The following is a 144,179-nucleotide window of genomic DNA, read 5'->3' as shown; positions in this document are numbered from 1 at the left end:
AAAAAAGAATTTTTCATTTCCATCGATAACTAATCGGATGAGGCCTCTGTAATGGGGAACTAGGGAAATCGTAGTTTTCATAAATTAACACTGAATTGGCAACCCTGCTGATGTTTCAGTGCATCAGAAGGTGTGTTAAGAATCTGTCTACATTATGCAATTCCTGAAAACAACGAAAAACAAACTTTGAAATTATCATGATAAAAGTTTTACTTACATGCACCCGGCAACACTGCTATTCATTTCTATGGGGCTATTTAAAGCAAGAGATATACAAGAACAATTCTCGAACTATTCAAGACCTGGAAACGAACATTCTCAGTGCCATTGAGAACATTAACACTTTTAATCTTCGTAAAGTTGCTGCCAACCTGGTGAAACGTGTGAACCAGTGTTTGAATCAAAACAGGGAACACTTCCAGCATCCGCTGTAGAGCTGGTAACTCATTTCTGATAGTAGCAGTGATGCCGGGTGCATGTAAGTAAACGTTTTATCATGATAATTTCAAAGTTTGTTTTTCATTGTTTTTACGAATTGCATGATGTAGACAGATCGTTAACACACATTTTGATGCGCTGAAACATCAGGAGGGTTGCCAATTCAGAGTGTTAATTTATGAAAACTAAGATTTCCCTAGTTGCCCCTTACAGAGGCCTCATTCGATTAGTTATCGATGGAAATGAATTTTTTTTCTGCTAAATAGTTTCTAGGCCACTTCAACTAAACAAACTGAAAATTAACGACAGAACATCCATATGTATGAGTTATGAGTCAATTTACATGTTTTGCAAAAAAAGAAAAAAGAAAAAGAAAGAAAGAAAAACCTTCGGTTACATCTGGTAATACTGTGTGGTTCCTAGTGTACTTCAATCGTTGCTTCCTAGATTGAAAATATATGCATGAACAAGGTTTCATTTTGGTATAACAGTAATTCATCGAAATATGGATATGAGTACAACAAGTAATAATATAATTGGTGATCAGAGTGTGTCCAGAAATAAATCCTAGTGAAAATTTGACTGACATTTTAAAAGACTTGGTCCAACAAATAAGAAACCAGTCTGAGCAAATTAAGGATCAAGTACGAAAAGGTGATGAGTTAGCCCAACAAATAAGAAACCAGTCTGAACAAATAAGGAACCAGTCAGAGCAAATTCAACAATTTGATGAAAAATTGGACCAGAAGATAACGCAACTAGCAAATGATTTTGATGAAAAAATAGCGAAGTCAAATCAATGCAATGAAAACAGATGGGATCGTGTTCAACATCAATTAAACCAGATGAACCAACATGTAGTGGATAAATTTGAGAAGTATGATGAGAAAATGGAAAAAGTAGTACAAAGGAGCAAGGAAATTCAAGAATCAATGGATGTTCTAGAATCAACAATTAATGCCCATGAAAATCATATTAAATTACTGCAAGATGAAATAAATTTCATCAAGGAAAGGTGTATTCCCGGAACTCCATTTCAGGATAACGGATGCATGAGTCATCCAACATCTACAGGTTGGGTACCTGATCGTCCTCCTAGACCAACTCTGGAACTTGATGGATCTTCGAGTGGTGCAGAGAGTAGTGAAAGAGAAGAAAGAGTGAGGCAAACATCCAGGCGCAAACACATCTCCAATAGAGGTATGAAGACGTACACAGGTAAACAGTTGCGATTCAGCGAAGTTAAGTCGCTTACAAAATTTAGTGGCGTGCCAGAAGATATACCCGCTAGGGCATTTCTCGAAAAATTTCAGGATGAATGTGAGCTCATGGGTATAGATGAGTCTCAGTTTTTAAAATTATTACCGCACATCTTGTTACCACCCTGTTTAACATGGTTTAAAGCTATTAGAGGTAGTCTTCATACATATTCAGATTTTAAGAATGCTCTTCTATCAAATTATGAAAACGATTTTATGGTAGCGAATAGAGATGCCGTTTTGCGAACGAAGCATTACAATCCAAAATTACACCGGAGTATTACTGAATTTGTAGTATCTACATATCATGAGTTAAGATCATTAAATCCAAACCATCCGGAATCCCGAATTATAGCTTCCATTAGGATCTTATTGCCATTTAGAATACAACAATTCTTAATGTCGGCACAGTGCATTAACTTCAACCATTTAATTATGCTTATTCAGAGTTATGAGAGTCAGTCTGCAATACAGAATAACAATAAGATGCAGGATAGAGGTCAGGGTAATTATGCACGTAATCAGACACAATATGCTTCTGTTCGTAATGTAGATATACAACCTGAAAATGATTCTAATGGTCGTAGTTTCAATAATAGAATGAGTAGTTATAATGGTACCGGAAATCAGACTCAACCTAATTATAGAAATGGAGCTAGGAATTTCAGAAATAACAACAGGAATTTTAGTAGAAGTAATAATTATCGCCGATCTTCACAAAATCAATTTGCAGATGGCAGGATTTTTGTAAATGGGAGTCAAAATATGGTATCATCCTATGAAAGACAAGAACGTACACAAGATTGTGCTATAAAATGTTGCTTAAATGAGCCTTTCGAACGTATAACTTGAACTGTCAAAAGGGCGTCCGATGGATTTGTATTAAATTGACCTTTGCTTACGTCTATGGTTAATATGTTCTTCAGTTTATTTATTATTAAATGTACGTTGAAAGCATATGTAATTATGAAATATCTTGTTAAATATGTAGAAAGCAAATCATTTACGGAATATTGACGAAGTTAATTTATGGCAGTTAACTGAAAATATTATTGAATTTGTTCCTTATAGTTTTGTTGCAATTTCCTTTTATAGTATTAATTGAGGAAATGTTAATTTGTGTTTCATGATAAGAAATTATCTACAAGCTTTATTGTAATACAAGGATATACTGAGTTTGACAATTTATGTTTTCTCCAAGAAACATATATCTAAGCTATTCTTGTTTTCGTGTTTTTATTCTATTCGAATTTCATGCGAATATTATAAATATTCAGGAATAAAAGATCCTTATTTTAATGTAAACATATGAACGTAATGACAGACTTATATAAGATAAATGCAACTTATTATATGGAAAGAATAAGAATAATGAATATTGAATCTCTTAATTTTTCAAAAGTTTATTAATGTAATAAATGATAATCATCAATGTGTTTATCTGTTCTAATTTTGTTGCCTTCTGACCCTGCTAATATTTAATATTAAGAAGTCCTTTGTTTGTAAATAATGTTGTTTGTATATGAAGGAATAGTTAATTTGTACCCTAGAAGGAAACTATCAGTTAGGTTTAATTTTTGAATAGCCTTATTCATGATAATTGTACTTCGTCGTTATTAATATTGAGATATATTGACAAATATAAAAAATGTGTTATGTTATATTATATATATAAATGGAAAAGTAGAATATGTGTATTAAAGTTAATATTAAATATACGAGGGCTATTCAAAGGGTAAATGTTTCATGATATTAGAACTATTATGGAAGTCCCGTCCGAGCAACATCTACAATGATAACGTTGTATGTAATATTAACAATCTGTGCCAATTTACAGAAAGGGATCAGAGGCGAATTATTTGAGCAGTATTGTGTATAAAGAAAAAGAAAGACATATAGAGATTTCGAGACATTATTTTTTGTAATCGGTAACTAAAATAAGAGAGTGGTTACTATAGCAACGTCGTAAATAAGTGTGCATGTACGTAGACATCTTGTCGAAAAAAAAGTGTATGTATAAAGGTGTAGACATCTTGTTGTATATGCAGAAAGTTGATTATGTACGCTTCTCATGGTTTAGTATTAAAAACCAGCTAAGAAAGTGTTAAAACGTTTTGAATTATTTTGAAGATTACAAAATACGAACCAGACAGACCCTTACAATATCATAATATAATAAATAAGCAACCAGTTTTTTCTCTTGTGTTTACATTTACATTATATTATAAGTTTTTAATATATAATACTAAAGAAATATATGATTTGAACTAAGAATAGCTTCGTATTGTTTCTATTTGTTTCTTATTGCAAAAGTAATTAATTAGCATTCTCAATATTTGGCGCGCTAAATATATTTTTGTCAATTTTCAGATCTCTCAGGGGTAAGCAGGGTTGATTTTATGGTATGTAGCTTTGAATAAATGGGGTGGTTGGATCAATGGGTGGGTGGGGATAGTGTGCCATCAATCTTCAGAGACTTGAAAGGGTCAAAGGTGAAGATTGATGGTGGCTGGATTGACAGACAGGGGAACAGGCAGTGGAAGGAGGGCGTTTGGGCCGCTGGGCAGACGGTCGGATGTAGTTACGTCTTTTTTTTAAATCTGCGCTTTACATATTGATCTTTTTTTTTCTTGGGTGGCATTAGATTGGGTGCGTGGGATGTCTTACAGAGTCAATGCCACTTATGTCTAGAGACATCCCAATTAAGAGGCAGACCGGTATTACTCTGACACACACACATCTACACATAGACATATACACGTACGACACCACTTCCATGCACGCATACACATGTACATACGTATAAATATATTAACTCACACACACACACATATATATATATATATATATATATATATAGATAGATAGATAGATAGATAGATAGATAGATAGATAGATAGATAGATAGGTAGGTAGGTAGGTAGGTAGGTAGGTAGGTAGGTAGGTAGGTAAGTATGCCACATACACATTTTGGCGCGGGAGATCCGGATCCGATTGTCGGCGGGAGCTCAAGTGATTTACATCTAATGTTAAGCTGTAGTCCACGTCTCATATAGTCTTGTTGTTAAAAGGAATGCTAAACTCAAACATCTAACACACACACATTTGACACTGCGACACCCACATTCATCACGTCATTCCTAAAAGATACTTGTTAACTGAATCCTGAGGATATCCAAGTAAAGTGTCCTAATTTTTTCAATGAGTGTACCTGACAGCTTCTTGCCAACCATCATCAAACATTAATATCTTTCGAATCGCATCTATAAATATTTATGGATTTATTTTATTTTATTTTTTTTCAAATAAAATCTACTTCTTACAATTTTTCTCTCCACTTCTAAAACCGTAGAAGAGCATCGTTCAATTTACATAATATAGAGAAATGGTGTCGTAAATTAGTCTTCACTTCCACCCACCGAATTCCATAAATCACGATACAAATCGTAACTTGGCTTTGACCTTAATTTGAACTTCGGAAACATAGTGACAACCGTAATTCCACTCTCAACCAAACATTCAATGTTATTCTTATCATTATGTTTTTAATACGCATTTTTGTTCTGTTTTTAATTATATCCTTTATAATACCTGTAATTGTTTTCTTCGTTCTTCTCTCTCTACAACTTTTACTCCAAATGAATTCACTGATTAGTGTTATCTTCTTTTGTTTCAATTTCTTCGATATAATCTCTTTTCTTTAATTTATTTTCCAATCCTTTTACTTTCTCAAGCTTCCACCATATATTTCTTTTAATAATAATCATTGGTTTCTACAGCTTTTTGTCAAATTTCTCTCATGCTCTTCTTTCATCCCCAATATTCTATTCTCTTCTAACTGTTCGTAATTCCGACATTCATCACAATTCAATAGTTCCGTTGGAAATACAATACTACTGGTGTGGTTATATCCAAAGATATATCTTTGATATATTTCAATGTTGTAAAGCTTATTTTTAATTTTTTAGAGCTGCCATGATCTTTTTTTTTTAATTTCTACCAGTCTGCCATACGGCTTCATACCAGCTTCATTCGATCACTGCCTCCATCATCTCATATCATAATCTCGACTTTATATATTTCTACCCATCTACATGTGTACTGCACGTAATGACACTTCTTTCATAAACAAACGTACATCTTATATACATAGAAGCATTTTCTTGTTTCGAAGTTTTTTTCTTTCTTTCTTAATGACAGATACTACATGAGACATGGATCTATAGCTTAACATCAAATTGAAACCACATAATCTCCCACGGATACTAGAACCGGAGACTTCTACAATTTGTAGAGTTTTTAACATATATTTTTTTTAGTTTAACGTACCACAATTATGCACTGAGGCTAAGAAAGACGGTGATGAGATGTATGATGATAGTGGAATGACAAAAGTGGGAGGAAACGGAAAACCCCGAGAAAATCCATGCACACAGTGTTTGCCCATCATAAAGCTTACTTCGCTGGATCTGGGGTTGACTCAAGAACCAGGAAGTGAGCGCTCTACCACTGAACCACCGCGACCCTTTTCGTATACTTTTACATAAATACACTACACTACACTGATATTTCCAATTACGCGCACTCTAGTACTTCAGTTCGTAAGTAAGAGGGAATACCCAAACCAACCAGAATTGCAACACAACATGCTCGCATTTTGTGGTTACGGAAACCATGTCACTAGCCGAGTAGCGTCACCTATTTGTGGAATTGGAATTGTTTATCATTGATATTGCATTGTATATGTTCCTGCTCATAGCGTCCAGTGTGATATATGACTACAATGACTGAAGAGTGAGCCTGAAATTTCGTTGTTACTCGACAAGTTAAGGATAATTCTTTCAATAAATAATAAGTTTACATGTGTTTTCCCAGTTCAAGTGTCTTCTCAGTTGACTGAAAGCTTCTCAAGACTTGATCCCCTTCGTGCCTGAATGAGCAAGCAAGTCTCACTGATGCACAAATGTCGTCTGCCGTTACATTTCCTTTATGAGTTCATCCACTTTAGCAACATGCTGGTCTGTAACACACTTCGGTGCACCACTCTGCTTGTTATCCCCGAGCGACGTCCGTTCTTCGCGAAAGCACTTGTTCTAGTCATGAACTTTGGACAGTGATATACTGTCTTCTTTTTTCTTTTACTTTCTCTTTTTCTGCTTATGTGGATCGATATTTTTGAAAAGTTGATTCCACTTTGCTTAGTCCCAAACACCAGTCTCTATTAACCTCTTTTCTTCTAAGTTAGTAGTTATACAATTTATCCATATTTCTTATGATCTTCCTCTTCCTCTTTTGCTTTGTACTTTCAACTTCCCCATTTTCTTTTAACACAATCATCATTTCCTCTCATAATATGACTATACCACCACCGGAATCTTCTCTCTCGTACATTTTTTTTAAGATATCTTAGTCATTTTAACGCTATCTGTTATTCTTTCGTTTATGATCTTGCCCAACATTGATTTTTCTAGTAACACCACAATCCAACTGAACATTTTCGGGTTGGCCAGTCTAGTTTATTTCCTTTCATCGTCTTGATTTCGCAAGTTCCTCTCCATACAACATTGTGGTTCTTACTATGGTCTTGTAGGCTCATCCTTTCACCTTGAAATCTACTCTTTTACTACAAAGAATACCTGAGATATTCTTCCATTTTAGTTCTGTTCTCTATTTCTGCATCTAAATTTCTATTCTTATTCACTGTGGAACCTAGGTATTTAAATGTATTTACTTTCTTTATATCTTGTTCTTCCATCTGGAGTTCAGTCTCCATCTCCTCCAAAGTTCATATATTCTGTATTCTTCCTACTGGTTTTTGATCCTCTATCCTCCAAAACTCTTTTCCACTCTTTCAACTCTTCTCTGTTGGTTCATCTGTAAACAGCATACCGCAAAGCTGATTGATATTCCATAGCAGGCGAACATACTTTCCTGGTACATCTCTACTTCTTATAAATCTTCAGATCTCTTGACGCGGTATACAATCATAAGCTTTCTCCACGCGAAAAAACACTACATGTTGTCACCACATCATTTGTCTAATTGCAAAATTCGCATATATTGTTCTTCGACATGCATGAATTCAACTTATTCATCTCCTATTGATGTTCCTTCCTGAAGTCATCTCTCAAGGATTCTTTCTCAAATCTTCATTGTATGGGACATTAGCTTAGTCCCTCTATAATTATTGCAATCTTGAATATCCTTGTCCTTGAAAATTGGTATTATTTTACTATCTATCCATTCCTTGGGTATTCTTTCTCCCGCAAATATTCCGCAACAAATTAAACAATAGATTTATTCCTTCTTCGTAGAGGTATTTCATTCGGGTCAGTTGCGTTGCTATTTTTTGTTTTGAGTGCCGCTAATATTACTTCTTCTTTCCTTACGTTGTCTGCAACTCCTTGGTCCTTTGGTACACCATGTTTCAAGATTACTCACAAGTTTTCTTCATTTAGCAGCTTTGTATAATAGTCTCCCATCTTCTCTTGACTTTATTCTTCGTGTGGTACTTTCCTTCTTTCCTTATATGTATAATATGAAAGAAATCTTCTATTGCATTGTCTCGTGCACAGGAGTTCTCTCTCATTTTTGCTAGTTTCAAGTTCTTCGTACACATCTCGCTAGTCTTCTGACTTTACTTTTTCCACTTCTTTTACCTTCTGTGTTCAGTTTCCAGAATCATTCTCGTTCCACGTCAGTTCCTAATTTGTCTTAATCTCACCACCAAATGTCTTTATCTACTGGAACACCTTTGCCTGAAGTCTTACCTAGTACTTCTTCCTCCCACCATTTGTTGGCTCCTTTCATGGGTTGTACTGTTTTAATTACATTTCTTTGGACTCGCATCTTAGATTTGGGTCTTTGAGTTTCTACCACTTAATGTTAGCTGTAGTTCTCTTAGCGATTCTTTTCCTTTTGCTGGTGAATTACAATCTAGTGCTAGGACTCTGTGATGTACTGCTTCTTTGTGGTTGATTTTACAATTCTTTTCAAGTTGTCTTCTGCATAAGAGAGAATCTATTTGGCTCTCCCTTGTTTCACTTTTATAAGTAACTAACTGCTTTGTATTTTCTTGGATTAATGTGTTAGATATAGAATAATCACATGCCAGTGCAAAATTTAATATTCTCTACCCTTACTCATTCTTTTCTCTGATATTCCAAACTTCGTGGACCCTTGAAGATATAACTCCTACTCTAGTTCCTACATTTTCGTTTAGATCACCAATTATTCTTTCTTCCTTTGGTATGTTCACTCCAAATCATTCCAGAAAGTGTTATTTTCTTCGGATTCGTATCCAACTTACGGGTCGTACACGCCCATAGTACTAAACATTTCTTCAAGACACGATTTGATACTCATTGTTCTATCAGTCACATTTGCACCAACTACACATTCAGTTATTTCACTAGTCAGGACAATTTCTGCCCCAGTTTCCATCTTGTTGAGTTTCTCCACCATACAGTAGTTTATATCTACTTTTTAGGTTCTTCGCTCTATATCCTCTCCATCTTGTTTTCTGAACACACAGTGCGTCTATTCTTCTTCTTGCCATTAGGTCTGCCACATTCCTTCCTCTTCAGCTCATTGACCCCACATTTAAGGTTCCTAATTGTATATGAAATAGCTTTTTTAACAGTTCTCGCGCATTACTTAGTAGCTGTCCCTCATTTCTCATAGGAGGCAGGCTCTTACGCGTCGCTTCCAGAGAACACTATCATTTTCCTAGGAAAAATGTTGGTTTTGGCTAGGCAATATGTTTTTACGTCCGAATGCACTTCCTAACGCTAATCCTCACCATTTATCCGGGCTTTGATTCGGCACTAAGTTATACTGGCGTGCGCCTCCAGTAGTTGATTTGAGAGTGATATATAAATAATTCCCCATAAATCCTTTCCATCCTCTTTCTTGCTTGTGGTCATGCATCACAATAATCGCTGAACATTACGAGTAGGAGGGCATACAGTGTAGTATCAAGAAGGAACCACTTCACAAAGATTGACGCCACTCATTACATTGACGCGGGAACCCCAAGCTAACAATGTCTAGTGGCACATTCCGTCACTACAAAACGTATCCATATTGTGTTGTAATTCCGGTTACTTTTGTGTACCCTCTCCTATTTTTGATTGTTATATGAACAAGTACACTTCCACGACACATACCTTACCTGTCTCTCCATATGTTATGTTGTTTCTACATAGCTTATGGCATTTTCAGCAGCGCCCTAACACTTGGTCTGATGCCTACATTTTCATTTGACCCGATGTCCTATGGCCCAGATGTCTCTCCTGAAGTTTTCGGGCTCCTCTGTCTGTCTTCCCCCTATCCAGCCATTCTTTCAGCCACCCCATGGAAGCTGAAGGAGGAAAGCTGTTCTAAAGTTGCCCTAATAAAAAGGAATACTGAAGAAAAAGCAATGGAATAAAGGAAGAAGATCAACGCCCAAGACAGGAAATAACTTTCCATTAAGAAGATAAGTCATGCTAGAAGAGATTCGTGATTTAAAGCCAAGTTGAAAGGTTAATCCAAGGAGAGGGAAGATCAGCGAAGTACTAGTGAATAGAAAGCTATATCATCAATAGAATAAAAAGAACATTTAACTCAAAATTGGATATATTTGCTTGTCAAGAATATCAATTATCTAATATATTTATGTTTTATAAATAAATATAGGTCTTTGCTTTCAATTCAATGGGTCTCTTTTAATTTCTTCAGTTTGTTTCTTAAAATATGTTACTTTGAGACATGTTTTAATCAGTGGTGGGCAAAAAAACCGGTTTCCCAAAAAACCGGTTCGTTTTCACCGAAACCGGTTATCGGTTTTCTCCAAAACCGGTTCGGTTCTTCACCGGATCCGGTTTCGGTTTTCTTCAAAACCGGTTCCGTTTTTTTTTTTTCAAAATTTGCTCTATTTCTGACCAGAATAGTGTTTCGTTGTTCTCCGGAAACCGAATCCGTTTTCACAGAAATAGTTTTATGTGTTTTCCAAAAGTTTTCACCGAAACCAGTTTCGGTGAAAAGACCGAACCGGTTTTTAGAGAAAACCGAAACCAGTTTCGGTGAAAAACCGAACCGGTTTTTGGAGAAAACTGAAACCGTTTTCGGTGAAAAACCAAAATGTCGGTTTTCGCTTTTCTAGAAACCGGTTTCCGGTTTTTATAAAGACCGGTTTTTGTCCACTCCTAATTTTAACGGTGTTGAATACCTGTGCCATCTTTATTTTTTAGCCCATTGAATTTTACGAGGAAATATTGTTTCTTTGAAGTGAAATGGATTTTTTAATAGTATTATTTTATTGATTTCTCCTTCAAATCTACTTAATTTGTGAAAATTAAGGTTTATAATACAATAATTTTAATATTTAATAATCAAAGTTAATTTGAGTAATATTATAATGCAAATTCAATTTGTAAAAGCAAGCCAACTTAAAGAAGGAATCAGTAAAATAACATCATTAAAATCCCAGTTAATTTCAAAGAAAATAGAAAAATTTACCCCAGACACAGCAACTCAATAAGCTAAGAAATAAGGATGGCCTAGATCTCAACACGGGCTAGCAACGGCCTATTCAGTAGCTTTTACAGGTAATGAAAGAAATTTACCTGAGATCTCGCATCCACATAACTTTTAACAATAACGCTATCCGTGAATTTCTTAAGAATTCAGAAAACATACAATATCCATCGTCAGTACTATCTATGTTCAGTGTCTTACCTCTCCTCTTGAAAGAGGAGGGCCGGAAAGCTGCTAGTTTCGTGTCTTATCTTTAACGGGATGACTCTGCCCAGTGCTCATCTTAAAAGTTGTTTTATTCTATAACTAAACAAAATACAATAATAAAAATACCATATCCAGAGAATATTTATAAAAAGGATTTATTATCGTCATGTTCTTTAAATGACATCCTTCCTAAACAGTCGAAATGTGGGCGGACAAAGTTCTGGCAATTAGTTGTGGTTGTAGTCACTCTCTAGTTTTCAATCTGAACAAACACGAAATTTATTAGCTTGCAATATACCTATTATATAGAGAAATGAGCAAGTTCTCATTATTATTATTATTATTATTATTATTATTATTATTATTATTATTATTATTATTATTATTATTATTATTATTATTATTATTAGTGCAAATATCAAAATAAATAAATAAATAAAACTTTCTTGAATCTTGAGAAAAAGCTTTGCTAATCATAAGATAAATTGCTAATACAAAGAAAGAAGTAAGAACAATCTTGACCGTAAAGAATAATCTTGAGAAATTTAATTTAAAATGCCTTTTTTCCGATTTTTAGAATGCATTTAAAACTTACTATGTTGGTGATGGGCTTGAGCTTACTTCATTAGATCCTTCATCAGGATTTGTGGAGACATTCAACATAATTCAGCTGACGGTACCGTGTTTTGTCTTTATAACTGGTAAACTTTATGACGTGTTTCTTTTCTTGAAAAAAAGTGCAAGTTTACTAATAAAATAAACATTTCGATTAATAACACCTCTGAAAAAAAGTAACTTCCAGGTAAGTGGCCAGGACTTTCCTTTTTTTAGCGGAGGAAAGGGTCTAAATGTAGGCAATGTCACTGCATAGAAAAACGTAATCGTTGATGTTTGATAGAAATAAAATCAAAGACATCGCCATAGGTCAAAACTTATTCAAAATACAAGCCACATGACAGCACGTAATTAGATCGACAATTTTCGAAAGTGAACAAAATAATAAGAGGAGATATTATTTAATTATAAGGAAAGAACGTGAAGTCACAAGTCAAGGCTGCATTGGAAGGGAGATATTTGGTCCTATACAATTTCAGTGAGCTTGAAATTTACGAAATCACTCTGAGGTATGCTTGCTTACTTCTTGAGGTATGCTTCCTTAATAATTATCATAAACTCGACTTTAATTGTTATGAACAAAAAGATGGGCTAACTATGGAAAGCTCACTATCTCTACTATTAACAAATATAGTAATCAATAACTTTGGATCAGGCATTCTTGAGAAACCGGAATTAAAATACATCAAATGTTTTTGTTACGCTGATGGCAAGCTTATAATTTACGAGTCTGACCAATTAAAATGTCTAATGACTCAATTGGAACAAATAAACTCTAAAATTAAATTTAAGCTTGATTTAGGAAACTATAACTGCATCAGGTTCTTGAATGTTATTTTCTATAGGCTATACAATAAACTCCAGGCAAAAATGTACAGAAAACCTATTACTAGTAGCTGCTGCATACACACAAAATTGTTATATCCTTGGATTAAAGTAAACATCTGAATTAATATGTTGATCAGAGCCAGTGGCGTAGCACATTTTTGCGGGCCCCCCCGCAAAGTATAGAGAAGGGGCCCTAGTTGTAAAGCCGACAGAAGTAAGGTTGAAGTTCTACTTCTTTAAATCTTTATTCATCGCAAGACTTCGGGGCCCCCCGCACTGCGGGGGTTGCGGGGGCAGCTGCTACGCCACTGATCAGAGCTTATACATTAGTGACTTCAAGGACTGATTTAAACGAAGAACTAAGAACTGATTTAGGTTTTAGGAATGGGTACAATAGACTCACTATGGACTTTTGGCAACAAAAGGGTATTCAATATATACAAAGTTCAAAAGTTGATGAAAGTAAAATACAATATAAACAAGTAGATAAATAAGTTTATTTTCCTTTACTTCCTAGCTTGTCGTATGGACTAAGATAAATTGCAATAAACCATAACTTAAAAATTTTGAAAGATTTTTGAATGAGTTTAAAATCTATTTCGTTGATAAAAATTTTGATAGCGGCATGTACTAGCTATCTTGTTCGTGCTTAGACACTTACATTGATATGATCAAAAGGAATATCAACACCACACTGAAGGAACATCGAAGGAACACGAAATGATAAAGAATTTATTTTGGGGTTGTCCAAACATTTACAAAAAAACAAACATTTTGTGTAGGATATTAAAATTCTCCATCGTGCGACATCAACGTTTGGACGAAACGTTTTTGAGGCTTTTTACATTAGGAAAAAATCCTAAACTAAACACCGAGAAAGAAAATTTGGATAGAGAATGGAATACTATTATTACCAAGCTCATTAACAAAAATTGAACTGTTACGCTTCTATCGCATATTTTTATTAGTTTATTATATATACAGTAATAATAATTTACTACTACATATTTCTATGCTATACCGAAATGTTCGTTTATAAGTTTCTCTATGTTTGATAATAAAAACAATCACTGTAAGTTTGATTTGTTAACAATGATCCTCTCATGGGCTTCATGTTGATTTTATGTACGTATTATTTGTAAGGCTTAAGATACAACAAGATTATCGCCTAGGAGAATTTTATCATTTGTCTGGAATAGTAAGTACGCGTAATTTATTTAGAACAGGTACTTCTATTGTACTCACGTAAATTTGAATTTAATTGGGTAATGATATAATCGTGTTTTGCCTCCAAACGAAGTTTAATACATTAAACCGAGGACACTTCGAAAAATGCGTTACAAAAAATTTAAAGAATTTCACTGATTTTCATAGAAGAAGCATTTGAAAAAAAAAGAAAGAAAAGAAACTTTTGCATAACATATATTAACCCTGATGTTTCTCGTAACAGAATATCGTACAGGGCCGTATTTACGAATGGACCAACATAGGGCGGCAAATTTCAAGGGCAGCAAATTTTGTCGGATCAGTTTATTTCTCGTATTCTAATTAAGGAAATTTCAGAAATTTCTAATGTGTGTATATATGTATATGACATGGGATTTTAACATTTATAAATATCCAAGTAACAAGAACTTGTTTGTCAAGGAAGAAATATTTAACATTTTATCAACATGCACGGCAGTGCATGGCAGCCAAGTTCCGCGAATAAATGAAAACTGGCCAGCACTGCCGTAAGCATATTATACACGAATCAACATGCACGGAAGTGCATGGCAGCCAAGTTCCGCGAATAAATGGAAACTGGCCTGCACTGCCGTAAGCATATTATACACGAATCAACATGCACGGAAGTGCATGGCAGCCAAGTTCCGCGAATAAATGAAAACTGGCCTGCACTGCCGTAAGCATATTATACACGAACAAGAGTTTTGGGTAAAATCGCCGATTTCGAGGCTTTGTAAAAACGATTCTATTAAGGGTAGAAACATGAAATTCAGAATGTAAGGAGATATCTCACAGATGTACTCATATGCTAAATCTCACATTCCTACCTTCAACCATATTCGAGTACTGGACCCCCAAAATATGCAGTTTTCAGACTCACTGACTCACTGACTCACTCATCAAATTGATTAGGTACTTCCAATTAAATAGAAACCTGAAACTTTGCATAAAGTATAACAAGATGGATTGGCGTGAATTTTTAAACCAACCCTCGTATTATTCCAACATCAATTCTTGGAAATGAAATGCGACTAATCAACAGTTGGAGAAGAACAATGCTCAGGAATTTCTCACCCAAAAGGTACCTCACTTATCCAGACAGCTCTGCTTCCTCCAGTCAGCCCATATTTGGAGGAAAAATTTAGCTACTCTCGAGAGAAACGCCCACGCAGTGAACTCTCATGACGATGACAGAGTTTTACGTGACAATGTGAAGTCTATCAATAATCGTCGATTGTACAACTTATTCGAACAATCAGTGTTTTTAATGTGATTTTTATTAACTTATGAACCATTCATTATATATAATCAACAATATAACAACGCAAAAACTTAATGTTTTCTACGAACTATATTTTAGTTTAGTCAGTGTATTCTTGCGCTGTGAACTGGCAACGATGTGAAGCGCAGAAGAGTAGCTCTCACTCATTACGTAAGAGTCAACATGTGAGTGCGTTAGTAGTTTTCACACAAACAAAATCTTCTAAGAACTCTCAAAAGAGAGAGTTCAGAAAGTCGCCGCATAAGTTGAGTGTATTAAGTATCTGTCTCCACCGAGATTAGAAGATTCCCTAAAATTACAGTATTTAAATTAGCAAAGTAACACAAGATGAGTTTAACAACGTAATACTAAAACTTAGCCGGACAGACCATGAAAACCACAAGATGGAGCAATGGAAAATAATCAGTTGCAACCCCTTGCAGCTTAAGGGAAGTGAAGTGCCTATAGTGAACTGTATAATCACTAACCGATCCATCATCTTCGTTCGGTCGAAACTGCGCGTATTATTTCGGTATCGTCTCGGTACGTTCACCATAGTGATTGGGCCATTCTTTTCGTCTTAGTGAAATATTGTGTTTTGTGTTTTTATAAGTTTGTAAATGTTTTATATTCCTGGAATTGAGAAGCTAAATATAAGTGATTTCGTAAATATTTCTTTTTTAATGTGCAGTGAAAATAATACATAATGATTTCAAAGTGTGTAACCTATATTGTCTCTTTCTCAGCAAAAGGAGAATATTACCTTTTAATAGTGTATATGGTTTTCAGTAGAACCAAACAGGTAAGGTACTTTTAAACAGTGGAGAACAAACGTTACTTTCGTATCTCACTATCCATCTGGCGTAAATCATGCATTGCTGTCCCACTTTGTATTCTCTTACAGGCAGCGAGCAGCATATCTTGGAGCTGACGCAACAGCGATGGTGGGTATACGACTCATGCCTCTGATATATTTAACGCCCGAATCCTAGGACCGTGGGAGCGAGACTATTTGTTTACTTGCCAGTTTCTTATTGGATCTATCAGTCTTTGACAAATAAATGATGTTAAGGAAGACTCTAAAAGAGATCCAAGGTTCGAATCCCAATATTATTATATCTGGCTTTCGTTACGTAAACAAACTCCTCTTATAAAAGATACCCTATAACAACTTGAGTATGGAAAAAGTCCTAAATCTGAGGAATGTACTATGGAAAATTTTTTATAGGCAAAAAACTGTCCTTAGCCAGGAAAAAAATCGTTTCACTCACTCACTCAACAAATTGACTAGGTACTTCCCAATGAGACAGAGACGTGAAACTCTGCACAAAGGTACCTTATAATGACTTGAGTATTAAAAAAGTTTCAAAATCTGAGGAATGTCCTATGGGAAATTTTTTATAGGCAAAAAACTGTCCTTAGCCAGGAAAAAAATCGTTTCACTCACTCACTCAACAAATTGATTAGGTACTTCCCAGTGAGATAGAAACGTGAAACTTTGCATAAAGGTACCCTATAATGACCTGAGTATGGAAAAAGTCCGAAATCTGAGGAATGTGCTACGAGAATTTTTTATAGGCAAAAACTGTCCTTAGCCAAGCAAGAAATCGATTCACTCACTCACTCAACAAATTGATTAGGTACTTCCCAATGAGATAGAAACGTGAAACTATGCTTAAAGGTACCCTGCAATAACTTGAGTATGAAAAAAGTCCGAAATCTGAGGACTGTACTATGGGAAATTTTTTATGGGCAAAAAACTGTCCTTAGCCAGGAAAAAAATCGATTCACTCACTCACTCATCAAATTGATTACATACTTCCCAATGAGATAGAAACTTGAAACTTTGCACAAAGGTACCTTATAATGACTTGAGTATGGAAAAAGTCCGAAATTTGAGGAATGTTCTACGGGAAAGTTTTTATAGGCAAAAAACTGTCCTTAGTCAAGCAAGAAATCGATTCACTCGCTCACTCATCAAAATGATTAGGTACTTCCCAATGGGATAGAGACGTGAAACTTCGCATAGATGTACCCTATAATGACTTGAGCATAGAAAAATTCCGAAGTGTGTGGCATGTGTTTTGAGAATTTTTTTATTGGCGAAAAACTGTTCTTAGCCAAGTAGAAATCGTTTCATTCTCTCAATCGTCAAATTGATTAGGTACTTCCTAATGAGACAGAGACGTGAAACTTTGCACAAAGGTACCTTATAATGACTTGAGTATGGAAAAAGTCCGAAATCTGAGGAATGTGCTACGAGAATTTTTTATAGGCAAAAAACTGTCCTTAGCCAAGCAAGAAATCGATTCACTCACTCACTCAACAAATTGATTAGGTACTTCCCAATGAGATAGAAACGTGAAACTATGCTTAAAGGTACCCTGCAATAACTTGAGCATGAAAAAAGTCCGAAATCTGAGGACTGTACTATGGGAAATTTTTTATGGGCAAAAAACTGTCCTTAGCCAGGAAAAAAATCGATTCACTCACTCACTCATCAAATTGATTACATACTTCCCAATGGGGTATAGACGTGAAACTTTGCATAGAAGCAACTATAATGACTAGAGTACAGATAAAGTCCAAAATGTGATTAATGTGCTATGGGAATTTTTATGGACGAGAAACTGTCCTTAGCCAAACATAAATATGTTCGTCCTCTCACTCATCAAACTGATTACGTACTTCCCAATGAGATATAAACATGAAATTCTTAATAAAGGTACCTTATAATGACTTAAGTGTGAAAAAATTCCGAAATGTGCTATTGGAGATTTTTGATCGGCGAAAAACTGCCCTTAGCAAAGCACTGTTCATTCAGTCACTTATCACATCGATTTGTTAGTTTCCAGTGAGATGATGATGTGAAGCTGTGCATAAATGTACCTTATAAGACTTGAGTGTGAAAAAGGACCGTAATGTGAGGAATGTGCTATGGGAAATTTTTCATGGATGTAAACTGTCCTTAGCAAAGTAGAAATCGGTTCATTCATTCACTCATCACATTGGTTTCCTAGTTCCCAATGATATAGAGACGTGAAACTCTGCATAAAGATACCATATAATGACTGCATAAAGTCTGTATATTGGTACCTTATAATGACTTGAGTATGGAAAAGGTCTGAAATTAAAGTAATGTACTAAAGGAAATTTTTTATGGGTGAAAACTGTCCTTAGCCAAGCAGAAATCGATACACTCACTGATTGACTTATTCATAGCGTTAATTAGGTACTTCCCAATGAGATAGAAGGATGAATCTCTGCATAAAGGTACCTTATAATGATTCGAGTATGGAAAATGTCCGAAATTTAAGGAAGTGCTATGGAAAAATTTTATGGGTGAAAACTGTCCTTAGTCAAGCAGAAATCGGTTCACTCACTCGCTCATCACATTGATTTTGTATTTCCAATGAGATAAGTCGTGAAACTCTGCATAAAGGTATCTTATAATGACCTGAGTATGGAAAAAGTACGAAATGTGACGAATATGCTATGCAAAAATTTTTTTAGACGAAAAATTGTCCGTAGCCATTAGGTACTTCCCAATGAGATGAAGATGTGAATGTCTACACGAAAGTAGCTTATAATGGCTTGAATCTGAAAAATATCCAAATTTAAGGAATGTACTATGGAATTTTCTATGGGTGAAAAATTGTCCTTACTCAAACAGAGATCAGTTCATTTACTCACTCATCATTAATTAGGTGCTTTGAAATGAGATAGAGAGTTGAAACTCTGCATAATGGTACCTACCTTATGTAATGACCTGTGTAAGTAAAGGTTCAAAATTTAAGGAATGTACTATAGGAATTTTTATGGGCAAAAAACGGTCCATAGCCATTAGGTAATTCTTAATGAGGTAAAGATGCGAAACTGTCCATAAAGGTACACTATAACGGCTTAAAAATGAAATTTGAGTAGTTTGCTATGGAATTTTTTTTCATTAGCAAAAAAAACTGTCCTTACAATCAGAAATCAGGAACGATTCCGATATAGAACACATCATGTGCATAGTGATAATGTTGTCAATCGTCTGAGTGGTCGAGTTGGTGCTCTCCTCGCTGGTCTATTGGGTACCACGTGCGCCTCTGGTGTATGGGGTCCTGGGTTCGATTCCCGGTGGAAGAGCCTTTGGAATCTTAACTCTCCTCGATGTTTCTGTGTTCGTGTCCCTGCCGTTCTAGGTTAATAGAAAAATGAGCTAAGGTCACTGAGAAAAATCCGTTATCCGGATAGCGGTATAGTGTAAAAAATATACGGGATCCTTATGTTTACTACAGAAATCAATACTTAACATACGTTATCCATATGCTACATACGTACTGCCCTCTTTCCCGCTTAGATGTTACACAATGTCGTTGCAGGATGTCTGACATCTAACAGTCTTCCGTACATTACGTACGTCAGCTATAAGTTACATACGGCCATCTGCATGTGAGATCCTGACCGCCTACATACAGTCTTTTCGTTCGTGTGAAAAGTACCTTTATTCAGAACACTTATACGGAAAGTACGTTCAAATATACTTTTTCACTTATACGTTTAATGTACGTTAAGTCCAAAAACTACAGGATTTACATATGTAACAAACGTTTTTACGTACGCCACATAGTTTTCCTCAGTGTGCGAGTAAAATAAGTGAAAGCTAGTAATAAGTAGTTGCAAGTTAATGAGGCACGTTCTGTAAATCAGTTAACTTTTAAAACCGTGGGCTAAGACACGCACATACTGCCGTAAATTTCGTGGTTGGAAACCCAGACAAGGAAAGCCAATATTTTGTCTTTTTTCGGTGAATATTTTTCCTTTGTTGCAGTCATTGGTATTAAATAGATATTGAAATTAATTTGATAAGTAAGATAATGTAGAGGTGAGAATGTTTAAAATTAATGAAGTTTTCGAAGAAATGAGAAATCCAATTGTTCGAATTTATGTGAGACTAGCAACAAAATGTAACCGATTTCGTAAATGTATTGGTACCAGAGTTATATTATAGTTACCACAGTCGTTATGTAAAAATGTTCTTGATACTTCGTGTCTCTATCTGTGAACAGTGTGAGAATCCCTTACGTATCAGCCTTTTCATCAACAGTGAATTTCGTGCCTTTGCGCTTCATATTTCCTGGATTTGCTCTCTGGAGGTTCGCCCCCACACCCTCGCCTTTGCTCGGCCTACTTCCTCACACCTCTTAAGCTTACAATTCCCAAATTTTAAGTTTCTTTTCCTATTTCGACTATCTAAAAGATAAGATTTTGTATTCCAGGAAAACGCCTATTTAAATAACATGATGATTTCTTCATCTCCCTTTAGACTCCTTAAAAATTAAAAATATTCAATTGTAGCAATTTCCCTGTTGGTTAGTCCCGGGAGGCTACAATCGTGCCAAATTTAATCATTCTAGCCCTGCCGGAAGTGCCTAAACATTTTGGGGTGTAGAAGACGTCCAACATAAATAACATGGAAAAGGTTTTTCTGTTCCCCATAAAACCACTCTAAATTTGGAAGTTTTCGTTTTTACTGGCTAACTTAGGTAATACTAACGAAAACGTTGAAGCATACCGAATTTCGCGTTTGTATTCCAATTTCAAGTACCTAAAATATATTATAAGTAAAAAAAAAAAGGCCTTTTTAAGTAACATGGGGAATTTCTTCTCCTCCCCTTTAGACTCCCTAAAAATTAAAAATATTCACTTTTGGCAATTTTTCTGTCAGTTAGCTACTAAAAACTACAGCCATGTCAAATTTAATCATTGTAGCCCTACAGGAAGTGCCGTATAATTTTGGGTTGTAAAAGGTGTCCCATATAAATACGTACCATGGGAAAGATTTTTCAGTTCCCCATAAAACCACTCTAAAGTTGGAATTGTTTATTTTTACTGATTTACTTAGGTATTACTAATTAAAACGTACAAGCATACCGAATTTCAATTTTTTATTTCAATTCCAAGTTTCTAAAACATGAGATTATATGTAAAAAAAAAGTGACCCATTTAAATAACATGGGAAAATTCTTCATCCTCCTTCATCATTTAACTTTCCACGTCAACCGGAATCACCCCTTTAATTTATGTCAGTTCATGTAGTTTTATATACAGTTAGGATATGTTGGTGGCAAATATTATATAAGTTTATAAGCTATTTGAAAGGCGTATATCATTGGAAGGAAAGCTCGAAGCAGTATGAAACTGCGCAACATGCGCGTCATGTAATGAACTCCGTAATTTCGCAATGTGAAAAGGTAGAGAACAACTAAGTATATTGAAACACCAGCTATATCTAGTGATGTAGCAGCGAGGATTCAGCATCAAGGGTTTTGGGCCCTGTTGATACTCTTCGTATTTAGGTAATGAAAAATGAGAGCGATCGTGATTTTGTAGTTTGGGTAAATGAATTGGAATCTCGTTTGGACATAACGCTCTGACAGATATTTAATAGAATAAATCCTCCCCGCTGTTCTAGTGGCTAGCATGTGCGCCTTTCTTGTACAGGGTCTTGGGTTCGATTCCCGGTGGGAGAGCCCTTGAGAACTAATGTTGTATGTGACACATTATGAATCCTTTAAAAATGTACAATTTTAAATTTAAATCCAGCAATATGCCACAATTGAGAATCCCAATTACGATATTGACATGGTGAACTACAAAAAGAAATGAAATATGAACAAAAACACCAGAGGTGCAAAAAGTGCAGCCAAGTTCGTCAGCCTCAAAAAGTGTTGAAATGAGGATGGATGAGCCAAGTTCCTTGGCCACTGCATCTGAAAGGAACACTGGAACTTGGCGCGAGGTGTCAAGGAAAATGATGTTAAGGAACCTAAGGGATAGTGGTGGTGGGCGTAGTGGGTCTGGGATCACCATCAACCTTAGGAATATCAACTTTGCTAAGGCGCTAAGGCACATATACAGTATACTGCAGTAAGATTGGTGGTTCGAAACCCAGACAAGGAAAACTTATATTTCTCCACGAAGTGTCAAAGTAAATGATGTTAACGAGCCTTAGGGATGGTGTTTGTGAGCGTGGTGGATTTGGGGGTCACCACTAGCCTTAGGGCTGAAATGTCCCGGCCATGAAACTAGGAACAGACGTCTTAATGTATTCGAATATATTAGACACCTCGCGCCAAGTTCCAGTGTTCCTTTCAGATGCAGTGGCCAAGGAACTTGGCTCATCCATCCTCATCTCAACACTTTTTTAGGCTGACGAACTTGGCTGCACTTTTTGCACCTCTGGTGTTTTTGTTCATATATTTATTACTAACTGCAATGTGCCGTCTTCGCAGTGGAAGAGTGGTTTATAGAAAGCATCATATAGTGAAAGTGTAATGTCACCCCCTTCCTAACCCTACTCCTCGCTCCCCATGCCTTTAGTGTTGCCGTCCCCACGTCGTCGTTTAAAGTAAAGAAGTGAGTGGAATAGATAATGAAGGGCAACATCTTCGGCGTTGCCGTCTCTATACCTTTGTCGAAAGTAATGAAATGTGTCAAATAAATAACAAAGAGCAATACATTCGTCTTTTCCCCTCATCAATTTCCCAGCAAGGCCGAGTAAAATGAATAACGAAGAACAATGAGTTGGCGTTTCCCGTTGAAAGTAAAGAAAGGAGTTAAATAAATAACTATGAATAAATCACCATCGACATTGCTCTGTCACCTGATCTACCCATTCTTGCCTAAACTTTAGCTTAAATGTCATCAGAAGTGTCACTACTCATCTTAGTGAGCGCGAAAAGTACGAATTCGACATTAATATAATAAGTTTTTTTTATAAAAAACTATTCTTACTCTTGTTTTCCTTCCAACTCCCTAGGAGCAGGCCCGTATTTAGGTAAGTGCTATTCTGTGCTCGAGCACAGAGCGGCAGAATTTAGAGGGCGGCAAAATTTTGGATTTTTTAAAGATTCAAAATAAAGTAATATCTAAAACTAGTAACCCGCAGAGTCCCACGCAAGCGCGAGATAATATGGTAATGTGTTTAATTCGCTCTAATTACAATAGTTACTAATTACCTAGCTTATCTGATTATTTTAAAAAGTCATCCTCTCAGTAGTATTGGCCCCACCTGATCGAAGTTTCGACTTTGACCCCGACTTTTGTGGCGTCATAGGTCAAAGGTCAATGACCTTGACCCGAAGCCAATGACCTAGGGGTACTTAGGACCGCCCCCTCTAAATTTTGGCAGGGGTACCATGGCCCACCCTCCTTAAATTTTGGAAATTGCCAAATCTAAAAATTGGGTATGGTAGCCTAGGACTATAGTACGTACCGCTTTTAGTATTGGGGGTCCACCTCGTTCCCTTTCATGGGTAAAAAATTACCAAAAAATAAAATTTCGTTTTTTTTTACCTAATTTATCCCCTTTGATGAGGTTTAATTACCTAATATAGTTATATGGGCGTACACAGGGCTCCATTCCCTTTCATAAGAGAATGGTATATTGATGCACCCCTTTAAATTTTTAAGAGGGGTACATTGGCCCACCCCATAAATTTTGAAAATTGCTCGATTTAAACATTTGGTATCATAGTATAGGACCCTGATATGTATCATGATAAATTTGGATGGTCCACCTCGTTCCGTTTTAGGGGTACGAAATTGCAAAATATAAACGTAAGCAATACGTTGTACCACGTGTTTGGTTTTTGGTCCAATTTATTCCCTTTGATGAGGTCCTATTACCTTATATGGTTATATGGTCATGTATAGGGGTCCATTAATTATCAGAAGACATGGGTACATTGCTGCACCCCTTTAAATTTTTGGGAGGGGTACCTTGGCCCACCCCTTCAATTTTGGAAATTCTCTAATGTAAGCATTTGGTATTATAGTACAGGACCTCAATATGTATCATGGTAAATTTGGATGATCCACCTCGTTCCCTTTCATGGGTACAAATTGTCAAATTTTCGTACAACCACGTGTTTTTTTTTTTTTTTCATTTTATCCCGTTAGGTGAGGTCCTATTACCTTATATGCTTATATGGTCATATATAGGTGTTCATTCCCTATCATAAGACATGGGTATATTGGTGCACCCCTTTAAATTTTGGGGAGGGATACCATAGCCCACCCCCTAAATTTTGGTAGGGGTACGTAGGACCACCACCCTTAAAATTTGGAAATTGACAAATCTAAAAATTGGGTATGGTAGCCTAGTACTATAGTATGTAAAGCTTTTAGTATTAGAGGTCCACCTCGTTCCCTTTCATGGGTAAAAAAATACCAAAAAATCAAATTTCGGACTTTTTGACCTAATTTATCCCCTTTGATGAGGTTTAATTACCTTATATGGTTATATGGGCGTACACAGGACTCCATTCCCTTTCATAAGAGATGGGTATATTGATGCACCCCTTTAAATTTTTGGGAGGAGTACATTGGCCCACCCCTTAAATTTTGGAAATTGCTCAATTTAAACATTTGGTATCATAGTATAGGACCCTAATATGTATCATGATAAATTTGGATGGTCTACCTCGTTCCCTTTTAGGGATACGAAATTGCCAAAATATAAACGTAAGCAATACGTTCTACCACGTGTTTGGTTTTTGGTCCATTTATTCCCATTGGTGAGGTCCTATTACCTTATATGGTTATATGGTCATGTATAGGGGTCCATTATCTATCATAAGATATGGGTATATTGATGCACCCCTTTAAATTTTGGGGAGGGGTACATTGGCTCACCCCATAAATTTTGGAAATTGCTCGATTTAAATATTTGTTATCATAGTATAGGACCCTAATATGTATCATGATAAATTTAGATGGTCCACCTCATTCCCTTTTAGGGGTACAAAATTGCCAAAATATAAACGTAAGCAATACATTGTACCACGTGTTTGTTTTTTGGTCCATTTTATCCCCTTTGATGAGGTCCTATTACCTTATATGGTTATATGGTCATGTATAGGGGTCCATTCCGTATCATAAGACATGGGTACATTGCTGCACCCCTTTAAATTTTTGGGAGGGGTACCTTGGCCCACCCCTTCAATTTTGGAAATTCTCTAATTTAAGCATTTGGTATTATAGTATAGGACATCAATATGTATCACTATAAATGTGGGTGATCCATCACGTTCCCTTTCATGGGTAAAGAACTACCAAAAATCAAATTTGGGAGGTTATTGAACTCATTTGATGAGGTCTTATTACCTTATATGATTATATAGGCATGTATAGGAGTTTATTCTATTTTTAAGGTAGATACATTGGTGCATCCGTTGAAAAATTTGAAGTACATTGTCCCCCTCTTAAATTTTGGAAATTGCCAAATGTAAACATTTAATATAGTACTATAGGACCCTAATACGTATTAGTTTAAATTTGGGTGGTCCATTTTTGTTCCCTTTTATGGATAAAAATGTTAAAAATTCAAATTTCGGAGGTTATTGACCCCCTTTGATGCGGTTTTATTAGCTTATATGAATATATAAATGTGTTCAGCGGTTTATTTTCTTTTATAAGGCATGAGAAAATCGATGGTTCCATTTTAAAATTTGGCAGAGGTACATTGGCTCACCCTTAAAGTTAGGAAATTACCCAATTTAGTATATTAATATAGGTTCTTATAAATTTTGTTTCCTTTCATGGGTAAAAAATTGTCAAAAATGTAAATGAGCCCTTTGATAAGGATGAATATGTACAGGGGTTTATTATCTTTATACTTTTATGTTCCCTTTTAAATTTGGGAATTATCAAATAACAAGTTGGTGTCCCTCTTATGGACAAATATTCAAATTTTAAAGGTTATTGACCTATTTTATCTTTACGGCTTTATTATTGAATGAGTACAGGACTTACTACTTTTTTCATAAGACACAGGTGTATTTGTATACCAATCTTAAATTTTGGGAGGGGTACATTTTTTATTGTCATATTAATAGTTGGTAATTGTTTTTAAAATTGGATGGTATCTCATTCATTGGCTAAATCATTGTCAAATATGAGTATGATCACGTGGTCAGTTATTGACCTATGATGGGATTAGGAGTCCAGGACATTGGTACATTGAAACTTGGTTGGATAATTTGAGAATTGTCAAAATGAAATTATGTCATTGGTTTTGATTATTCCCGCCAAATATAAACGTAAGCAATACGATGTACCACGTAATTGACCTTGATGAGGTAGTGTACAGGGATTCATTTCCTTTGTTGTGGTACTTCTTAAGTTTGAGTACACACTTCTAGAAAACAGTTGGTTCTACTAAGGTAAAGAATTGACGGACATTATTGACCTTATTGAACATATAATGATATGATTAATTCTAAGACTTAGGTATATCGAGAGAAGTATTCTTTAAATTTGGGAATTGTGATAAACAGACTTTTAGCATGAGAAATTTGAAACAATACTTTGAACTTTAGTCAGAGCTCATAGTCTAAGATCATTGGTGGTGGTTGATTTGACCTTGAGCTTTAGAAATCTGATAGCTAACCTTATTGAATCTTATGACTCATAGTCTAACGGCAACACATGCTACAACACTGAAATTTAGTCATAAGGTGATGTAATCTGACACTGGCAAAGTTATTGTTGATGCAATTTGATTGGTTGATCACTATCTTTCGTGCAATCTGATTGGCTGATCACTATATTTCGTGCAATCTGATTGGTTGATGATTATCAAATCTTTGCTGCATTCAGTTTTAAGTTTTGTTTAACATTTATCGATTACTGTTTAAAAATCTTGGTTTCGTTCAACATTTTACACTCACTGATAAATATGATCAAAACCGTTTATTTGTTAATCGAATAGTTTCTATTAATCGAATTGTTATTTGTTAATCGAATAAAAAAAACGAAATTTTATTTTTTGGTAATTTTTTACCCATGAAAGGGAACGAGATGGACCCCCATTACTAATAGAAGTACATACTATAGTCCTAGGCTACCATACTCAATTTTTAGATTTGGCAATTTCCAAAATTTAAGGAGGGTAGGCCATGGTACCCCTGCCAAAATTTAGAGGGGGTGGTCCTAAATACTCCTAGATCATTGGTCCCGGGCCAAGGTCATTGACCTTTGACCTATGATGTCACAAATGTCGGGGTCAAAGTCGAAACTTCGATCAGGTGGGACCAATACTACTCTTTCCCACCCCCACCCCAAGGACTGAGGATAAACTTGAACGCCATGAAAACTGATACTGTTAAACTCAGCGACCTCGAAATCTATTAATTCAACACTAATATCTGTCGTTTTCGATTAGTTTTGAATTCCGCCCCTCCCTGGGGAGTGGAGTATAACCTTGAAGTTGAGTTGTATTAAAACTGTAACTATTCATTTCAGCGACCCCAAAATATATGAATTCAACTCTAATATTGGTCGTTTTCGTTTATTTTTAAAATGCTCCCATGCTATTCTTATGGGAATTTTACACTTATATGTCTCGGCTCAGGTGTGACCTAGGAACCTGGAACATTTCATTTGGATTATTTCTCCAAGATCTTTAAAACATATTAGAATTTCATCTATCTATCCATTATGGTTCTCGAGTTGAAAAGCGCTACAGACAGACAGCTTAATGTATTATTAATATAGATGCTATTAAACCAGTACTCACGGTGAATAATGTAAACAATTCGTTTTTTATCAGTTATCACCAATAATTATTGGTGTCTTCCAGTGACGTCCACCAATATATGTCAGCCAATTCCAGCTTCAAAATCACGCCCCCATTAGATTTCTAGTGGGCTACTCTAGATAATATTTAACCGCTTAACTTATAATTTTTTTCGCAAAAGTCGTTCCAAATTTTATAATTTTTTCGGTACAATGTAAATATGCTATTTCAATTTAGTCATTTCGTCAATAAGCATTGGCCTTCAATGCAAAATATTAGCCAAAAATAGTTAAATGAATCTTACCGACATCTAGCGAACACCCATACACTCAGCTGCGTATGGCGAACGTAAGGATTCGTCGTTTAAATTAATATTTAGATCTTTTTTCTTTGCACGAATATATTCGTGTTTATAATTTTAGGGCAAAACAAAAATAACGTAATAATTCGTGGTTTTAAGTTAAGCGGTTAAGAGATATATGTAGAGAGTAATTATTTAAGAAATTCAATCATAATTCAAGTGAAATTATCTATATATTAAAATGTTAGGTGTATATACAGGGTATGTTTGTCTCCAAAGAAAAAAATATATGTTTGTCTCCAATCCTTTCGACAATGAGATCTCGAAAACCACAAGTGCTAGAAACGTGCCGTTTTCACTGTCGATTCCAAATTTTGTGTAGATTGTCCAGTTCTAATTGAATATTTTAAAACACTGCCATTATTTCTTTATTACATTTTTAGGGGTACAGTGGAAATGTTGAAATTGTAAGAAAGTAAAAGCATCATATCCTGTGAGTTATATATTCCAATACAACATAGTTGTGTACAGGGTTGTATATCTCTCAGGCGTCTGTTTAATGGTATAATGATAATGAAAAACTACGAATAACCGTTTCTCCAGGCTAAGATGAACCTTTATGTCTGGGGTGTCTTGCCCAATGAACATCATATATCACTGACATTGTAATTAATGGTGTATGTAATGTATTTGCTTATTACATACTGCATGCGAGAAGAAGCAAAACACTGATCATATATGAATTAGAAACTCCAACCGGAATTAGGCCCAAATTTTGCAAGCGGTGCAAAATATTGAAAAAATAATCGAAAAAATCTCGCCTTTATGATTTCCCTTGCCGATTTTTATCAAGACATCTTTCACTTGTGTCTGTAAAGGGACATGTACAGGTGTTGTGAGAAATGACAAGGAGATTCATGCTCATATGTGAATGATACGCTGTGTACAAACCGCAGGTTCGGCTAGTGAAATATAAAAATGACATAACTCTTGATTAATAGAATGAATTTTCTCCGGACAGTAAATTAAAACCTACATTACATGAATAATTTACATGCAGTATTGAGAGAATGTGTCCCCATTGGATGAGTGGTTAAGCTCGTTGCCTTGTAGTAAAGGGGTCTCGGGTTCGATTCCCTGTGGGGACACAAGTTGTTCGGATCCTGTCGTTAGAACCTCATTATTATCCCATGAAAGGCAATGCCAAACTACGATGAGTTCCTTACTCAGGAACCTTCGGGAAGAGCACCACATCATAATCATCGATCATCACTGAGAGAATTAGTCCATTTAAAATTACGTTTTAACTGTTGTAACTTGTAATACCTAAATAGCTACGCAACAAGAGCTGGTATGTTTGCAAAATGACAGTTTGTTTCCTTCTTTGATACACAAGTTTGTGTGTGGGGGGGAGGGCGGCAAATTATTTAGAGCACATGGGTGCACAATATACAAATACGGGCCTGCCTAGGAGTGCAAAGTGTATCTTACCCCCACAGTATTTTTTGTGTATGTATGTATGTATGTATGCATGTGTGTGGGTGTGTGTGTGTATGTGTGTGTGTGTGTATCTGTGTGTAAAGAGAGGTAGGAGATTACCAATATTATTATTATTTGAGAAATACATTGCATTATAATTCTTATTTATGATCACTTTTTACGGGCTACAAATGTATTATCCTTAAATAAAATAAAAGTCCAAATAAAAGTTTTAAAAAACGCACGTGTACAATGTTAACATTTTTATTGGTGCTTGCAATGAATACACTGCCTTTTGCAAAACTCGTGCACTTTGTAATGTAACACTTTCTTTTGATTTCAAATTTGCATGCAGAACTTAGGATCCACTCAAAATTTAAAACGTCTTGGCCCTTCTTACTTTTACCATGTATAAAAATGTTTCTCAAATTAACTTTACATTACACGTTCCAGTTCATTTTCATTTGCATCCAAGAGTAGGTCTGGTTTAAAAGTATGTTGTGCCAAATAGCGCTGTCTGTGGTTATACATAAGTCATGCTCCGTTCAATTGCATGAGAAATGCCCACCAACTTGAGCTAGATGGCCATTATTAGTTAACATTGTTTATGAACCACACAAGGATACCAACTGGAGCATACAATCTAAATTGCATTACATTTCGTTGGAGTTTAGCGTCCCTTTCAACACCAAGATTATAATGAGACATGAACCTACAGCTTCACGTGCCTTCCCAACCAAATGAGATTACGTTGGAAATCGAATCCGGATCTACCGTGTCGAGGTATAAATTGTTCCGTATAGCAACGTAGATGCTGAATTAGTGTTAATAGAAGTTCAAATATTAATGAATGTTCGTAAGATAGGTTAGCTACCAGTGCTGATTAACACAAGGTGACCAGAAATTTTACTTTCAAAAACGAGACGCATACGAATCGGCGACGGGGGCGGGGAGTGACTTTCATATTGCATTTTGGGACTCAGCAGTGTTTTCAATTTACAAAATACACAAGTAAGAATAATAACACAGCGTTTCTAACTTAAGTACTGCCCAACAATACTTTTAACTACTTGAACACTCAGAATTCCCACTTGAACCACACAACACTCAATTCTCATTTGAATATTCAGAAGTTCTAGGCACGGCTGAACCTTCCCAATGTAGGAGCGGATGCAGGACCGACTTCTGGGGGGGGGGGTTGTCATACTGCTACTTTTAAGGGCTCCAAATAGTGATGTGAGGTGGAAAATTTTCCGCTATATTTTTCCGGAAAATTTTCCGTTCTATAAAAATATTAGTAATCAAGTAACAATTCCATAGCAATCATAAAATTGGTTGAATTCATGTACAGAATTGTTAAAAAGTGAAAGATCGTTTAAAGAATCTGAAAATTTTCATGGCTCAGACAATTTTCAGTACTATGTAGGTACAAGTTAAACAATTTTTCATGAATCGAAATATTTTCTGTCTTATTGAAGAACTTTTCATGAATCGAAATATTTTCTGTCTTATTGAAGAACTTTTTATGAGTCAAAAAATTTTCATCATTTTGAAGCAAAAATAAAACAACTTTTTGTGAATCTGAGTTTTATTGCTCTGTAGAAACAAGTGAAAGGAATTTTCATAGATCGGAAAATTTTCATCACGATGTAGAAACTAGTGGAAAAAACTTTTCATAAGCCGGACAATTTTGGATATTATGCATAGTGATGTTAGTTGGAATATTTTCCACTATATTGAACTGCACATTCAGCTACAAAATTGAATTTCTGTAGAGAAAAGTTAGTTAGCAAGAAATATAAATTTCCAATTAGCTTTCGGGAACCGGAAAATTTTGTAATATTTCAAGTTGGGAAGTAAAGTTTTACACAGTGTTTCTCTCTCTCTCTTCATCTGCAAGCTCTTCGTTGCTAAGCGGTTAGCTTCACGGGCGTCTCTGGCGGGGGGACGCGTCCCCCCAATATTATAAAGTAAAAGGTTACAAATGGAATCACAGATAAATAAACAAGTTGGGCTAGGTACTACTATTTAAATCACTTTCTTTGATGTCCCCCTCAAAATTTACATGCCAGAGACGCCAGTGGTTAGCTTACACGCTTTTGGTATGGAAGATCTGGCTTCGATTCCCAGCGGGAGCTCATGTAGTTCGGATTTCACGTTAATCAGTTGGTCCCGTCTTATGTAGTCTCGCTGCTGAAAGGGATGTTTAACTCAAAATCAACTCAATTCAACTCCCCTCTCTCTCTCTCTCTCTCTGTGTGTGTGTGTGTGTGTGTGTGTATGCAAAGTGCAGAGAATATACAGTGAGTTCGTAGAGTACAAATATTCTATTTTATTATTTAAAATTTCAATTTATTAAAAGTCATGAATATTTTCCGATTCATAATAACATACTCCACTTATTCCTACGTCGTAGTTCAGCCGTAAAATTTATTGGTAATAAATATTTTCTTAAAAAGTTTCATGAAGTGAAAATCTAACTATTCTTGATTTCAAGAATGTTTCAAAAACTTCAATGTGTTCTTCCCTCAGAATGCACCTTTGATCTTATAATATTAGATTTCGTCAGTTTAACACGCATAAGACGGTTTTCTCATAGCTTTACTACTTTTATAGATTTACATACTGCAACATTTATAAATAAGTAGATATAATATAAAGTGCCTACTGTAAATTTTTGACTACCCAAAATTCGAGTTTAAGTAACTCATAAAAGCAAATACTGATCATTTTCTGGAAACAAACATTTATTTATTCATATATTCATTCAGAAGAGAAAGTGAAATATAACTAATAAGGAAGCTGATTTGTGTAGTCTTCCTTCCAATAAAAGAATAAAAGAAACATAAAAACAGCACTATTAGGGCTACGTCCTAAATGCAAGTAATTTAATTTTAATTTAGAAAATAAAAAACATATTGCTTTACACACACACACACACACACACACACACATATATATATATATATATATATATATATATATATATATATATATATATATATATATATATATATATATATATATATATATATATATACTTGTTCTATTGAATCGTCATTATTTCTATTATTTTTTATACATAATAATGGTAGTTTTACAATACAAATTTCTGCTCTAAGATGTTGATTATACAAAATTCCAATATTGAAATTATGACTTACGAGTGTTAAACACAATAAAATCATTTTCTGAAGATTATGAAGATTATTTTCTGTTACAAAAATAATCTTCATAAGGAACTTTTATGTAGTTATTTCATTACATAGGCAGGCCTACATGTGAAAATGTAGTGGAATTTTCTGTTTCTGAAATTGATAAATTCACAAAGGTTTGTTTTAAATTTCTTGTTACATTTTAAATATTGGAATGGGAATTTGTTGCTGTCTAACTTTCCTCTACAGGAATTGAATTTTATAGCTGAATGTGCTGTTAAATATAGTGGAAAATTTTCCACCGAACATCTCTGTACATAATATCCAAAATTGTCCGGATTATGAAAAGTGTTTTCACTTGTTTCTACACCGTGATGAAAATTTTCCGATTCATGAAAATTCCTTTCATTTGTTTCTACAGAGCAATAAAACTCTCCGATTCACAAAAAGTTGTTTTACTTTTTGCTTCAAATTAACTTAAAATTAACAGTACGGTCAGTTATCAATACCTATTAGTTGTTTGTGTTGCGAAATATTTAAATATCCCGCGTTCAAGCCTGCTTGCTTCCCTCCAAATCAAGAGTACCAATTCTTTAGTTGTTAACTGAAATATGAAGATATGCCATTTTCTGTTACTAATTTCATTTGATCGGGTTTTCTTTTATTTTCCTTTTTTTTTATTTGTATTTTATTTATTTGAACAAATGTAAAGAAATGTATAAATTGTGCAAGTAGCGGCGAACTGTTTAATATAATGAAATAAACTAAAATACGAATACTTGACAAATATGTGGATTATTACAATAAAATATAATTGAGTATTACTCAATTCAATGTGAGCGATGGGTTTCGTCTTTTTTCCCCAGTTAGTTTAAACCCGACAAATGCGTTATTGTCAAATCTACATGATGTTGATTAATGTAAACAAGAATGCTTAGAGCATACCGGCACTCGACTAAGCATTGTTCTTTTATTATTTTGTGATACTACCTATATATGTGTTTAACACTATTGTACTAACTGCATGTTGGGTTTAGTAAGTAGACAGGTTATCGAGACGCATGTTTAAACCTTCATAGTCCATTTATAATACTGTGAAACCTGAATTCTTTCCCCTATTTCCCTTTGTGATAACTGAATCTCCTGAATATGATATTTTCGTTTCTGAATCTGAGGTTGTGGTGAATATTTCAGAACAACAGTGAACTAATGTAATTGAAGCATTTCTAACGGTGACTTTCCTCGACATCTCATATTTTACTGGATACTAGTTTGCTCTTTGACCTTAACAAGAATTATTAACTAAACCCTGAGTGTTCATCGATAAAGATCTGTGTCTCAACTAATGATTATCTTAAATTAAACTAGACAACGAACTGAAAACGAAATTATATAACATGATAATGAAAGTTTTGTGTACCCAGCGTGTGACTATTTTACTGTCGTGATAGCTATACCGTTATATATATATATATATATATATATATATATATATATATATATATATATATATATATATATATATATATATATATATATGGTCTAGGAATTAATTCGTGCGGGTGGACAAGAGATGGCGCAACGAACGGAGCGTCCCACAGTTCCGTGTATCCACACATGTGTTGCAAACCCCTGTCATCACGTATCGTTCGTAGTATAGGGCAGTGGATTAAAGCGTCAACAACACCAGTTTGTAGTTAAGTGAACATGGCGTAATTTGTGCCTGATAAAGTGTTTTTGCGGGGTGTCCTGCTGCATTACTTTAACATGCAGAAAAGTGTGACTGAAAGTCATCGTATTTTGGTGGAAGTGTATGGTGACCATGCTCTAGCTGAGCGAACGTGTCAGAAGTGGTTTGCACGGTTTAGAAGTGGTGATTTCGGCTTGGCAGACCAAGAGCGAGCTGGACAGCCAAAAAATTTCAAGACGAAGAATTGACAGCATTGCTCGAGCAGGATTCGTGTCAAACGCAGGAACAACTTGCAGCAGCATTAGGCGTTGATCAAACAATAGTCTCCAAACGCTTGAAAGCCATGGGAATGATTCAAAAGATGTCACATTGGGTTCCACATGAATTGAAAGACAGAGACGTTGAAAGACGAAAAACCATTTGCGAATTGCTGCTTCAACGACAGAGCAGAAAGGGGTTTCTGCATCGAATTATTACGGGTGATGAGAAGTGGATCCATTACGAGAACCCTAAACGAAAAAAGGCCTGGGTGAAACCAGATGAACCAGGTCCATCACAACCAAAACGAGATATTCACTGTGCAAAGGTTATGCTGTGCATATGGTGGGATATGAAAGGTGTGGTGTACTATGAGCTGCTGCAACCGGGTGAAACTATGAATGGAGAACGTTATCGACGACAATTAATGTGTTTGAAGCAAGCTCTGGCCAGAACACGACCAGAATGGGAGAACAGACATGATAAACTTATTGTTCAACATGATAACGCTCGCCCACATGTCGCAAAACCGGTCAAAACCTATTTAGAAAATGTCGGATGGGAAGTTTTACCCCACCCGCCGTATTCACCAGACGTTGCTCCTTCGGACTACTACTTGTTCGATTGCATGAACAACGATTTGATTGGACAGCGGTTTACTTCTTCAGAAGATATCGAAACATGGGTCTCTGACTGGATCGCTTCCAAGGATGAGGACTTCTTTCGCCACGGAATCCGTACATTGTATGACAGATGGGCGAAAGTGGTGGCTAGCGATGGACAATATTTTTCTTAAGGTATTTGTGTATTTTGTGTTTGTACTACAGCTTCCTAGACCATATATATATATATATATATATATATATATATATATATATATATATATATATATATATATATGTGTGTGTGTGTGTGTGTGTGTGTGTGTGTGTGTTATGGACGAGTGCAAAAGTAAATGTTTTAGTACAAATACTCAATAAATTCAGTGGAACGAAGTTTGAATCGTGCATGGACACTAACATTTAGTGAAAGTATGGATACGATAGATACTACGTATAAATCAACAGACTCGACGAAAGAGCTAGACTCGTTTTAATAAATTATTATTTTTCTCTTAAAACCAACCCACATGAAGGTCTCGAATACTAAGTTTTATAACCGTTTATGTGAATAGCGACGAACATTTAATGCCTTTGTGTACACGTTGAACGTTAAAGGTCCAGCTACCTTTAGTACCTTTACGTGATAACATTGTCATTTTAATAATTTCGTGTTGTATTAGATTGAAGATCCTGATACTTGTTTTAGAGAATGGAATATATCTAAAATACTTGACTCGATTTGTTAGACTAAATACCTACTGATATACCCCAATGTTTATATGAACTACAGTAAATGTAAAGATACAGCATTTTTTTTTTTGTTATTTCTCTCTTTACCTTTCGTTATTGAATGTAATAAAAGTGTATAAAATGTAGTTAGTCGAATTTTCCTTTCCGAAATAATAAATAACCTAGCCTATATGTATCTACTTGATATAATATGGTAAGAATGTGTGAATGAGTGAGTGATTACTTTAGTTGTAAGTAAAGAAACCTACGGCATAAAGTTAAACACAAATAACTATTTCAATGCATGTATATGTACGAAACCTGTGGTTGTCTGAGGCATGACATAGATCATGAAGGATATAAATCTCTGTCTGATCAGCTATGGCTTTACGAGGCAAGCAAGAATAATCGAATAAATCTAGTGATAGTAAGCACGAAGCCTGGAAATTTTCGAGAACTTCAAACTATGCATAATGGAACATTACAGTTGATTTTTTTTTCCTTTGGCAAGTTCAAGTATGATTTAACTGCTGAGTAAAAAGCATTAAGCTACCGAATGAATATTCTTTGATCAGAAACAATGATTACAATAATCAAACTTAATGTTTTTCACCATCTGGGCTGGGTTTGCGTAACTCCGACTTATGTATTTATTTGGATCCAGGTCAGGGTTATATGAGTTAACATGAGTTTCACAGCAATCAGTTTCACCTCAATTCTCTGGAAATCTAACGGGAATACAACATACATATAAACCAACACTTAAGTTCTTAACTATATTTCAACGATTATCCCGTACTCTTCTTCTTTTCTACCTCTTCTTTTTCCCCGTCTCCTTTAGCCTAACCGGCATAACCATGGGACGTTAAACTTAAAGATTTTATTTCATTTTTTCTTCTTTTTCCTTCATCTTTTACCTTCTTCCATCTTTACCATAGGCCTTCCAATATCCTTTTCTATTACTTTCTTTTTGTCTTCTACTATTCTGAGACATCATAGTTTCCTTAATAAGATCATTCCAACCCTATTTTCTTCCTACCTGTCCTTCTTCCTCTCCCTCCTTTAACTTCCTCTTAACCTTATATTCTTCTTTTCGTCTTCTTCTATTTTAATGAAACTGAACTACGTCATAACTAGGAGTTATCGCCATTATACCCAGTCAATTAATTTGAATTCAATTAAAATAAATCGTCGGAAGTCCGATATCAGATGACAGTCAAAAGAAATTCACATTAAATTTTAATTAATTATTAACAATACTGTCTTAGTTAAGACATTCCGTCTACGAGTTTCAAAATGGCGACATCTCTCTGTCTTACCGTCTCTTCTCTTGGTTATGATATATATATATATATATATATATATATATATATATATATATATATATATATATACAGTGGCGTATTTACGATTGTTTCGGAGGGGCTTTGCCTGGAAATGCGAAATTCTTCAAAATATTTCATTTATTTTACTGGGGGGCTTAAGTCCCGAAGCCCCCCTTAAATACGCCACTGTATATATATATATATATATATATATATATATATATATATATATATATATATATATATATATATATATATATATATATATATTGCAAGGATCCCCACATCACAACAGATGCACGTGTCAACTCAACACGTGCTATTATTTATAAACAACATAGCAGACAGCAAGCGAACACGGAAGACCGAGGAACACCGAAAGCAGACGGACCTCACGGAAGGACCCGAGGAGGACAAATAAAAGGAGGACCACCGAGGGACCCAGTATCAGTCGACCAACTGATCGCCTAACCTTTACCTTCCTATGTCGCTGTGGACTAGGAGCACCTCTTCCTTACCCTATGCCGCACTGGGCTAGGGATCCATCTTAAACTTGTAATCCAAGCCTAACCAACAACCTGCCAAAGTGTTCTGGAAACTGCCTTGAGTGGAAGGGGCACCCGGCAAAACATTTTTCCTTCACTTGGTCATTGAGGAAGAGACATTGAATTAAAGACACTTGTACTTATTATATTTTGTAATAAAACTTGGTGAAGGGGAAAAGACACCCGGTCTATCATTTGACTCTACCAAACATTACATGGTGTAGGCACCGGAGTTTTGTACGGGGCGCTCTTTTTCTCAACTTTGTTATCTAAACACTGACGAGGCTAGTATCAGAATTCAACTAAATTTGACATAATCCCTCCCTCCCTCCCTCTCTTCTTACCTTTCCTTAGTGCGATTTATGCCGGAAACTAGGTCAGGTAAACGGACGTACAGATCAGGAGAAAATAATACAAATATGACAGAGGGTGCATCGAATTTATCCTTTAATATGCCACATTTAACGAAGTATGCGGGACACGTGCACGAGGATCCGGACAGGTTTTTTATGGTATTCGACCATATGGCAGCAATGCAGGCATGGTCACCGGCTAAGAAAAAGGAAATTTTACCAATATATTTACAAGACACGGCACTAGATCTCGTATTACAGCTTAAAAATCAAAATCAATTTGATACAATGACTTATGAAAATCTAAAATCTAAGTTAGTAGCTTTATGTAGGCCAAAAGTCCCATCGTATAATTAGAACAGGAATTATTCGAGGTACAACAAGGAATGGACGAGCCAATAGACTCGTACTTTTTACGTAAACTTCGAGCAATACGGCAGTTATTACCGGAAGCGACTGAAGAACAAAAGATCCACCATTTATCTTTGGGTTTGCAGAGGGATTTCCTTAATAAGATAGCATTAGAAAGGTTTGCAACGGTAGAAGCGCTACAAAATAAATTAAACACACTGGAAGCAGCTAATGACCTTTTAAAGAAAAGAGAACACGCAGAGCTATCACAAAAATTACATATGTTATACGGGCAGAATAATATACCTCACCTACATAATACATCCTATGGCCTATCAACTGAGCCAAAGTCAATATATCCTGGACAACAGTTATACCATCATACCTATCCTGTGCAGATGCAACCAGTTACACAGCCAATGAACACCTATATACCTGGATATCAACAACAAAATAATCCTTCCATGGCAATTTCTCAGCCCAACCATCAAGAAATTCAAACCTCAAGCCAGGAACCTAAGACCGTTCCCCACCCAGAGCAAAATCCTCCACAAAGTGACCTCTCTATCTTGGCCAATAAAATGGCAGAATTGTAGCTGGTGATAGCCCAGACGAATTACAGAAGCCATCCGAGGAATAGGAACCAGGGAAACGGAAGGAGAAACAATAATAATGGGAAGAAAAAACAGGGACAAGCCCGGAATAATCAACAAACTGCTCCAACGGAAGATCAAATTTTGGTGTGTGCAATATGCCGGAAGCGGGGCCATGGGGCATCTAATTGCTACAAGCGTCAAAAAACGCATAAGGCAGCCCCTTGACAAGGGGGCCGACAGTTACCGACACACGGAACGAGGAGACCTAAAAGAAACTGGCAAAAACTATGAAATTCCTGTGATAAACGAACAATTAGGACAATTGTCGGAAAGAAGAGAAAATATTGCGTTAGACGACGAAAATAACAGGTCGCATCTAACAATTAAAACTAAATTAGGCCTTCAGAATGCGATAATTGACACAGGGAGTACGGTTTCCCTATGGCCCACCCAAATCGTTCCCCCTGGGACAGATATAATTCCATTTCAGACAATAATAAAAGGAATTTCAGGCAATAACATTCATTTGAACCAAATAGCATTAATAAAATTTAAAATAGGTCAGACAACATTCACTCATTACTTCAGAGTAATTGACAAGACAATGCCAATAATAATAGGAATCGATTTTCTCCAACGTTCGCATTCCACCATTGATTTAAACAAGAACACAATCTCGTTTTTTAAACGACCGAGGAAACCGCAGTTACCTGTTCAAAGTACAGAGAATACATTGTCAGCTTTAACCACTCAGATAATATCGCAGACGGATCACAATTGCTTATATCTGACTAAGCAAATAACTTTGCCTCCAAGATCGCATACATACATTTTAAAAAATATTTAAATTGTTTTTATTTTATATATTATTTTTTTTATATAAATTTTAAAATTTAATTAAATATTATGTTTTTTTATATTGTGGTATACAATAATATGTACAAGTAGCAGGAAAGAAAAAAATAGCTGACAGAGAATTTCTATATGTATCATTGCTTCCTGGATTACGCGAGAAATATAATTTAAATGCCCTTGATCAAAAGATAGAAACAAGCAAAATGGTAATGTTAATTTCAAATCCAAATGGCAAGAGCGTAACTATAAAGAGGAACACGCCTGTGGCGGCTCTTGAGGAAGAGCACGAAATTTCTTTTCACGTCCTAAAAGAACCCGATTTCTTTGAAAAAGCATATCAATTTAAAACAAAAGAAGAAACGGAAGAACGTTTAAAGTACACAAAAACACTTTTCAATAAAGAGCTCTTTGACGTCAACCCCGAATTGGACAGAAAACAAAAGCAAGCAGTTTATGATTTGTTATTTAAATATAGAGACGTTTTTACATATGCACCTGATGATATCGGATATTTTAGGGGATACGTTCATAAAATCAGAATTTCTAAGTCTGCCGTGTTCCACGACCGCTCCCCACCTATTCCATTAAATATTAGGAGTCAAGTAGATAAGCAAATTCAAGACCTTATCAAAGCAAACATAATCAGGCCAACTGACAATAATGAATTCTCTTCTCCACTTCTTGTGCTCAAGAAGCCTAATACGAAGGAATTTCGAATAGTTCTCAACCTGCAGAAGTGTAACACTTACACCAACCCAGACAGCACAATGCACGTACAGTATCCGTATAGTACATGTACAATGGCACGGATACAACATGTGCATCATCTGTATAAATGCACGCCTGTACATGTGATGCACATATACATGCCAGGTCCTATTCAACATCTTCACGTGCACAGAACATGTGCAACGTACACGTCCTGCACAAGTGATTTACACCTACCGCGCAGGTGATTTACAAGTAGCACGTATTCGATTTATATGTAGTTCACAGGTGATATTTACATGTAGGACAGCGGTGATTTACACGTAGCACACAGGTGATTTACATGTAGCACACAGGTGATTTACACGCAGTTCCCAGGTGATTTACATGTAGGACAGAGATGATTTACACGTATCACACAGGTGATTTATACGCAGTACCCAGGTGATTTACATGTAGGACAGAGGTGATTTACATGTAGCACATAGGTGATTTACACGCAGTACCCAGATGATTTACACGTAACACACAGGTGATTTACATGTAGGACATAGGTGATTTACACGCAGTACCCAGATGATTTACATGTACGATAGAGGTGATTTGAAACAGTACCCAGATGACTTACATGTAGTGCACAGGTGATTTCCTCGTAGTACAGAGGTGATGTAAAAACAAATTCGAGATGCAACGAAGAAAAAAAGAAGTTTATATATTTGGTGTCTTACGCAGTAACACAATCTGTAACTGCAAAGACCACTTTCAAAGTATATAACAAGTAACTAATAATTGTTAGTGAGAATTTTTGTTTTGGAGTTTATTATTTGCAACGAGCAAAGCTTTAGGTAGTATCTTTGACATGTTTGCCAAGTAACAAATAACGCAACATATTCTACTGTAATCAGTCACGAAAATAATTTTGTAAACCTATGAACTGTCTGAGAGTAGTTACATCAGTACAATGCTGCCACCTATTGATATTGTATCCTAACTTAGTGGACGTTATGGAGTTTTTACAATCATTCAGCTGTTATTCGTCGAAAAGTCTCTATAACACCGCCTGCAGGAAAAACGACACCTACCAAAAATGGAGGTTACTTTCTGTTGATGAGAATGAGAGTAAATGAATGAAAGTAAAAGTATACACTTGCACGGTATTATGGACGTCTCATACACACGTGCAGTAGCCGTGCAAATACCCATGTGCACACAACGGCTTAAGCACCGGTAATTTAAATGTGCTTCATCCACGCAAATGCACATGTGTCCATCCACTGCTCAAGCATGGGTTATGCACATGCGCTGCATCCACGCAAAAGCACATGTGTACATAACGGCTACAGCACGGGTTATATAAATGTGTGCTTCATCCATGCAAATGCACATGTGCACATAACGGCTTAAGCACGGGTTACGTACGTGCGTTGCATCCATGCAAATGCACATGCGTACATAACGGCTTAGGCACGGGTTTTATAAATATGTGCTTCATCCATGCAAATGCACATGTGCACATAACGGCTTATGTACGGGTTCAGTACGTGCGCTGCATCCACCCAAAAGGACATGTGTACATAACGGCTACAGCACGGGTTATATAAATGTATACTTCATCCATGCAAATGCACATGTGCACATAACGGCTTAAGTACGGGTTTCGTACGTGCGCTGCATCCACGCAAATGCACATGTGTACATAACGGCTTAAGCACGGGTTACGTGTGTGCGCTGCATCCACACAAATGCACATGTGTATATAACGGCTACAGCACGGGTTATATAAATGTGTACTTCATCCATGCAAATGCACATGTGCACATAGCGGCTTTAAGCACGGGTTCTGTACTTGTGCTTCATCCACGCAAAATGCACATGTGTATGTAACGGCTTAGGCACGGGTTATGTAAATGTGTACTTTATCCATGCAAATGCGCATGTGCACATGCACGACTTAATCACTGGTTATGTACGTGTGCATAACCCACGTAAATGCACATGTGCACATACACGGGTTATGTATGTGTGCTTCATCCACGCAAGTTCACGTGTACGGCTTATGCACGGGTTATGTATGCGTTCATCATCCACACAAATGCACATGTGCAAATGTACAGCTTATGCATGGATAATGCACATGTGTCGTACACGTACGTGTTGTCTGGGAAGTATCTGTCGGTACCATTTCAAGCAACAGAGGACGTCCTAAACTCTATAAAGGGGAAAACTTTCATAAGCATTGCCGATCTTTCCAATTCATATTTCCAAATCTTGTTGCATCCTAAGAGCCGTAAATATACAGTGACTCAAAAAAGTATTCATACACCCAAAAATTTCGTCGTGGGTGAGTTATATGAGAGAACAGAAAATTAAAAGTTATATTGAAACAAAGAGACGGAAGAGCACTAACAGTTGCATGAGTTGAAAACAGGGACGGCGCTAAGGGTGGGCGGGGGTGGGCAACCGCCCACCCGATGGATGGCCTCGTCCACCCATCCACCACCCCAACAGAACAGGGGTGTCATTAAAGGGGGACAGGAGGGGGCAATTGCCCCCCGCAAGATTTTGAGGAATACATATACTTTATCGATTGTCTACTAATATACTAGTGCAAACTGTGAAAGTCTTATGTTGTTGCTGTTCTTGCCCCCTCAAGCAAAGTCTGAAATGACACCCCTGCAACAGAAGAAGAAGAATAAAGGTGACCAGTGCCGGATTTCGGTTTGATGGGGCCCTAAGCTATTGAAGATAATGGGGCCAATTTATTTCTAGCATTCTTTTTCAGCGACAAAATTTCGCCTTTTCTGTTTGAATATATGCTATATGGTAATTTATGGACCTAATACATATCTATTAAGTAAATACGTTTTCGTGTATATTTCGTTAACTTAACTTACTATTTTGAATACATTACAGAAAAACTGTAAAATTTGTAAAATTAGCGGTAGTTTAATTTGGTACCAATAAAGTCCCTTGCCGATCTTTTTGCACCAACTATGATCCACGCTCCACGCCATGCTTCTACAATATGTGGAGACCGCATCATTTCTCATTTCAAGTTGTTTCTATTCAGTTTGGTAAAGTTTGAAACGTTTCCAGGGATCCGTGTAAGTAAATACAGTCTAAATATCATCCAGGGTTGGTAATTACTGCCTGAAGCTCAACTAATCGTGTGAGCTTTTTCCAGGTCAGGTTACTGGAGTAACTCAAAATGGAATGCAACCCTAGAAGATTACACAAGGTGTAATACGACACAAATTCGCTGGAACCAGAGGCGAACTTAGAAGGTTTAAACTGGAGAAGGGGCAACTAAAACCCAGATTATGATAGATATATCGTGAGTTTACTCTAAACTTTCAAAAATATGTAAGTAATGGCTTCAATTATTTTTGTCACTCAAAAAACTGGGATCGTAGACCTCTCCGCACCTGGATCCGCCCCTGCCTTTAGTGATCCATTATCGCACTCTATAGATCACTATATGAGCTCCTCGGTGGCTAAGCGGTTAGCGTACGCACCTTTGGCGTGGGAGACCCGGGTTCGATTCCCGGTGGGAGCTCATGTGGTTTGGATTCCACGTTAATCAGTAGGTCCCGTCTCATGTAGCCTCGCTGCTGAAAGGGACGTTAAACTCAAAATCAACTCAACTCTATAGATCACTATGAAAATCAGTGCCAAGTTCTGAAAGTTATGAAAATACTTCTGCAAACTACTTTTCATACTTACGTACAGCGAAATAAAATAGCTATAATTTCGCGATGTAAAGATTATTGCCGCTTAGGGCTGTAATTCCTTTATATTTTACTATTATTTCGCGAGCTTGTCGTTTTATGCCTTCTTCTTAAGCATCCACTGTTACCAGACTCAATTTCTTGTCGAATTCCAAATAGTACAAGAAAGGGTAGCACTAGAGTTCTATCCGCATACAAGATACTGTATCACTTATGCTGTGAAGTCTTATTAAAGTAGCTAAGTGTAATGGCTGGAAAACAGGGTCCCGATTACAAATGGGGCTCTGAAACAAAATCCCCATTACAAGCGGAGCTGGGAAACGAGGGTTCCATTATAAGCGGGACTGGGCAACAGAAATCCCATTGCAGGCGCGTTGGAAAACAGGGCCCTATTACTTGCTTCACGAGAGCTTAATACATAACAGTACAGAACACCGTTGTTGTATGTGCGTTTTATCTTATTTGCTTTTTCTTATTATTTGGAAATGACATTACAGCCACTTTTTCTTTAAAATTTTTGGGGCCCTCAAGAGAGCTATAGCTTGTTTAGCTTATACGCAAATCCGGCACTGAAGGTAACATCCTGTACTTCACAAGCAATAGGTATTACTTTCGATTGTAATGTAATAGGTTCTATGACTCTGTTTAACTCTGCAATAGACAATGATTTTAAGACAGATACTTGTAGTAATATAATGGATGCCAAAAGTCGTGATTAATGAATTGAAGTTTAACACACACGCACAATCGTGCTATTGAAACGCCAGTGTTTGTATGTGCTGCACTGAAAAAAAAAAAAAAAAATTGCTTTCTAAAAAGCCAACTAAATAATGGACAGAGCTGGCCAGTATTATCTATTGTCTCATTTTGAGAAAGAGAGGGAGGACAGTAGTGCTTTGTGTCAAGGGCGCCGATCCTGGGGGCCCAAGGGGGCCCGGGCTCCCCCAAAGCCCATGTGCGCCCCCGCATTTTATTTATGAATATACAATATTTGGCATAATTTGAATTCAATTTGCCTTAAAATCCTCATGCATGCCTTCTGCATCTGAATGCCCCCCCCCCCAAATTTACAGAGAAATCGGCGCCCTTGCTTTGTGTTGGCGCGATAGCTTCTTATAAGAGGGTTCCAACTTGCAATTGTTTACAGCAATGTACCACATGTCTTACCCGTGTGGCATTAAACAGATTTGTAAAAACCCTTATTATAGCATTGTTGAGTTGATCTCTGTTGCGTTCAGAAGTCTTGGCGGTCGGTGCTTGTTCAGCTAATATTTCGAAAAAAATTAGCGATTTCTTCTCAGGCTCGGTGTCTTTCTCGTGTTCAAAGAAGCGCGATTTTCAATCCGTTGATGTTAGTGATAATCCTTCTTCTTCAATGGGGAAAAAGACAAAAAATACAAATACATGTGACAACCAGGATTCGCAATTTGAAGTGTTCGATTTCGAGGAAAGTGAAAATGAACTAGATGTTGGAGAGAGCGAAGACGACAGCATTGCTTCTGAAGTTACTCATTTATATTTTTTGCCTCTTGCTTTCTTGTAATAAATACTTCAAAGATAAAAATGTTTGCAGCAGCCTATTTTATCCTTGTTTTACTTTACCTACTTATTGTGTATTTTATGTTATTAACGAAAAGTAGAGTATTATCTGTTAGTCTGCGTTGTTTGAACCTTCTTTTATTTCTATGCATTCATGTGCATTCTTGGAGGGAGAAGAGTTAAAGCAGTCTTGAACTTCTTCGACTACACAGAACACACCGTTATTATTATTTAAAAAGCTGAAAGTAGAGGTAGTGTGTGTGCCACGCGGAATTCGGTAGGTCGAGCATATTGCCACGAACTCCCGCAGCCCATCCTAAGTCCTGCATTTCTTCAGTCTTACCAGGTGAATGCTGGAATGACACCTTCTATAAGGCCAACACAGATGTTCCACATCCTTGTTTCTCCCCTATTTCGGTCTGAGCCTTAGCTAACTAAAGAGTATAAAAATTGAAATTTAATTATTGTCAAAAAATGTCTACATTGCCCAGTTCTCATTTTCGTTGTCCGCCCACCCAGCAACTAGGTCCGCCTCTTTCCGCCCACCCCATCAAGCGTTCCTGGCGCCGTCCCTGGTTGAAAATCTGCCAAGATTATAAGAAGACGAACACAATGTGAATCACTTAATTATGATACTCAAAAAAGTATTCATACAGAGGGACTGTAATCCTGTTCTGTGCCTTGAACACTTGTACTGTTCAACTCGAGCAATTGTACTGTACCTGCATTGTCTGTTACCTGCAGCTCATTGCCTGTCTGTTAGTCTGCTCTTGTTGTGAGTGCTAGTAGTCAAAATGGGGAGCAAGAAAAGTGAACTTTCCTTGACGCAACATGATGGGGTTGTTTCTCTTTATAAAGAAGGCAGGAGTTATCGTGAAATTGCAAAAATTCTCTCAATTAGTTTTGGTACTGTAGTTCCGTCATAAAGAAGTATAAATAAACTGGAACAACAGAAAATAGACAAAGATCAGTACGCCCGAAAGTGCTTAAACCTCGTGACCAAGGAAAAGTAGCCAATTTAACACGAAAATACCCTTCAGAAGTGCTGTGTCTTTGGCTGAAGAAATTGCGTCAACATCTACTTGCACTGTTAATCCTCAAACTATACGAAATGTACTATATAGTGCCAATTTTCATGCTAGCACAGCCAAAATAAAAAACATACATCTGAGAAGTAAACCGACAAAATCGCCTAAAATTTGCCAACGAATACCATACTAAACCTAACGAATTTTGGGATACTGCTATATTTTCTGATGAATCGAATTTAATACAGTATATTCGGATCAGATGGCAAAAGATTGGTATTGCGAAAGCCAAACAGTGAATTGCAATCACAACATATTATCCCTACACTAAAATACGGAGGAGGAAGTGTGATGGTTTGGGAATGCATGGCGTCTTCTGGAGTGGAAAACTTACTTTTTATTGAAGGGGTTATGGATACCAATAAGTATATTAGTATGTTGCGCCTTAACTTATCAAACAGTGTGCAGAAGTTGGGTCTTGACAGAGTCTTTGTTTTCTAACAGGACAATGACCCTAAGCTCACCGCTTTGAAAATTAGGGTATTGTACTGTACAACGCTCCACACTGGCTTCTGACTTCTGCACAAAGCCCAGATGTCAATTCTATCGAACGCCTGTGGGATTATCTCGACAACACCACCCGTACAGTACAGAAACGCCGTCATTCGAGCAAGGAAGAACTACAAAATATATTTTTGTCGACTGGTCTAAGATTTCCTCAGAAATGAACAAGATGCTTGTTCGGTCCATGCCAAGGCGTCTCAAGGCAATGATTTGTTTTAAATGTATGCATACAGAATATTACAAACTTGATTTTCTAGTACAGATTGTTAGAACTCGTCGAGATTTGTAGTTCGTGTTGCTGGATGAATACTTTTTTGAGTTGATAAAATACATTTATTTATTTTTGTCATCTAAATATTTCTTCTTTTGATATTTTTTGTACAAACAAACATAACATTTTCAGATGATTGTAACATTGTTTTTATTTAACCTATACATATAATCCTACGTCAAAAACTTTGTGTGTATGAATACTTTTTTGAGTCACTGTATGACCTTCGAGCTCAATCATAATAGAAAATCATACGAATTTTTGAGATGCACAATGGGGGCCAAAACAAGTTCCCAAAGTCTAAGTGTCGCCACGAGAATGATTTTGGAGGGACTACCAGATAGAATTACAAATTTTGCCGACAATCTTGTTACTAGTTCGTATAATTTTCCACAGCACTTGCAGGATTTGGAGTTATTATTCCAGAAGCTTAGGAAACACGATTTTCGAGCATCACCCAAGAAGACACATATTGGCTACCAGGAACTTAACGTATTAGGACACCTTGTTAGTGGAGAATCCATTAAAATATCTCCAAAAATAGCTAAAAAGATACGAAATTTCAAGAGACCGACTACAAAACGGATTCTCAAAAGCTTTATAGGCCTATGCTCATATCTTAGGGCCCACATTAAAGACTTTACGTTAAAAATTGAGCCTTTCCAATAGTTAGTAACATAAAAATCTAAATTTAAATGGACAGAAAATCACGATGTTCTCTTTGAACAATTAAAAGAAGACATACTAAATGCTCCATCACTTGCTCACTTTGACGATTCGCTAGAAATCCGCGTCTATAGCGATTGCAGTCAAACTCAAACAGGAGGACTACTCGCCTGCTATGACCCAAAAACTAACACTGAGAAGGTGGTTGCTTATTGTTCCCGGAGGCTAACGAAAAGTGAAGAGAAAGCAAGCACATGGCAAAAAGAATTGTATGCTCTTATATACACATTGCGCAAATTTCGCTATTTTCTACTAAATAGAAAATTTAACCTATACGTAGACGCAAAGTGTATCGCGACGATGAATAACCAGCCGGACAAAGTCGGGAAGTACACAAGATATAAGTTATTTCTAGCCGATTATGATTTTGATATACAATATTTTCCTGGATCCAAACACCCAGCAGATATAATCAGTAGGCTAGAACAGGCCCAAGATATTAAGAAAGAAGGTGAAAAAGTAGAAAATGACGAAGAAAAAGGGGAGGACTATTACGCTTTTAAATCAAACAGCCTTCATGTTAATACTATAGAAGCAGGAAATAATGAGCCTTTACCGAATATCGTAAGAGAGCAGCGCAAGGACGAAAATTACAAAGACATCATATCCGTTTTAGAAGGAAGGGAGCCAGAAAAAATTTCCACAGTCAGATCAGCAAGATTTTTTGTCTTAAAAACGGCATCTTATATCGAAAACAAAACCACCCCGATTATGGATTACTACATCTTTTATGCATACCGAAGTCCTTAGCTAATTTGTGGTTCACAACCTTCCACCGCCAGGCGACCAATCCGCATTTTGGATTTTCAAAATCATACAAGACCGCTATCAAGAAATTTTATATGCCATATCTGAAAAACTATCTTGCTAATAAGATACGCATGTGTACTGAATGTCAACATCTGAAGAAACTAGCACAGAAGAAACAAGCCGAACTCTTACATCACCCGGTGGGAGAGATAGCAACAACATGGATATATGACGAGTTAGGGCCCCTACCAAGCAGAGAAGGAAGAAATAAGTACATACTAGTAGCCACGGAACTAGCCACACGATATGTCATTGCAAAGACAGTAGACGCCATAAACGCGGAAAACATAGAGAAATTTCTGGAACATGATATTATTCTCAAATTTGGAGCTTTTACAACATTATATTGGGACCGACACCCAGTACATGGAGCAACTCGTTTACAGAATTTGGCGCAGAAGTACGATTTCGTCTATAAGTACTCACCCGCATATAATCATGCTTCCATAGGGTTAGTAGAGCAAACTAATAAAATCATACAGAATTGTCTAAAGTTTTTCGTGCAAGAACACCACACGGATTGGGAAAGATGGTTACCGCACGTTATTTTTGGCATCAATACGTACGTACAAGGAGGGACCAAATATTCTGCAAGTTTCTTATTGTTTGGTTATGAACCCAGGACCCCGCCAGAATGTACGCTAGAATCAAGACAACATATACAAATTGACAGAAATAAACTAGCGGCCATCAGAAAGAAAGTACGAGACAACCTGGAACAGGCATATAATAAACAAAAGCAGTTTTACGATAAGCGCCATAGACAGACAACTTATAATCCAGGGGACCTTGTTTTGGTATATTATCCCACAAGGAAAGTAGGTTTACCCGAACATTTCACAGTTCACTACGACGGCCCGGCACGCATCCTGGAGAAGATTAATTCAAATTTATATCGAGTAGAATTACCGTCTAAATTCAAGGACAGAATTCAAGAAATTGCGGTAGACCGTTTAAAACCATTTTATGGAGACCAAACAGAGGGGAGACAAAATTAAGAAGAAAGAGGCACAACTCTAAAAAGAAGAATTTAACAAAATTTCTAGTACTTACCAGGAACAGAAGAGAAACTAACAACAGAAGAAAAAAAAAAGAAACAAAAAGATGCACTGACATAAATTCGCACTTCTTCATTTCAACTATAAACTATATCTCATTTTGTTATTCAACTTCGTTACAATTTGTGTTTCCGTTCTCGCAAAATGCAAGATCAACATTTTTTCCTCTTCTTTTGTTTTAGTTTCAAAAGTCATTAATTCTTGCAAGGTCGAAAATACAATGCTTTCTTGTCTTCAACATCACTTCTTCAATACGAACATACATGAATGCTTATTACGTCACTTCTCCTTATACAGGATGTTCATAAGATCAGGCTCTTGATAACATTATACAGAGTGACCAAAAATTCACATTCTCTATTTTTTTAAGAAAAGAAGCTATTAAATTCCAAAACTGATTCTTCTCTTGTCATTCGTTCTAATAATAATTAAACTGTGCCTCAATCTTCATAAGTCCCGCTACAAAACAAAACTTAACCAATTGGCTAAACATACCTTCACCATTAGGAAGACTCAATTCACTGGCGCCTACTAATACTACGAAAGAAACTTCACTGATATAGACTACTCATATCGGAAGTGACCGATCCTTAATAAACTGATATATTTATTCATCACAGTGATGACACTTCTACCCACTTTGAGGGAAATGATAAACTGTTTTTGATCCTGCTTAGTTGGGAAAGAACTACAGTGTTATTACCATTATATGTATATTTCACAACAAGTTTTTCATAGTGATATAGGTGTATCCTAGTGTTTATAGTGTTTTCTAGTGTCTAAACAGTATCAAGTGTGTCAGTGTTGGTGCAGTTACTTTTTACTAATTACAACTATTTTCTCAAAATAATCTTCCAGATTATTTTTTTTCCAGTGTGGGGGGTGCAAGGATCCCCACATCACAACAGACGCACGTGTCAACTCAACACGTGCTATTATTTATAAACAACATAGCAGACAGCAAGCGAACACGGAAGACCGAGGAACACCGAAAGCAGACGGACCTCACGGAAGGACCCGAGGAGGACAAATAAAAGGAGGACCACCGAGGGACCCAGTATCAGTCGACCAACTGATCGCCTAACCTTTACCTTCCTATGTCGCTGTGGACTAGGAGCACCTCTTCCTTACCCTATGCCGCACTGGGCTAGGGATCCATCTTAAACTTGTAATCCAAGCCTAACCAACAACCTGCCAAAGTGTTCTGGAAACTGCCTTGAGTGGAAGGGGCACCCGGCAAAACATTTTTCCTTCACTTGGTCATTGAGGAAGAGACATTGAATTAAAGACACTTGTACTTATTATATTTTGTAATAAAACTTGGTGAAGGGGAAAAGACACCCGGTCTATCATTTGACTCTACCAAACATTACAATATCAATATATATATATATATATATATATATATATATATATATATATATATATATATATATATATATAGTGTAGCAGCCAAAAGTGACGGAGTGATTGTGAATATCCAAATAAATAAAAATGTTCCTGTAAACATGGGTCTGATGTCGCTTCGTTTCCAAGATACAGGTTGTTTAAATGCAGAGTCCTTCCAATGGCTCATTATGGGAAAGTGAATGGAAATGTTGAATATTACAGGAATAATACAATCAAGTGGAATTATGCCTTTGCACATACATTTACACTAACATACACAATGAAACTAATCAACATTTGAAGTTATTGGGTTGTCAGTGTTGCCAACCTGATAAAGAGTGTTATGTTTTCAAATAGCACTAGACGTCCACACGTTAACATATAATTGCTGACATCAAAACGTTCCTAAATATGGGGCAAATTCCGCTTCGTTTTCGAAAGACAAGGCGTCCAAGGGTGAAGTCAATTAACGGCTCACAACAGGCAACAACGGTATAGATCACAACTATTGCGTTTTTCCAAAGATAAGTTATTGAGAAAAGTATTCGGTGGAGGCCACAGCGTTCGTTTATACCACATATAAACTTTGGAAGATAGTACTCGTAAAGGTAGTGACGAAATGTACTACAAGAAATGTTCGAAGTGACCAGGGGCGGATCCAGGACCGACTTCTGGGGGGGGGCAGTGGGTTGTAATACTGATAATTAGAGCTACTTTTAAGAGCGTCAAATTCGGAGATGGGTTTTATTTATATACAAAATTAAAAAAGTTTCCCCTTCTGGGGGGGTGGCGATCGCCCCCCCCTTGGATCCGCCCCTGGAAGTGACCACCTTCAGTGCGTATTAATGCTTCCACTATTCGTCGCATTGATTGAATGATGAGCTGGTGTATTCCCGCAATATCTGGGATTGTTTCGCAACCAGCACGAATACGATCGCTAAACGTTTCTCACCTGATCCCTGATCGAGATTGATCCCTGGTAAGTACACTCTGGCCTTTATACGGAGTGGGCAACATTGTTTCCCAATAACGTTACTTTGTGGCTTTTAATTACTTTGTGGTTTCATACGTAAGTTATTCTCATGTGCATTCATTTGTAACAACATAATAACACTTTCATGCAAGAGTTGTGATCTACGCCGTTCTTTCCAATTGTGAGCCCTTAATTGACTTCACACTTGCACGCCTTGCCTTTCGAAAACGAAGCAGGATCTGCACAATGTTTAGGAAAGTTTTGATGTCAGTAATCGTATGCTAACGTGCGGAGTACTATTTGAAAACATAACACTGTACCAGGTTGTTAACATTGACAACCTAATAACCTCAAATGTTGATTAGTTTCATTCTCTATGTTAGTGTTAGGGTAAATATTTGCAAAGGCATAATTCCGCTTGATTGTATTATTCCTGTAATACTGAATATTTCCATTCACTTTCCCATAATGAGCCATTGAAGGGACTCGACATTTGAACACCCTGTATCTCGGAAACGAAGCAGCATCGGAACCAAGTTTACAGGAACATTTTTACTTATTTGAATGTCCGCAATCATCTCGTCACTTTTGGCCATGCATATATGTTACACCCTATATATATATAGGATGTTTCAAAACAACACCGACAACGTTTGGGAGGTGATTCCTGACACCAAGATAAGACAAAATGTATAGACCAACCTGGGTGAACAAATGCTTCCTTTAGGAGTTATAGGCTGCAGAAATGATGAGAAAATGAACTTTAAAGGTTCACAGCTCCAAAACTATGGGATTTACCCCGGGTCAAGACTTCACTTAAGAACACTAGGTGTTGGCGAGTACTTCAAATTATATGTCCGTAGGCAAACTGCCTCTACAAAAGTTGTTGCGTGAGTACCTTAGGATTCTAAAACATGAATGTTTAGATAGTATACATATTAGTTCCTCAGTGAAGTCTTGACCCGAGTATGGTAGGTCCCATAGTTATGAAGCTATGGACCCTTTAACCCTTTGGGGATCCCATGGTACAATGTGTACCATACGGGGTGTTTCATGGTACATTGCGTTATAACTCTCCTATTTGAGCTTTTTCGTCCGGGTTTTTTTTTTCAAGTCCAGAGGCATTGTAGAAGACATTACGTATGGTTTCACACCTTCCTGCGTCGAGACATAGGAGGTGATGACGTCATAAGTCTAAAATTTATATTTTCGTGTAATACTTTTTTGGGGGGGGTTATGTAAAGTATTTTTGGCGTGCTTATTTTTACACGTAGAAGATTGAAATTTTGCACAAACATGCAGTCCACCGAGTAGTATTTACCAGATTTTTTTTTAGAGTTCTGCGTTAAAACAGGGGGGATTCAGAGGGTCAAAAAGTTGAAAAAAAGGATATTTTTACCAAAAATCCCTTTCTTCGCGATTTTCCCGCCTTAGATACATGATGGAGGCAAGTGAATGGCACCGCCTGAAAGGCAGTTCTATTCTGAAGAGAATGATGTGCGACACATGGCCCTAGGGTAATTAGGGAAATGTCAGGGAATTTTTACCAAAATATACTTCTGTATAGGGGAATTTTGGACATTTTGGGTATTATTTTTTGCGAGCTTATTTTTGCACGTAGAAGATTGAAATTGTGCACAAACATTCAGTTCACCAAGTAGTATTTACCAATTTTTTTCAGATTTCTGCGTTAAAACAGGGGGTTACAGAGGGGCTAAACGTTGAAAAAGAGAAATTTTTAACAAAAAATCCCTTTCACGGGATTTTCCCGCCTTAGATACACGATGGGGACTGGGCGAACCATGATCCTAGGGTAATTAGGGATGTGTCAGGGAATGTTTAAAAATTTCCCTCTGTATACGGGAATATGGGACATTGTCGGTATATTTTTTTTTTTGGCGGGCTTACTTTTGCACCTGGAAAATTGGAATTGTGCATAAACATTCAGCCCACCGAGTAGTATTTACCAATTTTTTTCAGATCTCTGCGTTAAAACAGGGGGGTCCAGGGGGGCTAAAAGTTGAAAAAAGGATATTTAGACACAAAAATCCCGTTTTTCCTCATTTTACCGCCTTAGATACATGATGGAGACACGTGAGTCATACCGCCTGAAAGGCAGTTCTATTCTGAAGAGAATGATGGGCGAAACATGACCCTAGGGTAATTAGGGATGTCTCAGAAAATTTTTTACCTGAGATCATGGTGTTTTACGATAATTTGGGGCATGGTGGGAATTCCTGATAAAATTTCTCCCGCCCTTGGTATTCAAGATAGAAACTTGAAATTTGGCACACACATTCAGTATACCAAGTACTATCTATCAGATTTTTTTAGATGGCTACGTTCACACAGGGCCGCTCCAGAGGGGCCCAAAGTGCGAGAAAAAAATGTCCCTCCGAAATTTTCCTTTTGACATCATTTTTCCTGCTCCTGGTACATGGTATAAGCTTGCAAGTGATATCGTTTGAAAGCCAGCTCCATTCTGAAGAGAATGAGGTATGAACCATGATCCTAGGATAAATAGTGACGATGCAGTAGCTGCTTGACTGAAAGTCTAAAAAATAGCCCAAAAAACCAGGTACCGGAAAGGGTTAAATTTCATTTTCTCATGTTTTCGGCAGCCTATAACTCCGAAAGGAAGCATTTGTGCACCCAGGTTGGTCTATACTTTTTGTCTTATCTTGGTGTCAGGAATCACCTCCCAAACGTTGTCGGTGTTGCGTTGAAACACCATATATATATAAAACAGAGAGACGAAAGCAACAAGCATAGTTGCAGATTGAACATGAAACTTTGTGATGTCATCGCTACGTGGCCAATAAGAGTACTACCTCAGTTATGTACTGGATGAACCTCTTGGGATTGGCGAAAATACATTCAGCATCCTCAAATTGGAATAAAGAGTCTAATTAGAAATGTATCGAAGCGTGTTCATAATTTTATCATTGGTATGAACTATACTTCAATGCTTCCAACTTCGAGGTTATTTTTTCGTGACCTTAGAGACGGATAAGTTTAACTAGTCCCAATGGATTCAGCATCCTCAAATTAGCATAAACAGCACAATTAGGAATGAATTAGTGTGGGAAATGTACTTTGACCTAGAAAAAATTCCTACCAAGCTGGAAATTGTGCTATTCAATTCATTGTAAAATACAATAATACAATAAAATCTCTACCACCTTGGGGAAACTTCTACAAGGTGGTTCAAAAGTCACTGATAATAACAAATTTGTTTTACGCGGACGCTGAACGAAAATATTTCCACAGCCTATAGACACATTATAGAAAGCTGGAAATGGGTCATTCGATTCATTTTATAATACTAAATAATATAGTAAAACCCATTTGAAATCCACCTTCGGGAAACTTCTACAGGGTGGTTCAAAAGTCACTAATAGAAAAATCACGTTGAACGAAGAAAGAATTCCAAAATCTTAAATCATCATAGTCACCAATCAGCTTTCCACCGTTCCTTCATTTTGAACACACATCACGATACCTCATATATTACTTTCCATTTCATCATCACTGTTCTCACTGTCTCTAAGACATTGAAGACTCTACTGTTTTTAAAGGTACACTTGATTATGACAGTTTCCGTTGATGCAGTCTCGGACAGGATGTAACACATTTCAAGCCATGTTTTCGGCAGCTACATACCATTGTTGAGCATAGATTCTTTGATGTTGATTTACATTTGCATCGCACAACCTTTAGAAGTTCAGCGGAAGCTGAATCTAAATCAGTTTGTATGGGAACGAAAGTGTCGTTGTCCATCTGCTATCCCATTCTTCTGGACTGAGGACATCGTACTGGAGGGTTTTCCATTGAATAATTTGGAGATAAGATCTGAGAATATGGAAACGTGCAGCATTCTCGGTTGGAGGGAGTTTTAGCGGAGTCACAGTTGTTGATGATGAAGCTACCATCCTCATATACATCAGAAACCGCAGAGTGTTCAATGCTTTGGATCTACTCTCCATACATTACAGATAGAAGACGCAGCTCTGTTTCGATCACTTCCTCTTTGCTGATGTCCATTTGAGAGAATCTGGAGGATGTCTTTTGTTTCCCTGGAATTGGTTAATTTTCGTAACGTACGAAACTTTCTAATACCAAATGGAGCGGATGTATCACGGTCACTGAGCGCATGAATTGTAAGCAAGTGAGCTGATACAGCCTGTTAAAAAACTCTCGAATATTGGCGTACACTGAAAAGGGAATAAATATTGCGCTGAGCAGGATTTCGCTTTCTCTGGCAATATATATCAGACATACCGGGCTGATAATAGTGAAAAAGGAACACTAAAATGTATATATGCTCAGCAACTACCGTAACACTAGAACATGTACCTGAAGAAGCGTAATCGATAGCACGGCGTACTATTGTATATTCAGCCTCACTTTCGCACTGATAAATATCATGTCCGTCTTCTTTAAGGTAGTGGGACAGAATGGCAATAAATGGTGATAACATCAAGACAACTATTTTTTTTTTCGTTGGAGATGTTCACGGTCTTTAGTGGGTGGCTTAATGTACCCATCAAAGACAATCGAAACAGTTGCAGGATATTGACGGCGTATGTATGACTGGTACTGGCGGATCACTTCCATGAATATTGATTTTGTTTTCCATCGAATTGTGTGCAGCAAGGCACCTCCATCTAGAATGTAAACATTATCATTGCCAAGCATTGGGTTCATCGGGGGTACGTCTTTAGTAATTGTTATTGCCAAGCTTGCCTTATTTGCCTTCCTTATGAAAGTATCTTTGAACAAGGATGTCGGAAAAGGCGATAGCTCAATGTTTTCCGTTCTTTCTATAATGGTTATCAGTCTACCGAAAAGAACAATTGGCTTGAAGTGAATCGTTTTGGTATCAACTTTCACTGCATTTTGAGTATGTGCTAGTGTGCACACCTGATTCTTCTTCTTGAAAGACACTTGCGGCAAGAGAATGTTATCTAATTGTTTCTGTATTATGAACCCAACTGATTCAGCGTCATCATAGTTCACATATGACTCCTTACCTATCCGGAGGCGATGCTTCTTAATTCTTGATTGTCCTCATCAAAGGGATCGTGACTTTCAAACCAGCTTGCTACCTTTTCTATATCGTTATGATCACGTTGTAAACGAGAGTGGCCCATTTCCATATGCTGTTCGGACGACGCATGATATGTGCCAGTCATATTAGTCATTGCATCATGCATAGCTGTGAACCCATATACACCGTGTTGACTCCGTCATACGACCATGTTAGCCCACCTCTTCCTTTGATGACCCTCCTTAGCCATTGCTCAATGATGAAGTGTGTCTGATCGATGAACTGCATGGTACCCAACGACTGTGAACCGATTATGAAGCCATGGATATTCCTCCTGTAGCTGCAACATTGTAAGTACAGTGGACAGCATTTAGCATAATTATTATGACCAGTAGCAGCGAAAAGATTTAGCATTCACGATATCACATAAAGATGGAGGTTCTAGTCACTAGTTCGTTCAGCTCTGATAAATACTTTCATGATTTGAACATAGTCAGGGCACTAGAGCCAGAGCTTAGCTGTCCTCGATACAACTGACAAATGCGATATAAGCGCATTCAATGCCTCATTTACTTTTTTTAAAGAGGGACTTTGGTATACATCTTAAATGTTAAATTCCTTGGATTCGATCAAGGCACACAATGAAGAAAGATCGTCCATATCTTCATCTGTTAGGCACAGTAAGTGGTCCGATGTGGATGTGGATGGCGAGACAGAGTTGGAGAGAGCCGTGAGCTGGGAGACTGACAAGGATGTTCTTGGTGATATTGGTACAGACGTGGTAATAATATCTCTGTGGGAATTGGTTCGCGTTGAAATATTTCTGTCAGGTTGCTTTGAGAATTGTGAGCTGCCTGTTGAGTCAGTGTATCTTGTTCGTTGATATTAGGAATCTGAGGTGATGGAAGCAATATATTACAAATCAGTATGTTCATCAGGGTGCCTTCTGTCAGAAAATGTGCTCTCAACGCTCGGGAGAAAGATTTAGTAAAGATCTAATATTACGTAGTAGATTTTTCTGTATTACAAATAGAAATTCTAAAATGAAAATTTAAGCTGAATAACGTTAAAATAAGACTATTGTAATGTCATTAGCTTATGAATAAATACGGAATGTGCCCATTTGTTCAATTTGTTATTTTCGAACCATCCTATACAATCTTCACCAAGATGGATTCTGTTACTATACGTTTCAATATATTATTCAGCATAATAGAAATCCTAACATCGTATCATCCCTAGCGTTTAACGATTTATCTTTAGATTATACATTCTATTTTGCCCGCGAATGTAAATAATATTTTTTCGATTTCACAAAATTTTGAATCACCCTGTACATTTTTTGCCACGATGGATTTTGGTGGAATTTTAATATGTTATTTAGCGAAATAATATAAATCAAATGGTTCTATTTCCAGCATTTTACGATTTGTTTCTGGGTTTGGGAGTATTGTTTTTTGCTCAGCGACTATGTAGCCACATCTGATATCAAATAATTTTTGAACCACCCTGTAGAAGTTACCCCAAGGTGGATTTCGGTGGGTTTTACTATATTATTAGTATTATAAAATGAATTGAATGACCCCATTTCCAGCTTTTTATGATGTGTCTATAGGCTGTGAAAATATTTTCATTCAGCGTCCGTGTAAAACAAATTTGTTCATTATATGACTTTTGAACCACCCTGTACAAGTTTCCCCAAGGTGGATTTTGATGGGGTTTTAGTATGTTATGCAGCACATTACATAAAAATGAAATCTTTGAGTTTTACGTCCCACGTTTATGTCGGTTAGGCTAAAGGAGACGGTGATGATGAGTTATGAATGAAATGGTGGAATGAAGAAAGCATGAGGAAACGAGAGAACCCCGAGGAAACCCACGCACACGGTGTTTGTCCACCACAAAGTTCACTTGGCGGTGGCTGGGATCGAACCCGGGACCCCAAGCACCAAAGGTGAACGCTCTACCACTGGGCCACCGCGGCCCCAGCACATTACATAGCGTCGAATGACACCATTTCCAGCTTGGTAGGAATTTTTTTCTAGGTTGGGCCTCTTTTCCTCGTTAAATGACTAGACTAAATCCTCACATGGGAATATTTTAGTTCTTTGAAATAAAATATTATATGCAAGAGTCATATTAATAAATTACTTAAGAAAAATTGATTTTCAAATACCCACTAAATGTATACTCTGTCTGTATTAAACAATGAGAATCCGACATTGGAAAGAAATTTTTCAATATTTAAATATTTATATATTGTTTAAGATTGTCATTGTTACTTCATAACAATCTTACTAAGTTACTAAGAATTAAGTTTTTCTTATTTGTGGACAAAACAGGGCATTCAGATAAGTAGAAATCCCCACATTTTTTGTAACGTTGAGGCTAAAAACGTTACTAGCAACGAACTTGTCCTCCTGTACTTTAGGACTAGCATGAATTTATGTAAGATGCTAGTTTATAACTTGGCTGTTAAGATTACTTAGGGGCAACAGAGGGAAGGGGAACGGCGCCCTGGAACAAAACCCTCTATGAAAAGGAAGCTTCGACAGTTGTTTACCTTATTGGTATCTTCCTCAGGTTCCTTTCCCCTTTGTAATTTGCAGGTCATGGGCGCTGAGGGCCTATATGCATTTCATTGGCATCTTCTCAGGCCCGGCAAATTCCCGAAAGATGCCTGGATAATTAAGAAATGTGATAACTTCAACTTTGAGCCATATTTCTTGAACAGTTTACATATTTTAAAAGACTGATAAAAACAAAATTTTAAAATATTTATTTTTCTGCATAAAATGTTAATAATAATAATAATAATAATTTCCCTTTCCGCTTGTCTAATGGCTAACACACGTATCTTTGGAGCATATGTTCCAGGGTTCGGTTCCCGGTGGGAGAGCACAAAAATATTTTAATAATCATTCACTTTCATTTATCATTCGTCCCTTTAGTCTAAAGTTCATTATCGTGGGATGTTAAACTTTAAAAGTTCATTTTAAGAATTATTAGGGCAACCCAAAAGCATAAAAAAGCATAACAGAAATTTACACATATGGTTGGTACTTTCAACATGGTTGTGGTTATCTAAGAGTCCAGGAGGAACTAATTTTAAAAGCATAATAAAGCATAATTTTGGAAAATAAAGCATAATTTAAAATATATAGCACAATTCTTGGAAAATTCTGTTTAACTGCAAGTTTAACATACTGTATTCATATTTTTAACCAATATTTACAGTGCAAAATCTTTGAGAACATAACAATACAACAACGAAAAGCTTGTTTCTATTTCTGTGAACTTTTCGGTGTAATCCTTTGAAGTAGAGAAAAGAAAAAAGGAAAACAAGAAGAAAACTTTCCACCAACAATGAATAAACAATAGTTTTATTCTAAATGTAACTGTGCAGTTATGTATGATGATTCGAAATGTACAGAAAGTGCATAAGAACTCCACATGTGTACCTCTTGAACTTGAGCACTTTTGGTGGTATCTTTTACTTCCCCTTTTCGTATATATGCACCTCTACGCGGCACACAAGTGATAAAAAGACTGACTCGAGTAAAGCATCTTTCTTTATAAGTGCATTAAGTACAAAGTTCATTAAATATAAAAGAAACTGGTTGCATAAAATATTAATAAATAGATCAAGATATTTAGAATATTTAATGTATAGTAAATATTATACATTATATACGATTTATGTTAAACAATGATTGAAATTAACAGTAATGCATAATAAAGTATAATTTGGAAAAATATAAAGCATAATTAAGCAAAAAAAAAAAAAGCATGATGTGGGTTGCTCTAATAATTATTATTATAGTTTTTTTAAAACAAAAACTCGGAGCAAAGCAGCTAAACCTTGTTCAAAAGCAATTTCTTTGTTTATCAACTGCTTTTTCTCAATAGATTCGGTCAATGTAAGAAGGCACAAAATTGGAATGTAGAAACTTCTGATTTATTATTTATTTATATATTTTATAAGTTCTGTTTCATTTGTGAATTTTCGACTTTTGACACAACTATAAGTGATTTGACACAACTATGTTAGCACGTGCTATTTGAAATTTCCATTTTTCCAAATCTGGCTACTGAATATTCTGAGGACCATGCAAAGTAAGGTTGGCGTCAGTCGAAACACACAGAGAGGAAACAGAAGTTCGAAACGTACTTTCTAGGGAATACTCAAATTCTGTTTGCTAACGCTAGTTTCGTCCCAACAAAAATTCTGCTCTTATTTTTAAGGACGATTATAGAATCTATTATGTTTAAACAAGTAAGTTGTGTTTTATATTTTAAAGTTACAGTAGATTTATAAACTATCAGATATTGAAACCGGAAGTGGTTGACTTACACTAAAATAAAATTGCTGAGCAAAGCAACGTTTATTATAAAATAATAAATGTGTGACAGTTTCGCCAACTAACTGAACATATTGAACAGTTGGCGAAACTGTCACACATTTATTATTTTATAATAAACGTTGCTTTGCATAGGCAATTTTATTTTAGTGTAAGTTATTCAAAATAGCAACGCCAGTATGAATCAGTTAGTTATCGGAAATTGTTGGTCTATTAATTACAGGACAATAGACAAATAAGGAAGCTGTTAATACATCCATACCATACGCAGTAAATACACATGGTTGGTCATTTTAATATACCTTTCCGGCACTTAGAACTTCCTTCACAGTCGTCGGTGCAGGAACAAGAAAAAATTAAATGAAATCTTTTAGTTTAACTCCCACGGTTATGCCAAACGAGACGGTGATTATGAGAAATGAGTGAAATGGTGGAATGAATATAATGGGAGGAAACGGGAGAACCCCGAGAAAACCCACGATCACGTTGTTTGTCCACCACAAAGTCCACACGGCGCGAGCTGGGATCGAACCACGGACCCCAAGCACCGGAGGTGAACGCTCTACCACTGAGCCACCGCGCCCCCTGCTGGAACAAGATATGAGATGTAGTAGGTCATCAGGAGCAGCGGACTTCGACGTTGGTATGGGACGTATATAACTATTGACTATCTTCAAACCCTATCGTAAAGTATCCATGTTAACACCACGCCATTGCTGCACTTAATGAAAGACTCGGAGTGAATGCTCACAAGCGGCTCCTGTTGTTGGAGGAGGAAGTACAGCTAAGTTAAACTAAAATGTATAGGTTGTTTGGCAATTGTCTTCGCATATAGTTGGTGACATAAAATGTCCAAGTTCCTGATATCTTTTGACTCGTACATTGAAATAAAGAAAGATTTATTGCTTCAACTGACACTCGAGAATTATTGAAAATACTTAGTTTCTCCCTCGGTTCCTTGTTACTCTAACTTTTTGTAAGCAGAGATTTTGCTTTTTCGATAAATTGACAAAACTGAATCGCATCCTGTGAAGCCGTATACAATTAGAAAAAAGTTCTTCATATCACCTATATCATCTTGAATATTTCCAATATGGTGAATCTTGTCTGAGCAATTCTTCGTTCCTGTTATCATCATTTTCAAAGATGTGTCTGGTGGAGCAAGAGGAACTAGAAAAACTAATAAATTTTTGTCTTCACCAATCAAAATAACTCTAAGACCTTTCTTGGTCTGTGATTGCCGTAGTTGCAATCAGCATATCAACATCTGCTTTGGCCTGGAATACCTTGCATCCTGATTTCTGCAAGTGCTTACTCAAAAGATGGCTGAATCTCATTTTGTTGCTGTGATTTAGGAGAAATTCAGTCTGTCCTACAGTAACAGTAATTTATCTTCTAATTCTATGTCTACGTGGCAAGTCTTTCCTGCACATCGCAGATGCTCCTCCTCTTTTGTCCTTACATCTTCGTTATTTCCATCAAAAACGACGAGAGTTTTTCCGTAATGTGTAACAACGTATGCAGTATATTGCTGACATATTTCTTTGAACGTGGCTGAACGCTGCCATACAACACGATGCAAGAGTTGCCCACCATCAATTATGTAGGATACACCTTTTTGAGGCACTACTTGTTTTCTGGGTCGAAGTTCAGGACAAAACGGATATTGTCGATGATTTTGTACCTTTTCTCATTAGACCTCCTCCATCAAATAAGAAGTGAGAATACGCAAATAGTTTATATTTGAAGATCTCAAACAACTGTTCTTCAGAGCTAACTGTGCGGTATGCAGTGCAGAAGCTAGTTTGTGTTTACACAGATTGATTCGTTATGCTCAGTCACTGATCTTGTTAAGATGCCCAAAGACTTCACACTTGACTTGCGTTTCAGGTGAATTTCCCTCAATCTTCTTCATCACAGCAAGTCTAACTTGTAATGCTTTATCACAATTTACATTTTCATCAGCTAGCAAATCAGTAGACAGTGATGTAAGTTGGGATGATCTCCCGAATCGTTTATGTTCTCGGAACCAGTTAACGAAACAAATACATCTTCGGCATCACGAGTTTGACGAGACTCTCGCAAGTCAACATGTTGTTCGGAGGAGGCGGAGCTAACATCAATGAATTTCTCCACAGCTTCCATTATTCTTGAATCTGCAGGCATGGAATGAACCCAAGTAGCAATAATTGAAGCAAAATTTGTCGTGCCCGGGTGAGGATACCACTACTTTTCACAGCTCTCATCGAAGCCTGTTCAACTGTCACTCCGAATTCCGCACCAAAACTTCTCACTTTGTCTAATTGTGAAGTAGCTTTCTTTTACAAACTTCGGGAATTCTTGTTTTAGTAAAATAGATTCTACTTTTAGAGGATAAGTAGCTGAATTGATTATGATGATGTTGTGTTCTGCCTGAATGCAGGTCTTTGATCCGAAGATCCTAGGCAAAGTAAACCTATGGTGGTTTGCCATTGCCTTCTATAGGATAATGATGACTATTCGGATGAATAAGTATGCGCTATTTAAAAAAATGTAATCAATATTACAACCACTAGAAAAAGTCTCAACCTGGCAACTGAGTTGACTTTCTGACTAAAGAAGACCTGCATTCAGTTCAAGAAAATGAATTAAGTCTGCTTCTTTTTATAGGCAATATTCTTAGTTGTATTAGGATTTACAGTCCCTTTGAGCACCGAGGCAATATAGAACATGGACCTATGACTTAACGTGGGATCCGAACCACATTGAGCTCTCATCAGAATTTAGGACAATAATCTGTTTATACAAGTAATGCCGAATGTGGTGGATTGAGTTTTAATATAGGGTGTCAGCAGGTATCTGCAGCGTCACTGAACTCAAATTTGTTGAAATAATCAATGCTAAGAATTCAATTATTACAATCAAATTATGTGGCAAGCAAAACCGGATCATCTGATTATCTTATTACAGGATACCAAAATATCTCTGCACGACGATTTAGAATTATTGACCTTGTAAGCACAAGCAGAGTTTAGAATAAGCTTGAGTGTAAAACATAACAGGAAATTTATTTCCATTTAACGCACTTATATATACATAAGGCGCTCCGACTTGTGAGGGGAACTCACTAGAAATTACGTACAATCTGAACGTTCGGAATTTACATTTGAGATGTTCAAGTAGTAATACCAAATTGTTCTGTAACAGCCAGTTCTCATGCCTATATGTATAGTTCGCGAAAATTGTTCCTCTTTCCCCTAGAAAACACAGTTTCAAAATAAACAGACGATTATTTCGACCATTAGAGTAATTTTCAAAAGTTTACCATTACTACTCGGAACGTCTCATTATTGTTTTTCGAAAGTTAAAAAGATTACTTCTCTTTATTTGAAGAACAATATCATTTGACTGTACAGAATGTTCTTTATTTTGTTCAGTTGAAGTACTTAATTAGACATTAGGCTATTTTACAAAGATACATTCATCATATTATATCTGCTTCTTATATCCATACAAAAATTAAAAATTTTACTTGACATAATGTTTTATAAATACCATTCTCCATAAAATGATAAGCTGTACATTTATATTACATTTGAAAACATTACAAGCGTTGAAAATACAATGGTAATTCATAAGAAATTGTTGTCCAGTCTATTTTCTTAACCATATATGTATTTACTGCTACCTTTTACCAGGCATTCTACTTGTATATTGGTTTTGTACTGAAGGACAGCTATTCTTCAATGCCGCTGCTTTCTTCTTCTCTTCTAGTTTTCTCTTCGCTAACAATCGTTTCTGTTCAATTTCTTCTGGAGTGCATTTTAGCACTACATCATCTGCAATAAATATGACATGGAATACATTAACACGCTCGCTATATCACCTTTATATTATTTTGTCATTCAAGCACTTTAATAAAAAGCACTAATTATCTTAATCGTATCTATACAAAACAATGGAAACATAATATTACAATTTCTATTCTATAAAGTAAAAACTATTTTCGTGACAGTATTTATCACTGAGAACTTTTCGTTTAATTATGATTTGTGAGCGACGAATCGAGATGACAAGTTGTTCAGTAATTAAAAGAAGTAAGAAAGAAGAAATATATTTCGTTTCACAGTACAGGGTTACCATAAATGATTAATTCGTTTTGAAAAGGCTATATTTTCAAAAGTATTACACGTCCACACATGAAAGACATATGAAAAGAACCACACACTCACCAAGTTTGTATTACGTGGCAGCACTAGTCCTCCGATCGGGTGTGGCAGCACGAGGTTAATACCAGTCGAAAATGGAGAGAAAGCAAAATGACGTCGAGTATCGTCTGGACGTGTGTCGTGTCACCAAAGGGGAACCTATCGAACATTTGTACAGGATGTATAAACTTGGTGAATTTGTGGATCTTTTAATATATCTTTCATGTGTGAACGTGTAATACTTTTGAAAATATAGCGTTTTCAAAACGAATGAATCATTTATGCTAACCCTGTACAGGGTATTTCACTTGCTATCCATCTCCGATTTCGCATTACAAGTTTCAAACAAGTATGCTCGGGTGAAATTTGACACAACATACACCAATGTATAAGAAGTAAAGAAACATGAGGTAATGAGTTACTTTCCAGCCTGTATGTCTCGCTTGTACGAAGACAGATTGTTATTATCTTAGCGAACCTCAATATGCCCTGTAAGCTGATGATGAACGGAACCGAATGATATGGATAATCAGTCAAATGAAAACCTGGACGAAAACGGAAAAAATCGAAGAACTCGTTGTAGTCCAACTCAAACCAATATTACATTATCAAGAATTGAGTTTGAGGTTCTTCACACCAGAGGTGAGTGAGAAGAGATTACATGCTCACAGGATCGTCAACAATTATCATGGCTTTGTGTTTCAAGTCTTTTTGTTGAATAATTAACACACTTCATTGCAGGAAGTTTGGGGGAGGCAAATATCATCCTGCTGCTTTTCATTTGTTTACTTGCACGCTGCACCAAGCTTGGATACTACATTTCACCTTTTTATATCTACGGGAAGTATCCTAAAGGTTTTGATCATCATAAGAGAGTAAGTGAATAAGTGATGAAATCAATGACCTTTGCGTATTAACAATATTTAAAGTATCAGGTTATCGGAAAAATCATGTTGTATTTCGGTAAAATATCAAAAATAATGATTTGTGGATATACTAGAGTTATTTGGATCATACAATAGTTATGTCATGAATAGCTAAGATGTTGAGCGTTTTGTGTATTAATATTGCTCTTTGTTTGGCTTGGTTTTACAGATTTGATCAGAGATGGAGTGGGTGAATGAAAACTTTACACACGATCCACTGACTTACTACCCACTATGACCCACTGACCCATCATCCACTATGACCCACTTACCCATCATCCACTATGACTCACTCCGACCCACCACCCACCATGAACCACTGACCCACCAAATCCATCGTCATCAACACTAACACATGAATCCACGACCTCTTCTCTAACGACTAAATAAAACCAGGTTGTGAAATTCTAACTAATCGGAGTTTGAATTTCTACGGTCAATCGCTCAAGCACCGCTCTGTTACAATAACGGTGGCTCTGACCTTTACGATATAAAATGGTAATGTGTTTGTCATGGGCAAAATTATGATGAATTTCAATTAAATTATCATAGTCTAATTATTTCCTTGTTGAATTATCGATACTTTTCAGTGGAAAAACGGATGAAATTTGAAAGTCCCAAATCAAGGTAAGTAGACCAATGTACAGAAGCTTACATTACAAATTTTATGTCTATTTTTGTCACAACTTTATGGGTTGATTGCCCTGTGCTTTAAGTGCTCCATATAAACAAGCTTCAACAATTATTATAGTAGAAAGCGCATGGTAAGCATATATGGATATGTGATGCGAAGCACTGTATTTTTTGTTTATCAACTTGTTTCTCAACTAATATCGATCGTTTTCGATTATTTTTACAAACTAAAACACTATCAATTTACCATATATACAAAGTGCCGACCCTCCCCATAAAGGAAAATATTAAAAAATGCTAGGAGACATGTTCATTTTCAATAAAGAGTTGATATACTGAATTTCAGTTCCATAAGTTTAACGGCTTGTGAGATATTCAATTTTTTCGCAAAAATTCGCATTCCCATTATCCCTTAGGATATTATTATAATGAAAGCAATATGGTAACATCCCAGTTTGGATTGAGGCCTAACTTTATACCAAAAGTCATTTCATTTGATTGCAATTTGGCTGGGATGATTAGGCACACATAGTTACATTGAATTTTATCATATAATAATTTATATATTACAGTAATTCAATGAATTTTTTCCAGTAGTTAGCTCCTCTAAAACTTACAGTTCTTGTGTCTCGAAAGCGAAGCAGTAGTATACATCCTATCGCTATTATTACAATTTCAAATACCAATATCCAAAAATGCCTCAAGTTCTTTTTTCACTTAGAGATACTCATCTCAGGTAAGTAAACAGAAACAAATAAAAACGGAAAATGGAGACCTTGAAAGTAAAACGTAGACATATTGACCAGTGTTCAGAAGCATATTTTTAAATCATGCTCGACCCTACTCATAGGAGCTAAATACGCGGTTCTGGTTAGTTGGAGTTGTCCGTTTCTCGCCACGTACCAGAAATATAGTAAAACTCAAGTGCCTGTTACTGGCGGTCTTCGTGGCCGAGCGTACTAAAGCAATGTGCTAGTAATTATAATTGCTTTTGGTGTGGGTTCAAACCCGGACCAAGGAAAGTTTTTTTATATATATATATTTTATTTTTTAAATTTTCAAAACACTTTTTTCATTAAAATAAGATGAAAATAATACTAAAAAAGTGATTACGTTACGTGTGCAGTTTTGCTATACGAAGCCGTAGTAGTAGGAGCGGGTTAGAAGTCCCGCAGGGCTTTTTGCTCCACCTTGACTGCCATGATATAAATTTAACCTCAACTGCTTCTTCAATTTTAACGAAGTGACAATTTTCTTCTATTACTATTAGAATACACAATACATACACCAGAATTTTTTGACAATCGCAAGCTGCAACCAATCAGAAACGTGTTTTTAGTTTTTATGGCTAGAGTCGAGGGTGAAAAAAATATGTTGTTCAGAAGATGCTGTCTACAATGCAGTGAGCAAAGTGGGTCGGTGGATCACAGTGGGTGGTGGGTCACAGTGGGTCACATATTGTTTTGTTACTGACCCACTCAGAAAACGATCCATTTGACCCACTGACCCACTCCAACTCTGGATTTGACAATACATAGAAGATGGAACACCAAAAATTGCATGTTTACCATATTTTATTGTTTTAATTCAGGCAAGGGAAGAACGCGCGAATAGTGTTTGTCATTTTTACTGTCCTCAATGTTTTTTATTTTTGTCCCTGTTCTAAGACTTACTGTAAAAAACTGTAAAAGTGGGTAAAACGCGTAAAAATAGAAACAAGGTACTGTGGAAGGTTTGTTAAATTAGTTTACTCTAAAAAACAAAAGATACAGTGCCCTGAAACACCAGATTAGAATCAATATGAATATCTGTCCAATGCCGTGCCGTGAAAAATCAGCGCTCGAGGCGAGAGCATACGGCAGCGCCTCCGTACATATGAGTTGTCAATTTCAAGTTGAATTCTCTGGACTATTCTTTCTGCATAATACTTTACTATTTTATCATGACTGAAATCAGAAAGTTTCAGCATTATTACACAGGAATCGTACAAGTGTGTAATTACTGAATTCACTGCACATCCAGGTTTTCCTTCTCCCAGAACACTGATATCTTAGAGTAGGGGCTTAAGCGTTAGTTTCATAATGTTGGGGTCCCGGATTCGATTCCGGCTGTGGTAATTAAGAAGGTGAAATTCCAACAACACAAAATTACGTCATCCTTATCAACCTTCATTTGTAACTATCTGGGAAGTGTTTGGACAAGAATTGATGAATGCATAAGGGCTAAACACATCCTTACTGCTGTAGTATGGGCTAAAAATGAGTTACAAGGAATTTTCCTAGCTGTGCACAAATTGCAAACAGTGATCGAACTTACAACTCTAGTCACGAGAATGATCCTATTTAAAATGTCACCTCACATTTCTACTAGGACGAAACAAAATACATTAGTGTTACCAGCTAACAAATATTTATATTCTATTTCTTGCTGTCATAAAATAATAATTCTATCTGTAAATCCATAAACGTAATAATATTATTGCGTTCATATGTAAACCTAAGAAACGTCTGACATACTGTATATCTTTTCTGTTCCTATGAATACTTTCGCTATCTTAGTTTTTCTTTCCTTCTGTGGTAATAATAATAATAATAATAATAATAATAATAATAATAATAATAATAATAATAATAATAATAATAATAATAATAATAGTAATAATAAAGAAATAACATAATTACAATACCAGTTACATAAACATTGGCTTCCCATACAGAAAAATTCATAACTGCCACGACGGGATTTGAACCCAGGTAGCTGCAATGGGAGTTTCCTGCTTTCACAATTTTTTTTAACAAATCGCCCCAACCGGAGTATTGTTCGCCACTGGCACCTTATGTCCTTTCGACGTATTCCAAATACTACAGGGACACGAACACAAATACTGAAGACAATTAAAATTCCGACCTTGCTCTTCAGAGGAATTCGAACCCCTACTGGATTGTGCCCCATGATCAGAAGCCGAACGCCCGAAATCACTCGGCTAGTGCCACCGGCTTAATTTGCCATAAATTCCTCATATGAATATAAGAAAATAAACTAGTAGTTATGGAACATAAACATAGAACTGTCTATTCTACATGTGCTGATACAATTCAAAGAATGTGAAAATAATTTCTGTCGTTTTTTCTTCTTTGGAAATTAGAAGTTATGGTAAAGAAGGAATGAAGAACGTTTCGTGATATTTTCCTCATTGAGGAACATTTATATAACGTATTTTTGAGTTAAAAAAGGTAATCTAGATTAAGACACTCACACAAGCATTAATGTCTTGTTTATATTTTTCCACGAAACGATTTTAATTAGGTATTAGTTTGGGTAGAAGGTTAAGTGGCGCGGTAGGTGAGTGGTTAGTGCATTGAACTTACATTCGGTAGACCCGGTTTCGAATCCCGGCCAGGCTGAAACTTTTTCAAGTGTTTCTGTTTCAATTTCAATGCATACTCAGTGTAACAAGCAAGATATTATCTTCCCTAAAAAGAAAAAGATGTTGGAATAGGAAGAACTGGAGAAGGTCTGTCAATGGAGACAGTGATTTACAAACTTATTTCCAGCAGTTGTTCTACTAGGTAGATTTGATATTTTCGTCTACTTTCAAGCATTTTCTGATTCATGTTTGATCAGTGTTTTTATTTCTTTGAATATACAGTATATAATGAAATAATACATTACATACACAGCAATATTGAGATTAATATATGATGTTCATTGGAAAACCGGCTATGAACCACAGAGATTCATCTCAGAATGAAGAAATGTTTCGTGCGTCACTTAAAGACTTTACTCAGTGCTAGCAACTGCTCTCAGGGTCGAGAAAAGTTACGTGTAAGTTGGGCTGCATCTGTCTAGGCGTTCTCACAACTGCAAATAACCTGGACCCCAAGTAATGGAATTATAACAATCTGGGATCCAGATACTTATATGAGTGACTGTACTAAATTTGGGCGACTTAATGACCGTTTTCACCTTCTGGTAATTCTCGGTGCGTAATGTCTGGTGAATTTGGTGGCCAATTCATAACGACATATGGCGTTGTTTTTTAGTTTAACAATCCGTGATTATGCTTGGTAGCTAAAAGAGTCTGTGATGTGATAATGAACAAAATGGTGGAATGGAGAAAGTGGGAAGAAATAGAGAACCCCGAAAAAACCTACGCACACAGTGTTTATTCACCACAAAACCTACTTGGCCCGAGCTGGGATCAAAAAAAGAACCCCACATATTAGAGACAAGCACTCTACCACTAAGCCACCGCGTTTTATGTGGCATTATAACTACTGCGTTTTAATTACTCAAGTCACTTTATGAAACGTCTGTCATCACAGAATACAATTACACACATTACCTATATTTCAAACATTTCGTGAAGTGTCTACAATTACCTGATCCCTTTGATATTGAAGATGATTTGTTGGTAAGAGCGGTTGCTCTAGATTCCACTGGAATGTTATTCTTTAGACTATTAACATTTGCTTCCTTAAGAGCTTTTTCGTTTCTCAGTGAATTTGAGTACGTAGCATGATTCTTTACTAACAAGGCATCTGAAAATAAATAAATAAATAAGTATATATATATACACAGTCCGAATTAAATAAAACAAAAGTAAACCTAACATTTAATACAATTTCTTTTTAAAAATAGTTACTGTAAGATGATTTTTTAAATGTTTCATTAGAGAAGGGAAGGGGGATTTAGATTTCTGGACTTTCGGCATCTAAGGCCATTTAGCCCTTCGCGTTTTGAGAGATGACGTCCCTCGGCGAGCACACCGGGGAAAGGGAAAGAAGGGAGCGGCCTAGGACCTATAAGTTAGGTACCACCCCGGTGAATGCAAAGTTGTGAGAATAATTTTAATCTGACAATACAAAATACATTAAAAACTAATTAAGGAAATTTAGTCACATAATTGAGGATACCATTTGCATTTGAAGACGTAATTTATAAATATAAACAAGAAAACGAAGTTAATATGACTTAAGATTCCGATAAAAATAACATTCTACCAGTAATTGATATTTCTCGTTTCTAAATGATAAAAATCACATGGACATCACACGGAATTACACGGACGTATAAAAACATGGAAAGAGGCTTGTGGTTGAGAAAATAACTGTAACGGACCCTGAGACGGCTATAAAAATAGATGTGGGTACTGGCACTGAGGCAAATATACGGAACTCCGAAAACAAAATGCTCTCAAATTAAAACCACGTCCGACGGCACAAATAACAACTATTGTATAAAAGTATTTCGTACGGCAAATTCCATGGTAGCCCTTGACAAGGTAATGGTACTTTCAGGTTCAGTATAAAACAAAAAAGAAAGAGAAAACTATGCACTTTGCTGATAAAGCTCAGTTTCTGACTCCATATTGCACACTCAAAAATTTATCTTCATTGAAAAATATTTAACTTTTAGTAGATCTTCAACATGTGCAAGGCTAATGAAACGATCTCTCTTATAAATTATACGCTTTAGTTCGCTTTTGATAAAAAGTTTACGTGGTCACTGAGTAATGGCGTTTTCCCTCCAACACTGTCATTACAAGCAGGCGCTCGTAAACAATATTTACGAGTATTTTTCTTTCAAACTCGAACAACCTGTATCTCCGAAACTGTACGAGTTAAAGGGGAAAAATTTATACCGTTTACTAACTTGGTTGGTCCTAACAACTGTACCAAGTTTGATGAAAATCTGAATCATGGGTGTCATTTTCACATTTTTCTGGGTGATTTAACATGGAATGACCCAGCGGAGAATATTATTTTTTTTATTTATTTATTTATGGTTACATATAGATCACAACAGGTATATTACCTAATGATAGTGACCTAGTCAGTTTGTATATAGTTACAGCATGCATGAATTCACATACATAATTACAAATACACATTTATAGATATGGCCATTTTAATTAATGAATCTTCAATAGGATTGCACAATAGTTCTTAGAGAACGGTCATTTATGGTAAATATATCAAGTTCAGGGTTATTTTCAGCATAGGAGTTAAAAATATAACACATTCTTCTAATAGGTGACATGTATAGCGTATTTGTTCTAGCAGTAGGTAAATGAAAAGTAATATTTCTAGGACGCGTGCGTTTACATGGAACATGTAATTCTAACTGGGATAGTAAATACTCAGAGTCTATATTATTTTGCAATAATTTCATTAAGAAAATCAAAAGTTGGGCGGTACGTCTGTCTTCGAGAGATGAGATATCGTGCTTACGAAGGAGGTCGGTATATTTTTCGAATTTAGGATATAGTCCGGTTTCTTTATAAGTTAAGTACCTCACAAAACGAGATTGAATCGCTTCAAGACGTGTTTTGTTTTTCTGACTGTTGGGATGCCATATGATTGAAGAGTACTCAAGTTTGGATCTAACGTAACTATTGAACAGGGTTTTAAGAACATTAGTATTTGAAAAGTCAAAGCCAAGTCTGATTACGAAGCCGAGGTTTCTGTAGGCTTCACTAACAATGCGATTGATATGCTTGTTGAAGGAAAAGTTGGAGCTAATAGTGACCCCTAAATCAGTTACAGTGTCCACTCTTTGTACAGGAGTGTTGTTTATACTGTAATTAAATTTGAGATTATTAGTTTTCTTAGTGAATGTAATAACGTTACATTTTTTAATGTTAAGATTAAGTTTGTTCGATATACACCAAGTGTGTAGTGCACTTAGATCTTCTTGTAGTGCGAGTAGTAGTAGTAGAGCATCGGAGAACTGGGAAATTCTTCGATAGAGTTTTACATCATCAGCAAATAATAATTTAGTACAATTTGGTAGCATATTTGGGAGATCATTTATAAAGATTAAGAATAATAATGGACCAAGGTTTGAGCCCTGAGGGACCCCTGACGTTACAATGAAACTTGAAGTTGTTATATTTTTATAAATTATATGTTGTCTGCGATGAAAGAGGTATGACATTAGGAATTGTCTCGCTTCAAGAGTGAAGTTGAATGAAATAAGCTTGTTCAATAATATATCATGATCCAGTGTATCAAAAGCTTTACTGAAATCCGTATATATTGCATCAACTTGATTTCTATTGTCAATTTGCTCCGCAATGAAGTGTATGAATTCAGCGAGATTAGTTGTTGTAGATCTCTTCGGCAGAAAACCATGCTGATATGAGGATATTAATGGTCGAATATGATTAAAAATTCTTTGATAAATGATAGATTCAAATATCTTAGCTGGGGCAGATATTAAGGCAATGGGCCGATAATTTTGAACGTCATGGTTGTCGCAGTTGCTTTTTGGTATTGGTAAAATATTCGAAATTTTCCACTTAGATGGGAACAGGGATGACGATAGCGATTTATTAAATATGGTTAGCAGTGGATATTTTAGAATTTCAGCGCATCCTTTTATTACATATGGAGGTACATCGTCCGGGCCAGGGGAGCTTCTAGGCTTGAGATTTTTAATTGCATTTTCTACTTCGGTCAGATGTATGGGGTGAAAATTTAGGTTGTCAATTATTTCAGAAGTTTCACGATTTGAAGTGTTTTGTATGTCGTAAGTAGGTGATGAGTTGCTGACGATTTTTTGAAAGTGCTGTTTAAAAGCATTTGCAATTTCTAAGTTATCTTTTAAAATATTGTTTTCAAATCGAAGAGTATTATGATCTGATTTTCTAGTTTTGTTTTTTACATACGACCAGAAAGCTTTTGGATTTTCTAGTATATTTTGTTCACAGTCCTGTACATAGTTTTTATAAGCTTCGTTGATTTCTCTATTAAGGCAAGCTCTAATACTACAAAATTTTTCGTGATGATATTCTGAAAAAACTCCTCCACGTTTCCATTTTTTATGGTGGTATTTCTTACTTTTCACAAGTTTAATTATATTTCTAGTGAACCATATGGGATAGTTACGAGAATATCTTTTTGATGGAACACATTTATCAAAGATTGAGTATAAAATGTTATAGAATTCTTCTACCGCTAGGTCAACATTAGCACAATCATTTACCCATTTCCAGTCAGCGCGCGAAAATTCATTATACAAGTCAAAAAAGTTTGCTTTGGAAAAATTATAGCGCGGTTTTATTTCAGAAGCTGAAGCTGAAGCGCGGTTTTATTTGGGCTGTTGTGCCTGTCTAAATTCTATTAAGAGGGAAGGATGGTGAGAGTCTTCTGGAACTAAGGGGGTTGTTCGTGAGAAACAGTGGCATTAGAGATATTGGTAAGCACTAAGTCTAGTGTCTTGCCGTAGAAGTTGATTATGTTATTAATACTATTCAAGTTGAGGTAGCACATAATATTATAGAGATCATTGTAGGTACCAGTAGCAGTGTCAAATTCAAAACTTGAGCCTTGTATTTCCGGTAAGTTCCAGTCACCTATTAAGAGAAGGTTGTCGTTTGGGTTTACAATAGCACATAGAAAATCGATAAATGATAAATACACTGAGGCTTTAGTGGCAGGGGGAAAATATACTAAGCACAGGGTTAATGACATGTAATTATTAATAGCGATCTTAGTTATGACAGAGTCCACACCTAATTCTGGGGAAGGAATTTCGTAAGTACGGAAGTTCTTTTCTACAGCTAGAAGTACACCGCCGCCAGATTTTTTGCCAGACAGAATTAAATTACGGTCAGATCTAAATAGTAAATATCTTTCGTCTACAATTTCCGAATCAGTGTGGGTGTTTGTAAGCCACGTCTCGCTTAGTGCTATAATATGATAATTATTACTTAGTATGTTATTATATATGTTGTTGAGTTTTGTGAGCAGGCCACGAGTGTTTTGATAATAGACACTTATGCACTTGTGTTTACGATGCACTGAAGAGTCACTTATAATAAATGATGTTTCTATACTTACACTTCCTTGGTCTTCTACCGGAGCCTTGTCACAGTTATTTCATTGTTTCCGTACGAGATATTCCGTACGGGAAGGGGGGGGGGGGAGTTTTGAGAGGGGGATAGTCCTTCTGTTCATAGCGTTCTTGTGTACTCGCTTGACGGGTGGATGACCTTAGAGCTGGAGGGGGTGGAAATGCGTTTTCGCTCTCTGCCGTTGCATTCGAGATGGAGGTTGAACATTTCTTTTCCTCTTTTTGTCCATTATTTAGGTCTGCCTTCGCCGCGGGGGTTGAGGGTTCTGGTGGTGCTTCTCTTCTTTCTCTGGGGACCGCTGCCTCTCGCGTGTTTGGTTCAAGGTCGTAAAGACTATAACGCTTGCCATCGATGTAGAGATAGCGATATTGAAGATAGGCAAAGCTACCGTTCCTTCTTGCCTTAATCATATGCTGATTTAGTTTTTTGCGCTCCTCGCGAACTCTGTAAGAGAAGTCTTGTTCAATATATATATTTGTGCCTCGAAGTTTGTTCCTGTTTCTTAGGACAGTCTCTTTCTTTTTGTCCGAGAAGAATTTGCAGACAATTGGGCGCGCATTGCCATTTCTCTTCCTTCCGGTACGGTGCACACGTGGTAAGTCATCATCACTTAATGAGATTTTTAATCGATCGTTTATTGTGTCCCTGACTTTTTTCTCAGTTTCCTCCCAAGTTTCACCATCTTTTTCCGGAATGCCAAAAAGTTCTAAGTTCTGTCGTCGCGATCGACCCTCAAGATCATCAAGTTTATCTTCTAGGTACCTTGCGTGATCTTGAAGATGCCTTAGTTCTCGGTTCACAAGTTCGAGATCACTTTCAACACTACTCACTCTGTTCACTAGTGAGTTCATTGTAGCACTAATTTGCTTCACTTCTTTCACCAGTACCTCATTAGAGGTGACGAGGTTGTTCAAGATTTCTTTTATCTCGGCAATTTCACTTTTTCCACTTTTTTGTGATTGCGGGGGGCCGGGGTGGGGTTCGACGCCTCCTATGATTAATAGTACGAGAATCACTAAACCGTAAGATAAGAACGCCCGTGATGCTTTCATTTTCGGAAAATTTGAGATCGGAAGTTTTCTCGCGGCACTACAAAACAGGCCAATTCTAGCTCTCCACTGGTCGGTTGAGATTCCCATCGCGCAGGTCACTGAACTTACGGGCTTCACGAAAACACGTCCGCGCTCGACAACTGACAACTAGTCCCTAACCTATCTAACCTTCCTAATCTACCTATAATCCGACCGCGCATTACATCATTCACAACTGTTTTCTAAGTCATTGTATGTTCTTAGGACACGTTCACTATGACCCACATGCACTGCACACTCCGAAAACCGAAACTCCTTGATTTTCGTCACGGAGGTTTTAGTCTTTATCGCATTTATAGAGGCCATCTGTGTCCCGAACAAGTTGGTAACTATGTCATTTCAGTCAGGTTGTGACAGAATCAGCATGACACAAATTTACGTTACGTTTCGAAATTAACATTTCTTTAAGTTTTGGACATGGGTAAACATAGATATAGATGTGAACATAAATATATAGTTAGATAGATAGATATAATCAGTTGGGACAAGGAAATACTGGAATGGGAATAGGAAATGAATTACTAAAAACATAATTAATTACCAAACACACACATTATGAGCTATGTCGCTAAAACTATTCATCGGATAAGGAAAGGAAATAGGGAAGAAAAAAAATACAGAACAGAAAAAGCTTAGAAGCGTCCAAGCGGGAGCCATGTTGGACACACGGTCAAGTGATATTGGTTCTACACTGTTTGGTGAAAAAATCCGGTTAAATCTGTCGAAATTCAGGAAAGCGTAGAAACACTAAAGAGAAAATTTAGGAGAAAAGCATTGATAAGCAAAGCTTAATCATTAACAAAAGTAATTTTTAAAAAATCAATATATAATATACCAGCGCTTTCTTTTTTAACCGGTATAGTTATCAATTTCCTTTAAAAAATCATAGAATTACGATCCAAGAGAGAAAAATTGCATTGCAAATTTCGATGCATGTATGATCATAATTTATTACCGACGTGAGATTTTTTTTAAATAAGAAAACGGCATAATATAGTCTTCTTTCATGACTCTTTTGACCTCGCATAATTGAGACAAAGCTCTTTAAAAAAAGTTTACCTTTAAATGTCTTTTTCTCCTCCTTAGTAATACACACCAATCTACTGTGGACTAAACACCACATATCACATTACGGGAGATCAACAGTAAAATGATAGTAAACAAAGCATGTGGACTTAGAATTTTGGCATATGGAAATAAATGTCTCAATGTGCTTTCGAAATGCAAAACTTCAATTTACTTTTTGAAAATTAGAAAACTACCTAAAACACGAGACGTCTACAGTAGTTCCTTTTCCGCCTTTCTGTTTCAAGCTCTGAAGCGAGGTATTACACTACATATCTGCATCGGTATTTCATAGCATTAGTTATTTATATATATATATATATATATATATATATATATATATATATATATATATATATATATAAAACTGAAATGGCAAAGAAACGAAGTGTTCGGTTTACAATTACTAAAAACGGAAAACAAACTTAAACTTGATCCGAGCATTATTTGGCTACAATGTGAGTTACGAAATTATCAGCTGTGTAAATAAGTTATTGCTTTTGTCACAAAAATATTGGTTCACTTCGTGGACTGCGCATTGCTAATTTCCCATTTCTTGGTAGCATTACAGATTGAGCAGTTAATTATTATTATTTAAAAAAAAAAAAAAAGCCCCTGTATATACATTCAAAACCAATTATCAACTTGGGTAATTCGTAGAGTGACAAAGTAAGTACTTTAAAAAAAGTTATCACATTTTTTTCTAATTTGTATTCGTTTGTTACATGCAAAAATCGTTTATTTTCATTATTTCATGTACACGTAAAACAGTAAAAGATGTAATTTCCATTTCCATTGCATCCGTAAATAATTATAAATTGCGATATAAATTTAAATGTGTTTAGCAAATTGTTACGCAAAAAGCAAAATAAAAAATAATACACTGATATATATATATATATATGAGGAAGGATCAGAAACTAAGGTTACAAGGCCGATATTTCTGGAGTTTCGTCTGTTATAGAGGAATGAGGAGTGTGCGGTAATAATATACATGGAGTTGGCAACTGTGCAGTTTCAGCCACTCGCCGCGCTGATTGTAGGTAAACACAAATGGTGACTCGTTTGGAAAACTGGTTTCGCTATTCACCGGCAGCTGGTAAAAACTACGGAAATACCGAAATGTGTCGTCAGCGTTTCACCGAATGGTGTCGAAAGTTTGCGGCTGGTACAGAAAACGTCACCGACGAACAGCTCAGCACGGCATCAACAGATTTAAACACAAGGGCATCATCGACCAGCCCGAACCTCGCTCCAAGTGACTTTTACCTGTTTCCATATATGAAGGATCACCTAGGAAGCCGTCGCTTCTCTTCAGACGAGGAGATGAAACACTTCATGACAACAAGGCTGAACATATAAGGACAGGATTTGTACCAGGAGGGAATCTTCACAATCATCCCATGATGCGACAAGTGCCTTAACCGAAATGTAGACTATATCGTAAAATGACCCAATGTGTGTACTATCTGTTGGCTGAATTGGTTGTATGAAATAGTACAGGGCGCAAAATTTCCGGTCGCCAGGTAACTAGAAATTTAGAACTGGAGACCGGTGTTCAATAGGAATGATTTCTGCCTAAACTTGTAGGGTTGCGCAGTTTATGTTTCGCACAAAAATAATTGTCGCTGAGTGGGAGAAAACACGGAGTGTGAAGTCTTCACAACGGACATGGAAAGCAAAGTCTTCACAACGTTGTAATGCGCCCCTCCTTTCCCACTCTCAATTGAAATGGTCACATTTTGTGCAGTTTTACCTGTGACTCTGCTTCATGTGAAAGAGGCTTCAGCAGTCTCAAATGAGTTAAGACTGCCTACAGGAATCCACTTAAGACTGACACACTGGATGATTTGCTCACAATTTTTATCAGTGGCTCTTCACTTAAGGACTTTGATCCGAAAACTGCAATCGACAATTGGTACTTCTGTGCAGAGACAGAGCGTTACACAAACGAGAAGTCTTAAGGTAAGATATTTTTTAAGATGTATATGAGTTGTCCTATTCAAATTGATTATCCTGAATTTAATTGTCGGTTTTTAAAATTTTATGCCCTGAGTTTTTTTTTTTTTTTTTTTTTTTTTTTTCTCAAAGCAAAGGCCATGTGCGTGTGTGTGTGAGGGGCTCTCTTAATTTGTACGTGAGAGATACTGGCGACCATAATTTTTGGATTAGCAAGTGCGTCTGATTTTGAAATTTTGCGCCCTGGAAGTATATACACATTTCATTGCAGGCTTTGGAACCTTACGTTCTGATCACTCCTCATATTCTTCATTTATTATGTGAAAAATTCCACTAGTACCAGTTAACAAATAAAATAACCCGAGTTCGGTTGTACTATGTGTAAAAGGGCCTTTTAAATAGACGAACGCTAGGCAAATGGCATTTGTTAACACAACTGTACTATTGTCTCAAAACTATAAAGTACGTTACCTGATCTCTTCGAGAATGCTGAAGGACTGTTATTCAGTGTATTCACTTTAGATGTTGTTGAACTGTTATTTCTTAGGTCTTTTACATTAGCTTCCCTAAGACTACTTCCATACTTTGACGAGCCTGTGTCATGAACGCGATTACCTGTTAACAGGTCATCTGAAAAAGAACATTAAAAATGTACATAATGTATTACAAATAATAACAATTATCATAAAGATACTTTTTAATTTTTTTCCATGTGGATGTCACATTATTTCTAACTACTGTATACGTTAAAAAGTATGATCCTATATTCCGGAAGTAATGTTCCAATTCATACATTTGGGTATGTGACAGGTCAGGAATATACTATTACTGATACTGGTCGCATTCATCCAAATCTAAGACAACGGTGCTACTAGATTAACTTGATCTCCACACGACATGACACCTTATACCATATCGCTAGTATTAACTAAGGTCTTGCCATCTAGTTACATTCCTGATTAATTTATAGTCAGAATCTTTCAGTACTAAAAATATTGAAAGTAGGGTATTAAAATTACTAAAATATGAAATAAAGCGGGAAGAAATAAGAATTCAAATAGATAATTGATCACATGTTAATAAGAATTATAATAGGAAATTAAAATGTTTTTCTTTTCCTAAAGATACTAACAATAGTTCATCTTCTATTATTATTATTATTATTAAAAGAGGATCCACTGAAGACTACAAATAAATTTGTTAAAATTTACATAAATATATCTTTGGTTTGATGCCCCTAATAATAGCATAATATACAGTGAAAACTCTAAATATCGACACCGGTGGAACATGATTATTTGTTCGTAAATGAGAGGTGCTGTTACTGAGAGGTTACACAAATTTAGATTACTCATAACATATGTGGTAATTGTACGCAATACACAATGAATACGAATATGTGTAAATGCAGATTAATATCGAAACACTATATTCACTGGAGGAATGAGGAGGAGAGTACTCTCTCTGTAAAGCAACGGAAGTATCGTTGGAAATGTGTTTATATGAGTATGTACTACAAAATATAACGTACACAGGATTTGTCTGGAAAGTAATGAGACTTGGTCCAAGAAATAAAATTTATTGATCGCGAACTATTCTCCTTGACTATTGACACATCGCTGCCAGGATGATTTCCACTGCAGCGTACGCCTCCTGGAAGTCAACTTCAGACAACCCCCTCAGAACACCTGTTGTTGCTGCTTGGATGGCCAAAACATCGCCGAAACGACGACCTTTCAAGCTTCTTTTGAGCTTGGCGAATATCGCGACTGCATGGTGGCTGCGCCAACGTGACAACGCCGATTATAGTCAATAATGACGCCACAACGAACGTAGTGTGATTCGGCTTGTTATTGTGATGGAGTTTCCAGCATTTGGCAATCACTGATCGGACCCGATTGACTGTCTCGCACGCAGTAAGTCGCGTTGTCTTCCCTTGAAGCAGAAATTCTTCGGTACCACCCCTTTCTTGTCAAAGAAGAAAACACGCATTGTCTTAATCCTGGACTTGGACACCCTTCCTTTTTAGACTGTGGGAGCTCCTTGATGTGTCGCACCGAACTTTGACGTATGCTTTCAGGTCATATTGAAACACCCGGCACCAAGACGGATGGTAAAGTGCACCGAATAACATATCTACTTTTTTGAAAGAAGCCTACCACTTCCCCGACTTCGCCTTCTTCTTGTGGTGCAGTTCTCTTGCTGGAGACTGGGTACGATACCCCTGTGGAAGATAAGGGTACAAAAAAGTTCGGTCTAGTCCTCCAGGTTGCAGGTTGGTAGTCTGGCTGACAACCTCATACCGGAAAAAATGTCACTGTTAGAAGACCGAAAGGATCGCCTCGGAATGGACGAATCAAGAGAAAACGGGACCGGAAACGGAAAAGGAACAAAGAGATGATAATAGAAATGGAACGTCAGAACTTTACATGGACCAGGAGTATTTCAAGAACTAATACATGAAATTCAGAAGTAGGAGTACTTCAAGAACTAATAAATGAAATTCAGAAGTACAACATAGAAATTTGGGGGATACAGGAGATGAGATGAGACAGTAAGAGAATTCACCAGATAAAACGAAACAATTTATTTCAGTAGTAGCAACAAGAAAGAAAAAATAACACAATACGGTATGGGATTCATAGTCAGAGGTCACTACGAACAAAAGTCATCAATTTTACACCAGTTAACGACAGAATATGCAAAATCAGAATAAAAGCAGGGCCATACAATATCACCATCATTACTACTCATGCACCAACAGAAGAAAAAGATGACAAGTGTCAAAGAGGAATACTATAACCCGCTGGATAAAGTGTACGAGCAAAATACGATATGAAAGTAACTGTAGGAAGTATTTATCAGGGGAATATGCATAAGATTAAATGCTACAATTCCTGTAGGTGGTCATAATGACCCAGTTTCTACTGTTTGAGCTGATATGAATCCAAAGATCAACAAAGAAAGTTGCTTTCACTCCGTGATTGGAAAATGTAGCGCACATGAAACCACGACCAGCAAAAGAATGAGACTAATTCACTTCGCATCACACAAGAACATGATGATATCAAGCACATAGTTCCCTCATAAAAGAATACCCAAAGTAACCTGGAAATCACCAGACGAAAAGATCGAAAATCAAACTGATCATATTGTAGTAGACAGCAGATACTACTGCAATAACCGAGATGTAAGAACAAGAAGATGAGCCAACACACGCTCTGAACACTATCCGGTAATAACGAAGGTGAACACAAACATAAGAACACAGCACAAATCTGATCCACCAAAAATTAAAATATGAGAAATAGAAAAAAACTACATGATGAATTACGAGCCAACGAGTACAAGCAAATTCACCCAGAAACAGACTGGACAATAAAACGGCATATCAACGAGATATTTGGATGCCATTGAAATAAAACATTTTCAGAGCAACAGAAGAAACTATAGGAGGAACGATTAAGCCAAACAAAATGGTTGGTTAGACAGAGAACGCGAGATAGCAATAAAGCAACGAAATAGTCAGAAACAACATGCTAACACAGAACAAGGGAAAGGCAGGAAACACACCGAAGCAAGAAAGCAAAACAAATAATCCGATAGAAGAAAAACACAATCTAGAGAATAAACTAACGGAAATTGAAAATATGAGAACCAGAAGTGGGACAAAAATCTTCTACAGAGAAATTAAACAACTACAAGGAGGTTTCAAGTCATACTGTACAGCTATAAAGGACGAAGACGACAACCTACTTAACTCTACACAAGAGCTACTAAATCAATTGGTTAAATACTGTAACAGTATTCCATGACAAAAATGAAACACAAAAGACGACACAGATGCATTATGAGAATAAAGAAACCATAAACTCACGAAACGAATCAAAAACAACAGAGACCTCAACAGTTCACGAAGTTAGAGAAGCAATTATAACCGTCACCAGGTTATAGAAATAATTTTTTGCGGACGCTCTGTATATTTGGAACGACAGAAATCATTTTTGGGTTTATACTTCATTCTGCGACGCAAATAATTTCTTTCTTCGGTGGGAATTGCTTCTTTCCCACACAATTGAAAAAAGTCGTCTTTCTCGTCCACTCATGTATATATCTGAAACGTTTTTTCACTGCGAGAGGATTTTAGTGAGCGACAAATGTTCTCAGTGTTTCTACCTGACTTATTAATATGCAGACTATGTTCTATAGTTACTTGAAACTGAATCAAGTGTATTCTTTAATCATTTATGGAAATATTGCACACCAGGTGTCTGAGCGCCAGGACAGCAACAACTATATCGTTCTACCAGTTCGTTATCTGAACGTTCCCACACTCAAGTTATCGCAATGTCTTGTGCGTCGTGGCTAGTGGACTAAAATTAACGTTAATTCTTTTTATATTCAATTTGCATGTACATACAGGTGATTTAACCTGAGTGCTTTTTAGAATGAACTGCCAACATTGACCAATCGGTCAATGCAGCTCGGATCTCGAGTGTTTCAGCTCGAGGAGGTTACTCCGTACATCCAAAAAGACAACACGTCAGTGGCAGCGAGCATAACATTATGTTAAGTGGCTCAAGCTAATTAGCCGGTAAAGGACGTAGTTAACGGCTAGCCCCAATTTGTGAAGTCCCACGTTCGCCAACCCAGTGCGTATCAGTTGTAAACGCGCCCTCTAACATTTTCCTTCTATTTTGGCAACTGTCTACATTCTCTTGAGGGAGACTAATGTCGACTTCTATGGATTTGTTCAGCAGCAACAAGCTATTTTGCGGGATTATCCTGGTGATACTCCCACAGTGATAATTCCCCATGTGCATTAATAGTGTGAGAAAAGTATCTATAGTGGAATCCTAATCATAATCTTCAATACAGATATATAAAAGTGATAAACGGCTATAGTATAGTGAAAAAGTGAAGTGGGATTTTATTAGTGACAATAATTATATATTAAATGTTAAGAGTTGTGATTGTTTTTCTACTACGTTATTTTTTAATAGTATTTTAATAAATAAGCATGGTGTCGCTTAATCCAGTGTGTTTTTGTTGTATGTATAAATAATGTTTCTGTGCGTTGTAGTCTGAGTGACCGTCTGATCGTCCGTGAGGTTTTCGAGACGAGACATTCGAACCTCTCGGTGCCTAATGCTCATCTCGTTATTGAGACCGGCGGGCAATTTGGGAACAATTCTGTAATTCCTTTTTGAAGATGTCCTTCAATGTCTTATCCAGGTAAGTCCAGGTCTCCTGAAAATACTCATACGAAAGGAGCTAAAGAAGTACAAAAACTAATGCATGCACTTATTGAATAAATTTGGAACAATCCATATGACATCCCCGAGGAATGGAAAACAGGATTAATTAACTATATAACTGTCTTGCAACAACTACAGAGCGATTACACTACTCACAACATGTACAAAATCCTGACAATCATCATACACTATGGACTGCAACCATATTACTAAGTCCTAATGGAAGAGAGTGGCTTCAGAGGAGGACGATTAACCACAGACCAACTATTCACAATCCGACAGACACTAGAGAAATTCTGTCTAACAGAATCATCACCTTTTCATATACTTTAAAACAGCATATGACAGGGTACACAGGGGAAAAATATACAGGAGAGATTTCAGGAACTAGGTATACCAGATAAGCTAGTACAGTTATGTAAATTACAGCAAAAGACTCAAGAGCATAAGTAAAATACCAAAACAATCTCGAATTCAAAAAGATGACTGACAGGGAGATGTACAGATGATGATCAGAAAAATGGAAACACCTGAACGAAATTGCAACTTACCAGATTAATATGGTGTCGGGCCACCTTTCGCCTTCAAAACAGCCTTGATGCGACGTGGGATGGAGGCATAGAGGTCGTGAATGGTAGCAAGTGGAATTTTACACCATTCCTCGTGCAGGGCATCGGCCAGTTCTGTGAGAGAGGATGGAGGTGGAAATCATCGCCGGAGTCGTGTTTCCAAGACGGACCACAGATGTTCAATTATGTTGAGATCTGGGGATTGGGCGAGCCAGGGGAGGTGTTGAACTTCATCGCGATGTTCCTCAAACCACGCTGCAACAACGCCAGCTGTGTGAATGGATGCATTATCATCTTGGAAGATGGTGTCATTGTCCGGGAACAACATCCGGACCATAGGATACAAGTGGTCTCCTAAAATTGCGACATAATCGTTGGCAGTGATTCGTCCGCTAAGTGTGACCACAGGACCCAATGAAAACCATGATATGGCGGCCCACAGCATCGCCGAACCGCCGCCATGTTTCACAGTTGGGCGGAGACACTGCAGATCATAAGCTTCTTTTGGCGTTCTCCACACATAAACACGGACCGTGGTTGGGAATAGGATGAAGGATGACTCATCCGACCATATCATACGTTTCCAGTCCTCAATGGTCCAAGTTGCATGGTCGCGGCACCATTTGCGGCGTGCGAAAGCGTTATGGTCCCTGGTGAGCGGTTTGGCCCATGCAACACGACCCCGTAAGTTCATGTCATGTAATTCGCGGCGGACTGTGATTGTCGAAACAGGGTGGGGGAGGTGGTGATTGAGTTTCTCCGTCACTTGCTCCGCAGTGGCACGACGGTTCTGCGTGACAATGCGCTTTAATACCCGGCGTGACCTGACACTCATGATTTTCTTCCGCCCACTGTTTCGCTTCCCCGATGTGGTTTTCCCGTGTGTTGTGTAGGCCGTCATCACCTTCGACACTGTCCCACGCGACACACCTAACACAGTAGCCACTGCCGTCACACTCACTCCACATAACCGCGCACCAACAATTTGCCCTCTTTGAAAATCTGAGAGGTCTCCCATTTTACACTACCTCCGTCTGCTGCAACCACTGGACACTGCTGTTCCACTGCGCCTGACGTAGTATGGAGACCGACCTAACACAACACCACCAGCGGTCCGGCGCTGCGGGCTCCACGACACCACTGCCAACCCATACATCTACGTGTTGCCAACTACAGGTGTTTCCATTTTTCTGATCACCATCTGTATTAGCCCCATACTGTTCAATTTGGTGCTAGAAGCTGTGGTTCGACGAGCAGAAAGAAAAAGAAATGGAACCCTATTGTACAACAGCCACCAAATTTTAGGATTTGTAGATGATCTTAACATCATGGGGAAGAGTCTTAAGGCAGTGAAGGAAGCATTCATGAACTTAGAGGAAACATCGAAAGAGGTAGGGCTGAAAATAAATGAGGGGAAAACTAAACTTTTGGTTGTGTCTAAGAACAAAACACACGAGAAGAGACTCAGATCACATCTTAATATTGATTCATACAAATTCGAAATAGTTCACGGCAAATAATGACCAGAGCGCAGAAATCAAGAGAAGAATTAAAACTGCAAACAGAGCCTACTTTGCACTACTTTCCTTATTAATATCTAATCTTATCTTCAAAAACACCAAAACGAAAATCTACAAAACCTTAATTAGGCCAATAGTTTCATATGGATCTGAAACCTGAACGGTACGTAAAGAAAAAAATACATTTGTTGGGAAACTTTGAAAGACGATACTAAGGAAAATATATATAACAATAAAAATAAATGAAAACACATATCGAATCAGATATAACAACGAACTATACAATAGCTACAAAGATACAGATATAGTAACATAGTAATAGGCATATAAAACTTTGCCGTTTACAATGGACAGGGCATCTTGTCCGAATGAAATACGAAAGCATTCTAAACTGACACAGAGGGCGCAAGAAGGGGAAAACCGAGGATTAGGTGATGAGACATGGTATTAGGGAATATGAAGGAAGTTGGAATACAGAATTGAAAAGCAGTTTATGCAGACCGCAAGAAATGGAGGCATATTCTGATGGAGGCGAAGACTTGACTAACATCTGCTGCCACAGAAAAAGAAGAGAAGACTGGCACACCTATGTCTCATCACCTGTTATTACGCTGTCTGAACACTCCGATTCACTCTCCACTTGCTCCAACATTTGACCGGAAATGTCAATCGTTTTTCCTTTTGTCCGTTATCCAGCAGTTTTGGTATCAACTACGCATAAATCTTGCGCATTTTAAAATTTTTACTAACAATTTCATGCAACAATGTTTTGGGCAGATTCAGTTCTTCAGCTATCATTCTTACACTCAAATGACAGTCCAAGAGTTCCTTCACTTTGTCGAAATGTTTATCCACACGACTCGTCGAAGGGCGTCCAGAGCATTCGTCGTCTTTCATGTTTTCCGGTCGGCCTTGAAATCTCAATGTTAACGAGAAACCTACTCTTGACAGGGTTTGGTCCTGGCAGACCTCCTTAAACATGGTAAACGTCTCTGAAGCGATTTTTTTTTTTTTCAAGCTTGAAGTAAAATTTAATGGCGTATCTTTGCTCAAGCAAAAGCTGCATTTTGAGCTTCCAAAAAAGCTCGACGTTGTTTCTAAACATGATTCGCACGATAAGCGACCCTTACTCTAGCAGAACTCGGAAGCGACTGATTCGGGTAGCATTGGTTAGCTAAGAACCACCACGACCAATCCCGCTCATGGTGGATGCGCTGAAGACGAGCAAACATTCCTTTCCGGACAAACATTATATGAAGGGTAAGGGGAAAAAACAAGGAAAGTCCATCTATGTACTTTTTCGGGTACATGGTCTTATCTGTTGGTGACTCTTGGTACTATTTGACTGTATATGCCATGCATGCGTAGATGTAGAAATGTCCATGTAAAAAGAGGCAACGATTTAACTAACCCAATTCTTTTTACGCGGTTTTCAATATTAAAACGCCGTTTTCTCGAAAATGCAGTTTTGTAACATTCCTTGTTTTTTTTTCCCTTACCCTTCATTATGTGATATATATACATTTTTAAGTACAACGAACCTCAATAACAGTCCTTAATTCACTTACTGACTATATTGAAAAACAGTTAATCCAAAAACATGCAACAGTATTATTAAATATTGAAAATGTGGACATAACTAATCGATCATTACTGCTTATGGATTCCTTAAGAAAAAAGTCTACAGTAGTCGCCTCCCGTTTAATTTTGCGGACACTTTCTGGTTGAAGTTTTCTTGTAACTGCGGTAACAGTGAAAAATCGACTGAAAATCTATATTTTCGTATTGCAGAAAATATTTTTCTGTGCTAGATACGTATGAGCTGAGAATAATTCCTGTTCGTTATGAAGAAGTTACTGAAATGTTGGGAATAAGAAAACTGTCCATGTCAGAGTATTCGCAAACGGGAGGGTTCTCTTCAATAATATTACACATACTTTTCGTCCAAACAAAACAGTCTGTCTGCATTATTAAGGTGTTCGCTATTGAGAGGTGGCCGTTAACGGATGCTTCACTACATAAGAAATACAGGACAGGTAAGATTTAATAAGTAAAATATTATTATACACAATAGATTCCAATACACACACACACACACACACACACAAAAAAAAAAAAAAAAAAAAAAAAAAAAAAGACAAAATTCAAACATTTGTAGTGAAAATCTTAAAACAATGTGTCGTCTATGAGATAAAAATAGAACATTCATAGACAAATATTTAAAAAAATAATCTGAGTTGTTGCTATATACTTTCCTTTTCTAAGGATGTCTATTGCCCCTTGAAGTTAGATTCTTTGAATTTAGTAACTAACATCTGATTACGTCTGACTGGTCGTTTTTCTTTAATAATAATAATAATAATAATAATAATAATAATAATAATAATAATAATAATTATAATAGTTTTCTTTTGAATATAATCTAACACATTACCTGATCCCTTTGAGTGTGTGGAAGGTTTATTACTCAGGACATTTATTTTTGACGTTAATGAATTGTTCTTTAGACTACTGGCGTTATGTTCCTTAATATGACCTTCCATCCTTAATGAACTTGTATCTTTAGAGCGATTTGTTGTTAGGTCGTCTGAAAGAAAATATTAAAAACGCAAGTTAATGTATTATAGTATTATTATAGTATAATGTAGTACAGAAAGTATGGACTCTAGCGGATAATACAGTATAAATATCATAAGTTCGTTTCGTAGTGTGAAACGCGTGAAGGCTTATCTTATCCTTTAATGTGAAGTCAATTGCGTTAGATGGTCCTCTGCTAACATTTCACGAGAGCTGCCATCCCGTAACGATATCATTTGGTGAAGTTGGAAGCCATAAATATAAGCAATCCATTTTCTACATCATCAACTGTTTCAAGCCGTCGTTCTTGTAGGGAATGCACATAGAAGTGAAATAAATCAGAATATGAACGAGCGAGGTGTTGGCTGGTGTTGCAACAAATTCGAGTCGCAGCATTTTTTGAGTAACTACCAGTGACCGGTGTCATAGGGCATTGTAAACCTGAAGTAGAACTTTCTCCCTATTGATCGAAGCAGGATATTTCTGTCGCGTAACATCGTGGTAACTGTTCAGCGTACAGGCTCATCCACAGCACGGCCTTATGGAATGAGTTCCAAGAACAATGACACATCGATATGCCACCATATTCACATGATATTTGTTTCAAACTTCCCTTTATCGACAGCTGACAGTCTCTCTTTTCCCAATCATAACCATTGATGACCACTGACAAAATATCACAAGATTTTTTTTTTTTTTTTTGTATGTGATGATCCGACGCCCAAACATGTTGTTAATGAGGATTCTGAAGGAAACTTGACATTCGGCCTGTTGTGGGGTAAACTCGGTTAGACCTAAGTCGAAGCCGTCTACAAAGGAACATCAGTTAACAAAAGTTAGGGTGCTTTACGGATGATGTAATCTGTTTTGCCAATTGATGTGTATTTTTGTACGGATCGGTCGTTAGTCTGCTCCAGGAAGTCCCTGTTCATGGCAACTGGTCCCCGGACCGAAAAGTCTTCAATACTCGTGTCGCCTACCTAAATCTCATAAACGAGTTTTGGGTTGTCCACATGTTTATGGTTCCCTCTCTTTTCACAATACAGTGCAAATTTCGTAACTTTCATTCCTTTCTTTAATAGTATCTGAACAATATACGAATGACTACTCAATCAAAATTCATGTTTAACCGTTTCGGTTTTACTGTGATGCAGAAACAGGAGGTAAGGCACTTCAGTACTTCCATGTAACTAGGATAATATAATATATTCAGATGGATACAAAAAAGAAACGAACTTATGATTTACCCTGATATACATATTTTATTTCTTTACCAAATTCTTCAAATAAATGTTCTATATCTGAGGATATATTAATTACACTATAAGCTAACTACTGTTATTTTCTAATTCAGACGCTAGGATTCAATTTACAGATTAGGGTACATGACAGCCGCTCAAACAAGTTGGAAAAAAGTAACTCTGAACGCCCCACTCGAATGCAGTCACCTAATAGTGCTGCTTTATTCAAAGTGGAAAGCGTTTAGTATGAGGACGTGCAGAAAAACAAAACTAACGGGACGGGTTTATCTGTAAGCGAACAATAAATAAATAATGACAACAGAAATGTATATCTATTCAGTTATATAAAATAATACAAAGGATTTAAAAGAACAAGGAATTTTAATTTTAAAAAATTACTGACAATAATGAAAGGTCATACAAAAAAAAGGCACGTAAGAAGTTTTGAAAAAAAAAAGTAATATATTGGAGAAATAATATCAAATAAAATTCCAGTTTGCAGTTTCTTATATATTTTTTAATATAAGAATTTTCCTCCCATTTCTTTCTAAGGGACATGTAAGGGTTTAGGAAAAGGAATTTTGATACTACTTATGAGGAAGATGCAGTCGAAAGTACTTTTGTGATGAATTGTGTAATGAGACACATATGTGAAGAATTTCAGCACTGCACGAGTATCGGTGATCGTTCGTACGGATCGAAAGAAAAGAGTGGATAAAGGTGCACTTAAGGATATAAATGAGGTTGGAAAAATGGAACAGTAGAACATTTGTAGTAATATGTTGTAAAATCAGACTGGTGTCAAATATGGGACAAGTTTTACATCTGAGCTTTCAGCATTTCATCGGTGGCTGCTGTGTTTATGGGGCTATTTTTTGTAATGAGTGTGTCAAGGTTGGAAAGACTTCACTACGCAATTTTAATCAGGTTAAGAATGTATCTTCCGTTTTAGGCAAATGAGTATAGGATAAGAAAGACTCATGAGTTTCTGTAAGGAATGGAGATTGAGGTGGCATTGCGTGAATCATTCGGAATAGAGGATTGTACAGTAGAGGTTTACTACACAATCCATTTTTTTGTGGATAAGGTTAGTGGGGTGTCTCCAGATGGCGACAGAATGACAACAGCAAAAGAGTAGAAAATGTTTGACGTGATGAGGGTAGGAGCTTTGGAAGTGAACGTATTGCTTACTATCAGTAATATGTATGTGCAATTAGTCTTGAGTCATTCGTTTTAAAACCTCACGCTACATCAAGGAAGACGACGGTGTGGTTGGAGAAGAACTAGGTGAATTTGATCGACTATTCAGGGTGTCTACTAAAATTCCAAAATGAAATTTCGTGACCTTTTCTTTACTAAATTATAACATTTCGTAACATTCTTACGAGAGAATTTGAGTGCGAATTAGGCCGAATTTTCATCCATGCAATAGAAGCGTGCTTTGCTTGCGATTTGCTAACATCTAAAGTCGACCATATACATTTTTGGTAGTGAATTTTGACGTATTATAGAAAAAAATTGTTCAATCTGTACTTACATTTGTACAAATAAAATAATAATAATAATAATAATAATAATAATAATAATAAAATTGTGACCCAAAAGCTAAATTTCGTGACTTTTTCTTGACTTTCATGACCGTTTTCTGATTTCGTGCCTTGTTCGTGACCGATAGACACCCTGCTATTGCTGTTTAAGGGACTGTAGACACAGTTCTAGTTCTAGATGGCTGTGGATATATATTAGGAAAATGTCACTTATAAATTGCAGCCGGAGAGAAGATAGAGTGGCGATAAGCGAAGAATTTATTACAGCAGGAACCATGAGGATTGGCTTATTAAGGAGCCTATGTGAGTACCATGGTAGTGCCCTTGATTTCAAAGTGATGAACGAAAGAGAATATTTTAAAATGTGAAGTTGTTTATGGTTAGGACAAACTAAGCTAGTTGAAATAGGATTTTAGTACTGAGCTCTTGAGATTTGTTGCGTGCTTAGGACTTCAAGGGTACTAAGTCCATGCTTGAGTGAAATGTAAGTATATATTGAAGTGGTATCAATGGAGTTTAGAAAGCTCTCTTTTTATTTATTTTCTAAACAATTCATAATATACGGCTGAAAAATCTCTTTCGTTCATCACACTGAGTTCATTAACATCTTGACAACTGTGAAATCTAAAATCTTTAACAATAAATTTGTGTTTGGATTCACTGATTTATTTTATTTCTTACTCTAATTTTCTACCATGTACCATGACAATGTTATAGATGTATACCTCCTTAAAATAGTGAAAATTGATTTTGAGTTAATACACAAATATCAGTCGCGTCCATATATTATGCATTTCCTCCTACGACTTTTAGACTATTTCATAAACTTACCTGTTCTTCCATGCGGGAGCGAATCGGAAGAGTGATACTTCCTCCAAGGTGTTGATACTTTCACTTCCTTTGGCTTCGTTTCAATAAATGCCTGGCTAAGAAATTCCTCTTCATCTTCTGCAAAGTTCTGAATAACGGCTTCCAGTGAGTCATCACAAAGTAAATTCTTCGTAAGAAGACTCGTTATTGGTGACTCTGGTTGCACAACGGGCTTCTTATGTACAAATGTTCCAGATGTAAGTGTATTGTTTCCTTTATTATTATTATTAACATTTGAACACACAATTCGCGTTTTTCCAGCATTTACTAGAACGGTTTTCTTCGGTGTTACTTCGTTTACACTGGTATGTACTGATAATGATGGTTCTGTCTTGAAATTTTGGATGTTTGACACTTTATTGGTTTCACTTTCACTAACACAATGCGATGTTGAGGGAATATTGTGAACTTCATGAACTGAACTTTTCACTGCATCTTTTTTATGTCTTGTTGATCCTTCGAACACAGTCTTTGGAGCTTCGTCACAAGAAGTCTTTGCTGAAACTATATTTCTCTTACAATGTGGTCCATTTACCTCCAAATTCTTGGTACTTGGTTGGAATACTTTAGTGCTTACAGATACACTCTCCTTTAAAGCCGTAATTGCTTTTTCCGTACACGCTAGGATACTGTCTTCGACTGATTCGGTGGATTTCAATCGCTTTGATGATCTACTTAGACTGAGGCTTTTCTTCCTCCCAGAATTTGGAGTACTGGTAATTAATTCGTTTCTGTTACTGCATATCGGACTCTTTTCAAGTACTTTATCTGTATCTACACAAGTATTCTGTCTCTTAAGTAAGTTCTGTGGCGATTTAAACGTCATTGAAACAGGATCAAACAATTTTTCTTCGACTTCCTGAGTACATTTTAACATGCAGTCATTCAGTTCATCATCGTCCTCTAAATAATTTAAATAATCTTCGGAAGTATTTACAGAGTTGTCTTTGTGATTCACAGTACACGCATCTGTTATCGAATTATTGTTTTCGGTCTGGACTACTAACTCTACAATGTTTTTTGATTGAGCTGTACAACACTTATCATCCGAACTATATACACTATGTTTAGATTCTAGTTTTTTAACTTCACGTTCATGGAGAACATCGCCATTGTCCTTGATCAACTGAGCGGTACGTATATCTTTCAAGTTGGTCGCTGTTATATTACTTGATACACCTGCTTTATGTTTAGATTCTGAATTAGGCTCATCCACAACTTGAGATTTGTCCTTTCCTGAAAGAAAGAACCCAGTACACTGTATTAATTAAAATATGAAGGTTCTGGAGTCTATTTCTCAAAGGTTATTAGCTAATAATAATCACAAAAGAAAATGTACCCTTTCTCCAAGTTTGCATCCGCTGTTCTTCGTTACAGCGGAGGTATGAGAAAATCAGTTTACATAACCAAAGCCCACTTTATTAACTTTTTTCAAACCTGTGAATTTGGTCAAAATAAGTAAACATTTAACACATTACTTTTGTCAATGTAACTGTAATGCTATATTTTTGTTAACACAACACAATAAGAATATAGTATAGTTATTTTATCCTTATTATAAGAGCAGAACGTCTCAGTCGGCGTGTAACGCTCTTAATAGTTCACAGTCGCCGTAACAGACGTCACTACATGCACTCCCTGTCTGATGTCAATAGCTGACGCAAGCGTGCAAACAATTTGCAGATTGAAAACTATTGCGACAGTTTAATTACAACTCAAAAACCGTATTGTTCAATTATTTTAAAATAGGACTTATTTGAAGGTTGTAATCATATTTGGATTTGAACAGTTAGTTATATTTGTGTACTTTTATAGTAATATATTGCATCGACTTTATTGTTTGAAAATGGATAGTGAATGTGTTGAACATGAACATGCTTTGCTGTTTATTATTAAGAGAAGGGCCTATAACTATATTTACATCCTAGCATTAATATTTGTGCAACTGCATGTTAATTGGTGGGCAAACTATTAAAAAAAAAAAAAAAAAAAGTTACATGTAAACAATTGGAGCTCAAACACGATTTTAACCTACAATGTACAATAGGCCGAAGGCTCAAGCGCAATAACTAGTATTTATAAACATAAGAAGAAGAGCAAGAAACGAAAAATATTACACTTTTAGATTGCAATTGAGTATGTAATACGTTTAGTTTGAACAAAGTTTGAGTATATGAAATGAAACCCTTACTTTAATGTCCCACAATTAAGCCCTTTAGGTTACACAAGGTTTATCCCTTTTCAGATTTCCACTTTTTGAGGTAAATTTTAGACTTTCGGTCAAAGAGCTACTGCTTCCTTACTACATATCGCAGGTTCATGAATCATACCTCGTCTTTTTTACTTTTTTTTTCTTCGGAATAGAGCCTTACCAACGGTACCACTCGCTTGTCCGTACTATACGAGTACACCAGAAAAGAGAAAATCGGCGAAAACCGGAAGTTTTCACAAAAAAAGTTTCCATGTACCCTCTGGCCTGGGTTCACGTAAGGATCTGATTTTTGTTATTTTTTTATTATTATTATTATTATTTTTTTTTTAATACGCATGTACACAATGTGTGTGCAAAACTTCAATCTTGTATCTTGAAAACAAACGGTGGAAAATATTTTTTAAAGTCTGAAGGTGATCCATTTTATATTATATACAGGATGGACAATTTATCTTCATCATCCGCTATAACGGACAAACCAAGAGGGAGAAATCTTTGTATGTATTAAACAGAAAGATCCAACAAACAGTACTGCCAACCCAATATAAAGATACAGTTTTTCAAATGGTACTACGTCAGGTTATTACATATTTCAAATCAACATGTCAAACGTAAATTTAAAATACTCCTTTTATTATTCAGTGTTGCAAGCAAACGATGTTATAGTATCACACACATCCAAAGTTCGGAAGCCTCTAACGCACATACAGCATAACGGAGATGCACATGATAACGCACATCGAAAGTACTTTAGTGTTGGAGACCATAGTCATGGTATGATTTGTTTCGAATGAATAGGAACGAGGTTACCAGGGCTTGTAAATTTTAATTTTTTTGAAAGCATTTATTTCGAAAAAATGTTGAGGTTTCATATCTAGCCATTTATATGGTTTGTAATGGATGTATAAATTATTTTGCTGTTTACAATACTTCGTTATTTTACACCGTTCCGTAGATATGATAAGCATTGCTTAAGTTTGCAACACTGCTCATATCGTGTAATTGCGAGAACTTGTAATTACAGTTACTAAAATCTATTGCTATAATGCTATAGAAGAGAAGGGAAACAACAATCATTTTAAATATTTTCCACAAATACGCCAATTTCAGCAGTGTTGCGAACTTTATTAATGTTTATCACATCTCCGGAACGGTTTGGTATATCGAAGTAAACGGCAAAATAATTTACACGTCCATTACAAACCATACAAGTAACAAGATACAGGGTTTGTCCGGGAAGTAATAGGACTGATTTTATTCCGCCATGACTGTACTTCGGAGCGTGCGCGTACCGACTGGATCCGGTAGAGGGCGTTCCTAGCTAACGAACGAGCGGCTGGTCAGTTGTCTCCGAGCACACGGAGAGTCAGGACAGGCTTTTTCGCGCGAAGTGTTTCTGTGAGTGGTGCAAGCCGAAAATGCAGCGTTCGTTAGAGCAGAGGTACGCGATTAAATTCTGTGTTAAACTCGGTAAATCTGCAACAGAGACGTTTGATATGATCAAGCAGGCTTACCCAGATGATGCTTTAGCAAGAAGTGGTGTGTTTCGGTGGCACAAGACCTTTTCGGAGGGCCGGGAAGAGGTCGCCGATGAAGACCGTGCTGGAAGACCTTCGACTTCAACAAACACCAACAATGTGACTCGTGTGCGCGAAGTTTTGAATTCAGACCGTCGACTAAGTATTCGTTTAATTGCCCAGATGTTAAATTTACCAAAAACTGAGGTTCATGAAATTGTGACGGAGCATTTGAACATGCGCAAGGTGTGCGCGAAGATTGTCCTAAAAGTGCTCACTGACGACCAGAAATTGCGGCGAGTGGAATTGTGCCAATAAAATTTGAACATGTGTGAAAGTGACCCCAAATTTTTGAATAACGTAATCACAGGTGACGAATCATGGATCTTTGAGTATGATCCCGAGACAAAGAGGCAATCTTCCGAGTGGCACACGCCGGCGTCTCCTCGCCCAAAAAAGGGAAGAATGAGCAAATCCAAAGTGAAAACGATGCTCATTGTCTTTTTTGACATCAAAGGCATCGTCCACCATGAATTTGTTACTCCTGGACAAACCGTCAACGCCAAGTTTTACGTGGAAGTGCTCAAGAGACTCAAACGAATGGTCAATCGGGTCCGACCAGACATCGGAGCCGACTGGAAGCTGCACCACGACAACGCCCCGGCTCACACCGCCTTTCTTGTGAACAGCTACCTGACCAAGACCGGCATCCCAACGCTTCCGCAGCCGCCCTACAGCCCAGATGTGGCCCCCCGGACTTCTTTTTGTTTCCTCGCCTGAAACGCTCGATGAAAGGCAAGCATTTTGAGACAACAGAGGGGATCCAAGCAGCTTGCACCGCGGCTCTCAAGGCTATTCCGGACTTCCGTGACGCCTCCAATGCTTGGAAATCGCGCTGGCAGCGCTGCATCGACGCAGAAGGAGCCTATTTTGAAAGTTTTAAAGAATTGTAACGATTGGCTCAATATTTTTTTTTTAAATCGACTCAGTCCTATTACTTTCCGGACAAACCCTGTATGATACTTACCTCAGGATTTTTTTTTTTAAATAAAGGCTTTCAAAAAAATCTTCAAGCTCGGGTAACTTCGTTCCTATCCATTCGAAACAAGTCATACCATGACCATGGTACCTAACACTAAAGTACTTTCGATGTGTGTGATCCTATAACATCCTTAGTTTGCAACACTGAAAAATAAAAGGAGTATTTTAAGTTTACGCTTGACATGTTGATTTGAAATATGTAATAACCTGACGTAGTGCCATTTGAAAAATGTAACTTTATATTGTGTTGGCAACACTGTTTGTTGGATCTTTCTGTTTAATACATACAAAGATGTCTCCCTCCTTATAGTTGCTTCCTGTTGTCGCTTTTCACCCACCACCTTCGAACATCGATATGTCACTTTATGCCAAGGTTCTGGAAGGCCATGGATTCCATCGCGGTAGAACTTAGTGGGCCGAGAAGCGAAGAAGGTATCAAGTGCATTTTGCACCTCTACTAGGGATCTGATCTGGCGTCCTCTAAGGTGATTGTCCAAGGAATGGAACAGGTGATATTCGGACGATGCAATGTCATGGGAGTATGGCGGATGCAATAGTGTTTTGCCTCCAAGGCGCAGAATGGTGTCTCGGTCATTCTAGTCACGTGGGGCTTAGCGTTGTCCTGTAATAGGAGGACCCATTTGCGATTCAGAAATACTGGCACCAGAATTTTGAGTTTTTCTTGAACACGGCTCAACTGCTGACAGTACACAGTTGCATTGATGCTCTGACCAGCTGGTAGCCGCTCCCGATGCGCGATGCCGTGAGCAGTCCACCAAACACATAAGAGGACCTTCTTCTGGTGTAGTGCTGGTTTCGGCTATTTTGGAATCGGTTCATAGGATGCTAACCAATGGTGACGGAGCTGTGGAGCTTCTTATAAGACCCACTTCTCATCACATGTCAACAATCTGTCCAGAAATAGCTCCTTCCTTAGACGGGACAGCAAAGAAACACAGGTGTCTGCTCACGCTGCCTTCTGGTCTGGAGTCAAATCATACGGGACCCATCGACCCAACCTGCACTGCTTCCCAAATTGATGGAGGTGTTGCCAAATGTTTTCTCCATTCACACTGAATTGTAGTCCCAGTTTCTCACATGTCTGGCCACTGTTCACCTCAATTGCTGCCTGAAGATCTTCATTTTGTACATATGTTGGTCTTCCGGCACGCTGTGCATCTTCGAGTGTTTCGTCACTGTCCTTAAACTTGCTAAACCACCGCTGTACTGTCCACCGCTGTAGTCACGACACCCTCATGATGGCATACCTTCCGCCCCGCTGCAGCGGCGTTTCACCCCAGTTTGAACTCGTACAGCATACACGACCTTATGACGCTCTGCGGAGATCCCATGTTCACTCTGTCCTTACGCAAGTTTACGGTATAACTGAACTGCAACAACTAGGTAGTATGTTGGATATACTCACACAGACAACTGAGCTTCGCCTTATCTCCATTCGCATTCAACTTACGGCGTGAGGGCCAATTGAACACAGACATTCACAAAAGGCGACAGATCTTTCTTGATTCAAACAATGTTCCCTGTTGATATTTGTATAGTAGAAAATTTCCGCTTCTTTTATCACTTAAGGGCATACTACGATAAATGGTTGACCCTGTATATGATAAATGGAGGAAAGATTCGATTTTGTAAAACCAATTCCTTTACAGATAAAGAATATCAACTTGAAGTGTGACAGAATGTATAGCCGTTTAGGGAGCAGATAGATCAGGGTAAGCCGGAGACCAGAATTCGACTCGGTTCAATACTTGTATATCACGGAAGTTGTTTGACTCCAATGATAAATACTGAGAATATACACATACTACGAATATGTGGAACTGTGCAGAGAATATATATATATATATATATTTAAACAGTGTTCGAAGTGGAAAGAAAGCAGACGCGGTATGTTTTATTACGAGTTTGAATCGACATACCGGCTATCTAAATACAGTATGTTGCCTAAAAGATTGCACTTCTATTTACATAACAACTCAAATCATCGGAGAGTTTCTCTGTAGTTACTGGGGGGGGGGGGCGGAACATGGGGAGACTTTGTTCCAAGCCAACAACTTTCTGAGAAAATAAAAAAATATATATCCCCTTATGTTGAATTATAAAGGATTATACATGAAAGTTCTCAAAAAACGAGTTTTTATCTTAACAATTTCCTGCGGGAAATCTCCGGGATCCAACTCGATTGAGGGTATTACAAACCCCAAGAAGATCCGCGCCCCACAGCAGACAACACCTAAATCCGCCCATGCTCAAAACACATTTATATGCATAAAGGCAAAAAGACATATGGACACATAAAAAAGAAGCAATTCAATATGGCGCATCAAAATATCAACTAGATGAACTTCTTTGAGAACACCTCATTCTAAAAACAAAATGTAGGAAAAAGATAATAAAAATGTCGGTGTTGTCAACTTAGAAATTATTTCTACGTAAGAAATAAAATCTTTCTAGTTGCAAAGCTATTTGTCAATTCTTGTATATAAAAATGGATTCATTAAAGATATTTAGCATCTATTATCCAGTGACGGTATGTCTTGATCATTGAAAAACCAGAGGCGGTATGCTTTCATCACTGAAAATCCAGAGACGGCATGGCATACCACCGCATACCGTCTTACTTCGACCACTGTATTTAAAGGAACATCTCCTTGAACGAGGAAATTAACGTTGTATGTTGTCAATCACTGTTACCAATTTACTCCTCTACTTTGAATTTGTTTTAGTTTACAAATTCTCAAAATGATTCCATTTTTAAGCAATCCCATCTTTTTCAATTTATTGTCTTTTCACACATCCTCGAAAGAAATTCAAGGAGAGAGAGCTCTTACGCAGAAGATCGAACCTAAATCTTTTGCTTACCATGCCCGTGCACTAACCTCTACGTCAGAATTCGATCTTCACTCTTGAAAATGAAATGAAATGAAATCTTTAAGTCTTACGTCCTATGGTTATCCCGGCTAGGCTAAAGGAGATGATGATTATGAGAAAGGGATGAAATGCTGGAATGAAGAATGTGAGAATCACGAGAAAACCCACGTACACGGTGTTTGTCCACCACAAAGACGACTGGGAGCGAGCTGGGATCGAACCAAGGACCCTATGCACCATCTTCACTCCTAACGTCGGTGTTCAGCCATTCAAGGTTAGTCAGATTCAACAGTAGTTGTGATATAGTCTATTCGGTGTTTGCTGCTTAGCACCAACTTCAAGTGGCTGGTCTAGGGACGAATTGGATAGTATGATGATAAAAGCAAGGATCATAGACTTAGGTTTAATCCACAACTCATACGTGGTTTTCCACTCTTGAATTTCATTGAATTATCATCCGTACAGGATCTATAGAGGATATTTTTTTAAAATGATTCCTCCAATTCTCATAACACATATCTGTCTTATTTCTCGCTTCTGTTTCATTTAAATTTTTTACTCCTTTAATACTACGTGATTAAAAAAAAAATACTTTGAAAAACTCAATATTGGACATGTATATACCCAAACTGATAAAGAAAATACATATAAGCATTTGAAATAATAATATTGAGAAAAAAATTATATAAACAGACAATGATCTGAAGCGACAAGCAAAGGAGTTATTGTTTACTAGAAATGATACGCAAAACTAAATATAAATTTTGACAATCACATCCAATACAGTAAACATATGAACTGTGTAACAATTCTTACCTGGACGAGCAAGCAACTTTTCCGTCAAGGCCTTCAGCTGTTCTGTAATAAGTAGTAGCTCAGCTGAATCCTGTCCGATTAACTTCCTTTTCGAAGGAAACACTCTCTCGGGAATCATACGTTTTCTACTACTATTATTATTATTCTCACATTTCTTTTCCTCAAGTTCTCGTTTAAGTGCTTCTGTAAAATAAAATTATCCGTTACTTCTTATTTTGCAGAATTTATACAATATTTGATTGTTCATACATCTCAGGATATATATATATTCAACTCACACACAGTTTCAAGTTTTAAGCAATTCTTTAATGTAACGATCTTTAACCTTGTTCAATTCGCAGCATACTAAAGATCTAATTTAACATGTCGAAGAACACTAATGCAATTTGAAAGGAAATAATTACCCCAAATACAATTTTAAATATTAACATTGTTTTAAATCTTAACGTAACTTAAAACTTCAATAATTTGGCAAACATTTTTATAATTATTACAATCAGTCACGCAAAAAGTAACAAACACAATAAAAAATTAAAGTATGGTTTAACACTAACAACAAGTTTCTTTGATAACAAAAATAACCATTAAATTCTTAAAATATCAGTATGAATTAAGATATGAAGTTTTCCTAATTTCTTCCTTTGCTTGTCTATATATATATACAACATGCATGTGTATATTTTTATCAGAGGAACACCCACATAGCAAAAAGTTTTAAAAACTCCTATTTCTTTAGCTTTACAGAACATCGATAACTTAAATCAACAATGTAGACCTTTATTTTACTTTTACAGCGTGGTCTGTATTCTGAAGATGATACGTTGATACCTTAGCAGCAGGAGGACAAATGATACTGCTTTGTTAAGACTACACTCACAGAACTTGAGGGCGATACTTCTTTGACAAGATTACACTCAGAAAACTTGAGGTATAAATTTTTCTTTCCCGATATCCTAATTTTGCCATGCGAATAAGGACGTTATTGTTGTATTGTTGAATGCAACAAGATAAGAGTTACTGCACACATCGTGCATATATGTAGTCCAAGTTAACCGAAATAAAAGATATAAGTAGAAACACAACTTTTTCAAGTATTTGTAAAGAGAAAATCGACTATTTCAGCAACTTTAACATCTTGGTTACGTAAGAATCTATTTTCGATCCTGTAGGGCGCATGCACTTACCTTCATGTAACAAGGCCTTCTTTTCAAAGTATTCTTGTCCTTTATTTTCCCAGTCCCACGTTACGTAATTCTGTGAACATGTTTCTTGAGTATATGACAAGAGTGGACTCATGTCATCTAGGCCAGCATCACTGGTATCCCTTTCGGGTGTCACTTCTAAAGCTGATGTCTGAGGTGGACTTTCCCTCGCTGTGTTACGGGTTGGTGTTTTTAAATTATATATTGATTCCATTTTTGCCGCATGGTTTTCTCCTGAAAATCACACATAAATAAAAACATATACATAAAATAACTCGATTTTACTTGAGCACAGTTTCAACGGTCATCCCTCCCTTATGTTACTTGAGATTGTTTTATATACACCATTGTACACAACTGGGTTTTCCTATCCTCTGATCCTTTGTTCGCTATACCCAAGTATTACTTTTTCATTCTCTTATAACCCTTTTTAGAAAGTATTACAATAACTCGTTTTTTCGTCACATCTGGTACAGCGACCTATACTATTGGATATATAATAGAAAGAAAAAAAAGTTAGCAATCATAAGGGTATCAATTTCATTTACTTTTTATATACTTTTGTCAAAACAATAACATAAATTTTAAAAATTATCTCGTCTTCTCTAAGCATTTAAGCCCACTTACCATACAAAGTAATTATGTGAGGCCACTATGTCGGCAGAACAACAATAGAATGGGCAGTTTCTTCTCCGTATTTAAAAAGATTTAAAGAAAAAAAAGAAAGAAAGAAAACGAAGCGCCAGAGTGTAAATCATTTATGAATCATATTGAGTGGATTCCAGAGTTCATATTTTCAGATACAAATTTCCGATAAAGACAGGTTTCAGTAAATACGAGGTTCCTTGCACATTTTTTTTTTTTTTTTTTTTTTTTTCACTGAAAGGGCCCGATTTATTTCGTCTTAATACCTTAAATTACTTTAAACGTTTCGTTCTGAGATCTGAAACTGAAATATTTAAACATAATGTAAGGTCTACGATCCCCTCTGCAAATTGAGATTATCCACACGAAATTAAATGTATAATAAGCGGCCTAACCACTCGACATTAGGCTATCGTCAGTTCTGCCTCTCGAATTTGTTATTTTCTTTCTCTGCAAAACAACAAAATACAGTCCCACCATGTTGAGTACTCAAGGATAATAAGAAAGAATAAAATAAACAATACTCATAAAATAAGGAACTTTGAATGCCAAATACTATACACGCACAATAAATTTATGCTACTAACAATATCGCGACAGAAAGAATAGGGGACATTCCATGTCAAATCACCAAGTCATCAGACTTGACCATCCCAGATTTTTGTAAAAATCGGTGCACAGCTTTATTACAGTGGGAGATGAAAACATCCCAAAAATTACCCGTCCCCTCCTGAAAGTGCCCCCATACAGGGTGTTCAAAAATTGCCAAAAATGGCATTTTTTTTTTCAGTTACAGTGATCATTAAAAATTGTCATAAAATGTTAATATATGCTGTAGAGACATGGAACAAACACCATTGGAAAGCTTAAAGATTGCTCTACAAGTTGTACTATATTGAAAAAAACCTGTATAATAATATATAACACTTAAAAATTCAAATTTGAATTTGAATTTTGAATTTCGCACAGAAATGTCCCTCTGAATTTATTTAAAGTTGTCCTGATTGTAGTCTCGAATGTGTACTAAAACACCACAAAGTTTAATTTGGGCACTCAATGGGATCCAATTTAAAATTTAACATAAACCAAACATTGCAAGATATTGAAGTGTGAATATCTGGGTTCAGATCGATAACCATTTGCCTGTAGCTATTTACCTGCAGCATCAACGGAATTTATATTAACTTAATTTGTTTCTCAATGTATTCATTTGAATTTACACAATTACCCACCTTTCAAGTTATTTAGACAGGTATTACGATTCCGAACACTACTCAACAGAGGTCATTATTCTTGTTAGTCAGTATGGACGTTTATAAATTTATATTGGCTACGTTGATACATGTTAGTTTCATTCCTTTGTTTCAGGATTGTTGTTACAGATATGTGGAAGTGCATCATCGAAATAGGAAAAATTGTTTATTGACTAACTGTTTGTGCTGAAAGTGTGTGAAGTGATTGTGAAGAGCGCAAATATGCTTCATACAAATATTGTGAAAGGGAAGGAAATGTATCCCTCCCTTTCATAATAAGTTCTGTAACAGCAATCCTGAAACAAAGGAACGAAAATAACATGTATCAATGTAACCAATATAAATTTATAAACATCCATACTGACTAAGAAGAATAATAACCTCTATTGAGTAGTATTCGGAAACGTCATAACTGTCTAAATAACTTGAAAGGTGGATAATTGTGTAAATTCAAATGAATACATTAAGAAACAAATTAAGTTAATATAAATTCCTTTGATGCTGCAGGTAAATAGCTACAAGCAAATGGTTATCGATCTGAACCCAGATATTCACACGGTCATTATCTTGCAATGTATGGTTTATGTTACATTTTGAATTGGGTCCCATTGAGAGCCCAAAATGAAACTTTGTGGTGTTTTAGTACATATATGAGGCTACAATAAGGACAATTTTGAACAAATTCAGAGGGACATTTCTGTGCGAAATTCAAAATTCAAGTTTTAATTTGAATTTTTGAAGTGTTACATTTTATTATACAGGTTTTTCAATACAGTGCAACTTGTAGAGCAATCTTCAAGCTTTCCAATGGTGTTTGTTTCATGTCTCTATACACATATTAAACGTTTTATGACAATTTTTAATAATCACTGTAACTGAAAAAAACAACCCTTATTGCAATTTTTGAACATCCTGTATGGGGACACTTTCAGGGGGAGGGGGATAATATTTGGGATATTTTCATCTCCAACTGTAATAAATCTGTGCACCAATTTTTACAAAAATCTAAGATCGTCAGGTCAGATTTTGCAATTTCATTGCTTGATTTCAGACGGAATGTCCCATAGGCATTTTTATGCATTTTTAAAGCGAAAAAAAGAACGGGCACTATATGAATTTTTAAAGCGAAAAGAGAATACGCATTATATTCATTTTTAAAGTGAAAGAAAGAATAGGCACAATATGCACTTTTAAAGCTAAAGAAAGAATAGACACTATACGCATTTTTAAAATATAAATACATACCTTTCGGACTTCGTTCTCTTCTGGATGCAATACTAAGATCTCTTTTCTTTTTTGGTACCATATTGAGGCAAGTTATCGCATCCTAAAATTAAAAGAAACTTACTTTACATTTAACATAAAACTTGAAGCATATTAGTACTCAATTTCATTGGGTGATAATTGGTCTTCATATGAAATTTTTGTTATTAATTAATGCAAACTTTAACTTAAAGGTACAATAATGTAACCTAAAATTCTACAATCCAAACTTGTCAGTACTTTAGAAAGTCTATTATCTACTAATAGATGTATTTACTATTGATTCTATCTCAAACTGACCAAAGTATAAGCATTTTAAAATTTCATGGTCACAGATTTTGATAATTTTTTATACATTGAAAGACATATTTGAGAATAGTTATTTCCCAAAATAAAACTTTTCCAGCCCTCGTAGGTAACTAGTGCAATTAGCTTCAAGGTCACAACTCAAACACGGCTATTTTTGCATTTTATTGTTTATTTCAATAACCGTAAGTGCTATGAAGCTAAAAATTTTCATCCCCATGTAATTTTGCCTGTAGATTTCAAATTTGAAATCAAAACTAATGAATATTGTATAGGTGTAGAGTAATAGCAGCAATTAGGTCCCAAGTTCAGGCCCTGGAATGAGCATGTGGTGAAGTTGTACATGTGTAAAATTTTAGCACAAGGTGAAGAAATATCTATATTTTGTGTGAACCAAATTTGGTTTTGGGTATTTGACCCTAAGGTCCCCAAAAATCTGAATGTGTCTTTTCCCTCTTAACTAGCTTCTGAAATAATGATGTAGGATATTTGATACTGTATAATTTTTATTACAACTATTCCACAGAGTAGCCTACAATCATGGGCACCCGAAGGGGGGCAGGACCCCCCTGGCTCACGAAAATGTATATGTAATATAGCAAACTACGTATATTAAATACCAGACGCAATATAGCAACCATGGAATGGTCCCCCCCTAGAAAATTTTGTTTGGGTCCCCCTGCCTGCAATTATAGCAAAAAATAACAGTTGCCTTATCTACTAAAATCAGTATTGTGCAATGTATCAATGTTTACTGAAATTCTTGAATAGATCGTTAATTTTATTAACAGTCTCATGTGACACACTATGTAATCTTCCACTAGCCGTGATAGAAATGTGATCTATTGCATCAATAAGAATGTGACCAGCTGGCATCCATACGATATCGTCGGTTCGAGACTTGTGAAAAGTAGAATCGGTGCAGGGTGTAAGAACTTTGTGTTGTAGTCCTGAATCCCTCAGAATACTCCAGCACCATCCCAATCCACCATTTGTAATGATAGACACACGCTATAAATTTTCCTGGATCCAAGACTTTTACTTCTGATGTCTTCTGTTTGTGCTTTTGTATCTATCCAAACTCTATGTAACTTTTCTATTGATGTTGAGGAAATTAGTCCAATTTTTAAACCTATTTCACCATCAGGAATGAAAGCATGATTATTTCTTGTTCCAAGTATTGTTTTCACAGGAATAAACCTATTTTCTTGAGTCGTGCGATGCTGCTGAACAACTTCATTTGACACACACAAAAAAAAAAAAAAAAAATCTAATGGATGTGATATTATCCACAGCCCCTTTATGAAATTGCTATGTATTTAATATTTAGTTCGCAGTTGTGCTCTGTAAACTCGCACGAGTAATTAATCGCTTTGCTGTTCCACCTATGCCATCGCAGAAATTTTTACTATGTGAAGTGGCAAAGAAACGCCACTCACATATAAGACCAAAATCTGATTTGTGCATACGAAAGTTCTTGAAATTTTTACAATTTTTATATTGAGCCCCAGAGCCATCACTGAAATATATGACATGTTTAAGGAATAATAGCTCCGTTTATAAGTTTGCCAAGAACACTGATAAAGAATTCATGTACAGCCACACTGTCATATTTCAAATGGTCACTGATTACGCGATCACCTTCCAAGGCTCTTCTGGGTGAATTTTGTGGTTCATTAACCTGAAACAGCCATTTGAAGAATGCATTAGTCCCTTGCACATTCATTACTACTGAAATTTTTGCTACATATTAGAAGTTTTATTCTGGCCCTTAGGTTCAAATACCCAAAACCAAATTTGGTTCACACAAAACATAGGTATTTCTCCACCTTGTGCTAAAATTTCACACATGTACAACTTTCACCGTATGCTCATTCCGGGGCCTGAACTTGGGACCTAAATGCTGCTATAATTCTACCTACACAATATTCATTAGTTTTGATTGCAGATTTGAAATCTACAGGCAAAATTACATGGGGATGAAAATTTTTAGCTTCATAGCTCTTATGGTTATTGAAATAAACAATAAAATGCAAAAATAGCCGTGTTTGAGTCGTGACCTTGAGGCTACTTGCGTAATTAATTACTAATTAACTATAAAGACTGGAAAAGTTTTATTTTGGGAAATAACTATTTTCAAACATGTCTTTCAATATACAAAAATTATCAAAATCTGAGATCATGAATTTTTCATCATTGATTGATTTGAAACAGAATGACTCTATTTTAGAAATCCAATTACTGTTAATAGATACATTTTCTATTTATTATATTGCTATATAGTCTTCGACTACATACATATTATCAGTAATGATAGATTATTTATAAAACCTATCAATTTTACTCAAGATGTATGAAAATCTTTCTGGCCTTGCGGAAGACTATTAGCTCCAATAGCTCTGATCTCTATTTTACTGCTTTCCCTGCTTATTTTACTTTTATATTTGTACTGCACTGGAGCTATTTAAAAAGAATCAACTGTAGTGTAAATCCTGAGCATTTTACAGTTCAGTCCATCTCAATACTAAAGTTAGCGAAAATGTCTTTTAATAAAGCTTCTCTGAATGACTCGGTAAATGAGCCGCCATATGCTTTAGTTTAGAAATCAAATGAAATTTATAGTTTAACGTCCCATGGTTATACGTCCTTTAGGGTAAAGGAGACTGATGATTACTGAAAGGTAATGATTATGAGAATGTAAGAAAACTCCGAAGAAACCCATGGACACGTTGCTGTCCACCACGAACTCACATAAAACAGGGAGCCCTCGCAACAGAAGTGAGCGCTCTACCACTAAGGTACGTGTCCTTGCTCTAGTTTCGATCTAAATTATTAATTAGCAAGCATTATAATCTTTATACTAAAAACTATATAAGCGAGTTTATCAATAAACTCAAAATGTATTCACATTGCTCCTAAAAATTATTATAGATATATGTTTTTTTTTTTTTTTTTTTTTTTTTTTTTAAATCGTACTAAACGTCAAAGTTTTGCTGACATCTGTCAGCATTGTCATGACTTAGGTTGCATAAAAGGTATTTAGTGCGGACAGGGTATACGGAATTCAAAATTTGAGTGTATGAAATACATACATGGCTTCCTTTGGATTATTGGATTTAGTGTTGCAAGAGAGCGTTAACCTGACAGCATCTTCGACTTAATATAAGGAGCATGCTGGAAGAGTTTAACTGGAGTCCATTGATTTTAATGAAAAGCAGAAGAGTGAAACTTTTGAAGTTTAATCGAGTTATATCAAGTGCCATTACTATGTTCATTATACATAAACCCTTCTTGACAATCGGCAGCATCAACCGGTACAGAGGTCATTGGATTGCTTCACATCAGTGACAAGAGTTGAACCTACATTTTAGCCCGCTTGTGTTGGTGTACCTCAAAGTAAACTATATGTCTATGTAAACTGTATGTTTTGCTTTCTGTTATCTTTTGGTGTTGGACTTCGACAGGCAGTTTAAAATTTCCAAATCAGAGCAAGGTTCATGACAAATTCCGTCGATGAAAGCCTTTTCGTTAAACCACTGAAAAATCGCTTCTCTTTGCTATTAACACGCCATGATGAAGGATTTTGGTGTGTAGAAAAACCTCAGACAGAGTGAAGGACCTACGTGACAGAATATTTAGGTAGCAGTTGAAATGGATGTAACAGAATAGATCCGAAGATTGGAACGAAAAATATATATGCAAGAAAATACACATTACTTTTCGTGTGCATGTGTAATTAGCAAATGATAACGAGTAAAGTTTAGCACGGGGCGAAGGGGAGAACTATGAAAAAAAAAATTTCAAACAATAGTGTTTTTAAGGGAAAACGTAGACTTTCAGTTAAGTATCTACTGCTATGGCACTAGTCATCCATGCATCATGGTTCACAAGCCATTCTTTTTAGAATTAATAATAATAATAATAATAATAATAATAATAATAATAATAATAATAATAATAATAATAATAATAAATGGGAGCAAATCCGCGAGTGTATGACGTACACTAAAAGGGAAATTTGAGATAATTCGGGAAATTTTCCTCCAAAAAAAAAAAAATTCCTTTCGGAAAGTTTTGAGCCCCCTCGACCGGTCCCCCTGCACGTACTCGGATACAATCTTGAAATATACTCCTGTGGCATTCTTACTACCTGCCTTTGATACTTGCTTGACAACGAAATAATCGAATATTTTTAGCTTGAGAGAAACACATGAAGATACCAGAAAAACATATTTAACTGTTACGTCATCATCCCGTCCTTGCTTGTCAGCAAACAAAATAGAAATCTTTTTCCTTTATAGCAATCTTTTTTTCTTTTTTTTTTTTAAAAAAAAAAGTTTAATAAAGATTTGTCCTCTGAGAAGAGAGTAATAGCGGCCGTATGACCATGACATAACGTATATGCTACACCGTATCAGAGGGTTAAGCTAAGTGTAAACTAAGCTAACGTAAGTACTTATTAAGTGTAAAGAACACATTGTAATAATTAATTGTCTACTGATCCAAAATAATGTTTCTTTCAAGTATATTTTCTTCCGACATTTCAAATCCTTCCCTAGGGCACTTTTCGTTAGGGGCACAAGGTTTAAGTCGTCTTATTATGTACGGTATTCACATTGCTCATATATCTCAATCGTGATAAAAATAATGAGTGTTGCGCAATATATTTTTTGTCGGTACTAGTTGTTTATCCACTTGTCCCAGTAAATATGAAGTACTCTATTTATAAGCTTTTTTTTTCAGTGAAATCCTCTTAAACATGAACCTCCATTATATCTAATCAACCGACAACTATTTCGAATTTCTGTGTACACAATACAGCCAGATCATGCACTGCTTCCCGATTTTAGCACCATATGTGAACACTATTTTTGTAATCAGATGGTTTCTTGCATCTAAAATACAAAAGTGAAATAAAGTAAGTTGAACTTATTAAGTTTATTTTAATTGATATAATTTGTAATAATACGAGAAAAAGCTTCCCAGTGGGTTTCTTTCCCGCCCTTTCCAAGTATTTACAAGGGTCGTTCAAGGTTGAAAGGGATTTTCGTATGTAAATAATCAATGAATAGCCGGATCATGATGAAACTTGCGGGTGACGTAATGTATTCCTTCTCGAGTAACTAGCGCCCGGCATGACGTATTTGGCGCATGCGCAGCAGTTGCTGGGAACATGGCGGCATGCAATGTGTCTGTGACTGTAGAGCAGTGGTGTGTAATCAAATTTCTTGTGAAGGAGAAAGTTAAACCAGCTGAGATTTTCAGAAGATTGCAAGCACAGTATGGTGAACAAACGTTGTCACGGGCAAGAGTGTACGAATGGTGTGAACAGTTTCGCGAAGGACGGGAGCTGGTGACAAATGAAGCGCAAGGACACATTCGCCCGACTGCAGTCACACCAGTGAATATCACACGTGTTGAGCAAATGATTCTTGAGAACCGGCAAGTAACAGTGCGGGATATTGCTGCCGAGGTGAATATCAGTGTCGGGAGTGCTGAGATAATCATTCACGACCACTTACGCTTCGGCAAATTCTGTGCAAGGTGAGTTCCCCGCCAGCTGACATTTGATCAGAAGTAGACACGCATGATGGTCTGTGAACAGCTTCTGAATCGGTTTCTGCCCCATCTCCCCTACAGTCCAGATTTAGCCCCCAGTGATCATCATTTGTTTGCACCCCTTAAAGACCATCTGGGAGGGAAGAAATTCACGACAGATGAAGCACTGCGGAACGATGTCCTCCAGTGGCTACAACAACAACCTAGTTCTTTCTACGCCAAAGGAATCAAGAAGCTGCCACAACGATGGTTACGGTGCCTCGACGCGCACGGTGAATACTTTGAAAAGCTGACATAGTTTGGTGCTTCTTCTGCTATCTGTTTCCTCTGAAGAAATAAAAGTCCCTGTCAACCTTGAACGACCCTTAAATCACATGATTTTCTTTTAAATCAAGGATTTAAATCAAATTTATTTTTCCTTAAACTGAAACAAAATGCAGCACTTTTGAGCATTCTGAAACTCTAATCCAATTTAAATCTAAAATTCGTATCTTATTCCGTACTGTGTAGCGGCAGTGATGCCAATTAATAGGATAATCAGAAGGAATGTTCTTAATAAATTACTTGGTTTATGTGTAGTGATGAAAGTTGACTTATGATTTAAGTAAGATACATACTGAGCTATTAAGATCAATTTCAGTACTTCTTGGAATGCCATATTATTGATCATTAAATAATGTAACGAATTATAATCACTAATGTGTTTGTTTCATTATTAGTAGACAGCTGTCAGACGATAGCATATAAGGAATCTAAAATTAACATTTAGCCAACCTCGTCATTACTGTTCCGTTTACTAGTTCGTAGCTCATATATTTTAAGATCAGGTAGGATGCAAGTTTAAACTAAATACTTTTTATTAGAAAAAAAAAAAAAGATCAAAATTCCTGGGCCAAGAATTCTAACAATGTAGAATTCATTGTCAATGACAATGAAAAACTTAAAATTCAATATTCACAATTTTCAGTTCAGAATTTTACACACCATGCTTGCTAATATGTATATATCACATACATTTTTTTACCATTACTGCAAAATTATTAATAAGAACATTGAAAAATATATTTTTAAGAAATGGCATTTTTGATTAGAAACTACAAGCTGTTCGTTTATGGCAATGTCTACGTCCTGTGCTAAACTACTTTCCACTAACTACTAAACCATCTTACATAGTATTGTATTATGTTGGTCATACTCAGTGTAGTAACTTGATATACAATTTTACCTTGAATACATTTACAGTTTTTAAGCGAAACATAGTGATTTGTAACAAACTAAAATTAAATATTTGCCTATACATCTAGTGATTATTCCTCTTCCATAGGTAAATGTAAGTGTGTACTGTACAAGAAATATGAACACATGGCATTATATAAAACGACACTGATTAACATTATATAAAAAAGATTCTGTTATTTATTACGATATAGTAAAAATAAAAGATTGTAAAAAATTATTCATTTTATAAACAAAAATATAAAATAGGCTATATACTCACTCTGCAGTACAGTGCAAACTTTTCTAAACACCTGCATAGCTGGCTTCATATTTCCATGCCAAGCATAATTGCTTTTGATTTCCACCATTCAATGACTGTTAGAGCTTGTAGAACTTAGTCGGTGAAAATCATGTTAGAGAAAGGATACTTCGCTTGAAATTGAATTACCGTGGGCAGTAGAGAAGTACCACCATAAGCTTCTTCTGCAAATTTCAAAGCTAAATCGTTTCCTTTGGCAGTTAATTTGAATTTTCGCTGTTTCGTGTCGAGAAGGCAAGCCAAGAAATAGGGAGGCGTTAATGCTTCCGTATACCTGTTTTCATATTTATTTTCTATTTCTTCGTCTCGGAGTGCGTCTTTTAGACACTTCCATATTCCTACAGCGTCAGATATTGTTGTTTCATTTCTTTAAATTCTGTCTAATGCAACAGAGATCGGCTTGAGAGTTTGGACAACGTGTCCTACATTTCTTTTAATATTTACATTTTTCGCTTTCTTCTGTATCGTTTTGTCTATTTTGGCCAATTTTTAATGTCACTCTCGCCACCCCCAGAATCTTCCACTAGTTCTTCTGCTTTGCACACTTCTAAATGTTTCTTCAGCTGAATAACAAGATCTTGCATTTCTGAGCCACATACCTTGCTCTTTGCATGAAATCCTTTCTCGTTTGCAGTTGGAATTCGGATTAAAAAAAAAAAGAAAGAAAAAAACGAAAGAAAGAAAGAAAAACTATACGCTGTCTTTCTTTCGTTCAATCATTCAGATTTGAACTCCCGAGATCAAGGTGACCACCCACCAGAGTTAGAAATACGTCAGAACATGTTACAAGATCCAAAACAAAGAAACAAAATATCATGTTTAATGACCTCGCCATAGTGAAAGATGAAATAGTAAAAGAAAAGTGTTCTAGCTGCATCCGGACAGAACAAGAAGTTTCGTCCCTAAAAGAAATCATACAGAATTTGTTTAGTGATGTGAAATCACTAAGCAGTATGGTTGATGATCTTAAACAACAGCAACAAGGCAACGTGATTAATAGCAGTGAAGTGCAAGTGCAAGGGGGAAACATGCAGTCAAACATGGTAAGCATAAACCATTGTGATGTTAATGAAAACATTGACAGCGTTTTACAAATAATAAATGTGTTACAGGAGGACATGAGGACACTAAAATCAGAAAATGAAGTATTGCAACAAAAAGTGAAGTCAGTAGAATCGTTTGTTGAAACTCAAAACATCTCCAACCAGTGGACAAAAATAAGTTACAGTAGGCCCAGACCCAAATATTCTAATGTGGTATCAGGTAAAACAATTGTATGCGAAAACAGATACAGTGTGTTGGAAAACGTCGGAAGTGAAAGAGACGTGAATTCAAATGAAAAACCGATAGGAAACTCACAAACGAAAAATAGTGCAAGGATACCCATGTACAAGGGAAAAACTACTATGCAACCAAACGTGCCGAAAGTTACAAACAATAAAACTAATACAAGAAGAAAGCCTAAGACAGACGCGCAAGTGTACATATATGGTGATAGTCACGGTCGTGGACTGTCCGAAAAAGTGAATAGTAATTCTAAACACAAATTGGCAGTGGAAGGAAATATCAAGCCTGGAGCTAAAAGCGTTGATGTGTTGTCTGGTATTAATCCCAACATTGTAAATAAGGAAGGTAATTATGTAGTAATATTAAGTGGAACAAATGATGTGGCCAAGAATGAAGGTAATGAGGCTGTTAGTAGAATTGCAAAACAACTCTGTATGTTGAATAAGTGTAAAACAATTGTGGTAAATGTCCCTTATCGCCATGATCTTACTGAAGACTCGTGTGTTAATAAAGCTGTACAAAGTACTAACTTAAAATTAAAAACAATGTGCAATCACTTTAAGAATGTTGTAATGGTGGATATCAGTAAGTTAGGTAGAGAAATGTACACTCAGCACGGTATGCATCTCAATCAAAAGGGTAAGGATGAATTAAGTACCAAGATCTGCGAAATAGTTGATAAGGACGTAGCCAGTAAATTTGAAAGTAAGGAAGCAATAGCGATGCCATGGGTAGCACAGGAAAACCAAATTCACCCGACTCCATGAATAAAATTGCATGGGGCCGGGTGAAAACTTCAAGTCTGACGACGTCTCTTCATTTTAGTAATATAAGTGGCATAATAGAGGCAAGGAATAATAATAATAGCTTTTCTAAGAACTATGGTACTAACACAGCTCTGCAGAATGTACTAATACTCCACTTAAATTTACAATCGATAAGAAACAAGTTGGCTGAACTTGAAATTTTCTTAGATACAATTCCCTGTGATATCTTATGCATTAATGAACACTGGCTTGCAAATGAAGAAATACATTTGTATGTTCCAACAGGATATAGGTTAGCCGCTATATTCTGTAGATTCAATACTCCATGGTGGTGTAGGTATATATCTCAAAAATACGTTTAATATTGAATACACTGTTTTGAATTTAGAATGTTTTTGTATTGAACAGAGTTTTGAAGTAGTTGGGTTATTGCTAAAAAGCATAAAAGTAATAATTGTTTCCATATACCGAACCCCAAATTCAGATATCAATATTTTCATTGCTAATTGGGAAGAGTTAAATATTTATCTTAATAAATACAAAAATTACAAAGTATTCTTTATTGGTGACGTGAACATTGACGTTTTAACTAATCCACCGGTACGAAGTCTATTCTGTGATATTCTCAGATCTCACAACTATTATTACGTTAATGATCAACCAACTAGAAAATCTGCATGCCTAGATAATGTACTTACTAACGAAGGTAAGACCAGAATGACGTGTGGTGTCATACAGCCTTTGCTATCTGATCATGAAGGTTTGTGGCTTCTGATTCCTGTGACAGTATGCATGGATTCTAACTATGTTAGAACTAAAAAGTTTAGAATAATGGGGGAAGCTAACATACAAACATTACGAAGTAATCTAAGGGGAACTAACTGGGAAAACGTAGTTTTAAACGGTAAAAATATTTCTGAAGTCTTTCATAATTTCAAGTGGACTTCGACTAAATATCTAGAGGAATGTTGTCCTGTAAAAGAAAGAACTACTTCCTACAAGCGCGTTAACAAATTGACCAGAGGAAATCCCAAATGGTTTACACCTCGCCTTCAACTGCTCCGGAATAAAGTAATGGCTCTTTATAACATAGCTAACGCAACAGGGTCAGCCAGTGACAAAGAGAAATATAAAATATCAAGAAAATTGTACAGAAAAGAAATTAAAATGGCGAAAATTGCTGCGAACGAGAATTTCATAAATAATTCAAAAAATAAGTGCTCTGCGGCCTGGTCTATTATTAACAGGGAGCTAGGGAAACAGGTTGTTGAAGACTCGATAAAGATATCCCCAAATAAATTCAATGAATATTTTGTAAATAGTGCTAACAAACTAATTGGTAGGCACAAAAATGGCATTAGTTCACAAGTAGATTTCGCTTGCTTACTGACACAGACAAATATTAATCAACATAGTACTCATTTTCTATGGACCCCTATAAATATTAGAACTGTACTGTCAGTGGTCAACAAATTAAAAAGTTCGAATAGTGAGGATATATATGGGTTTTCTAACAACATGCTAAAGAAGATAATAGACATAATAGTTGAACCTTTGACCTATTTATTCAATTGCGTACTTCTCGAAGGTGAATTTCCGGAGTGCCTTAAATTCACTGTTACAGTTCCGATTTACAAGAAAAATGTTAAAACGGAGCTTAATAACTATCGCCCAATATCTTTGGTACCAATAATATCTAAGGTTTTTGAGCAATGTATTAAGAATCAATTGTCAAGATATTTTGAGGAAAACAAATTATTTCATAATATGCAATTTGGATTTAGACCTGGGTGTTCCACGACTAAAGCCGTGGAAAATATAGTATCAGAAGTGTTAGATAATTTGGAGAACAATCTTCATGTTGGGGTTACATTATTAGATTTGAGTAAGGCATTCGATACCGTATCACATAATATATTAATTGCGAAGTTACACGATTATGGTATTACTGGCTTGCAATTATCTTTAATTGCATCGTATCTTAGCAATAGAAAACAAGCTGTTCGGATTGGAAATGAAAAGTCAAGCTTCATGTGTGTAACAAATGGTGTTCCACAAGGTAGTGTATTGGGCCCCTTTCTTTTTCTTGTATATATAAACGATTTTCCAAGTTTTTTGCCCAATCGTTGTGTTTTATATGCTGACGATATTACTGTTGTAAATTCAGACAAAAATATAATTGATATTCAAAGTAGGAATAGCGAAATGTTAGAGTTGTCTTCTATATGGTTTAAATGTAACGGACTTACAGTAAATCAGGATAAAACAGAAACTATGTACATTAATCTTAGTAATTCTACGAGTCATTCAGATACACGTAAATCTGTAAAACTGTTAGGAATGTACGTCGACTCAAAGTTAAATTGGAATGAACATACAGAAAATTTATGTAGAAAGTTATCCAGAGTATTGTTTTTATTGCGTAAATTAAAAACTGTAATTAGTGAGAAATCTCTTATAACATCGTACAATGCCTTTTTTCATTCACATTTGGAGTATGGAATAATATTCTGGGGTAATTCTTCTGGTGCAAAGAATGTCTTCAAATGGCAAAAGAAAGCAGTAAGAATAATTAAGGGATTGCCTAAAACAGCATCATGCAAGGAAGTGTTTAAGGAAATTCAAATTATGACAGTCCCTTCTTTATTTATTTATCGATGTCTGATGTATATAAAAGAAAATTTAGATAATTTTAATCATCGAACTGATGTTCATTCCTACAATACTAGGCATAAAGGCGACCTTAATATGTCACAAGTTAGGTTAACCACTACTCAAAAGAGTTATAAGTATACAGGTATGAAATTATTTAATGTATTACCACAAAATATACGCACAATGCCTTACGACAACTTCAAAAACTTTTGTAAATCCTTCCTTATAAGCAATTCTGTATATAGTATCTCTGAATTTGAAAAAATCTGTTATCAAGAGTTGAAAGCAAGAACAATGACACATAGATAAAACTTGCCTGATAGTGTGATAAAACTTGTAAATATATATATATATATATATGTTATATTTGACAATGTCTATTGCAACAAATATTGTTTAATGACAATAAAGTATATCTTATCTTATCTTATCTATTACAAGTTACGAGAACAGTGATGTACTAGTCCTGACTAATTGTCACGTACGAGAAACACCTTTCAGAAAAACACCATAAATATCGAGAAACCCCCAATTTTGCTTTTTAGTCTAACCAAAAGAAACTGGAAAACCTCCGTAACTTATCAAGAACAAAATAACAAAAATGAACAATTATATTTTACCGTTTTTTTTTAAAAATCAACTACTAGTGATTTAAATTAAAAAATCGATTTAAATAAAAAAATCAACAAAAATTACTTTTTTTTTAAAAAAAGTGATTTTTTTCAACCCTGCCCTTGTAGTACAAATTAAGAAAAATAAAACTGAAAGTTAGCCCAAAACTTCTTAGAAAATGGAATGTGCTTTAGATCACTATAATAAAAGTTATTTCGTAGAGAAAAACATATTAAGTGTTATTTGCCAGGTTTTTTGTTCATGTGACGCCACGTACATTGGGATGATAAACAGAAACATTGGCACAAGACTAAAAGAGCACGTAAGAGAGTCCCTTGAAGATAAAGATGCTTACCAGATTTGTCAAAACACTACAAACAATCAGCACAGAATGTGGACGTTTTACATCGCGTAACCTTGAATGTCGAAAGAAATGTATTTGAAGTGAATTAGACTAGGACAAGAAGAAAAGAAGAAGAAAAAAAGAAATCCGCTGCTAAACTTTGAAAAAGGAAACCTGGATAAGGACTAGGATGGTATTATCAAGGTAGACACAAAAGACTATCAAAACTTGGAAGCAGTGTTTTATCAGGCTACATTGAGTACACAGATATTCGACATAATGTCGATTGGCTGGACATCGTGGAGTTCATGTTTAAGAGAAAAAAATCCCTAAAAGCACAAATTATTTTATTCAGTAATGAAATTACTGCACTAATGTTAAATATATGCACATCAATCGTCATGTCTTTACAAATAATATCTGTCTGTCAAAGCTTTCCGCATAGAAAGCAGTGATCTAAAGTAGTGGCAGGCACAGAAACCGGTTTTAGAAAAACCGAAACCGGGTTTTCAAAAACCGGTTTCGGTTTTCTTCAATGCCGGTTCGGTTTTCATCGAAACCTGTTTCGGTTTTCTCCAAAACCGGCTACGGTTTTTCACCGAATCTGGTTACGATTTTCTTCAAAAAAAACGGTTCTGGTATTCTTCAAAAACCGGCACGGTTTTTTTTTTTGCTGAAACCGATTCAAAACCTGTATCAGTTTTTCCAAAACTGGTTCTATTTCTGACCAGAATAGTTTTTCGTTGTTCTCCGGAAACCCATTTCCTTTCCACAGATGGTTTTGTGTGTTTTCCAGAACAGTTTTGGGTTTTAGTTTTTACTAAAACCATTGCGATGTTTACCGAAGCCGGTATTGGTTCCTTGAGAATCTACATATGTTTTAGATCTTCAAATCGGCTTAGTTTTCAATCAAAATTGGCTTCAGTTTTCATCAAGAACTACCTTTGAGCTTCTACTTAAATCCAGTTTGAACTTTCATCAAAACCCAGTTGGGATTTTTGTTATAACGGTACCTTATTACTATTATTATTAGTTACGCTTAAAAACATGTTTTTTCTTCGATTCAATATTCGCCCTTCTGTAAATCTCTAGTTGTTTCGAATACAAGTACCTTCCTTATTAACAATAGATTTTCAGAACCTGGATTTATTTTAATTAGACTAGCTTAACCTGCGCTCGCTACACAGTGCATCATTCACATATGAGCATGAATCTCCTTGTCATTACTCACATCTGTACATGTCCCCTTATAGACACAGATGAAAGACGTCTTGATAAAAATCGGCAAGGGGTACCACAAAGGAGAGATTTTTTTCGATTATTTTTCCAATATCTCGCACCGTTTGCAAGATTGAGCCTACTTCTGGTTGGAATTTCTAATTCATGTATGATCAGTGGTTTCTTTCTTCTTGCATGAAGTATGTAATAAGCAAATACATTACATACACAATTTATTTTAATGCCAGTGATAAATGGTGTTCATTAGCAAAACATTCTAAATATTAAAGATTCTTCATCACTCGAGAAATAGTTTTCTTCGATTTTCATGATCAATTTGTCATGAAACAAACTCCTGAGAAATATGGAACCACTGTATACAAACATGTCGTGTTGGAGTGTATAACTTATAGAATGTGTTGTTTTTTTAAATGCCAACACTTCCAGTGCACACAAACTTATAAACCTAGCATTTTAATATATAGATATTTAAAGTGACAAGTGATCAATTTAATAGGGAGAATCCTGAAATGAAATACTATGCCCTGTATGAAAGAGTTGCGTAATATTATGTAGCAGATAGAAGAAATAGTAATAGTAGTACAAAAATTGCTTGATTTGTTGCCTTCACGAATAAAGAGACTCTTAACTTGGCATTCCTACGGAGGCCCGCCTACCGCCTTTTCAAAAATTACTGTGTATTGTTTCTTTGAAACAGCTCTTAGTACCGTCGTTGAATTAATCTACTATACCAAACTTTTTGGCTTGTTTGAGAACTGGATACCGAAAGTCCGGATAACTACCAGTAAGAAATTGAAATGTATGTAGGCCTATTGGTGTTCATTTCCTGGACTCAGAGTACAAAATTAATGTGTAAATCTATTTTTTCAAGTGCTCTGAGCCCTCATTCACTTGCGATTTTCGACGTCGACACAACGTAATATTTGCGTTTAGTTTGCGGTAATGAAAATAAGCATTAATAAATAGCTTCTTTTAGTTTTGTGTTGTGCTGATATACGCACATTTTGTTTTGCATGAACACAAATCGCTACCATGCAGTGACACACACCACAAATGGAGTATTATGTCGAAGCTTGGGATTCTATTTCATTCCTGTACAGTTAATGGAGAAATTTTGTGTCTTCTTTACAGGTCAAGTTGCTATGAGCAAAAATACAAGAACTTTAAACCATCTAAAATGTGTTAATTTGGGGGTTATAAAAAGGGGTAAAAGTGGATCTGAAAAGGTAGGAGGACGGTAGGTAGCAGCATGACGTCACGCCGTTCCCCCTTCCTATCTTTGTCCACTGTATTTTTTTTTTTTTAACGAACTGGGCGATGCCTACATATTTTTTCGAAGTGGGGACGGAGTCCCCCCGCGTTTACAATCTATACCCTAAGTTGCAGTTTATATATAGATATATCAACGCACGAAATATCAATTTAGCCTCTCATCGTCAAACAGTTTTGAACAATGGAATAACAAGGCTCCCTCTACGCGGTATGCTCTTCCTCATATACGTGTTATTTTCTCCCTTAGTGTGATTCTAGGAAAGTGAAGTGCATTTGATTTTAAAAACAGGAAAATTAAAAATAACAAATAAGTAAAATAAAAACATTAGGTTCATTGTAGTCCTAAACTCGCTATGATATGCTATACCACCAGTTACAGTATCAGATTTAATTTCTTGGGGAGGCAATCGAAGGGTGGATACATTTTATTTGAGGGGGGTTATACTGAAAAGGTTAATTTCACATCATTTGCGCAATATTAATACATACTACCAGCCTGGGGTCAGGTTTGCCTACGGGTAGCGCCCGCCTCCTTGGCCGCCTTTGGCAATGTTACTTGTACCAGATTTGTACCGCCCTTGTACCAGATAACTCCAGGTAAGGAAAGTTCTATTAATATTTTATTTTGTTTAAGGGATGTTAGCTTAAAACTGTTAGCTGGACCTTCCAGCAGGATTCTGCTCCAGGCCACAAAGCGAAAACAACCCAGGACTGGCTGGCACGAAACGTCCCCGACTTCATTTCTACCGCTGATTGGCCTTCTAGCAGCCCGGACCGTAACCCTTTGGACTACAAACTTCGGGCAGTCCTTCAGGCAAAGGTATGCCATAAACAGAATCCATCTGTCGACAGTCTGAAACAATACTTGACCCGAGCAATGAACGATTTTCCCATGGACGTGGTGCGTAATGCCATCGACCAGTGGCCGGACAGACTTCGTGGCTACATCAAGGCCAAGGGGGGACATTTCGAAGCATGATTCGTGCGTCAGGCATACAACATATCAACGTAAAACATGACCAAAATAAATTGTCTTGGTGCTAATACTCTTCGTGTTATTCACATTCAAACTTGTGACAGTACTTATGATATAACTAGGTATATATGCTGGTGGCTAAGGCTGCGTTTACTTTGGAGGCACGCTTGGCCAAGTAAAATGGAAGCGCAAGCTTGCTCCTTGGAGGTGTGTTTATAGTACAGGCATGCAATAGCAACTGATCACGCTCCCATTTCATCAGTCAAGATGGAGTCATCGGACAGTGAAGGCGAAATATTGCTTGAAAGTTACAGTCACTTGAAAGAGCCCAACTTTGAAGGAGCACGCTTGCCTGTAAAAACAAATTGTTTTGTTTCCCGATGGCGGCGGGGCAAGCTTGTGCAAGCGCGCCCATGCGAGTGGTGAGCAGTGTAACCGGTTCCGTCAAATCACCACCTATTTCAAACGCCCTTATAAAATTTTGTCTGTATGCGTAGGCGTGCGCTTCCATTTTACTTGGCCAAGCGTGCCTCCAAAGTAAACGCAGCCTTAGTCAGGGCGGGGCCCGAGCGGTTGTGCGTCCGGAGAGCAGGTGGATATACGCGCAAGCAAGGGTAATGGAAAGAAATGTTTGGGAAGATTCTAGAACACAGGACCCCCTATATAGATTAGTAGCTAGGTTGGTTCCTTTTTGTACCAAACTTTAATATTTAATTCATACAGTATTGCTGAGCGAGCGTCAGCGAGTGAAGGCGGGTTAGAGCCCCGGAGGACACGTTATTTTCTGTCTTTATCACAGCTAAATACGAAGGGAGGACCTGTGTTCAAGAACGTTGCCGAATTGTTTTGTCAAGACACGAGTTACAATAGGACTTGTCATGGTATCATACTCCATTGTAACGCTCCATTTGTAAACATAAAATACAGGTTCTATACCTTGTGCGAAAACATGCTTTTTTAGCACTTACCTGAAATATCTTCCATATGCACTCACTTCTTTTATCCGTCGTAAAGCGCTTGTAATTTTACACTAGCACCCTACATTTTGTAAACCTAAAATAAAGCTGTGCTAATTTGTATTTAATTATGTCGCCTGTAGAAATTTATTCCCTTAAGCATGTCTTTTCAAAAAGTGTTGAATTTTACCTGTAAATCTTCGAAAATATAGTGCACCAAAACTACATCTGCACCTACAAGCTTATATTTCCGTTTCACTAAGGTGGAAAATCACACACATACGGTACCAAATCCTATCTGCAAAGTTTGTATTTGTTGAACCGTCTACGGAGGTAAAGTTTCCTTGAACTTCACTATTTCTGTATTAAAAGATTACACTTGTAAATTTTTATAAAAATGACTCCGTAACTTAATTCGCACGCTTATTTTTTATAGTGTTCTTGAAGTTAACCTTTTCAAATACAGTAAATATTTTCCGTGTTTCCATAACATGCACACTCACAATGTACAGGCCACATTAACCACATATATTGTGTGTTATAACTGGATTAACTATGTGCCATAACACTATATTCCGGCTGTTTTTCTTTCACAATACCCATATGCAGCAACGAAAGAAAACAATACGCCATAACATGAACGTGTTCTGCGGTTTGATATAAAAATTAAAGAAAACGAATCCTACTGTGTGTCTCATCTACACATACAAATCCACACCAAGTTATCCAACTATATTCATACATAGTTACCTAATTTTAGGTTTATTCTAGAAATAATAACAAAAAAATATGAAGATCATACCATTTAAATACCTTCCCTCACAAAGAACAACAAACACTGTTGCCAACAGGTTTCTTCAAAAATAGCTAAATGACATACAGAATTCGCATAAAACATAGCTAAATTTATAGTTAATATAACAATCAGAGAAGCAACATATTTTATTGTTTTATTATATACCTGGAACTGCAATATATTTCCTGAATTCTCAAATAAAATACTTTCACCCTAAACTGACACTTAAAGCATTTACAGTACGCCAGACCAACAACTAGAAATTTTTGCTGGAATGGGTACAATGTTTGGGAAGGGCCAAATACTACAAGATTTTACTTAAGGGTGGTAAGTGTTATTCTGCACCAAAAAATGAAAGGTAATTTTTAAGTACTGCCACCTATATATTCAGAAAAGATGATGACAGATTTGCTTTTTATAGTAAAAAAAATAGTACAAATGATATGAATGACCAACCTTGCAGAGTACATTCTTTCTCTGCTGTACAAGCAGTGGCGTATTTAGGATTTTGTTTCGATGGGCTTGAGAATCAGTAAGAAGCATTTGTGTTGTACGTATAATCAGAGCCGTACTGCAACCCAGGGGCTCGCCGGGAAAGTACTTTCTAGGGGTCCCACTTACATGTACTCCCATGCGCAAAAAAAAATTGCGCGTATACTGTAACTGAAGATTTTTCGTATTTATTCCATTTTCCTTACGTTTATAGGTAAAATTCAGTTATTAGTATGTGGAGAAAATAGAAAGCAATCCATCTAAGGAAATATTTCCAAAAAATATAATAAAATAATAAAAATATAAGCAAAAAACAAAATTATGCTCGGTTTTGTGTATACTGGCAACGATGATTTCTAGGGATTTTTTCAGTAGCAGAGCATGATTGCGGAGGGAATTCAGTAGGGGAGTCGAGGAGATGGATCAAGGATCAAGGATAGTGGACACAAAATGTTGCATTTATTGGTTAAAACCTAGTGTGTAGATTGCCTGCGAAATATAAATTAGCTTCTGTAACTAAGATGTCGTACGAAAATATAGAATTAAACAGAAAAACTCTTATCTTAAGGTTCGAAGCGATACGGACCATGGTTATGAAGATTATGTCTTTTAAAAAAAAGAGCCAACACCACGTAACCTCAGTGGTTAGGTGGATAGAGTGGCGGACTTGTAGTTATTTCATTATTTTGACACCACATCGAATCGCATCCCATCCCATCCCATCCCATTTTTTTTTTTTTTTTTTACAAAACATTATAATTTTTATGTTAATAAGAACCGAAGCAATATAATAAGGACAACTTACTGATATTTTGCTGTAATGACGTATTTATCCAGGATTAGAGAACTATTGTTAATAGCTATTGTTTTCTGTTCATGCTGTTGTGTAGCTTCTCTCATCCTGTTTTCTTGGGGAAAGAACAATTTTGTCTCCAAGAAAGTGTGAAGGATATATACGGACAGAAAAAGACATCTTAGTACCAAAAGTGATTTATCGTGATGAAATGGACTAGTTTGCCATTATTATTAAAAAAAATATATATATTGAAGTTGGCTTTTCTTTAGGTTTTACCTAAAAAAAAATATTTTTTCTTTATAAGACTATACTTTATGAGGCAAGGTATGTGATCATACCCACAAATTTAGCTAGGGAGTGAAAGATAATTGTTTATACAAACATTTTACAGGTTTAGGTGCGTGAAACACCAATACACCATGGTCTCGCTTATCCGACCATCCTTTGTTCCACATACCGTATGATCCGATATATCATTGCAAATAGCACCAATCGGCAAGAAGAACTGCAAGTTGTGGTCTTCGCCTAGCGCGCCCTCTACAACTTGACTCATACGTCTATCATTCAGTGCAGACACGTATCCAGGTTTTCTATTCGGAGTGGGCCCAACACGTATGATTCTAATTACGTAGAATTACGTCCTCGTAAGCACGTAATTCTAATGTTTTAAAAATATCAATAATAATAATAATAATAATAATAATAATAATAATAATAATAATAATAATAATAATAATAATAATAATAATAATAATAATAATAATAATAATGCAACAGTTTTGTACTCCTCTTAAACTTTTTCCTACTTTTCATTTATAAACCGCATTTACTTTACATTTATTTTGTAAACTGCATTATAGCACAAACAAAATGAAACATATTTTCGAGAAAAATGTAACTAAAGAAAACTTTCTGCTACGTATATCGCCTAACAAAAATAGCAAGAAGACATTGAGTGTATCGTTCTAATATATTAAAGTTAAAAACAGAACGGAAAAGAAATGTTAATCCTATTTAAAACTGTTCTTTAATTCCACCTGGTATAATGGTATTATGGTATGTTCTTAGAATTATAACAAGACAACAGCACATTGCCCAAAGTTTGGACACTGACTACTAGTAAATTGATATAAAAGAACCTAAAAAGGGTTAAAAAAAAGTTTATTAAAAAGTGCTTGAGTTTCGGAGAGTGACAGCCCTCAGGCTCTCACGCTGGATACGTCCCTGATTCAGTGCAGTGCAGTTATTTGTTATAAAACATTATTATTAGATGTGTAACATGTAAAATTATATCATAAGTTTTACTTTTAATAGGTCTTTTCTTAACACATCCATATTATCCAGCGTTCTGACTGCCTGTTTATGTCGGATAAGCGAAACTCTACTGTATTTCCAACGCTAGCATATACATGAACTAGAATTGTATCATCCTAGAACAGACAATAGTGTGAAATGCTTATATTAAAAGGCTGGAATAAAAAAAAGCGTAAGTACTGTTTTGGTAGCGTGAGAACAAATTAAAAACAATTGAATATATTTCCTAGGTATCAGATTATCATCTTATTGTGTCGATGTGTATTCTTTTTTAAACATTGTTTTAAGTCATACCATTCGCAATATTCCTAAGGAAATCGAAAGAAAAACTCCCATGTGCCTCTATGGCAAAGCGGCTTAAGTGCATGGTCCGAAACCGATTCCCACGTTAAGGTATAGATAAAGTTCCCGTACTTCAAAAATGCAAATCCGGGACGCTACTAAATTACGAGAATCTTTGAAATGCTTAAAATTGAAAGAAGTGTTGAATACTAATTTACTTTCCTCCATTAGATAGGGTTATTCAAGTATTACGTTATCACATTTTTATTCATTTCACTAGACCTTCCAAGGACGCCAATTTCTCTGTAAATTTGGGGGGGGGGCATTCAAATGCAGAAGATATATATATATATATATATGAGGATTTTAAGACAAATTACACTCAAATTATGCCAAATCTTGTATATTCATAAATACAAAGGTGGCCTACATGAGCTTTGGGCGGGCCCGGCCCCCCAGGATCGGCGTCCTTGCCTTCTTCCTAGTTAAAAAAACGTATGCAGATGATTTACTCCCTCCCCCTGGTAAGCAAAATTGTTTTTTTTTTTTCTCAAGATCTGTTGTGTTTCGTGAAATAACAGCAGGAATTTCCTGATTACTTAACCATCTAAATGAATGTTTTCACTTAGAGCCATCCCGTCGATTCGCGTTGCCTAGGACTAAAATAAATTAAGGGTCAATAATGAAGATGAGACTTCCATATCAAACATGAAGAGACATGTGGATCGAAGATCTTTCTTTGTTCCAACTTTGATTTTTTTCAAATCCATGATGGGAAATTATATTATGAGTACAATTTTCGAAATTAATAGTATACAATCGTAAAAATATCTTACAAAACGATGGTTTATTGTAAAATACTTTGACTCAAAGAATGAATTACAAGTAATAAACTTGTTACTTTTCCTGAAGAGTCTAAGTCTTGAATGAGACGGAAACTCTCGAGCGTAGTGCTTGGAACGATTGCCTCACTTGTTCTACCTTCCCGTGCCGCAGCCTTGATTCGACATGATCCTAAACGTATTATTCAGAAGTCGAAGTCGGAAGATGTTTCCCATTTTTTCCAAAACACTCTTGGTCGATTACAATCTGCCTCACTCGTGAAGGGACTATCCCATGCCGTAAGCGTCGGTGGACCACCGATAGGCAACTAGTGACATGTCCCCAAAAATTGGCGGTCCCGCAGCCAAAAATTGGTAACACTTCCGTTTTGAAAATTATACCACCACCGGCAGAGAAGCGACGGGACGCCAACGAACCACAAAATTATTCCCCTAAAATACGTTAAATCGCCTATATGCGTAATTTCTTTGCATCAAGGTGTCTAAAAACATTTTTTAAAAAATAAAACAAAAGTGCCGTGAGCTGGGCGTGAACCATCAACCTTAGGATTACTAGTTGCGTAATCTTCCGAACTCGCCACGGAAGCGACTATGAAGACACAGCTTGTAGAGTGATAAATCGTTGAAGTCTTTTTAATATTTCTAATCAGAGTGCTCCTTTAACCGTGTATATTTGAAGATAACTGTTTGGAATCAGATCAAATGCACTCGTCATGTAATTTTATAACAAAATGGCAAGCGTCTATTTACTTTTTTCATAGTTCTCCCATATTCACTTGCCAGTGATCGGCGACAGTTGCCAACTAAATTCATACAATTATACGCACCCATCTCAAGATTTTTCACTTCATGATGTAAAGGCAGGAGTTACTCTTGACCCCCGGAGTTCAAGTATTCTCCTTATAATAACAATTCGTCAGCGAAAAATAATATATAATAATAACCGCATGCACATGACTGGTGATAGTTCATGTTGGCCCCTTTACGATTTTCCGTGACAAATCAAACGAGCGCGGACCAAAATGAAGTCCTCGTTCTTACGTGGTGGTAACTTCAATACCCCCGATTTTTTTTTTTTTTTTTTTTTTTTTTTTTTTTTTTTTTTTTTTTTAATGCTTAGATCTGCCTCTTCAGTTTCGGCATCTGAAGACTTTAACCGAAACGGGCTATCATAATCGCATTTTGTTTTTCTTTAGCCTTTTTCAACATCCTTTATTTGCAATAATTGGAAAGAAGACAGGGAACAAGGAAAACGGTGGGAAGGACGAGACCACAACACTCAACATCCAACAACAATGAACAACAAATAAAACAAAACAAAATTTTAAAAACAAAAAGAAAAACGAAAAGAAAAACAAAAGGACTTGAGCTATCTAATCAATATTAACTAACTAAACAAGAATTAAATTACTATCTAATTCCTACCTAATTTTATTATCGTATTACGTAACAAATTTGATCGCTATCTAGCTACTACCTAAATTGTCATATATAGTAAGTTGACAATTGTTTAATATTTCCAAAACATACATTTTCTATTTTCGTCTTATTGATTTTAAGAGTTTATTAAATAACACGAAAAATTCCTGTTATCACACTCTGATAACTTCGGTGTCTGCTTACTGCTGACTGCTGATACTCTTCCTAATCTTGGTTTCTCACCTAAATGATTTTCACCTGTATGGGCGTTCCTCTCCTGTGTCACGGTTTCCCCTGTGTGGTTAATAATCACTATATACACATCACTTCACTAAACACTACACTACACATAACTTCACTAACACACCACTTTTCTATAATGCATTTAAGTGTCATATCGATAAAGTTGGTTCACTGATTTTTTAAAAATTTTGATTATGGCTGTATTTGTTGATGTAGCTGTATTATTCATTGATCTCGGTTCATCCTACACATCAGAAACGGACCGTGAGTATCGACATGAGGCCCAGGACACACTCGGAGCACTTAGTGCGGGCCCTGGTCAGTTGTGTCCCGCCGCCGTGTACCCACGGACCGAAAGTCGCACGCTATCGTAACCGAATCGCGAAGCGGCTTCGAGATGATGCTCTATTTCCGAGTCTTCATGTCAAAATTGGGATATTTTTATATGATTGTTTCTATTACATATTAGTGTATATTTATTCCCACGGCTCTAGATTTAACACTCATTCCGTCACCATCGCATCACACATACGCTCCAAGAGCATCCGGAGTTCCTTACCAGTCAAAGACCGAGAATGCTCTAGGCACTCACACACCATCACTCAACCTCCTTCCTGGGGGCGCGGAGATCCAGCGCTTCCAGAAGTTTCCTTCGGTCTAGGAGGGAGGAATCCTCATTCATTCTGTTTTCCATATTTTATGTTCATTTAGTTTGTGTTTTCTCTGTAAAATGTTTTCTGCATAGTTCTGAGTATTCCTCTGCTACATGTGCCAGGATTCTATAATCCTCTCCATCTTCTAAGATGGCTTTTATATCTTTCTGTCTAATTTGGTCACGAATTCGCAAGTACTCCTCCAGGAACGGGCACCACAGAACACTGTGTTCAGGTGTCCCTTGTTCTCCACATTCACAGCTATCATGTTCTTTTTTGTTGATTCTATAAAGATGGGTTGGAAAGGGACCATGTCCTGTTAGGAAATGAATTAGTCCTTTGTTGGGATTGAAGTAATTCCATTTGAGTCGCGTTCCAACGTCTGGAATAAACGTGAATAATCTTCTTGATGTTTTGTCTACTTGCCAGTCCTGTATCCATTTTTGTTGAATTTGTCTTTCTATTTCATCGAGTTTTTGTGCTTTGGTCCCTAAAAGTTCTTTCGTCTTATTTAAATTTCCTTTTTTATAGCAATATGTTGCCGCTCTCTGGATTACTGTTAAATACATTGGTTTGAAACCCATCAAAATACACAACGCGCTGTGCGGTGTCGTGCTGAAGGCACCAATGAGCCGAATTAAAAGGTTTCTTTGTGGGCGATTTATTTTTGCTTTTAAGGAGTTATTCTCTAATAATCAATGTGCCCATACGCTGGAAGCATAGTTCATCGAGGCGCTTAGGATTACCTCCTGATAAGTCTTAATTAATTTTCTCGGTAGCCTATAATTTGTTTGAGCCAATGAAATGAGTTTATTAGTTACTTTATGACCCTTTTGAGTAACATAATTAATATGCTCTCCAAAATTCAGTTTATCGTCTATCATAATCCCTAAATATTTAAATACTGATACCCTCTCGATCTTACTGTTGCCTATTTTAATTATTGGTCCTCTTAATAATTTACTTCCAAAAATCATGTATTCCGTTTTCCTCTCAGAGATTTTTAGCTTAGACTTTCCACACCAATCAAGTAATTCGTTTATAATTCGTGCTGATTTTCTTTCCAATTCTATTCTAGAGTTTGCTGAGATTATTACAGCCAAATCATCAACAAAAGCAATTACTTGTTCAGTTTCCTCTAATTGGTTTAGTCTTTCTAAACACGGCTGGTATTCCAAATCCCACATCAATGGTCCTAAGATCGATCCTTGCGGACATCCCTTTTGTGCAGTAACTTTGATATTTCCCAGGTTTTCATGGATGATGATCTGTCTATTCAAGAAGTAATCCCTAACTATATTTACTAAATATTGTGATAAATTTAGCTCTTTTAACCTTTCAATGAGAGATGGTGTCCATAAGTTATCAAACGCTCCCTCTGTGTCAAAAAACAGGGCCAGTGCATATTTTCTTTCCATGCTACTTTCCTTAACTTGATACACAAATGCATTTAAGGCATCTTCCGTAGATTTGCCCTTTCTGAAACCATATTGTAAACTATCATCTTCGATATTTCTATGCTTTCGTCGAATTCTATTTGCTATTATCCTTTCTAATAATTTTGAGATGTTTCTCAAAAGGCAGATTGGACGGTAAGAGCTCACTTCTGTTAAATCTTTATCCTGACTTTTTAACAAAATTAGCAATTTCGATTCTTTCCACAACGAGGGAAATATCTGCTTCTTAAGTAGGGTGTTGAACAATTTTGTTAGATATGGAGTCCAAATATCCTTTTTATTTTTGTAGATCTCATTTACTATACCATCCAATCCTGGAGCTTTTTTAGTTTTTAGTTTCTTAATTATTGTTTCAACTTCCTCGTTGTCCGTTAGTTCGATATCTTCCTCTGCTGTCAATGCGATGGGTTGCAAATATTTTCTTCCCGATACCCCCGATTCTAGATATCTGCTTTGTCTCGACGAAACCCTGCCACTAGTAGCACACTAGCGGCAATCCTTCGACGCGTCGCTATATCGACGATCGCCATTTACCCGCAAGTGGGCCACTAGGAGTTGGCGACGTTTACGGCATGGGGAAGCTAATAAACAAACAAAAAAATAAATCGCCTTATTAAAAAAGTTTTCCGAAAATTTACATCTAGCAAAATCATTTGTTGGTACTCCAGAACTGTGAATTCACCTTTATTCATAATTTATTTCTATCGTAGTTTTGATATGAGAATGATATGTCTGAAACTGTAACACACGTCATTAATACTTTTTTTTTTTGCTTTACTCAGATTTAACAGTTTTACTTAACAGTCAGTCAACTTGGATATGTGATATCAGAGTTTTAGAGATTTCCTTAAATTTTTCATTTCTAAAACAGTTTGCAACTAACACCATTAACGTATCTCTTTCGATATTCCCATATGTAATGGCTTGGTCACTCCCAGTATATTTCAAACAATAAACTATTTACGGTGTCTTACTCCATTAATCCGAACTACATTTTATATCCAACAACTCTGTGCATTTTCCCTTAAATCTGCAAACTTTCTATTAGGTTAAAACTCAGTATTTTCTATTTTCTTCCTTTCTTGCTAAAACGAAAGTGTTCTTTAGGCAACCTGAAATGATGACTCTATACTACATTATGTTGCATAGGGCATTTTATGTAGCATATCATTTGAAAGTTGGACACTTTCTTCGTATATTGAAAGCAACAGGGATTAAGTCCTTCTACACTTACATGAGAAGTAAACACATTCTTTTTAATTCGTGGAATTGTGCCAATGCACTAGGTCCAGAGAGTTTTTAATTTAAGCTAATTAATAATAATAATAATAATAATAATAATAATAATAATAATAATAATAATAATAATAATAATAATAATAATAATAATAGTTATTATTATTATTATTATTATTATTATTATTATTATTATTATTATTATTATTATTATTATTATTATTATTATTTTATTGACAGGTTTTTCTGAATATTAAGCAATATTTCTCAAAAAGCTGGTATTTTTAAACAAATGTGTTCGATATCAAGTTTTCATAAAGTAGTCACTCTCTAATATAAATAATTTCAGAGGGGCCGCGGTAGCTCAGTGATAAAACGTTCACCTTTGGTGCATGGGATCCTTGGTTCGACCCCAGCTCGCACCAAGTGAATTTTGTGGTGGAGAAACACCATGTGCATGGGTTTTCTCGGGGTTCTTCCGTTTTCTCCAACTTTTTCATTCCACCATTGCATTCATTTCTCATCACCGTGTCCTTTAGCCTAGCCGGTATAACCGTGGGTCGTAAAACTTAAAGATTTGACTTCAAATAATTCCAACCCAAACAGTTGCAGGAAGTATGTCATTTCGAATAAAACAAACTACTCTATAAAATTCTGAGTATTATTATTTTTTATATATACAATTCTAGCGGACCTTATTTCTAAATCGAAGGGTAAGAAGATTAAATTCTCTTATTATTATAAATTCATTTCAATTGAAGCAGTTAAAATAGTTGGGAAAAATTAGAAAGCCATACCCTATATTCCAGTGTGCCACAACCGGATAACGGGGCACACTGGCGTGCCCAGCAAAATGAACAGTGTGACGCAAACTTTTACCTATTATTTACAAGAATATTTGTCGAGTTTATTTTATTTATTATTATGAACGATTCTTCCACGGATCAGCTGTCTGTATACAGTTAAACAAACAAGTGTCACATTGAGGGAATGAGTGTAATTATTTACTTTAATAGTAATAGAAATGTATATTTTCTTGTATTTTCTACCGGGAATAACTGCATCCGGTCTAGAAAGCTGCGACTAACAACAAAGGAACCCGATGTGCCAAACACACACCACCTACGCACTTCAATACACCAACAAAAGGTGCAGACTATTCATGAGTTAAAGTATCTCACCCAATGTATGCTCCTAACATGTCTCTCAGCGATTACAACATTTTTTGGTATCTCAATCACTTCCTAGTAGGATAGCTTTACCTAGAGACCACTGATTAACCTGGTATTGGATGTTTTACTTTTTTACCTTTGGAGTTGACAGTCATCGTTTGGATATCTCACACGCAAATATCTAATATTAACAACCTTTCTTCTATAATTTCGTAATATTGTATTATTTCTTTGTATTATTCATTAGCTTGGTTAAGCTTGTTTAAACACTTTTCTCTTTGCACCTACTTATTACCTATACCTTAACGTTGTATAAAAATACACTAACTCTCACCGGGAATCAAATCCAGAACCAATGCACTTGAACCATTTGGCCACAACAAGGCACATTTAAATAGAAGTTTCGATTTTGTTAGGAAAATTGTGATTAGGTGTAACATTTAAAAATATATTTAAGAATGAAAATGAAATGAAATCTTTGAGTTTTACGTCCCACGGTTATGCCGATTAGGCTAAAGGAGACGGTGATAATGAGAGATGAGTGAAATGGTGGAATGAAGAAAGTGGGAGAACCCCGCAGAAACCCACGAGCACGGTGTTTGTCCACCACAAAGTTTACTTGGCGGGGACTGGGATCGAACCCGGGACCCCAAGCACCAGAGGTGAACACTCTACCACTTTTTTTTAAACTTCGTGACTATTTTTTTCTATTTTAACCACTTCTCAGGACTACTGGACACGAAAACAGAAACATCGAGGACAGTTAAAATTCCACTCTTGCTCTTCAGAGGGACTCGAACCCCCAATGGGCTTCACCTTACGATCATCAGCCTAACGCCTCAGACCGTTCGGCTACACCCACCGGCTACCACTGAGTCACCGCGCCCCCCATATTTAAGAATGGGTACGGATGAAACGCACTGATTTTTCTCGCTCGAATTTCTTAAACTGACTCGTGTTAGGCTGCAGCTATTACTGAAACATTTATTTGGGAAATGCGAATAAAATAATGTGTTTTGGAAAACTTTGTTCAAAGCAACTTATGTCCAAAAGTAAGGTACCCATTGGTCATATTTCTGTTAGAAATAACATATGCCATATATTAGAATTATTAAGGAAATAATTGTATGTGAACTATGAGCAAAAGCTTCTGAGTACTTTCTGCGAAATCGTCAAAAAAGTCATCCCGAAGAATAAAATATCCCTTGTGTATCTTTTCAGGACAAACGAGTTATGCTATTTATGAAATACGAACAAAATTGCCAGAGTCATTCTCGACAAAATCATAGGATAATCGTAGGGTAATTACTTGCTCCGAAAAGTAATATACCACTTCTAGCTTTTTAGGATGATGGAATTATACCATATCGTTAGGTTATTTATGTAACATTTATTTATGAAATATGAACAAAATTGCGTCAGGCGTTAATGGGAAAATCGTTGGAGAAGAGTAAACTACTACTTCTGAATGTTTACAGGACGAACGAGTTGTGTCATATTGTTAGGTTATTAATGATACAATTATTTATGAAATGTGATTGAGAAAATTATTCGAAAAAACGCATCCCATACAGTAAATTACACCTTATGTATTTTTTTTCAGAGCAATGATTCATACTATTCTTGTAAAAAAATAAGCAAAATCTTTACAGCTGTTTTTGAAACAATTTAATTATTTTAAATTTTCATTCATCAGTAAACTACCCTTATTTTTAGGTGTCGGAGGATATAGAATTCGAAACGATAAAGTGTTATAAAAAATTCGTCTAGAATTCGGTCCAGATACGTCGAACAGTATGGCCTCTATTTGAATGCATGTAAAAGCGTGACGAACCGACAAACGAACAGATGGACAGACATCAAAATAACTTTTTCGATATGTGGGGACGTGAAACTTGAAGTCATTGAAATCTCGAATTCGATTTTTATCACTATTACTCCAACTTCTTCTTTCGTCGCTTGAACGTGAAAAAGAATAGGAATACAACGACACGTAAGGTGATAATTTGTAATTCCCAAAATTTAATGAGTTACGTTTAATGTGTTGCCATGCTAGAAAAAAAGCTTATGCCTGTTTGTTATATCATTTTAATATCAGTTTTTCACGCTACTATATAATATAGAAATATGGTATGATTATCGTTCATATTCGTGTTCCGCATCTTTCATCTTTTGGAAATATTCGTGTTCCGCATACATAGATCTGTATAATTTAGTTACGTTCAACGAAAGCATTCTTGCACTTGTGGATATGAAAAAAAAAAAGAGATAGAGAAAGTCAATACTCTAAAAAGCAAAAAACACAAGCACACACACACATAAACGATAATTTAACATCAGGTCGATGTAACAAGGGGTAAGACTGGATAGGCTGTCAAGGTCGCGTATGTTCTTTTTCCTGTTCCAGACACACAAACCCAAAGTGAGTTGTCTGCTGTTCAAGAACGGGAAGTAACATACAAGACTATAAACTGAAAACAATAACTGTTTCCAATAGTACACGTATTCTAATACAGAATAAATACGTCGATTAAAGGATACTATCAATAAATTATTTCCTTATTATATTGTTTCGGTTCTTATTAACATCAAAATTATACACTTCCTATAATGTTTTGTAAAAAAAAAAAAAAAAAAAATGGGATGCGATGGGATGGGATTCGATGTGGTGTCAAAATAATGAAATAACTACAAGTCTGCCACTCTATCCACCTAACCACTGAGGTTACGTGGTGTTGGCTCTTTTTTTTTTTTTTTTTTTAAAGACATAATCTTCATAACCATGGTCCGTATCGCTTCGAACCTTAAGATAAGAGTTTTTCTGTTTAATTCTATATTTTCGTACGACATCTTAGTTACAGAAGCTAATTTATATTTCGCAGGCAATCTACACACTAGGTTTTAACCAATAAATGCAACATTTTAGTCCACTATCCTTGATCCTTGATCCAACTCCTCGACTCTCCTACTGAATTCCCTCCGCAATCATGCTCTGCTACTGAAAAAATCCCTAGAAATCATCGTTGCCAGTATACACAAAACCGAGCATAATTTTGTTTTTTGCTTATATTTTTATTATTTTATTATATTTTTTGGAAATATTTCCTTAGATGGATTGCTTTCTATTATCTCCACATACTAATAACTGAATTTTACCTATAAACGTAAGGAAAATGGAATAAATACGAAAAATCTTCAGTTACAGTATACGCGCAATTTTTTTTGCGCATGGGAGTACATACTGCCCCTTCCCCCGATACTAAAAGGAGTCCGGGAGTGTCACTCAGATCATATATGCTTAAGGCCGCATTTCCATTGCATCCGAATCCGATTGCGAATGCGAATTTCCCAGCAATTGTAAATAAATTGGAGTACCTCGACTAGCTCCGACCTGCGAATTGCGAAAACTGGCGAAAAGATGCGAATGCGAACGATCCCAACATGCTGGGATTGTTCGTCCGAATTCGTGCGAATGGAGAGTCGTCTGCAGAGAAATTGAGCGCTACGTGAGAGAAGAAAGTTCGTTTTGCGTTCATTGTGAGGTGCGGAGATAAAAATGAAAATAGATGTTGATGTTTTAATAAATTGTGTTTTTGATAAAGTTCCATTGTGGATCCAAGCTCATCCAGATTACCACAAACGACACGTCGTGAACAAATTATGGGCAGATGTAAGTAAAGAACTTGGAGTGGAAGATATGTATAATTTCTTTGTTTTCTCTTTAAAATTTGAAGATTTAATTAATACACGAACTGCAACTTTTTATTCAATTTATATTTCCTCTTTATTCCTCAAATAATGATTTTACGAATACATGTAATTATTGACTAATATGTTTGAAATAGCAAATACGGGTTTTTTACTCATGGAGAAAATTTTGTTAGAAAGTTGGTTGATTTTGCAATCTCTAATTTTATTTAGTTTATTTATTATAAAGTGAAAATAGCAGTTAGCACAGAAGCATAATAATAACAGGAGCGACATTCACTATTTTGCACACAAAGGAAATTAATAGATATTATATTATTATTATTATTATTATTATTATTATTATTATTATTATTATTATTATTATTATTATTATTATTATTATTATTGCTCTGAACACTTTAAGATATGAATTTTCAAGCAAAAATATTTCACATTGAAGGTTTGAAGAGATATTGCAACTTGATTCGCATTCACAACATGAATTCGCAGTTCGCATTCGCATTCGGATGCACTGGAGGCATGGCCTAAAAGTCTTAAAATGCATATTTAAAACCTTTTCTAAGACAATAATTCCCCCTTTGACACTGACTGATCTGCCCAATTCTCCATTCTTCTCTTGCAACTGTACAATCATCTGCACAATGTCACACTTGTGCCATAATCCTTTCATAGGCGCCCTTGGTGCATATACAAATACATATATGAACCATCAGAAGTAATTTACACTTTATATAAACGCAACAATTCTCAATTCTCCTGTATTAACAGCAGAATCATGCCTAGGGGGTGGGCCAGCTAGTCAATTCTTTCTCGCTTCGCTCGCATCCCAAACATTTCAATAAGTAACAAGCTTTTACTTATTAATTAAAAGAAAGTTATTACATATGATTTGTTAATGACGATGTGATATAGAGGGCCGCAAGCTGCTGTTTGTGAGAGAATAACAAAGAGAAGAACAATACATGAAGGTAAATACAGGGAAGAATAACATTTTCGAATTTCAAGCAGCTGTAAAATAGACGCTTAAGAGGTCAGAACTTAACCTAACGAATTTCGTCTTATTCAAAGGCTGATCCTTAACAGTGATCTTTTTTTTAATTCCATTTACATGAAATGCTTCCAATTTGAAGGAATTTATTGGGATGATTTCCCCATCAACTACTTGTGTCACCAGGATATATATACTTGCATACGTATCAAGTTGTGTGATATTTTTATCTATCGACATACATACAATCATATACACACATTATATAGATAAATAGATATATACATAGATAAATAGATAGATCAATATATGCGTGTATGAGTTATTTTTATTATGTTAATAATAAGTAGCCTTAAATTTAGAACTTTCGTTCATTAAGAAATTAAGTAATTACTATAATTTCAAACATATGTAGTAGCAGTAGGCAAACTACATTTGGATTTTAAAGAGAAACATTAAATATTCTTCATCTGCATCAAAAAATTTTCAGAAATAGGAAAGAAGGCTCCCTCTGAATTTCCCTTACATTTCACTTTTTTTTTCTTTTCCCGCAAAACAATCGAAATTAAAATGATATTTCTGTGCTCGTATACAGAACAAAATTTGAAAAGTTTATTATTATTACTGGAAATTAATGCTGTCACCCATTTCGAACATTTTAAAAGAACATAGTTTCTAATGCATTCAAATTCCATTTCTTATCGATAATATGAAATGTTGTAAATAGTTGTAAATTTCTATAACTGTTCCCCAATTGGATTTGTATACAACCAAAGATAGTTTTGTCAAGTTAACTAATATAATCCTCTTGCAAAAAGGTCTTATTTATAAAAGAATACTAATGATCGCTTTTGGGTGTTGCAATGGTCTATCCGAGCAGTTTGATAAAAATTTATCATAGTATAACGACAAAAGCTGGTTCTCTTATCTGTATAAAAAAAAGTTTGGGGAGGTGAGTACAGGGGAGGGGAGCGCCGAATTCTACTTCGCTGGGTACCAAATCTCTAGCTACGCCTTTCATTGACAGCAAAAAAGGGGGGCCAAAAAATTTTAAAATTACTGAAAACATTTTCGCCATAAAAATTTAAAAAACATGATATGAGTCACTTCTAGATAATTCATGGACCATTTTGAACATGTTGAGAGAGGGAATATCATAAAAGTTTTGGTGGGACCCCCTTGTATTTCCTGTTCCAGGGTCCCAATCAGGGTGCGAATTGGCGGGGGGGATGCCAGGGATTTCCCCCCCTGACAAAAATCTTTCCCACCCTGGAGAAGAAAAATTTTATCCCTGGCAGGGATAACTTTTTCCCTCTCTGAAGTATTTTTAAATGGACATAAAGATAAGATAGAAAAAGGGAACAATTCTTACTTTGCGTAGCTAACCTCATATCTCACATCTCACATCTCACATCTCAACTGTTTTGTACTTGTTAGTGTATATATATATATATATATATATATATATATATATATATATATATATATATATATATATATATATATATATATGTGTGTGTGTGTGTGTGTGTGGGAGGACTGGGTGCGCATATGGGTGAAATTCATCCCCCCCTGGGAAAATTTTTCAATTCGCACACTGGTCCCAATGGTCTTAATCCGGTCCTATACGGAAAACAACGGTACTATAAAATGTATATTATTTAATTTCAAGTTATGACATTATTTGAGATTTCAGTTTAGCTTAATCCTTCAATATTAGCAAAAGTATAAAGCAGAATAGGAAATCAGGAACCTTTTAAGGGATGAATTACAAAAAAATGTGAAAGGCTGATTTCGCAACGTCACGGGCTGGCAACGCTGGTCTGAGATTAGCTGACTGTATTGGCGGTACTCGATGTGCTATCGTCCTTCGTTCCCGTATGTGAGGAGTAGTGTTGTAAATAGAAAAAAAAAAGGTTCGTGTTTTTTTTTCAGAAATGTGCGTTTTTTTTAAAAAACATTGCCTCTCGTTTTTTTCTAAATTTCGATTTTTTTCAAATAGTCATTGATAATGTATATTACGTCTATTTAAGTATGAAATATTTTTATGTAGGCGTCATTACCGTAAAATGTAACATAAATTAAACGCTAGATACTGATACGCTACAAATATTTTACAATTTATATGAGTAGCATATCTATTAACAATTCGGGTTTCAACAGTTTTCATCAATATCAACTAAGAAATAAAAGCAGAAATGAAATTGTTTTCTCGTGAAAGCAGGCCTTTAATAAGTACGAAAATAATCTCACGAACAGTATAAAATTCAAATAACTCGTCTAAAGGTAAAAACTAATACTAATTTGCCTAATACTATTTTTCTAAATATCATATATGAATTTGTAGACTAGATATATATGATATGCAGAGCCGGCCCGCATTTTTGCCAATCCCAAACGTTTCAGCATTCTTGCCAATTTGATGTCGAGAACATAATCCAAACAACCCCTGCGGGGCTTCTAACCCGTTCCTACTACTACTACTACTACAACTACAACAACTACTACATTAGCTGTGGATCTATATAGTACAAGGGCAAACGTACTACTACTACTACTACATTTGCTGTGGATCTGTATAGTACAAGGGCAAACTTATTTCAATGAAAGAAGTTTAATGAAAATTTTAAAACAATGATCGTTAAATCACTTTTTGAATATTATTTTTAATCTTATTTTAACGAAAGAAGTGTTATAAACATTTTTAAAAGTAGTAAAAAAAACTGTCCGTAGGCAGGATTCGAACCCTCGCCAAAAACATTTTTGCTTTCTAGCATGTTACGCTAGACCACTCGGCCACTAGAGCCGACAACAATTTTCGTTTATTTTGTGCTATATGTAGATCATGTCTTGTGATATCGCTTCTGTATCGACCAATCAGATCAGAGGATATGCTGAAACGTTTGGGATCCGCAAATATGCAGCCGGCCCTACCGTATATGCAACCCGTGCATTTGAATGAAGCGGCAAGTTTGGAGGGTCCGGCAAAATCTGTAATAAGTATATTATTTAAATTAAATATTATCTTCAGATACAGACTTCATGATGATGACAGTTACATTTACTATGCTGACCAATTTGAATACTACATTCATAAATTATGTTTAGGTTGCATCGAATAAATCCGAGCAAAAATTGCTTGATTGTTTTCAAATGCAAGAATTCAATTCTCGAATAGTAGCGAATATCTGTTCCATTTAGTAAGTCATCACAATTTCGATATGACAACTAGTCATGTTTTTGTCAGAAACAAGTTCCTTATCATTGAAGATAGAAACAAGTTTTTTTTTTTAAAAATGATAACAGATGTAGAAGAAAAATCAAGGAATAAAAATAAAAGAGCAAGTTGCACGGGAATTGCAAACTGATACATTGAGATTGAAGCTCGATATTGAATTCTATAAAAAGGTTTGCCATCTTTCCTCTGCAGGTGTGTTTGCTTTATCTTGCACTAACATAATAGATTAACATTTAAAGAAAAAAGACACAACGGGATTGCATTTTTAGTAAGTAAGCCTTTCTGAGTGCAACTGCACTTACCCTCCCCTTCGTTGTTCATGCTGGAGTAGCACACTTAAAATCATGACTTTTAAGATATGTTCTTTCTGGAGAAAGGGGGAGGCGGCAAATTATGCCATTGCACGGGGCGACAAATTGCTTAGGGCCGGCCCTGATATGTATATACAACACATGAATATAGGATGACACAATTTGAAGTAATGCAGGGTGTTTTAAAATTAATATTAGGGTTTTGCAACT

At 36.2% G+C, this 144,179-nt stretch overlaps 1 protein-coding gene across 5 annotated transcripts; it reads right to left on the bottom strand.

Annotated features, from left to right (window-relative positions):
- Positions 1-65,748: 65,748 nt before the first annotated feature.
- LOC145664275 (uncharacterized) lies at positions 65,749-126,373 on the bottom strand. Of its 5 annotated transcripts, none has more exons than XM_081730804.1 (9): positions 126,272-126,373; positions 107,493-107,574; positions 104,332-104,583; positions 103,148-103,330; positions 94,631-95,905; positions 90,869-91,021; positions 81,559-81,717; positions 72,495-72,653; positions 65,749-66,184 (listed from the first exon to the last, which is right to left on the bottom strand). In XM_081730804.1, exons 1-9 carry the CDS (start codon positions 126,356-126,358, stop codon positions 66,030-66,032), a joined length of 2,505 nt encoding a protein of 834 aa, XP_081586930.1. In that variant the 5' UTR covers positions 126,359-126,373; the 3' UTR covers positions 65,749-66,029. The 5 variants fall into 5 exon arrangements, with proteins under 5 accessions (XP_081586930.1, XP_081586932.1, XP_081586931.1 ...); XM_081730806.1 differs by lacking the exon at positions 126,272-126,373 and adding an exon at positions 125,981-126,124; XM_081730805.1 differs by lacking the exon at positions 126,272-126,373 and adding an exon at positions 125,822-125,893.
- Between the last annotated feature and the right edge of the window lie 17,806 nt (positions 126,374-144,179).

This window comes from Thermobia domestica, chromosome 11 (assembly GCF_964235325.1).
Source record: "Thermobia domestica chromosome 11, izTheDome1.hap1.1, whole genome shotgun sequence".
Classification (NCBI taxonomy): domain Eukaryota; kingdom Metazoa; phylum Arthropoda; class Insecta; order Zygentoma; family Lepismatidae; genus Thermobia; species Thermobia domestica.
Note: the sequence above shows the minus strand (reverse complement) of the source record. Positions and strands in the feature narration are given on the sequence as shown.

Bases quoted from the DNA above. Each gene is read 5' to 3' on its own strand.
- LOC145664275 (XM_081730804.1), bottom strand. From the start codon at position 126,358: ATGCTTCTTACTGATTCTCAAGCCCATCGAAACAAAATCCTAAATACG. The intron at 104,584-107,492 runs GTATGTATTTAT...TGTGATTTTCAG, and splicing joins AAGAGAACGAAGTCCGAAAG to GAGAAAACCATGCGGCAAAA. The intron at 66,185-72,494 runs GTAATTGTAGAC...TATTTATTGCAG, and splicing joins TTCAATATCAAAGGGATCAG to ATGATGTAGTGCTAAAATGC.